The sequence below is a fragment of the Eublepharis macularius genome, chromosome 2, assembly GCF_028583425.1.
Source record: "Eublepharis macularius isolate TG4126 chromosome 2, MPM_Emac_v1.0, whole genome shotgun sequence".
Lineage (NCBI taxonomy): Eukaryota > Metazoa > Chordata > Lepidosauria > Squamata > Eublepharidae > Eublepharis > Eublepharis macularius.
In genome coordinates this window covers 147856008-147985415 of record NC_072791.1, presented here as the reverse complement: position 1 = coordinate 147985415, position 129408 = coordinate 147856008, and the positions used below count along the sequence as shown (strand labels likewise).

The following is a 129408-nucleotide window of genomic DNA, read 5'->3' as shown; positions in this document are numbered from 1 at the left end:
ACTTTTTCCTCCCAGTGTTATCTAGAGAGGTGTTATTTCCCCCCCATGTCCTTTTGGCGACACAATCAGGCCAAGAAGACTTGATGAAAGTATAGCCAATTAAATTGCCTTTGAGATTATAGAGGGTGGGCTTTGTTCATACCCCCATATTAGGTACCAGGAATGTGTTCTCCACTCCATGATCAAATTGGCAGTGACCATGAGTTCCCTCCTCCCTATAGTATGGAGTTTGGTTTTGTTGCCTGCAGAAATTTGCTTTATAGAAGCCTTGCTGCACTTGTGTGCTATCACTGACACCCTGTGGTCTGAGTTTTATAGCATGAGCTGAGTGAGGCTTATAAATATATGCCTATGCAGCAGGAGGCTGGACCTTTGTTCTTTTTTTATTTGTCCAGTTCTATCAGTTTTGATCTGTGAATCCTGTTTATTATCATTGCAAAAGATGGACACCAAAAAGGATGCCTAAAGCTGGCGGTTTCACACATTGCCAGCAGTGAATGAGCCATCAACTGCTACTGTGAAATTAACGTCATTTGTCTTAGTTTATGAACAAGTTAACCCAAAAGACAGTTTGGGCCGACCTGGCACATATGCTGTTGCAGATGGCAAAGGCAAAGGTGATCTGTATATAAGACCAAGTATGTTAAACAACCAAGCAAGCTTTAGCTGCAACCAATGAGTATCTGCTGGCAGTGCCTACTGTTGCTGTAAAGGCTACTTTGGCTGACCTCCCAGCAGTTCCTGCCTTTGGCAAGAGCTGGTTAATGGTGTAGAGGCTGAATCCTTAACCCAACATCCCCTTGAGTCACCAAAGCCCATTATGGCCACAAGCCCCCAGAAGTTCTAGCTTTCAAACCAATCAAAGTTGTTGCATTTTCCCTATGATGATGGCCATATTTGAGCATTTTTGTAGGGTCACATTACCTTGTGATGAATCCTTTGGGAGCACTAATGGGAGTTCCAGCCAACCATCATGATATGACAGATAAAGGCCCTAATGACTAGATCTGCCTCCTTTTCAGCCATCTTGCTGACCTATAATTCAGGCATACATGTTTCTCTGTATGTTTCTGAGGTTCTTAGCATACAGACTGCCTCTGCTAGGTCAAGTCAAAGATACCCAAAGATACTTAAGCTACATATTTTAGAATCAACAGGTGCACAAAGCTCCAACAGCTGCAAAGGGGGGAGGGGGAGGAACAGCCTCAAGGCAACTTCTGTTCTCTAACAAAAGAAGTTCCCATCATGGCATTTGCTCTGTAATAGAGTAGTGTTAAATTCTGAAGTACATGAGATCTTTATGAAATCCTGTAGACATACCCACACCCCCTCCAGCTATATTCCATAGCCACACACACACACCAGAAGATTATTCAGCAGCAGCAGCAACTGAACTACCATACTTGATAGTAAAGTGGAGAGATGGAGACTGGCATCTTGTTGTCTAGCTAATTAAGAGAGAGAGAGAGAGAGGTTCCTAGAAGAAGCAGGATATTGCCCTGAGAATACCAATCTGTAGACAAGGAAATGACACTCAATAGAAAGAGAGATGCTGACTTCATGTTCCTATGTGACTAGCCCTTGCTGCCCCCTGTAAGGTCATCTTCTCTTTCTCTTTGTACACCATACATTGCTTCTTCCACCAGGAGCTGTACAACTTGGCATCCCTACACACCTTACAACCCTGCAGGTGTCATGATGATAGCACTCTTGATTGCTCAGGTAATCAAGATAATATTGCCATAGCAAAAGATAAACTTGCCTAAATAGATTAATTTGCTTAAAGACAAAATGGGAGATGATAACTCAAGGGATGTTGGCTATTGTTGAAAAGACTTGAGAATGGCAATGCTGCTTGGCTGGCATTAGGAAAATTAGTCTCGTGCAGTAGACTGTCAGTGCAATCCTAAGAACACTTTTCTGGGAGTAAACCCCATTGGATAGGCTTGAGTAAGATTCTGAGTAAACTTGCTTAGGATTATTCTGTATGCATGGGCTTAGAGCCAAACTAGATCTTACAATGGTCATGATGGGTCAACCTGTGGCCACTGTAACATCTAGTTTGGCCCTCACTGGCATTTAGAGGCACAGTCAAGCACTGCAAATAAAAATTGTAAAACAAGTTTATTTTTAAGAAAAGAAACCTGATTATTTTCTAGTATTAATGTAATATCTGTCATACAATTAACATTTATGTAATATCTGTTACACAATTAACATAAAATATGCTGCTGTTGCATGTTATATTTTTATGAGCCTGATGGGTGAGACATGAACAAAAAAGCCTAGGCATCTGTAACAATGGAACCCTGATTTATTAACCTGCTGACCTGCGGACAAGCCTAAATTCACTTATTTCTAGTCATACCTGGTGTTCTGAAGCAGGAGCTTAGTTCTAAATAGCATTTGTAAAGTTGTGTGTAACATTTGATTTATATAATAACATTCAATTTATATACCACCCTTCAGGTCAACTTAACACTCACTCAGAGTGGTTTAGAAACTGTTATTATTATCCCCACAACAAGCACCCTGTGAGGTGGGTGGGGCTGAGAGAGCTCTGAGAGAGCTGTGACTGACCCAAGATCACCCAGTTGGCTTCAAGTGGAGGAGTGGGTAATCAAACCTGGTTCTCCAGATTAGAGTCCCACCTCTCTTAACCACTGCACCAAACTGGCTCAGATGAACCTGAAAACTTATTCAGATATGCAAAGGAAACTGGGAGGAAAGTGACTATTTCCAACACTGTCAGCTATTTCATGCATCTTGCCTAAATAAATATTTGTTAAGACATTAATTGCCACAAGACAAACTGGGTTTATTTCCAGCTAGACTGAAGTAAACCCAGGAGAAGAAAAAAGGCAAGTGTGGGGATTTTCAAGGGACAATCAACAGGATTATCTCCTCCCACATACTGACTCTCTCCTAGAAATGCTCCCACATTCATGTCTCCTCAGCAAAAGCAAATAGACAGCAAAACATAGATAGGAAACAAAAATTAGAGGGTTTTTTTCATAGCATTGTAATGCTCTTACTGTCCCTAACTATTCAGCAACTGCTGATACTAAATGATAGGATTTGAAAATCAAGACTGAAGCTTTCCATTATCATTTGTCTGTTGCTATCTCATGTCCTTTCCTTTGAAAAGTTTGTTTTGTAATTAGAGGGGGGGGGGAAAGAACTTTGAGAGAGGGGTGTACATTTGTGAGTCTGAGCCATGACATTTTCAGCAGAAGCCCTTTTGGACAAACAGCTGGGGACATATGGCACAACAGAGAGACAAGGAATAAAACCAGCAAGGAATAAAACTTAGCTTTGGATGTGCATTCCAGGTGTGGCTTGGAGATCTCCCAAAATCGCAACTGATCTCCAGACCACAGAAATCAGTTCCCCTGGAGGCTGTTGTGTTGTGGACCTATGGCACTATATCCTGCCGAGGTCCCTCCTCTCCCCAAACCACACCATCCCAAGGCGCCACACCTAAATATTCAAGAGTTTCCCAACCTACAGTTGGCACCCTAGTGTTCACTAGTTACATTTGTATCTTGCCCTTCCTCAGAGCTGACCTTACATGGGGCAGTTTTGCCAACAAGCCTGGAGAATGATGGCTTAATGTGTAGAAATGGGCAACTGAAGCTTTTAATGGCATGGAGGTAAATAACAATACATACAACCTCTGTTAAAGGGACAGATTTTTTTTTCTCCAGGCAGTTTATTTATTTATTTATTTGTCTGGCAACCCTGCCTTCCTCCACCACCACTGGCCCCGTCCAAATTGCCCCAGCTGTCTTTTACCATTTTTATTTATTTTTATATAACAAAATTTATATCCTGCCTTTCTGCCCTCACAAGGGCTACCAAGGCAACTAACAAATTGAAACATACATAATAAAAACACATTTTAAAACAGTTAAAGCAGCAGCAGCAGCGAAGCATCATTAAAACTATTAAAACCAGAACTAAAATACAAAGACATTAAAAACAGCAATTAAACATCAGACAGGATGATGGAATCACTATAGGAATTCCAAATGAAACAAAAAAAGTCTTCACCCACTGGTAGAAGATGGTGCCAGGATTGAAAAATCTCCCTGGGAGAGAGTTCCAGAGATTTGGTGCCACAACTGAGAAGGCCCTCTTTTGTGTTGCCATCCATCTGATGTCATAAATTGGGGGCACCTGATGCAGGGCCTCCAAAGATGACTGCAGTGGTCACGGAGGTTCATAAGATAGTAGGTGGTCTTTCAGGTATGTTGATCCCAAACCCTATATGGCTTGAAAGGTCAACACAAGTATCTTGAATGGTGCCTAGAAACAAACTGGGAACCACTGTAAATGGGCCAAGCCTGGAGTGATATGCTCCCTACAATTCAGTCAATACCCTGGTTGCAGCATTCTGGACCAATGGAAGTTTCTGAATACTTCTCAAGGACAACCCCACATATAGCCCACTGCATCAATCTAATCTAGAGGTAATCAGGGCATGTACTACAGTGGCTAGATCTTTTCTGTCCAGTGAAGGCCACAGCTGGCTAAGCAGACAAAGCTGGTAAAAGGCACTACTGGCCACAGCTGCCACATGCTTACCCAGCCACAGGACTGGGTCCAAGAGCACCCCCAAACTACAGCCCTCTTCCTTCAAGGGGAATGGCAATGGGTGCCCTCTTAAATTCTAGGTCAGGCCTTCCACTCACTGGTAGCTCTTCCATCTTGTTGGAATTAAAGTTCAGCTTATTCACCTTTATCCACTCCAAACTACCTTCAAGCACCAGTTTAGGGTTTCTACAGCCTCCTTGGGATCAGCTAGAAATCTCTGGATGACCTCACCCAGCTGTTTTATGTAGATACTAAAAAGCATACAGGGTAAGCTAGAACCTTGCAAGACCCCACAGGTAAAAGGCCAAGGTGCCAATGTTGCCAGGCCCCCCTACTCCTGTTATGGGGCCAGCCATGGACTGTGTTAGTTTCCTGTATTGCTGTTTTAAGGATCCATCAAAGACTCTGTTTTGGGGCAGCATTGCCCATGCCTGTATCCTGTTCTTACTGCTGCAATGGACTGTGCCATTTATGTCTGTCTCCTGCCTCCTTGGGCACCTATCTCACCTGGGCCCAGAGCCATGCTGCCAGTAGCACAGTGCCATCCGGACAGAATCTCCATGAGCCTGGCTAGGCACCCCCTGGTCAGTCCCCGCGGAGAGCCCCTTGCAGGACGGTCACTGAATCTGCCCTCACTGGGCAGCCTGCTAGCAAGCCCAAGCCATGCCAAGGAAGAAGCCATGTTCCCATGCAGTAAAAGAGCCAGCCTGGACAGTTTACCTCAAGGCTGCCATTTCGTGAAAGCAAGCCGGTCACGTCCGCAGCGGCCAGCCTCACCCTGCTATGCATATCTTGGAAGCTGTCCCGGAATGGAAGCTACGTGCCAACTGTCCAGAACTTCTAATGGACGTATCTCAATACCACCGCCGCATTCCAGAGCTGATGCCATCAAGACAATGCCAGCTTCCTGGCAGATCCAATCAACCTTCCCGGCACTCCCCTCCCCTCCTTTGTCCCCTCTTCCCGACGTGTCACAATCATACAATCAGATACTAAAGTGGCCCATCAAGGATAGTTGTAGAGCCATCAAGCCTTTGTTCCCCTTTTGAGAACCACATGGAAGGCACTCGCCCCAGGGTACATTTTGGGGTACTTAAGCAGGCTTCCCCTGCCATGAGGTGCACGTGCCATTCCTCTCCAGACCCCTGTCCATCACCCTGCACGTGCCATTCCTCTCCAGACCCCCTTCCATCACCCTGTGCATGCCATTCCTATCCTGACCCTCTGCCGTCTCTCTGCGTGTCTAGTGCAGGCATTAGATACCGCCATGCTTCGCTGCTACATCTTTCTTCCACGCCGTGACCAGGTGAGTATAACTAGTTCTGCCGATCTCAAGTGGGTCCTCCTGCTAATGCAAACGGCTCTATTTTTCCTACTCTTTATTTCCTAGTATCTTGTATGTACCTTGTTTGTGTGTGTTATTATAGGCATACGCAACACCATTAGTAAAACACATTTTATCTTTATTAGTCTCGCCTCTTTATTGCAAAAGTAAGCTGGAAGAGGGACTCTGGTATAGCTGGTCAAGATCCGCAATAATCAAACCCAGACTGCACGCTAATTTCCCCATAAATAGCAATTCTGGTAACAATAAGCAGCAGTCTCCCAGCACCACCTTCTGAAAACTACCCTCCAAGTAGGACCAGAAGCACCACAGGCTTCCCAATCCCTGGCTTGAATGGCAGTCCAGAAGGATATCATGAACTTTTTGGTGGGGGAAGTCTTTACAGGTTCATTTCCCAATTTGGTTTCATTGTTCCAGAAGCCACTTTAACAAGCCAAACCAGTAATTTCCAGGTATATTTTTGGCTCATCTGTTCCATTTTGCACACCCCTAGAATTGATATTGTTTCATAAATTTATTTTGGGAAAAGTTTTTGGTTTTGGAAATGTCAAATTCTGCTCCATTATTTTCTCTGGGGGAATAAATTCGACTTTCTTGAGCAGATTTTTTTTTACCAGGTAGCACCATATTTTCAGAGAACCTAGTCCTTCCACTCTACTGAAGACATACACACCCCTGCCGCTAAAAGTTTCAAGAGAATTGGACAAAGAGGCCCAATTGTATGGATTCCTGAAGAAAATGCCAGCTATCCGTTGTTTTCCATGAGGAAAATACCATGTAGAGAACCAGCATAGTGCAGTGGTTAGTGTGTCATACTACAATCTGGGGGAGAGGGGGCTGGTTCGAATCCCCACTGTGCCATGGAAGCTCACTGGGAGAGCTTGGGCCAGTCACACCCTCTGAGCCTAACCTCCTGCATAGAGCTGTTGTGAGGATAAAATGAAAAAATAGGAGAACAATGTGAGCCACTTTGGAATGGATCCCATGGGGACAAAAGTAGGTATAAAGAAACAATGAAAGAATATGTTTCCTTTTTGATTGCCTCAGTCAAACCCTTTACCCCAATGTGCTCAAAATAGGCAGAAATATATTCTCCCTCTCAGCTAAAGACATTGCCCCAAGATTTCCTAATTTTTTTGACAAAGTGTTCCTCCCTAAGGACCCCTCAGTAGGGTGCTTCAGGTATCTTTCTCTCCACTGACCTATGGCCAGACCAGAACTGCTGCAGCTAGTGCTAAGTTGCCAGGCCAGTCAGAAAGATAAACACAGCAACTTCCAGAAGTTTCAGTCACCATATTTGTCCAAAGCAAAATCATCAAACAAAATTATACAAAATAGTGCAGTTTTCAAATTCTCTAGAACTTTTCATTGGGCTGGAAGTTTGTTATTATCCACTCCAGAAGGGAGGAGGAAAAGATGTTTCAGGCCACGTAAGAGAAGCTTTCAAGATGATGGCCAGAAAAACATCTGTTTTGGTTTGATAGTGTTCTTGACAAGCACTTATCTGGGGAGGCACTCTTTCCCCTCACTCCTATCTATTGCTGCTTAAAATAAATTGAAGCTTGAAGACACCAAGGAGAAATGGAAACTGAAATCCAAAAACAGTCATAGACATTGTGTTGCCCCAGAAAAATGGCCCAAACTGGCCTGTAAGTAAGAAGACATTTCAATTGAAATAATTACTCGTCTAAGGTTGGTATGTTTGGCTTGGATTTTGATTCGTGGCAGCACTAATACATGGCTCCATTTTTTCTTAATTTTTCATAAAACAAAACTGACTTGCTCTCTGGTATTTCTCGGAAATCAGGTGGCTATACAAAACCCACATGATTGGCTGCACACTTGCAACAGGGAGGGAAATAGTCCAGTAACAGTACTCTCTAGACAGTTCTTTACTGTTCTTGTATGCCAAAGGTAGCATCTTTATCTCTACCACCTGCTTTACCTCTGTCACTTGCTAGAACCAGAAGTGCCTGCTATGGAGACTGGCCAGTCCTTTTGGGCAACCAAGGTAAGAAAGCCAGGGTTTCTCAGGGCACGTCTACAATTGCTGTGTGTACAGTGGTGCTATACTCATGTTTCCCTCAGCAGAAGTTAAGTGTGAACAACATTCCCTCCTCCTTAGATACTTATTTTAGGAGGCTTGGCTGGGTCTGGGATGCCAGATGTGTACATACAGGTGTTTAAAGATGAAGCTACTTTGTCCCCATGTACATGTTTGCTGCATGAAACACCAAAGTTCAGAGAACAATACATGAAATGTGGAGATGCTCTCAGAAGGAACAGCGTCCTGTGTTAATTTCTATTGTAATGAAATAAGTGGGAACTTACGGAGCAGCAGAGACAGGAGGAAAGTCATTTTCCAAGATCTAAAAATGGTCCATTCTTTACTTCATGAACTTTTGGACATCAAAAAGTTGTTTGATCTAGTACCCATAGATCAGGAAGAAAATAATGTAATACATTTCCAAGATAGGGTTACCAGGTCCCCTGGGGCTCAAACTGGGGAATGGGGGGCAGGTTGCAATGGGGGAGCACTCACTTTGTGCGAATGTCCTCTGGAATGTTTCCATGTCGCTCTGGGAATGACATAATTCCTGAAGCGATGCAGAAGCATGCTCCAGGGGTTCTTCTCCCATTCCTGTGCCTTTCCCCCCTGCTGGCCAGGTGATTGGTGGCGGGACGTGGAGGCTGGGAGCAGGGGAATCCCATGCTCACAGCGGGGGAATGTGAACTCTATTCCCAGAACATGTTTATTTCTGCCTAGATGTAATAACAAATGGAAACAATTGGAAATAACAACAATAATAAAGTTTCCAGTGGTGTGCTTAGAAGGAATCAATTCTTAAACTTGATTGGCATTGTTCTTAGTTGGTTTTTCTTTGTTAGAAGAACCTTAAATTTTCTTACAGGGTAGCTACCATGTCAGAGACTGCTTGAAAAACTTCTAGATGAATTTATTTTCTATTTCTGTTTGCTGAGCTACAGCTCCTACCCTCCCTTTAAGAGCAAGTGCTTGGGAATTTATTTATTTATTTAATTAGATTTCTATTCCGCCCTCCCCGCAACAGCAGGCTCAGGGCGGATTACATACAGTATAATACATTAATATTACATTATAATACATTATATAATATACATTAATACATTAATATAATACATTAAAAATACAGATGAAAACCACATGAATATTAAAACAGTATAGCAGCACTTCTTAAGAAAAAATCCATATGGAACAATCCCATATGGAACAAGAGGCCATATGGGAATGGTAGAGTACATGCTGAAATTCCCAGGTGCCTTGCCTGGCATCTCTGTTTAGAGGCAGTTTTAGTAACAGCACTGAGAAAGACTTTCCGTCCAAGATTTTGGAGAAGTCAGAGTAGATAGAGCTGGACTAGGTGGATCAACAGTCTGCCTTTGAACAAGGCACTTCTTACATTTTTGCACACTGTCTGCCAGAAGTTGGGATTGCCACCCCTATGTTACCAGAACTGCTCTTTTGAATGGGGAAATTAGCTCAGCAGTCTGGAACTAAAATTAGCGCGGATCTAACCAACGTTTACAGAGGTCCCGATTCCAGACACTCTAGTGACAAAGAGGCAGATTACAAATAGATTCAATAAACACGTGTATTTACTAATAGTGTGGCGTAAGCCTGAACTTGCACATACATACAAGAAAGCATACAAGAACTAGGAAATGCAGAGTAAGAAATACAGAGACGGTCGCATGAGCAGGTACCCACAATGAGAAGGGCGATACTTACAATCCTGAAGCGGAGCAGAGACACAACAGCGAGGTGGTCCAATGCCAGCACTGGATCCACAGACAGACAGCAAGGGGTCTGGACAGGGAAGGCGTATGCACCATGTGGTCTGAGGGACCAGCCTAAATACCCCAAAACGTACCCTGGGGCTGGTGCCGTACTTGGTGGTTCTCACGGATTAAAACAAAAGCTTTAATGGGTTACTGAATGTCTTAGATGGGCCACTTTAGGAATCTGATTGTGTTATAGTGACACCTCAGGAAGAGAGGACAAAGGAGGGAGGGGGAGATCCGAGCGTGCTGAATGGATGTTCCAGCGGACAGGGCTTGTCCTGATGTCATCAGCTCTGGAATGTGGAGGTTTCTTTGAGATGCATTCTCTAAGTGCTTGGGATGGTCGGCACTTAGCTTCTTCTCTGGGGCGGCTAAGATATGCAGAGCAGGGCGAGGTTCTCTCGCTGCGGACGTGGTGTGTCCGCTTCTCTGAAATGGCTTCCCAAAGCAGGCTTCTTCTTTTTTTTTTTTTGAAAATTTTTTTATTGGGTTAGAATCCGTTATTTTTAACATTACATTCAATTTTCCCCAAATTTTTCACTTCTAACCCCCTCCCTTCCCCCCCCTTTTGTTGACTTCCAACAGCTTTCCCACCCTTTGTCCCTTTTCCCTTACTTCTTAAATTCCTCTATCTAAAACAAATATACATTCTCCATTATACTAAGCAGTACATCCTTAACTACTTTTCTTGTTATATACCCAAACTGTAAGTCTTTGTTTCCATCTTGGATAAACAATTTATCCCATTTCCAGTTTTAAATATTTCTATATATCATAAACCTATATATCATAAACCATAAAAATCTTACATTTAAATCAAACAATTTGACTTATTCTCTATATATTACTCATTGTATCTTTTTATGGTAATTCTATATAACTCATCACATAGTCAATCAATTTGACTCTTCTGTACATTCAGTTTGGTGCATTATACAAATCTTATCAAAGAAAGAAAATATTGTTAGTTACTCAATACTTATATTTAAACCTTATCGTTAATTATTTTCTATCAATATTCTATCTATTAACCTATATATATCTATATATATATCAATCTGTTAATCTAACTGCTTATAAATTCACATTTATCTCTTTCCCCCCCCCCCCGGTAAAGTCACCCCCCTCTACATTTTATTATACTTCAGTAGTTCTCAAACTGCCACAGTTTTCCTCCCACCTCCCATTTCTTCTCCAGATATTGTTTCAGCTTCTCCCAATCTGTGTTAAACTGCCCTGAGTCCAGATTTCTCAGTTTTCTTGTCATCTTGTCCATTTCTGCCATGTACAGCAATTTGTAAATCCAATCTTCAATAGTTGGCACTTCTTGTACTTTCCATTTTTGCGCATACAAAAGTCTAGCTGCTGCTGTCATATAAAATATCAATGTCCTATGATGGGCTGGAATTCCCTCCATTCCCAAGTTTAGTAGCAGGAGTTCTGGGTTCTTATTTATTTGAAATTGTAAAATTTCACTCATTTCTCTTATTATTTCCCCCCAGTACTGCCTGGCTACATCACACGACCACCACATGTGATAGAGGGAGCCCTCATGCTTCCTACATTTCCAGCATTTATTAGAAGTGTTCAAGTTCCCTAGCGCAATCTTCTTTGGTGTCATGTACCAACGATAGATCATTTTGTAAATATTCTCTTTAATATTTGTACATGTCGTTGTCTTCATTGTAGTCTTCCACAAGTATTCCCATGCCTCCATTGTTATCTCTTTATTAAAATTTATAGCCCATTTCACCATTTGTGTTTTAACTGTCTCATCCTCAGTATACCATTTCAACAGTACTTGGTATACCTTGGATATTCTTTTCTTGTCCTCTTTAAAAAGGGTCTGCTCTAGTTCCGAATTCTCTATTCGTATACCTCCCTTTACAGAGTCCGAATTATACAAATCTCTGATCTGTCTATACTGGAACCAATCGTAGTTCGGTGATAGTTCCTCTTGCGTCTTTATTCTAAGTTTAGATGCTTCTATTTTAGTTATTTCTTTGTATGTCAAACATTGTCGTTCGTTGTCAACAGCTCTCGGGTCTATCACCTCATATGGAACCACCCACCAAGGAGTTCCTTCTTGTAGGTAAATTCTGTACTTCTTCCAGGTTGTATATAGACTTCTCCGTACAAAATGGTGCAGGAACATAGAGTTGACCTTTACTTTGTCATGCCATAGGTATGCATGCCATCCAAATATTTTTTTATATCCCTCTAGGGCTAATAGTTTCTTGTTCTTTAATGTCATCCACTCTTTCAGCCAAACTAGGCAGATTGCATCGTGATAAAGTCTCAGATTGGGCAGTTGCATTCCGCCTCTTTCTTTTGCATCTTGTAAAACTTTCATTTTCACTCGAGGCTTCTTGCCTGCCCATACAAAATCTGATATTTTCCTCTGCCATTTTTCAAATTGTTTAGAGTCTCTGATGATTGGTATTGTCTGTAGCAAAAACATCACTCTTGGTAACACATTCATCTTAACCGCTGCAATCCTACCCAACCATGACAGGTTGAGCCTATTCCATTTAATCAAGTCTCTCTCAATCTGAATCCACAATTTTTCATAATTATTCTTGAACAAATCTATATTCTTTGCAGTCAGTTCAATTCCCAAATATTTCACCTTACTTGTTACTTCACAATCCGTTGTTTCCGTTAACAATTGTTGTTTCTGCTTAGTCATGTTTTTGCATAGTATCTTTGACTTCTTTTTGTTAATGAAGAAACCTGCCAAATCTCCAAACTCCTTGATCTTATCTATCACTTTTGGCATGTTCTCCAGTGGGTCCTCTACAATTAACATTATGTCATCCGCAAATGCTCTGACCTTGTATGAATAGTCCTTTATTTTTATTCCTCGAATTTCCTCGTCTTGTCGTATTTGTATCATCAGAATCTCCAATACTAAAATGAACAACAGTGGAGACAACGGGCAACCTTGTCTTGTTCCTTTGCTTATAGTCAATTTCTTGGTCAATTCATCATTTACCACAATTGCTGCAGTCTGGTCTCTATAAATTTCCTTAATTGCTCTGATGAATCTTTCTCCTAATTGTAGCTTTTCCATAGTGGCAAACATAAAGTCCCAGTTTAAGTTGTCAAATGCCTTTTCAGCGTCAACAAAGAAGAAACCAACCTCTTTATCACAACGCTTATCATAATATTCAATAGCATCAATCACTGTCCTTAAATTGTCTCTTATTTGTCTGTCTGGCAGAAAGCCTGCTTGCTCCTCCTCTATAACTTCCGAAAGCCACCCCTTCAGTCTCTCCGCCAGTATCTTCGCAAAGATTTTATAGTCATTGTTGAGTAACGATATAGGTCTGTAATTTTTCACACTAGTCAAGTCTTGGCCCTCTTTTGGGATCAATGATATGTTCGCTTCAGACCAAGTGTCTGGAATCCTTTGATCCCTTAAAACTCCATTGATCACCTCCTTTAGGAATGGTGCCAGCTCATTGGCCATAGTCTTATAAAATTTAGCTGTAAGTCCGTCTGGCCCTGGCGCCTTTCCTAGATTTGCAGATTGTATTGCCTTACTTATTTCCTCATCCGTTACTTCACTGTTCAGTTTATTTCTCCAAGCGTCCGAGATTTCTGGAAGTGTCATTTTCTCCAAATATGACGCTATTGAGTCTTTATTTACTTCTTTCTTATTATACAGTTTAGCGTAGAATTTATAAAAGGCTCTACTAATGGTATTCTGTTCCAAATACGTTTTGTCATCTTCACAAATTTTATTTATTGTTTTCTTTTCCCTTCTTTTCTTCAGTTGCCATGCCAGGTACTTCCCAGGTTTATTTGCACCCTCAAACACTTTCTGATTCAGCCTTTTAAGATTCCACTCCAATTCTTTATTACTCATTGCTGTTAGCTGTTCTTGCAATATTTTAATTTCCTGGTATAATTTCTTTTTCCCTGGTCTCTTTTTTAACTGTATTTCCTTAGTTTTTATTTTCTCCTCAATCTCTTGTCTCTTCTCCTCTTTCTTCTTTCTCGCTCTACCATTTAAGTCCATTAGTATGCCCCTTATAACCGCCTTATAAGCATCCCAAACTTTATCAGTTGGTACTTCTTTATTCACGTTGTATTGAATGAAAAACTTTGTCTCTCTTCTCAATATTTCCATATTCTCTTTTTCCTGTAACAAATCCTCATTTATTCTCCATGCTTTCCTTTTCCTCCTTTTCCCCAGCTTCCACATAATTGGGTTGTGATCTGAGCCTACCATCGGCATTATTTCTACATCTTTAGTCCATAACGCCAAATCTTTTGAGGCCCAGATCATGTCAATTCTTGATAACGTGGAATGCCTTGCAGAATAAAAAGTAAACTGCCTACTTTTAGGATATTCTCTCCTCCATACATCTTCGAGAGTCTCTTGTTGAATCAACTCAAAAAAGAGCTTTGGTAATAGTCCTCTTTTCTTTTGTGTCATTGTAGTCTTTTTATCCAGTTCCAAGTCTGTCACTCCATTGAAGTCTCCAGCAAGAATTATTTGGTCATATGAAAGATCATCTAAATGCTTCCTCAAATCCTCAAAGAAGCTCTCTTTTGCACCGTTGGGTGCATAGATTCCGACTACCAACACTCTCTTTAAATTCCAAGTACATTCCACTGCTACAAATCTGGCTTCCACATCTTTCATTATAAATTTTGGTTGTAGCTCCTCTTTTACATACAACACCACTCCTCTTTTTTTTTTACTTGAGGCCGCTACAAAGTCTTTGCCCAATTTTCCCAGTTTTAGATATTTTACATCCTGTTTTCGAATATGAGTCTCTTGCAAACAAACAATATCACATTTTTGTTTTAATAGCCAGTGAAAAATATTTTTTCTCTTATTCGGTGAATTTAGTCCATTTACATTCCAAGATAATACTTTACACTCCATATTCATAATCTTGTTGGTAAGTCTTTTTCATTGTCCCTTATAAATCGCTCCATCTCCCGCTCAGATCTGATACGCTTTTTAGCGCCTCCAAATTCGAAGGACAAACCCTCTGGGAGCTCCCATCTGTACCTGATTTTCATGTCCTTCAGCATCTGGATTAGCCCTTTATATTTTTTCCGATCTAGTAACACTGATCTGGGTAGTTCCTTCATTATGATAATTGTCTTGCCATCGATCTCCAATGGATCTTGAAACTGTTTAGTCACAATCTTCTCTTTCATGTTTCTTGTTGTAAATTGTACAATCACGTCTCTTGGTAGTTTCCTCTGGGTTGCAATTCTCGAATTCACACGATATGCCACATCTAGGATAGCCACAACATCCTCCTCCTCCTTCCCCAGGTATTCAGCTAACACCTCCGTCATCTGTTCTTGCACTGTCTTTCCTTCCACTTCCGGCAGGCCGCGAAATCTGAGCTGCTTCTCCATATGTCTGCTTTCCGCAACCGCCATCCTTCCCCTCATCAGCCTCATCTCTGTTTGTTGCGTATCTGCTAGGTTCTCCATCGCTCCTTCTACTGTTTTAACTCTCTGCTGCGTCCCTTGTAATTCACTTTGTATTGTTTCCATACCTTTCTTCACTTCTGACAGCTCCGATTTTACTTCTGACAGCTCCGATTTTACTGTCTGTTTAACCTCTTTAATCAGCTCCAATTTCATGTCTTTAAATTCTTTAATCACCTCCAAAAGTTTTTTATCCAGGTTTTCTATTGCCGATTGCCACTCTTTCTTCGACATCGTGGGGCTTGCTTTAGCTCGCTCCCACGAGTCCGCTCTCTTCCTTAACTCCGTGGCGTTAAATTTAGTACCTTTTTTATTTCAAATGTCCCGGTCTTCTTGCATAAATTAATTTTAAAGGGTCCAAAATGTCGGGCGTCTTTTCTCTATGGTCTCTCTATGATTTTATAATCCAATATGGCCTACTTCCTTTTCCGCTGAGGCCGCGGCCCTTCCCCTCTCAAAGATGGCGATTCCCTTCTTCCTGCCCTCCAGCCAGGGCCGCTTCTCTCCAGCCGCTCTATTGTTGTTACGCACTTCCTGTCTCCCATCTTCCCACAGCAGATCTCGCGATGGTGTCTTTTTCTCACAGCTCCAAAGCCACAGGTATTCAAAACAATAGTCCGATTTCTTTAATAACTTCTTTAAACTTAGTCTCTTTTCTAATACAACTCCTGCCGAAGCTTCCCCTCCTTTTCACTAGTCTGTTGCAGTTTAAAAGTCTACTTTTTTTCCTCTCTGTTTTTATCAATCTGTCCCGTATCGGAAGATAGTGATCTTTACCTTCCCTTCACTTTTCTCGGGTTGTAATCGCTGTTTCGATTTCAGATTCTCCTTTCCACTTCTTCCCCCAATCGAAGCTTGGGTATGTAGGTCTTATGCCAGCCGAGTTGGCCCCAAAACTGCCGCAGAGATTGTAGCCGACCCGTCTCAGGGTGGGACCTCAAGGATCGGGAGGGGACCCGTTGTGTAGAGCCCCCCCTCGTCCGAGATCAACGCGCCCTAGGGTCTCGAGCGTTCTTTGCCTGCTCTCCGCCTGAGAGCAGTCGGCCGCGGGCTATTTTCACCCCGCCGGCCGCTTAAAACGGCAGTCCGGTCAGCTCCGCAAATGGAGCTGCGTTAGACCTCCATAAATCCCAAACCGGAAGTCCCCAAAGCAGGCTTCTTCTCTTTGGTCTTCTGGCTGCCTAAGAACGTGGTCGCCGGCTGGGTATGGCGGGGGCTGGTTAGCAGGTTGCCCGTTAGCGAGGGTAAGCTCGGGGACCGGCACGCAGGAGGCTCCAAGTGGGAACTGACCAGGGAGCGCCTGGCCAGGCTCGCTGGAGGCTTCCCCGGCAGGCGCCCGGCTGCTAACAGCGGCTTGAGCCCAGATGAGGCAGGCTTCCATGGAGGCAGGGAAACAGCGCGTAAAACACAGTCCATAGCAGGGAACAGGCGTGGTCCATGGCAGATGGCAATGCAGGCATGGGGCACATGTGTAATAAAGTCCAAACACACACTGCGAGGTCCAGATACAGGTCGGGGCAGGGCTGCCCAGGAAGAGAGTCCTTTGTGGAGTCATCCAGACATGAAGTCAGGAAACTAGCACAGTCTATTGTAGCAGCAAGGTAATTAACAAGCAGGCAGAAAACTGACACGTGTATTAGAGCACACACGTGCAGGCCAATTTTGGTGTAGCAGTAAAACAGCAGTGTAGGAAACTCTGGCACAGTCCATGGCAGGCCTTAAAGCAGGAGAGGGGGCCTACTAGGCAACACCTAGGTTGAGAAGTTCCTAGAGACCTGAGGATGGAGCCTGAGAAAGGGGAGATTTGGGGGACAGGAGGCGACTTCAGCAGGTTATGTTGCTATAGAGTCCACCATCAAAAAGCAGCCATGTACTCCAAGGAAAATGGTCTCTGTTGTATGGAGATCAGTTGTAATTCTGGGAGACTGCCAGGCCCCTGTTGGCAACCCTAATTATAACATTATATCAATGTTTTCTGATCCTCAGCTTTCATTTTCTTGCCTCTTTTTTTGTGGAGATATGCATCTCCACAATGAAATGCGCTAGAGATCTTTTTTAAATGAAAGATGGGAATTCAGAGAGCTGTAACACTATAAGGAACTTGTGATAAGAAATCTCAAGAGAAACAAAGGGGGGATTTGTGGGATTAGCAAATTTTAGTAGAGACCTTGGATCAATCATGTAATCATGAATTTACACTAGTAAGAGACATAAAATGTATTCTCTATGTACGTCTTAAATAACTAGTCCCCGCAGGGCCTCTCTGCCTACATACCAAAGAAGAGGGGAGAAGGTTAGTCTTCAGGAGATAGATAACTGGACATTCCTGAAATGCAGAGGCAGAGGCAGAGACAAAAGAATAATTATGAGTCCCCCCCCCCTTTGGAGAAGAGTGTGTGTGTGCAAAAAGTAACGAGTTATAGAATAGAGAGAGATGCTAACATGAAGACAAGGAGGGTAATAAAGATGTCGCGAGACTGAGAAATGGAGAATGGCCAATCTAAAGGTATAAAAGTGATCAGGTGCCTTATTTTGAATGTGACTTTCGTTTCTCCAAAATGATGTCATAAGCCCTTAAAAATAGCATGTGCTCCTTTGTTCTCTGGTACACTCTGAGCTCACCTTGTAGCCTGTACCCTATTGGCAAATATACGTTGTTCTTTACATCAACCCTTGTCTGTCTCATCTCTTTTGCTTGGCGAATTGGAAGGAGTAAGGGGGAAGGCACTTTTGTGCAACAAGGATGTGTCAATACAGATTTTTAAAAAGAAAGAAAACGTTCCTCCACCTAGTAAGGGGAAATGGCTGCACAGAAGACCTGCCATGTGGAAGCCTCACTGCCATTGTGCTGTATTAACACCCATGACTCCACCTCTATGCATCAGGGATGTGGATAGACAAAAATCTTAAAAGCAACTCCTTGCTTTTGGGGAAAGAGGGAAAACATTTTCATGGAGTAAAAGCACTTTTTAACCCTTGGAGGGGAGAGGAAAAACGATCATGCAGGAGGGTAAATGGTAAAGGAAAAGAAGGTTGCATTTTTTAAAAAATCTATGCTTCAAAGGAAAAACTAGCTGCTGCCAAATAGGAACTTTGGAGTATGCTGGGAAATATTGTACTGCAGGCTCATATGCACAAGTGCTAAGTAAACACTTGTTGGGGGGAGACTGTTGTCAGAATTTGTTGGTGGGTCGGAACCAGGCCTTTTCTGGCTCATGTTAGAAATAGGGAGCCAGCTACAGTTTGAAAGAAAAAAAAAAAGGGAAGAAAGAAAGAAATCTTCCGAAGACTCTCCCTCCCTCACTGCAGAATTAAGTCGCAGTTCCTGGGAAGGTCTCACCCCTGCACAGGAAACAGATAAGACCATAAAAGTTAATTGTTTGAGACCTCTTCTAGGGTCCTCTGGCCTTCTACATATAAATCACCAAAAGGGTAAACAACAAACAGCTTATCTTTAGGAAAACAAGGTGTCTAAAATCCTCAGCCAGTGAAGTGTGAACATTCATGTGTAATTTACAATGTAGTCAAATACATATCAAAGATGCAGTCTATCACAGAGGTAAAGGATGTGTAGACTTGTGTTTACATGAAGGACTTTCGACGGAACTGTCTTTCAAGAACAAAGACAATGCGATTGATTAAGATATTAATGAAGCAAGTCTTTGATATTTCCCTATAAAAGAGGGATGGAACAAGAACTCGGCACCCCTCACTTGCCAACACGCAAAGGCCAGATTGAGCTTGTGGTTGTGCAACGGAGTGGTCCCAGAGCTCTGGAATGGGAGGGGGAGGGAAGGTTGTTTTTCTGTAGTCATCTTGTAATATTATTGTATCTTGCATGCTAACGTATTCTGTATCTATCTCTATAGTGCTCTCGCGGCCAGTGAGCTGGGCCCATATCTGGTGCCTTGCTCAACTGTTTTCTTGTTTGTTTTACCTTTATAAATAAAAACTTCCAGCTTTGCTTAAAGATCTTCTTGCTGCTGGCACGTTATTCTTAGCAGAGACATCAGTTTAGTACTAGGGAAAGATCAAGGGAGGTTGCACTCTTTACATGCCTGTGGTAAGAGGCAAAACCCAAGCAGCAAACCGACAGCAACTAATGGACTAGTCCCTGGTTGCAGAGAGACCATTTCCACAACAGAGACCTCCCCAAAACCCTTCATGAATTTATTGAAATGTTTTATTTTATGTATGAAAACTAGAAAGTTTTAGCACTTAGTCAAACAAGGAATCTAGAGCGATACTTCTGATACCATTTCTAGCAACTGAATAGTAGCAAGTTTCCAGGCTAAAAATCCAGCACAGATACCTAGAATCTCTGTGTTCAGAATGCTGCTTGTTTATACTCTATCACTGCTTCTATTTGACTCCAGCAATCTCACAAGATCATAGAGACAGGGAAATAAGTCTGTTTATGTTCTACTATTTAGTTTTAATTTCCCCCTCATGTTTTACACCAGCCAGGTATAGGAATCCTGGGTCCCCTGGTGGAGGCAGGAGATCCCTGCTCCTTATCGTCCACCCTCTGCCACTACTCACCTAGCTGGCAGGGGGAAAGACTTGGGAACGGGCCTCCTGGGCACGCTTCTGGGGCAGCAAGATGACATCACTTCTTGGAAGTGCTCAAGCAGCCTACTGATAAGGACTTCTGGGACTGGGAGGAAGAAGAAGGGGTGTGGTGGTTTATATTATGTTCAAGCTGGAGGGTGGAATTAGGTAAAAAGTTCAAGCTCCGTCATGGAGGACGAGGCCAAAGGAGAGAGTGGCAGGCAGGCAGGAAGCTTAGGTGAATGGTCATACCATTGCTATTTAGGTTAGGTGGTGAAATAGAGAGATGGAATGAGGAAATAAAGAGATAGAATGAGGTGGTGAGTTGGTTCTGGGGATTCATTGTATATACATAATCTGCATAAAATTAGAAATGAGGATATAATTTATGAGGTTGCAATTTCATCCAATAAAATTTTTTAAAACTTCTTTAAAAAAAACTGAGTCAAAGATTTTTTTTCTGCGTGGTCAAAATACCTTGATGTAGTGTTCAAACTGCTTCATATTCTTTAACGAGTTTTGCACAGGAAAAGGCTGCATATCCTGCAGAACTCATCTTTCCCCAGCTTTTCTGTGGTTATACCACCACCACCCCCTTTTACAGTGATGTTAAGGTGGCTTTTCAGAAGTGCAGAATTGTTGTAACGACACGAGACAGGATCTGGATGCAAAGTCTGTCCCTCCAAAGATGGAGGCGAGAGTTTTATTAGCTTGTATTCAGGAAGTCCCGGATGCCCAAATATGGTTATAGCAACAGTTACAAGTTACACATTCCATTCTCAGCCAACTAAGCAAAATAGGCTGTGTTCAGACTTCTGTCTTATCTAGGAAGTATAACAGAAAGAAAGGTACATCATGAGCCTCTGAGCATAGGAGAATGTTACTTAGAGTGTATGGGAATGTTGTGCTCTGTGAATGGTGAGAGACTTATTGTTACACATTTAAACTACTCCCTGAGTCTTCCCGTGTGGCATGCCAACTGACCAGGAGATCAGGAATGTAGAAATGTAAAGAGCAATTAATGGAGGCTGTGTGGCATACCTACTCCAGCCTACACAGAATGTTTATGTCACTTCAGCCATGTGGTGATACAACGGTCTGCCTTGCAGTGGCTTGTCTCTTTTCTCCACTGTTAGGGACAGAAGGTGGTACAAGGGGAAAAGTTGTCATCACGCCACCCACTGGTATGCTGCGTCCCACAGGGAGCAATACTTTCCCCCATGTTATTCGACATTTACATGCGTCTCCTTGCCCAGTTGGTACAAAGTTTCGGACTGGGATGCCATCAGTATGCTGATATCATCCCGTTGTATATGCTGATGGACAGCCGACTTGACTCTGCCCCAGATACCTTGGCTGGAGCATTAGAGGCCATGACTGGACGGTTGAAACAGAGTCAACTGAAATTTAATTCCAAGAAGACGGAGGTCCTGTACTTGGGTTGTGGGCTGTCGGGTTCAGGAATCTGGCTCCCAGCCCATGATGGGGCGCTGCTTGCGTCTGTTCTGATGGTCTGGAGTCTGGGGGCGATTCTGGATGCCTCCTTATCAATGGAAGCCCAGATCACTGCGGTTGCCAGATCTGCTTTTTTCCATCTGCAACAGGTCAGGCAGCTTGCCCTTTACCTTTCAACCCATGACCTAATGACAGTGATCCAAGCAATGGTCACCTCCAGATTAGATTACTATAATTTGCTCTATGAAGGGCTTCCCTTGGGTCTGATCTGGAAATTGCAACAGGTCCAGAATGCAGCTACACATGTCCTTATGAGAGTGCCATATAGGACACATATAACACCTATTCTGCATCAGCTGCACTGGCTGCCAGTAGAGTTCCAGATTAGGTTCAGTGTGTTGGTTTTGACCTATACAGCCCTTAGAGGACTGGGACCAGCATATCTATGGAACGGCCTCTCACCATATGTTCCCCAGTGGGTACTTAGGTCAGCTGATAAACAACTGTTGGTGGACCCTGGCCCCAAGCATGTTCACCTGGTCTCAACCAAGGACAGGGCCTTTTCAGTCCTGATGCCTACCTAGTGGAACTCTGTGGCCATTTCCACACACGTTGAATAATGCACTTTCAATGCACTTTCGCAATCCTTTAGAAGTGGATTTTTTGTTCCACACATGGAAAATCAGTTTCAAATGTTCACTAAAGAGTATTGAAAGTGGATTATCCAACGTGTGTGGAAGCAGCCTCTGTCTGCAGAAACTAGGGCGCAGCAGGATCTACTATCTTTCCACCAGACCTGTAGGACAGAAATGTTCCGCCAGGCATATGGCTGAGGCTAGGGTGATGGGCAAGCTCCTATGCTGGTCTCCCATTGAGTGGGAAATGTGACCCCTCCCCCTGATGGTCTGCCGACTCTCTTAATTGTTGCCAAGTAGGCCCCCTCTCCTGCTTTAAGGCCTGCCATGAACTGTGTTAAAGTTTCCTGCATTACTGTTTCACTGCTGCTACACAAAGACTGCTTTGCACGTGTGTGTTCTGATACACGTGTCAGTTTCCTGCCTGCTGTTTAATTACCTTGCTGCTGCAATAGACTGTGTAGTTCACTGACTCCATGTTTGGTTAACTGCACAAAGGACTCTTTTTCTGGGCAGCCCTGCCCTGACCTGTATCTGGACTTCCCAGTGTGTGTTTGGACTCTGTTACAAATGTGCCCCATGCCTGCATTGCCATCTGCCACGGACCGTGCCTGTTCCCTGCTTTGGACCGTGTTTTGTGTGCTGTTCCCCCTGTCTCCATGGAAGCCTGCCTCATATGGGCCCAAGCCGCTGCTAGCAGCCAGGCGCCTGCCGGGGAAACCTCCAGCGAGCCTGGCTAGGCGCTCCCTGGTCAGTTCCCGCCTGGAGCCTCCCGCGAGCCGGTCGCCGAGCTTGCCCTCGCTACCGGGCAGCCTGCTATCCAGCCCCAGCTATGCCCAGCCGGCATCCATGTTCTCAGGCAGACAGAAGACCCAGGGAAGAAGACTGCTTTGGGAAGCCATTTTGGCGAAGCGGGCACACCACGTCCGCAGCGAGAGTACCTCGCCCCGCTCTGCATATCTTAGGAGCCGCCCCGGAGAAGGAACTAAGTGCCGACCATCCCAAGCACTTAGAGAATGCATCTCAAAGAAACCTCCGCATTCCAGAACTGATGACATCAGGACAAGCCCTGTCCGCTGGAACATCCTTTCAGCCCACTTGGATTTCCCCCTCCCTCTTTTGTCCCCTCTTCCTGAGGTGTCACTTATCACAATCTGATTACCAAAGTGGCCCATCCAAGCCATTCAGTGACCCATTAGACCCTTTGTTTTAATCTGTGAGAACCACCAAGTACAGCACCTGCCCCAGGGTACGTTTTGGGGTATTTAAACTGGTCTCCCAGACCACTCGGTGCTTAGGCCATTCCTATCCAGACCCCCCCCTTGCTGTCCGTGGCTTAGGCCATTCCCATCCAGAACCCCTCGCTGTCCGTCTGTGGTCCCAGTGCTGGCATTGGGCCACCCTTGCTGTCGTGTCTCTGCTTCGCTCCAGGATAAGTGAGTATTCCCCCTATCATCGTTGGGAACCAGCTAATGCGAACGTCTCTGTATTTCATACTCTGTATTTCCTAGATCTTGTGTGTTTCTTGTATGCTTGTGCAAGTTTAGGCTTACGCCACACTAAATACACGTGTTTGGAACCTATTTGTAGTCTGCCTCTTTTTCACTTGAGTGTCTGGAATCGGGACCTCCGTAGACATAGGTTAAGATCCGTGCTAATTTTAAGTTACAGACTGCTAAAGCTAATTTCCCCTTATAATAAAGAGCAGTTCTGGTAACATAATGTGTATATCATCTCCCACCCCATGGGATGTATTGGGTTGGGTTTGATATATGGGCCACTATGTAACTGCTTTCTTCCACATAAGAATGTTTTATGCTTTGGTATGTTTTTAATATGTTTTATGTGATTTTTATTACTTGTTGTTACCCACTCTGAGCCCTCTTGCGGGGAAAGCGGGCTATAAGTCTACTGAAATAAAATAATAAAAATAAATAGATGTGCCCTATCCCCCGCATCGCTCTCGACTAGAGATGGGCATGAACCAGGAAACCATGAACCATGAACATTCACGAACTTGCCCCAAGTACATGAATCGATTTGTTTGGTTTGTGAAAATGTCACTTCTGGGTCAGCAGAAAGTCCCCAGAGAGCTCATCCCCACCCCTTGCCTAGGAAACTGATTGAGCGGCTCCAGGCTGTCTGCAGTGGCAAACTGAAATATGAACCAAGTGAACCAAGCTAAAATTTGTCAAGCTTCGTGAGAAAAGAGTTCTCACGAACCACCAGTTCACGAACTATGAACCAGCCTGGTTTGTGATGAACTTCAGTTCACATTTCATTTCATGCCCACCTCTACTCTTGACCCATTTCAGTAGTTGCTGTTACATACACTAATTGTTCTCCTTGACCTTGGCAGTATGCATGAAATTTTGTCTCAGGCAACCGAAGTGTCATTTTTCACTGTGCTTCTCCAAGAGCCTTTCCTGTATTGTTTACTTCACCATTCCCCCACCCCTTTTAATTTAAAAAAAAATATTGCAAAGTTGCAACATTGGAATACAACAAGGTTGCAACGTGTGAAAAACAAGAATTGTCTGGTCTCATAACCACATTTAATTTTAAAAAGATTTCCTAACTTCTCTGATTTTTGTGCATTTTTTTCCTTTTGGAATGAAAGAAAAGGTTGCTAATAGTTGGACTGTGTCCCTGGATATGAAGCGCAAGACATTGTCTTCTCCCTTGACCCCCTTCTCCTTTTTATCCTTACATTTTTCAACCTCGTCCCCCCCCTTTGTGTTTGATGGCAGTACTTTCAGTGAAAGTTTTGAAGGTGCAACCCACCCGACCTTCTGTTTGTGAATGCAGGGAAACAGTCCCCCCACCCCACCTAGGGTTGCCAGCTTCAAGTTGGGAAATCCCTGGAGATTTGGTGGGTGAAGCCTGGAGAAGGAGGGGTTTGGCGAGGGAAAGGACTTCAGCATGGTATAATTCCTGAGTCCATCCTCCAAAGCACCCATTTTCTCCAGGTGAACTGATCTCTGTGGCCTGGAGATCAGTTTTAATTCTGGGAGATCTCCAGCCACCACCTGGACATTGGCAACCCTAACACCACTCCATGGAATCCAACTCTAACTGCAGTTAGAGTTGGCAGCAGTTTAAACAGGGAACATCTACACCCTCAGCCAAACCGTTAAAACAAGGTCTGAACTGTAAGTGAACTTTGGTGTTGAGAAGGTTTTCTTCATAAAGGTTTTCTTCATGCCTGGCTTTGAGGGGCAAGCTGTCGTCTTCTGATGACAACCCTCAGCATTAATCTTTACAATACTATGTACTGAACCCATCCACCTCCCTTCGTAAATTTAAATGCAGCACAAGGACATCTATATTTGTGTACAGTTCTGCAAAGACCCTGGTTTGTGAAGTGGTCTGCTTTTGTCCTGAGTTAAGTGGAATTCATAACATCAAAATGCTTTTAAAAGTGCCTCCATATCCTGTTAATTTCTGCTGTAGCCATTTTTAATAGCTAGTTGGGTGAGATTCATTTCCACGCCCCTCCCCCCACGCAAGAATAGCTTTTGCTGTTTTGTCTTACAGCTATCATAAATTAGAGCATTTCATCTAGTCCCTGAACACGGATCACATGTATTTTGTATATCTTCGATGCCTGCAAACTATTCACCCCACAGTGTTTTAGGAGCTCTGGTACAAAAATGAAAGGATTTCACTCACCATTTCAGTGCTGCTGCTATGGGCCAGGGGGCAAGGAGCTGTCTGTATAAATAAAATAATGAAAATAAGAATTGTGCCCTGCACCCTCAGGATGAATGGAGTTCATGCGCCCAAAGGTCAGTAGGCATAACAAAGCATATGTGGATCTCTAGATAATTCGAGATGGTTAGACCTGCATTCATTTAGATGCATTTTCTTCTCTATTCAGTCAGTAACAATGTTTTCTTTGATCATCCCAAAACAAAAAAATGCAGTTCAATCCTATGGATGTTTATTTATTAGATTCTTATACCACCTCTCCCTCAAACGAAGTCCAAAGCAGTTTACAACAATTAAAACAATTAAACAATTTAAAACAACTAAAAACAATAAAAATATTAAATCTCATTTCTAAGTAAATGTCACTCCTAAGTGTGATAATAAGAGAGTCAGTGTTGTGTAGTGGTTAGAGTGCTAGATTAGGATCTGGGAGACCCAGGTTCAAATCCCCACTTCCATGGAACCTGGTAGATGATCTTGGCCAGTCACATGCTCAGCCTAACCTACCTTACAGGATTGTTGGGGGGATAAAATAGAGGAGAGAATGATGCAAGATGCATTGGGTCCCCGTTGGAAAGATTTGGGGGAGGTATAAATGAAGCAAATAAATATTCACTTTCTTGTGTTTTTGCAGACTTGATCAATACAATATGATTCCACCAGGGACTTCCCCAGCCAACGTGATTGTGGGCCATGAAAACAATGAATTTCCCAGACAAAAGACATACCCAAAAGAAAATGAAGCACGAGGGGTAAAATTGCCAAAGCCTGTTTGTTAGCTTCATGTGGGCTTGGGGCTAGTAAAAGGGGCGTGGTGTAGGAATGTACTTCATAGTAGCAAAATATCACCTCAAACTCTATTCCCTTGGGCAAATTTAAAATCTGTGCTGTAAAAAATCCACCTTAGACATGTCTACTCTACAATTGTAAAACAAGTTCATCCTGTTTAACAGCTGTGGCTCTCCACCAAGGAACTGTTAGTTCTGCCAGGTGGTGGTGGGTTCTCATTACGCAATGATGGTTCCTCAGACTGGGGAAAAGGGCAAGCACCAGCATACAGCGAGGTGGGGCAGCTACCAGGCCCATTCTTGAGCAAGATGATTGAATGAGTGGTGGCTAGGCATCTTCAGCCAGTTTGGTGTAGTGGTTAAGAGCGCAGGACTCTAATCAGGAGAAACGGGTTTGATTCCCCACTCCTCCACATGAAGCCAGCTGGGTGACCTTGGGTCACTCACAGCTTCTAGGTGCTCTTTCAGCCCCACCCACCTCACAGGGTGTTTTGTTGTGGGGATAATAATAACATACTTTGTAAGTATGTTATTATCACACCCACTCTGAGTGGGTGTTAAGTTGTCCTGAAGGGCGGTATATAAATCGAATGTTGTTATTATTATTCCGGGATGAAGAAGATTGGTTCCATTCCAGTCTGGTTTCAAGCCTGGTAACCAAGCTGAAATGCCTTGGTTGCCCTAGTGGATGGTCTATGCCAGGAGATGGACAGGGGGAGTGCAACCCTGTTAATTCTCCTGGACCTCTCAGTAACTTTTGATACCATCAGTATCCTTCTGGACTGCCTTTTGGGGTTGGGAACGGGAAGTATTGTTTTGCATTGTTTCGGGTGGGTAGCCATGTTAGTCTGCCGTTAAAAAGCAAGATCTGGTTCCAATATCATACCCTGGAAAATAGATTTCCAAGGTATGAGCTTTTGAGACACAAAGCTGCCTTCATCAGATAGGGACAACGCTGCAGTTTTTTTTAACTCCAGCCTAAAAGAGTGTGGCACTGGGGTACTGCTGCTTGGCCCCTTTGCCTCTGGCCAACAGGGTTCTGCAAGATTCTATTTTGTCTCCCATGTTTTCCAACATCTACTTAAACCTGCTGGGAGAAGTCATTGCAAGATTTGAACTATGTTGCTACTAGGGTTGCCAGGCCCCCTTACACTCCCTGAGGGGAGGGGACAACTTGGGAAAGTGATGTCATCACACAAGATGGGGGAGGGCGTGCATGCTTCACAGCAGGCAGCTGTGAAATTGTCAAAGTCACTGTGATGGTCAAGAGGGGTCATGTCACATGACATTCAGCTCTATATTATGCTTCCAACAGATTCCAGGGAGGTTTTGAAAACCGTGAAGAAGGGCCTGGAGAAAATTTTGGAATGGATGAGGGCTAGAGGCGGACACAAACCGAAATACGAACCGAAGTTTGTCATGAATCGGGCCGGTTCATGATTCTTGAACCAGCAGTTCATGGGAGCTCATTTCTCATGAACCATGACAAATTTTAGCCCGGTTCGTTTGGTTTGTATTTCAGTTCATCACTGCAGATAGCCTGGTGCTAATCAATCAGTTTCCTAGGCAATTGAGCGGATGGGCTCTCTGCAGACCTTCTGCTGATTCGAAAATGACGTTTTCACAAACCGGTTTGCAAACCGGGGCAAGTTCATGAAAGTTCGTGGTTTGTGAAATGCAACAAACCATGAACCACACAGTTCAGAATTTTTCCAGTGCGTGCCCATCTCTAATGAGGGCTAACAAGCTGAACCTTAATCCAGACAAAACAGAGATGGTTCTGGTGACAGGGAAGCTTGACTCAGGAATTGAGATATCTTCTGTTCTGGATAGGGATACACTCACCCTAAAGGAGCAGGTTCATAGCTTGGGGATCCTGCTGAAGCTGAGTCTCCAGTTGAATAAACAGGTAGCAGCAATTGTCAAGGGTGCCTTCTATCAACTATGGCTGGTGAGTTAGCTGTGACCATTTCTGGGCAGGAAAGATGTGGTGCATGCCTTGGTAACATCTAGATTAGATTTCTGCAATGTGCTCTACAGGGGGCTGCCCTTGAAGACTGTCCAGAAACTACAGAATGCTGTGGCCAGAATGTTGATTGGAGTAGGTCATGGAGACCATAACACTCTAGTTTTGTTTCATTTGCACTGGCACCCAATTTGCTTCTGGACCCAATTCAAGGTGTTGGTATTGCCCTTTAAAGCCTTTTATGGCTTGGAGCCAGCATACCTTAAGGACTGCCTTCTCCCATGTGAACTTAACCCATCCACTCCAGTCATCTTTGGAGGCCTTGCTTCAGGTGCCCCTGCCATCTGAGTCTATATTGGTGGCAGCTTCAGGAAGGGCCTTCTTAGTCATGGTGCTGAAACTTTGGAATTCCCTCCCCAGGGAGATTTGTCCGTCTTCTGACATTGGCTGTCGTCACACGGGCTTTTATTTAGCGCTAAAATGGCACTATTTCCTGGCAAACACCCACCTTATTCCAACACTGTAGCGATTTTCTCTCTTCTGCTTTGTGCTTGATAGTCGCGCTATTTTGTGCCTCAGTGTGAATGCCTCACATCAATGTATTTCGCCTCGCAACGTCCTATGCCCTCCCTTCAATCCCAGAATCCATTTCTTCCTGCGACTCCCCTTTTTTTAATTTTATTATGTCCTTATAACGCCATAACGACATAACACAATGCAAACTTTCTGCTGAAGTAAAAATGACTCAATCGCCATGGCAGAGTCTTCAGTGATGGGGATCACGTCAGACAGGGAGTTTTCTGCGGGCAAAGGGCTATTTATATAATTTCAAAGTTGGAAAAACAAAAGGGTCGTAATGTTTTGCTCTAACGGAATGTTTATATGCTGTTATTCCGTTATAGCGGAATTAAATGCCAGAATAATTTTAAAAAAGGGGGGGAGAAGCTGCTTCTGCGCTGTTAGAGAGAACAGAACAGAGTGCTTCGGTGTGGACAGCTGGTGGCGCGAAGAGCTGTTAGGTGACCCAAAGAAACGTTACGGTGCCGATAACAGGTAGGACACTATATGCTGTAAATTTAACGGAAGAGATGCCCATGTGACGACGGCCATTGTCTCCTGAAGCAGGCGAAGACTTTTTGTTTCATTTGGTGTACCCCCAGAAAACTCTTACTGGCCCTCCTCCCTGATTGTGTTATATGTCAATATGTTTTGTGTTGCTAAATATTTTACATATACGTTTTAAATGTTTTAATATTTTACATGTTTTAATGTTTTGATGTTTGCCAACTTGGATACCTTGTTTAGGTGGAAATGCAGCAGATAAATGTTTTAAATGAATAAAATAAATAAATACCTAGTGAGTTGTTGCTGTCTTTTCCATGATTAGGTCTGAACTTTACATAGGGAACTGCAGTCCATAGTTCCCACCTTTTGCCTGTTTTAGGTTTGTGTTTTGTTGAGTCAGGTGGACAACTCATCTTCCATATGCAGTAACTACAAACATATAAAAACCCAATGGTTTTGATGGAGAGGTGGGGCGCTTTCATCAGCATAGCTGAAAAGTGCCTTCCCCTTTTTAATTTTTTTTTAAATTTACACATATGCTATTGCATTCAGTCACAGATACAAGCAGGTTTCTGTGACTGAACATAAATTTTAAAAAGAAGAGGCAACAGCTATGGGGAAGAACTGGGTGGAGATTCAGAGAGGAGTGGGGGTTTTCTTCTGAAACACTTCAACATTTTCTAATGTCTAAAAATTATTTTTAAAGCACCAGGAACCGATAACAACAGAGCAAGTGAGATCCTGGTAAATCCACAGAAAACCCGATAAAAATCCACAATGCACACAGCTGGCAAACGATATAATGAACAGTTCAGTTAATCTATGCACATGAAGAACTTGAAGGCTGAATGCATTTACTAGGGAGCAAGTCTAATTGAGCTCAGTGGGACTTACTTCTGAGTAGACATGATTAGGATTGCACTGTTAGTCAGTTTACTGTTTGTTAAGCAATTTCTTTTTACTGATTTCCATTTTTTTGGTCTTCCTACAGGCTGTACAAATTGTCATTGCTATGATACATGTTGCTCTTGGATGCATTCTGCTGTTTGCTCCAAAAGAATTTTCTTCACTGATGATGTCTGTTTGGTATCCCTTCTGGGGAGCAGGGCTTGTAAGTAGAAGCAGTGGAATTGCTGTTGACTTGTATTGAGAACCAACTCTTTAAAGTAGATGAAGCATAATAAGATTCAATCAGCTGCACATTCAGCCTTATACAAGCCCCTCTCTCTCAGCCTTGCTCCCCCATCTGAAGTAGGGAGAAAATAATACTGGCCAACTTTACAGGATTGCTGTAAGGATTATGATGATGTATGAGAAGTGCATTAAAAATTGAAAGCATTATGAAAATGCTATGTTAATTTTCATAACACTTTCATCTAGAATAAAACACTTGTTCTTTTCAGGCATGTTAGGTAAACATATTGGAGACCTGGGCCGATTCCAGACGGCGCCCTGCCTCGCGAAACGTCGCGCGTCGTTGCGCAGAAAACGCGAAATATCGCGTTTTCTCACGCGAGTTTTGCGCGACGTCGCGCAAAACTCGCGCGAGAAAACGCGATATTTCGCGTTTTGTGCGCGACGACGCGCGACGTTTCGCGAAGCAGGGCGCCGTCTGGAATCGGCCCTGGTTAAGAATATGACATTAAAAAATATATATATTTTATTAATGCAAAAACATTTTTAAAAATACAAAAACACACAGGAGAGACAAAAAGAAAACAGTGCTGGCTACAAAAACACTATTGGCAAATCTATACATATCTATCTATAAAAGATTTCTAAATATCTAAAAATAAGTCCATGCACAATTGCCTTCTATATGTGATACGTTCAAATGTTTTTTTAATTTTTTAAAAATGTTATTAATAGAATTAAAAGCCCAATAGAAAGGGCAAAGAAATAAAGGAAAGAAATAGTGAAAGAAGCATGCAAAAAAAGGGGGGGGGGACACAGAAATTAGAAATAAAAGAAAACAATAATACGTGTTTCATTTTCCATTTTTTCTCTATAACACTTACCTTATCTTAGCAAACATCATACTTTAAATTTTAATCTCTCCAAAATTTCCTTTTCCACTACTGCCCCTTTATTTTTTCTATTTATTTTTTCCCAGATCTATCTTCTTAAAAATCAAAATCACAAATCATTTTTCCTCATTTCACGCAGAACGATACATTCAAATGTTGATAAGTTTATAAAGTCTTCAATCCAGTGATTTACAGGAAGTGGGTGTTTGTGTTTCCAGTGTTGAAATATAAGTCTTTAGCAAATGTAAGGGCATGAAAAGACCATTTCTGTTGACTATTGGTTAGATTCCAAGAGACAGACAAGTAGTTTAACAGTACATTAACATCCTCAAAAATAAATGAGTTTTCTAACACAAAATTAGTATGACTTCCTCCCCAAAGGCCGAATGATTAAACATGTCAAAAGCATATGCTTAAGAGATGCATTTTGTGAATTACACCACCAACAGTTAGACACTGTGCTTAAATCTTTAGTAAAAAGACACTGTGAAGTCCAATATACTCTAAGCATAATTTTTTTTTGCTGAATATGGTGCAACTTAAGATCCATAGTAGCAACAGATATATGGCTTAAGGCCTTATCCAACTGGTTTAGTAAGACTGGACACTCCAGATCATTATTCCATTAATCTTTAAGGCTCTGTGTATCATATTTATTAACTGACCTCAAATATTTATATATAAATAGTGTAGATTTTGCTTTCTATATTGATTCAATAAGAATCTCCAAAAGTGGGGAAGATTCTGAATCACTCTAAACTGCCAGACCATATTTGGACACCAACAAATGTTGTAAATTGTAAATATTGCCATTTAGCAGAATTTGGCAAGTCATATTTTGACCTTAGTTGGAAAAATGACAAGAATTCATCATCGTTACCTATCAATTGATCTAAAGTAAAAATTCTGTTATCTATCCAAGCCTTCGTAAGAAAGATTTCTTCCCAATGTTTAAATCTGGATTTGACCATAATGTTAGTTTAGCATGTGAGAAAGGGTCAGATTGATTGTTGTGATATTATGTACCATACTTCTCCAGCTGCAGAAACTGTTGGAGGGACAAAATCCATTTTAACATAAGTAGACCTAATGCAAGCCACTTAAAAAGTGGATCCAAAAAAAGAGGCCTTTAAAAGTGCCAAGAAGGATACTCCAGTTGAGGGGAGGGATCCCAGTAATTTGTACATGCTAACAAATATGTCTAACAGTAAGCACTAAGGTTTGGAAGACCAAATCCTTTTTCATTAATTGAAAGTTGCATCCTCTTTAATGAAATCTTGGGTGGTGCTGAACCACTCATAAATTTCCAAATTTCCGTGTGTGTGTGTAAAAAGATTGCACTTATAAGTAATAAGGTATAATATTCATTTTGAGTGTATTTTACCCCACACTGACAGATTTATGGTTGCCCATCTATCCAAACCCAAGGATATATCTAAGATCAGCAAAGATCAACAGCAATATATCCAAGATCAGCAAAGATCAACAAAATCATGCCCTTAATATTCCTTGGGATCAGTATTTCAAGATAATTATGAAAAAGTCCATCAGTAGTTACACTCTGTGATGTATTGTCTCCCAATGGCATCAATTCTGATTTTGTCCAATTAATTGAATAACCAGACAGATCACCAAAATTATTAATCAAATGCATTAATTCAGGAATGGAGGACTGAGGCTCTGAAGTTAATAATATAATATTATCTGAATATCAAATAATTTTAGATTCTAAAGAGTTATGTATAAAGCCATGTAGATTATTATGTTGTCTAATGGCACAAGTCAGAGGTTCTAAATATAAATCAAAAATGAGAGGAGAAAGAGGACAACTTTGCCTAGTACCTCCTTCAGGAGGAAATTATTCAAAAAAAAATTCACTGGTCTCTACTCTAGATCTCTAGATCAGTGTTGATCTATAGAAAAATGCCAAAAACAGCTGTAGTGTAATCCCATTTATTAGAACCAACCAAAATATCACAAAAACAGTGAGCACAAGCTTTCATGTTCCCAGGACTCTTCATTGGGCTGACTTTTATATTCCCATTAGGAGAGCGGCTAGTTTATTGCTTCTCTACCCCAGTCGCCTTTGGTGCATCTTGTTTTGTATCCAGTGCCATCTCTTTTTTCTGTTTTAAGACCCTATAAATTGCATCATGCCCTTAAGCACCCCCTCGCCCCTTTTTGGTACAATGAAGGAGGAATTGTGAGGTTTTAGTTGGCCCTATTACAATGTTCTTGTTGTGCATGAATGAAACTTTCGGGATTGTTATGGAAACAGTTTACTTTCCATAATAATTTATCTACTTTAAACATTCAAATTTTAAGTAAATCATCACAATAATGCTTTTCAAATACAAATGTACTCTTGTGTAATTTCTGTGATTTAATGATGATTTTTAATGCAGTCTTTTGATTGTTAACTGCCTTGTGGACTAAAATTAGGTGCCAAGGTGGGGTACAAATGTACCAAATTAACAAGTCCAGTAGTTTAGATGACTCATTTCTTAGCTATCTTTCCCTTTCTCTTTGTATATATAGTTCTTCATTTCTGGATACCTTGCATCTAAAGCTGCAAAAAACACCGTTGATGGTCTGGTAAGTTATGGTTTATTAAATAAGGTGTTGTTTGTGAAGGTATTCAGATTGTTAGGAGTTACCTTATCCTTGTGTCTTATAAAGCCTGTATGGTAAAACAACCCTCAGGCTTAGGGAGACCTCCTGATCTCCTTTTTATTGCCAGGCAGGTGGGAGAAAATGTTCTTTTAAACAGCATGCCAATGGTGTGACATCATTTCCAGCAAATACCCACAAGTGACATTATGTAATAGGCATGATGTAAAGGTGATGCTCTATGATTTGGGCAAAACTCCATGGTGTTAGTTTTGCCCAAATCCTAGAATGTTGTCTCAGTGTCATGCAGGTGATATGATGTCACTTCCTATATTTGGTGGAAGTGATATGCTGCTGGCATGGCATCATTCCTATTAAAATACATATAAACAGATTGAGCACTGCACAAACTAGCAGCAGAACAGCATCATTGCATGGAAGAACATGATGGGTGTTGGAGCTTCCTGGCTGGTGTGTGTGTGAGAGAGAAAATAACAAACTTACACTTATCTTCGGTACAGAAAAAAATGAGAGTTCTTTATTATAGGAACGCCATACTCTGACAGGAAAGAGGAGAGATCTAGTCTATCTAGTCTAAGGATGGGAATGGATTGCAGGACAAGTTCTGTGTCGATGGTACAAGATGAAGAAGAGAGATAGTTGGGTGACAAAGAGAGGAAGAAAAGGATGTCAGAGGAGGAAGTCCTGAAATTAGCAATCTACACATCAAAGGATAGTTTAGGGCAGTAAAGAGTAAAGAGTAAACAAATGTCCTGACTTCTCTGTCTTTCTAATGTTCTGGTTTGTCCCCCTCTGAAACCTGAGGAAAAGGACAGTGTTGACCTTCCTCTTCTAAAAATCCCCTCCTCAATTCATGCCCCTTGCCAGCCATTGGCTGTTATTTTTACTATGGAGAAAGAGGGATTTATTCAGCTGGCTCTGGTCTTAAGTAGCTAGACCAGGGCTCCCCAATTGTGTGCACATGGGCACTATGGCACCTGTCAATACTTATCCTGATGCCCACCAAGTGTTTTTAGAAAGTGTTTTGGTTAGTAGGGCTTTTGCCCAGCAGGGTGTCTGTTGGTCATTGGAGATTTGATTGGCCGAGCAGTTTTTTAAAAATTGCTTTGGCAACAACAGCCACCACAGCACACAGAGCTTCACTTCATGACTGAAGGTGTCAGCTGTGTGTATGCAAGAAAATACTTTTAAACAATACATTCCTTTTAAAAGGCATTCCATTAAGCAGATCTTCTGTCTGATATGTTGAAATGTTACTATTAGCATTATACATAACCTCACTTCCTGACATTTTGAGGTTGGCTTCCCATCCTGTGGCAGCAATTCAGTGTTTGACATTGCCTTCTGCTGCAGCCATTTTTTTTTTGCTGTGTCCACCACCCTCTTGCAAAGGTGTCCACAGTCTGCAAAAGGTTGGAGGCCCCTGAGCTAGACAGTAATGAGGAGATGTCTCCCATCTTTTATCCCATGCATTCCCCCATAAGGTTACTCCCTGCTGCTACCCTATGGCCTTTTAGATGGCCTCCACATGTTACTTCTTTTACGAGTTCTGCATGGAGCTAACCCGTGCTCTGCACAGACACACATCGCCTCAAGGATTGGCTTGCCTTTCTCCCAAGCTTTTTTCCCTGTGCAGAAACAATGTGGGGAAGGAAAGTTTTCTTCTTTCTGCTGCTGCACATGCACACAATACTTCCATGTGGAGCAGCAGAAATGTTTCCAGAGGGGTTTAAAATAGCAAGTATAAAGCTCTCAGGCAGACTTCAGGTCTCAGCACCTCTTTTCCCACACTAAGTGCATCTTTCTCTCTTTTCCAGGCAGCAGCTAGCCACATGTTCAACGTCTTCAGTGGTCTTGGTGCATTAGTTGGAATAGGTTTTATAATATTTGATTTGGTAGAATGTTCAAAGTTTATTTCCTATATTTGAGACTTAGTGGCCTTTCACCCAAATATATTGTTTCTTTACCCTGTAACGGAATCATCCCTGCTACAGACTATTGCAGATCCATTAAGGCATTTGAAATTGTAAATTCCTGGATTCTCTCTCTCTCTCTCTCTTATATGGATTCATCCAGATTATTTTCTTTGATGTAGAAAACCTGCAGGATGATTCATGGGGTGCCCAGTGTTTGAGTTTGGTATGGAGAATGATCCAAGCCAATTGAGATCTCCTTGACCTTAGTGTGACTCTACCAATATGGTATAAAACCCATATCAGCTTTGCTTAAGCCTACAAACAACACAAGACCTTTCAATGGCAGCCAGGTTTGTTGTTCCCATGCCTGTTCACATACAGAGTGAGTAGGCAAAGTAACATTTCCATGAAAAGGTATGTGTGGACCTCATGAACTGACCCACATACACACATTTTCTAACTTGCTTATGCACCCTCAGTGAGTGGTTTTTCCAAGTCCAGTTCACTTAATGATATTGAAAGAGAACCACAGCTCTCGAAGGCGTGTGCTGCAGTGGAATTGGTTGGTCTTGGAGGTGCTGCTGGACTCTTTTTGATTTTGCTACTACAGACTAACATGGCTAACCCCTCTGAACCTTTACAGAAGCAAACTGATCTCCATATCAGAAGGAGCTGTTTGCATCTGCATATCAGATGGAGATGTTTGCATCTACCCCGCCCTCCCCTCTCTTCTATATCTGACCAGTTTCTTTTGGCCCTCCATGCATCTGACAAGGAGAACTGTGATTCTCGAAAGCTTATGCTACAATAAAATTAGTTAGTCTTAAAGGTGCTACTGGACTCTTTTTGAATTTCGTCATTGTCAGCTTTAAAACTGTGTAATTCTTCAGTAGTCATTACTTTGGTCTTCTTGATGTTCAGCCGCAATCCTGCTTTGGCACTTTCTTCTTTAACCTTCATCAGATTAGTAGTCATTTCAAGTTTCACTGTTTTCTGCCAGTAACATGGAGTCATTTGCATATTTCAAACTGTTAATGTTCCTTCCACCAATTTTCATTCCACCTTCTTATATGCCTAATCCAGCTTTCCTTATGATATGCTCTGTATGGAGGTTGAACAGATAGAGAGATAATATGCATCCTTGTCTGACACATTTACCAATTGGAAACCATTCTGTTTCCCCATATTCTGTCCTAACAGTAGCCTCATATCCAGAGTACAGGCTGAGCATCAAAATAATCAGACGTTGTGGCACACCCATTTCTTTTAACACCATCCATATCTTTCCATGATCCACACAGTCAAAAACTTTGCTGTAACCTATAAACATTTGATTTATATACTGCCCTTCAGGACAACTTAACGCCCACTCAGAGTGGTTTACAAAGTATGTTATTATCCCCACAACAATCACCCTGTGAGGTGAGTGGAGCTGAGAGAACATAGGCTGATTTTCTTCTGAAATTCCCTGGTATGCTCTATTTGCCATTGTAAATTTGCAGTGTGATTTCTAGTGCCTCTTCCTTTCCTGAATCCAGTTTGCTTATCTGACGTTTCTCATTCCATGTATGGTAAGAATCTTTGCTGTAGTGGGAAATAAATGCAATGGTCCAATAGTTGCTGCACTCTTTGGCATCCCCTTTTTTCGGAATTGGAATGTAGACTGAGCTTTTCCAGTCTGTGGGGCATTGTTGTGTTTCCCATAATTTACCAATTTCTTTATTTAGAATCATGTGAATGTATAACTAATTTCATTGCTAAGGTTCTATGCTTAAGGATAGGCATACCCTGCTGCTTGTAAGCCTTTGAAGGTGGCTGAACTCCTACTTTCCCATTTTGTGCTCTCTTGCACAAGCCTCTTTTCCACCCCTTCTACTCTAAATAGTCAGAAAACAACTCTTTTTTAAAAATTAAAATTATGAATATCTTTTTGAGTTACAGGGCATTTTATGCATGATGCTGATCTTCTCTTCCCTCCAGTGTGGAACTGCTTTTGAAACTCTTGCCTCAGTAAGGATCCAGAAGCTCATGACAGAAGTAAAAACATAACCAAACAGATAATGTTGGCGGGTGCTGTTTTATCTTACATTTGTTGTGCACTGGTCATATGCTAAGCAGTTTACAGAACATAAAAGGTATATAGGATATATGCAGAAAATATTCAAGGCCCCCAATATACATGTATTATATTTATATCACAACTTTTCTATATCATGGAACTCAAGGCACCATGCATAGAGTTCCCATGGTGGGGGGGATGTCTCTCATATGCAGGGCATGGACCAGATGCAGATCTGTTTAGCCTCAGTAAGGTTGTTGGATCATATTTGCTCCAACCTTGTCTGTGGGACCATCAGGCTTGTTCCCACATTGCCATTTCCTCCTCGATATCTGCAATATCGCATGACTGCGTACATGTAACGAGCCTTTATTTGCTCCATTAGGGAGACTTAGGACAGTATACATGCTTTCTTCTTTTCCTGTTGTATTCTGACAAGAAGCCTGCAAGGCAGGCCAATGTAAGAGTGAGTGAATAGCCCAAAGTCATGCAGTGAGAGTCATAAGCTGAACAGGGAATTGAATTTGGGTCATCCAAGGCCAAGTCTGACATATTAAGTGTAACCACTACACCACACTGAAGGCTAGATATTTAACCCTGCTGCCCATGTGATTTCCCTGATCCACAGCCATCTCCCCCAATACTACTATTAGCTCTGCCAGGGAGAAAGCAGGCAGGCAGACATGTTGGACTAAAATTTCTGTTAAAACCTAATTGTTATTAATGCAGAAGTTAGGACGAGGCATTTGTAATACAAATGAGGATTCGGGCTGTGAACCAATTTTATATTTGCAATATAAGGCTGATGTGAAAGCCTGTGAAAATACTTTTTAATATGATGGGAGGAAAATGGACTTACAGAGGTGCCCTAAATGAACTGAAATGGGAGATGTGGCAAGAGTGGAGGTCCAGGAGGGAAATGGGAGGGGGTTGGTAGCTGCAGGAAAGGCAGGCTTGCCCTGGGGTATGTCTGCATGCAGCCTTTGGTTGGGCACATACTGGGCTTATAAATGACCATTCAGGCACTCAGAGAAGAAACAGGATAGAAGAGTTTGAGAAGTTTGTTGTTTTCTTTCAGAAAAAAGAACAAATCAGAGACAGACAACACAGAACAAAACCTTGTATTGCTGACACAACTACAGTCTGGAAATGGATCTAGCAATCCACCACCACCGTATTTCATCAGAGGAACAAAAAAGTAAGAATTTATAAGAACTTGACTCAGTCCAGCCCTGGCTTCCTTTCCCACGCAAGTGATCACTGGGACTTTAGCTTTCGGAAAAGGCCTCCTGCTCACAACCCTGGCTGCAGGCTCACATAGCATCACATGGCTTACATGGTTCCCCATCCAAGGCTAGATCAGGGCAGCTCTTCTGTGAGTGGCTGCCTCTCTCTTTTTCACATGCAGGAACGGAGAAAACGTCACCTTAATTTCTGTGCACCAGCCTACTGCGAAGGACTGAAGAGCACGGCCAGCTAACAAAACTAGCAACCTTATTAATCAAGCCTGAGTTACATGACATTTGAACTTCTTTTCTGGAGACAGTCAGAATCTCCTGAAACTACTCTCTGAACTGCGCTGAGGCACCAGTAAGTATACTGTGTAAGGGTGATGGAAACAAAATCCAATCACAATTAAGAATGAGCACAGTAGTCTGTAACTCTCTACATATATTGTTACGCGTGCTTCACTTCCCTGTGCAGTCGGAAGTTCAAAGGATAGGTACGAAAGAGCCTAGTTGCATTTGGATGCACACTGGACAGCCTGCATCCAGTACCAACATAACAGTTGTATCTCTGTCCTTTAAAACTACACCAATTTGGGACATAAGACCAGCTAAAAATACACAACTCAGGTGTTATTTGCCTATTTTGAAACTGTAAAATGGGCTCCAAGTTCTCTCTCTGCTCTTTCCCAGAAGACTGTCATCGTTCCAAATTCACGTAAGAGGCGAAGATTGCAAAGTAGTGTATCATCCATAACAGCTAAATTTTGGGGATTGGAACTGGAGTTAAAAATGCATTGAGTTGTGGTGGGATGCTGGGCTGGACAGCAGACGTGGGGATGTATATACAGAGGAATGAAAAACATGAATATGACCAAAATTGTGTCATGAGCCATGTTGACTCACAAGTAAGCCCCACTGAACTTAGTGTGAAGCATACAGGAACAGGCTGGCAGCAACCCCAAACTACTAACAATCAGACCCAGTTTTCAAGTGCATTGTATTTTTGTACCAATATAGTATCGTAACACACTCAGTTCTATTAACTAGGCTAATTTCCTTTGTGCCAGGTTTTGATATGCAATACATAATTTACAAATGTCATCCATCAGTCGTCTACCCCAAAATCTAGAAATAGTTACCTGAACTACAAATAGATGTTGCTATTGCACGTAGGATGCAAACGTTACGATTTGCAATGACTCCCTACCACCACCCAGTAAAACAAAATTATCTTGTTATGCTGCCACTCCTGGCCTTTTGTTGGATTCCAAGTAGCATCCCAGGCTTTTCTTGATATAAGAAGCTGTCAAGGGGTGCAAGTTTCTTTTTAATTTTTTGTAAAGCACCTGATTATATTAAACAAATAATAATCCAAAGCTCTGCAACAGATTGACTGCTGTCCTTTTCCCGTAGCCTGTCTGTGCTCCTCAAAAAGCTGTGGATTTGTGCAGTAACACTTAATTCCATGAGCTTACATGGGCCACAGACTCCAGCCATTATATACTAACCACCATGCTGCTCACTGAACAGACCACTGAAGCCCTACTCTGGTCTTGTCAGTGATGTTTCAGTAGAGGCAGGAGCACTGCAGGCTGGGCATGGATTTTTTCATTATGCAGCAATCTTCTTTGATTCTCCTTTTTGAAAACTAGATCTCATTCCTTTTTATTTTCCTTGGCAACTGACAATTGTTTCTGTTATTGCTGGAACATGACAGGATTCTTGTATTTGCCCTCTGCCATCCACGTCTGCTTAGAGATGGGGACAGTGTAAACCAGGGTGAAGTGTGAACTTTGTAGTCTGTTAGGTGGGGTATACAGCTCACAGTAGCTAACAGATTGCTTTGCCACTGAGAAAAGTACATCCTTTCTGAATGAAGAGCATGCTGTGCACAGGCTACTGCTAATGGGGTCAGATCCATAACTCTGCTGCCTGCAGACCAAACAATGATTTTGTTTAGAGCACAACTGTTGGCTCTAGGCTCTGCAGTATATCCGAGTGCCTCAACCTCACTGAGTTTCATACAGCAAGATCACAGAAACTATCAAAGTGCGCTGTAACATTAATGAGCATTTTAGATACTTTTATAGAGGTGTTCATCATGATCTGGAATGAAAAATCCAAGATGGAGGGTGGCCATGTTATTTTCAAGTATAAGGCTCTCTCTTCTTATCTTGCTACCTTATTTTTCTGTAGACAGAACTCTGTTATATTTTGTAATGAATACAAAGTTTATGAATAAAAAACAAAATATTACTTCAGTAGTGGCTTGTAGCAAAACACATGGGCTGTGAATACACAACTGGATTCAACACCAAGGGCCACTTTCAAAGTGGCAGATGTGAAGAACTTGTATAACACCATGCAAGTCACTTTGACATTGTAGAACAGTGGCTCTTAAACCAGTCTATAGTACAATTATAGACACAGCACCGACATTGTTGTTAACTTTAGTTGTATCACTGCAACCATGAAAACAGGGTGTGTGGTGTGCATACACGCTTTTTTGCTGCTGCATGTTTGTACCCCTTCTGTTTGTTTGTTTTTTTAAAAAATCATTTTTAGGTTCGATTTCTGAAACTTGGGCTAACAGGGATCACTTACCCAGTTCACTGGATTCAAAGACCACCACTAGGTTTCTAGAAATAAGTAACTAGATTGTGTTTCTCATTCTTCCTTACCCCTCTGCTATGTTCTTTGCCTCTGCTTCCCAAGTCAATTTACCTCCCTCTTGTCTGGCTCTGCCTGCTACTACCGCTTTCCTCAGCCTTCCTTGGGCCCAGAACTACTTTTCCCTGCACATTGCTGCTTCACCCAGCCTGCACCATACTTCTCCTATATCTGCTGCTGCTTTCCCCTCTGGCTGGGATGCCAGATGTCATCACCACCTCCCAGACCAACACCATCCAACCTCAGCCAGGTTTGAGCCAAGCCCTGGAGGTACTGGCATTGCTGCTCCCAGACAGTAGTGGGGAGGGTGCAGCTGATAGGGGGGCAGCAAAATACCTTGACCCAGCACCTCCTGACTAATTCCAGTCTATGCTCCTTTCTGCAGCTTGGAGACCATCTAGAGGATCCCTGTCAAACCCACTGCTAAGAAGTGCAGCTTTATACCTTTTATAGAAATGTGCAGCCAATGTTAGCATCTACAATGGGTTCTAGAATGAGAAGACTCATCCACTTCTTAACTGGTGCTCTGAGACACATATATTCACTACTTAAAACCATTTCATTTCCCCCACCCACCCAGGTTTTATAATACATTTGAAGATAATGTAAAATCCTTGCAAATCCTTCAAAAGAGGATTCTACTCCCCAACCTCTCAGCAGTTTTGACCGAATTAAATAAATATTAAGCCCTCTGCTGAGTTTCTTCCATGTCCAAAGAGAGTAGAGATTCCTCCTTGGTCCTGAATAACCTGTGCTCTCACATCAGACACAATATATGCATAGGAGGGTGGTATCATGCAGACATCCAAAGACCGGGGTGGGGCACAGGCAGGACTTGGCTGAGGATTGGACCACGGGTTGGAGGCCAGAGAAGGGACAAACCCCCTGCAGGTTGTGTTTCAATAACCACCCACCCCTGCTTAAACCACAGACAGAAATAGGAAGACCTGGAAGACAGGGGGGTAGGGGCAGGACACGCTACTGCCTCACCTAGCATCAGATTGGGAGATTGAAATATACACACACCCCAGCCCTTAAAAACCAGAAAAGGGGAGACTGCAAACAGTCAATTCACAATCAAAGTAACACAGTTTAAGTCAGGGTCTCCTGAAGTGATTGAGGGATGTTGGCTGAGCTGTGGGTCAAAGGGGACCACAAACAGAACAGCAGGAAGTTGGACTTATGACAAAAGGAACCTCTAGGGTTATGTAGAAGTTTCTCCAAGTCCAAATGGCACTGTTTGCCAACTTGCAGCCTCTGCTAGGCAGAGGGGTTTCTTTCATCCTCTTTCTCTGTGTCTGGTGTTCCTGGTTCCTTCCTTTCACAGACCCAGTCCTGGCACCAGCTGCTGTAACTGAGACAATGCAGGGCCTTTCCCCACAGAGGCTTACTCCTCACTATCCAGCTTGAGGCTGACACTGCGGGTCTTGTTTCGGGGCTGAGCATTCCCTGAGCCCTCTGCCTGGCTCTGCCCTCGTGAGCGCAACAGTTGGCTCTGCTTGCGCAGGAAGTCGACAGGAGCAGGACATCCATAACTGCCTTTGCCCAATGTGGGTCTTGTTGTTCCCTTGGGCGAGTGAGCGAGAGATGCCGCTTCCAGCTGAGCAAGGTGTGCAACGTAGCCATCTGATAGGAACTGCCACAAGAGAGATGAGAGAGCTGCTGAATTTTGCTGTGACCTTTAAGCTTGCTCTAATTCACCCCCCTGATGAGCCACAATTTGGTCAACACCGTAGCCAACCTCTCAGCCCACAAGACACAACTGAACCTGAGCGGTGTGCCCCAGTATAGAAGATTCTGTACCTGGCACTGGCTTTGCAGTTTTTTCACAGCCCTGCCCACAATGTAAATTTGAGCTGGAGGGAGTCCTAAGGAGTTGTAGACAGAGATATCCTTGGTGGATCCATAACCAGCCATGATGTTAACCTCTGCCTGTGATAAAAGGATGAAAATACCTGTGATGTCTTCTCTCCCACTTACCACTTCCCTACACTGCTATTTTAGTTTCTTCCATATGCGCCACTCCCAACTGTGCTAGAATATTTCCCAAACAAACCATGCGCATGGCCGCAGGAGAATCCTCACATACCTCCTGCTGCAGGCCTTGTAGAAAAACAGCTTTCTGGCGCAGAGGGTCATGGGTGAGGCCATCACAGAAAGAGACAATGCCATGAGGGAAGTTATGCTGCGTAAGCCATGCCACCACACGATGCTTCTGCATGTCTGGGCGTCCAGTTACATAGATGATCATGTAACCAGAGTCCTGCCAGTGCCTAAAAGAGGAAAGAAGAGATAATTTAGAGATCTGGGTCTGCTGATTCATGGGAACATGACTGCAGCTAGACCATTGGGCTGGGAAAGATGTTGACAAAGTGAGATAATCCAGAACATTCATGGATATTGCTTTTTCGTTCATGTTAAAATAAAATTAAAAGTATTTTTAAAATTAAAATATTTTAAATAAATAAATAGTAAGAACCACCCTTGCAGGATCGGGCCATGTTGTCCAACATTCTATGCCCAACCATGGGTGCATATGTGCCCTTGGGATGCTAGCAATGCCATTACTTGCCTCACAACGTCAACAGCACCAGCGCGCACCTTAGGATCACTGCCCATAATGGAGACACTAGCTGTGAAGGAGCCATCAATACTGAAGACTACACAAGGAGTGGATTTGGCTACCACAGTCAGAAAGCATTCAGCATAGGTGTGATCACCCCTGGGGAAAGAAGTAAAATGGAACTGCCCATCACAACATCTGTCCATACCAGCCCACCATCAGGTCTCCCCACCTTCTCTGAATCAGCAGCATGCAGCAAGAGCATCCCCTAAGCAGCTTAAGAAAACCAATGAAAGGAGTACGCCACTCAATTCAGTTCTTCCTTATTAGCACAAAACATACTACAAAGGCTATCCCTGAAGATGGTATACAAGAATACAAGAATTGCATTTGAACTATGTTTCTGGTCAACAAACACTAACTGAACTGGCTGGCAATAGAAATGTCCACTCACAACAGGGGTCTCACAGTCTCTAGATCAATAAGATATGATGTATGAATGCAGCAGAATGAGAATTCTGAGGAGGAAGAATGGGTTGCACCACATTATACTCATTGTGAATGTGAGGGAGTGGGGGAATGTTGTTATTCCATATAATAACTCAATTATTCCATATAATAACTCAGAGGGAGAAAGGTAGCTCACTCGGCCTTTTACATGCTGTACTGGTTTTGCACTTAGAGGGAATTAATGTATGAGAACTCAGAAAAATGTAATTCTACACCCTCACTCAAAAATGGTACTGTCCATTCCACCCCCTTAACATTTCGCTGCTTCATTTCCAACTTCATTCTGTTGCACAGGTAAACCAGAAAAGAGCATGCCATGCCCAGAGGAGGCTGCTGAAACAGCAGCTGCAGGAGAGGGTTCACATGCTCACCTGACTACCATACGGACAGGGTACATGCCAATGCCCAGCATCTTTTCCTCAGGAAGGGTATAAGAGAGTCTCCCACTGCCACTTGTCACCTCCGTGCCATAGTGCATCCATTTTCCCGAGAGTGGCTGTGCCATGATGTAAATATCCACCTGTGACAAGAGATCAAAGTCAGAACTGTTACACTGTTGCATGTGCCTCTCACTGAGATAAAGGGTATTACAGTCTGTGGTATAGTGGCCAGAGTGATAGATTAGAATCTGGGAGACCCAGGTTCAATTCCTTGGTCTGCCATGGAAGCTTGCTGGATTACCTTGGGCCAGTCACACAATTTCAGTCTACCCTATTCTCACAGAGCTGTTGTTGGGGGGGAAATGAAGAGCGATGTCAACTACTTTGGGTCCCCATTGGAGAGAAAAGTGGAGTATAAATGAAGTAAAATAAAATGTTTAATGCCTTGTCCCTGAGCAAAACTGCTTAGAGTCCCAATGTGGTGTTACAACTACAGAGGAAAAGGTGTGTTTTTCCCCTTAATTCTGAACCTGGTTAAAGTCCTGTTCATAACTGTCTTCCTCTATACCCCCTTCTCAACATTTCTTAGTCTATTGTGAAAATGCATACTCTTTGTCCTCCTCTTTTTTATCCTTCCTAAACCCCCAACTTATATTCCTGGTCTCCTCCATTTGTGATGCCTCCTGCCATCTATGTCTGCTCCATTTTCACTGTGAACTTGTAGCTCATTTGTCCCCCCGCCCCCCGGACCTATTTCTATTCTTCTCCCCAATTCTCATTTCCAAGGATACTCTAGTTTTTGCCTCTGATCTGTTCTGCTGTCCTGCTGGAGATCCTCAGCACAGTTCTGAAATACCGAAGGAAGTGGGAAGCTGGCAGGTGGAGAAGCTCTGGGGAGTGAGAGAAGTTCTACAAGAGGCCCTCTTAACACTGAGTCTTGGCTAACTGTTTTGGCCCCCCAGATAAAAGAACAAAGCACAGACTGAATATATTTTGCCTGAAGAAGGGAAGACTAATGGGAGACATGTTCATGCTCTTCAAAATCAGTCTTCAAGTACCTGGAGGACTATCACGTGGAAGAGGGGCAAAGACTTGTTCTCTAGTGCTCCAGAGGGCAAGGCTAACTCTAATGGACTTAAGGTATGGAAGGAGAGATTTCAGTTGAATGTTACAAGAAAATTCCTTTGTAAGAGCAGCTTAACAATGGAAATGATCAGCTATGCAAAGGCCTCTCCCTCACTGGACCCCTCAAGCAGAGGTTGGACAGCCATCAGTTGGGAATACTCTAGCTCTGAATTTCCTGTATTGACCACAGAGCTGGACTAGATGGCTTCTATGGTTACTTTCCAACTCTATTACTTTGACTCACAACTAACTCAAAATCAGTTCTGATGCCAGTCGCTTCATCAGCTCGCTGCTCCCCTTGATAGCACTTCATCTCCTGTTCAGCCTGTTCATTCCTATCCTTCTCTTTAGCCCCACAAAGCCCCTTCTTTTCTGGCCCTGACAGTAACTCTTCTATGCAGCAGAAAGTTCACTTAAGGAGCCCTGCAGTCATATTGCCTGGCTTCATTCTTTGTGCAATTGCTATTTTCAGAAGGGACTTGTGTGCAGAGTTTAGATATCTACCTGGAATGAGAAGAGTTCATGGCAAACAGTGCTGCTTGCTCAGATCCACACCAGCCCCATTTTCCACCACCCCACCATGATTACCTTCTCCCCAGTTAAAGTCACCACATCCAGTGGCCCATACATGAAGCGTCCACTGAGGACCTGGGGATGTCCCTCACACACCATGACATCACTGGCCCGGTGGTTCGCTGTGACATTCTGGAAAGCAAGAGGTCAGCAGCATTTATTATCCTTGCTTTATAAGAGGGAAAAGTAAAACATAGGAACTGGATCTGGTCACAGAACTACAGCAACAGAGCCAGCTAGAGAATGTAACTATTCCAACTCCTATTTGGGGTGGGGAAACTCTCAGAGTTTACATGCTTGGTGGGGGAGGGGTTGTACAGAGAACTCACCAAACAGTGAGGATCACTGTAACCAGTCTGTGCCTATCTGTTCACAGAAAAACATGCCAACGTGGTATATCAGAAATACAGCAGCAGAACTTTTTTCCCCCATTAGAGACTAACAATACCTTACCTCATAGTTGTTTCTATATTTGGCTACATAGGGGTGTTTTTGTAGAATCAGCAACCATAGAAAAATTACACAGATGCCTTACCTCATGTTAAGATTTCTGTGTCAAAATCACTGTTGTTTTTTTTTTAAAAAAAACACCCCTTGCTTTATTCTACAGGAGAAAGTAGCAATCATCTCCCTGAAAGAGGACAAGAGCCCCAAAGTCTTGACACTGCATCAGACGTCCTTGTTCTCTGAGCCAAATGTCATACCTTCAACATTACTGTAACCACAAGAAAACTGGGGGAAGTTTAATTCAAGAAGTCCTGACATTTTGAAAGTGCCTCTCAAAGAGCCAGTTTGGTGTAGTGGTTAAGAGCATCAGGACTCTAATCTGGAGAACTGGGTATGATTCCTCACTCCTCCTCTTGAAGCCAGCTGGCTGACCTTGGGTTAATCATAGCTCTCAGCCGCACCCTCCTCACAGGGTGATTATCTTCACAGGTTGTGAGGATAATAATAATACACTTTGTAAACTGCTCTGAGTGTGGCATTAAGTAGTCCTGAAGAGCGGTATATAAATCAAATGTTATCATAATGTTATTCTAAACAGCCATTAAAACCCTCAATTGAGCGCTATGACAATGCAGTCTTGAGAAAGTGCCATGCCCTTTTTGTAACAAGTCCCCTTTAGGATACCCACAGCCATCTAGTTCTATCCCATCAGAAAGGCAACTGCTGCAACTTAATTCCCTAGAACCCAAAGATGGTGCCCTTAAATGTGCACACTAGTGTAGAGAAGGAAATCATCTATCAGCAGGACAAATCAGGCATGCACTCATGCAAGCATGAGCTAATGAAGTAATCCCCCCATAATAAATTCTCCACCAAGAAAGCATAAACCTTTTTCTCCAAACACAATTTGCAAACAACATGGTTATGTTCAGTGTGGTTAATGAATTAAAATGGCAACAGTTACATCTGACAGAAATCAGAGTTGTGAATCCCACTGGAAATTACTGCTGACAGAAGGATTTCTGTCAGTGAAGTGTGATAGCTCCCACCCTAAGTTCCTTAAAATGCTGCTCCTGGGGGACAGGGAATTCCTCCCCCCTGCAGGATAGAACGATGTGATAAACAGAAATCTGCCATGGGAGATGGGAAACTGGCAAACATACACACACGCACACCCTTCCATCAATGGAAATGTTCTGCTAGATCCAATCCAGAATATTTGAGCATGCACAGAAAGGATAGCACAGAAAGGATAAAGAATTAGCAAAAGTAGACATGATGAGAACATAGTATCTGTGAGTCTGCCCTTAAGTTATTTTTTGGAAAGGACTAGGATCAGCCCAGGCCCGCTGCCCTAAGTCTTAGTTCCTAGGTCCAAGTAAGAGTCCATATTCCACATATAAGATACAAAGAAGCCACTATGGTGACAGAGCTGCTTACCCGGATTTTTACTTGTGTGCGCTTGCGCTGCCATTTTTCACGAGGAAATGCTGGGCTGTAAATGGAACTCTCCTCATTCTCTGTCACTTGGGGCTGCTCTGTCTCAATAACCTGCAGCAGAAACATCTCAGTGCCAGGCACATTTGCAGGCAACGTTCCACATTTTCAACTACATCCATTTATGCACCCAATAGATTAAAGGGAGAAATTCCCCAACTCCTTCCATCCTGCTTATATCTCCCTCAGAACTGCACAAGGCAATTCCCCTAGCTAGGCCTTTTGATTGCTGTTATTTTTATGAATCAGAAGTCTATGTCCCTAGTACACAGAATTACACTCTCTTTTGTATTCTATCAAAAAACAAATGACTGCTCAGTGCTGTTAGGAGCCCCTGACAGACTCAGGATTGCTCTCCAGCTGAGCAAAAAGGAAATCAAACTCCTCAAAATCCAAGTCTCCCTCCAAATTTCTCACGCGCTTACATTCACCTACTGCCAATGCTGTCTGTTCAAAACTCATCCTCCACAGCTTTTCTTGCATTCACCTGCCTGAGCTAGGGCCGCCTCCCAAAACTTCTTGTTCATCTGCCAGCTCCCTGTCTACACGCAACCATTCCTGGGATAGAGGCACTTCTCTCCTACATCTCACAGGTAGCGGCTCTCGTACCTGGCGCAGGATGAAGGCAGCTACATCAGCACTTTCCCAGTAGCTGGCATGGAAGAGGTGAGGTAGGGTAATGGTGGGAAAGGCTGTCAGTGCCTCTGGGCAATAGAGGGAGTAGTCAATGCGTTTAGCACCCCACCAACGCTCCAGAACTAGAGAGGAAGGGAAGAGCAATTTATTACATGTGCCTATGATGCCCATGCCTTCTTTTCCTCCCCTTGCAGCTGTGACAAACTATTCAATTACATGAATCCTATTGCATTAACTCTATTTTTTCTAACTAGTAAACAATTCCCACATTCTCCTGGTTTTCAGACACATCATGCAAAATAATGCAAGCATTAACAGGGAATCAGCAACATATGCAACTAATCATTTATAGTTTAGAGAAAAAGTACGTAACAGCTTAATTAACAGGCAGTAAATTTAATCTACAAAAAGGAATTCCCGGATGAGATCCAGGATAATAAAGAGAAATTAAAAATGCAGCAAAAAGAAATCAGGGTCCCATACCGCCACTAATGGCACAACCATGATACTGAAACTAATTACGATATGATGGTTCCTTCCATTTAGACCCCAGAGCCAAGGAAAGAATTACGATTGGGGGAAACAACATACTGTGTATTTGCACTTCCCCTTTTCTAGAAACAACTGTGCAGAGCAATACCTGTTCGAATAGAACTGTGACTAGCACATGTAACTACAGTACTACACAAAAAAATATCCCATTTCATTCCACAGCACTTGACCCTGCCCACCTTCTCAACAAAGGCATAATTGCACACATAGCCCCCAAAGGGGACAAGCAACCAATGACAACAGTTCTTGGTTCTCAGTCCCTAAAACCTTTTAATCCTTTTGTGCCCACCCATGCTTCCCTGCAAACCATACAAGGCAACCTAAACAGACTGCTTAACTATCCAGTTTTTGGCTACTGTCGAGCACACCATTAGGCTCCTTTCATTTCATTTACTTCAATGAGACTGAAGCATGAGGTTTCTTGCTACTGTATGGCAGCTGGGATAATTAGTATGGCTCACACTAAATGGGCACACTGTGCTCCTTTTTGTCACTTTCAGAATGTGTTCTGGATTGGAGGGCTTCCCCACAGCCAATAGACTGGGAAAGCCCTCCAATCCAGAACAATTTCTGAAAGCAACAAAAAGGAGCACAATGTGCCCAAGCTATGGAATTGGGCCTTGCAAGTCAAAGAGCACACATTTTCTTGGCAGTATAAAAAGCATTCAACCCTGACAAAATGAACTCCTTTGACTTCACAAACAGGAGCATCATTGTTTGGATTTCTGTCTAAACTGGCCATTGATGTACACAAGAAGGACTGCTGAATACTTCTTGCACTGCTGACAGCAGAGACCCAGCTTTAAATGCCAATGTTTAAGATACAAGGGAGACAGGAAAGAAGCCTCCTCAGATTATTTGTAACCTTCTGAGCAACAGATTTACTAGTACTTCAACACATGAACACATAAAACACACATGCTGTACTCTACTGCTGTGATTAATAACTAATGTTCATTTTAAATGAAAGCATTGATTTAAAAACCATTAAGAGAAAACTTCTGACCTCAACATCCTGCCCAAGCTGGGTAAGACAGCATAAATGGTCTCATATGACAGCATATCCTATCACCCACAGATAGTACGGGATGAACAGCAGATACAGGGGGGCAGACCTGAAATGTGGCAGTATGGAAGAGGGCAAAGGAAAGAAACAGGAAATGGGGTACTCACTTTTGACAACTTCACTGGTGCTAGCTACAGGGACTTCGCTGGAAGATGGTTCATTCCCTTTCCAGAAGCCACCAAAAGCACCGGTTGGGGTAGGCGGTGTCACAAGCTCCAGATCATCCAAGAAGAGGGCAGAGTGAGCTTGTACAGACTCAGCTAAGCCAAGGAGACAGGTAAGCAGAGATATTACTCAACATCCACTAATCATCCCAAGTCCGCTAAATATCCACTGTCTACGGACTCTGCATTCTCCAAACCTAGCTGAGGCATTCTTCACACCTACCAGGGTTGAAGCCTCTTCGAATGTGCTGAGGAGCACAGGAAAGGAACCTGTGTGAATTAATGTGATTGTGCAAGCAGTGCCAATTACCTGGGTCTTTCCCACATACATAGCCATCCTCCTTCCAGGTAACAATTTCATGGGAAAGATCCACATAATCAGCCTCATCCACATAGCAACAATATACACACACATGACCTTGCAGTATGGGATCACATCAACCTGCAACACCTCACAAGCTGCTGGCTACATACATCATATTCAGTATAAAATAGAGCACAGAGTAATCACAAAAGGGAAGAAATTGTTTTTATTTATACTTCATAATGGTCATCCCAAAGACTTTTGCAAGAACATTTAATACATAAAAACATATATGCCTGTATTATAAATAATTAAAAATGGCTAACAAAAATATTTTTAAAATATTAAAAAGGAGGGGCGGGGGAGGAACATAATTCAACAAACACTATAAATTAATTGATGTTGTACCTCCTCCCTTCAAAGGAAGAGAGATGAGCTTTCTAACTGGGGCTGACAGTAGCTGAATTCACTGGAGGAAGTCCCTCCTTTACATCAACCTTTACATTAACTATTTCCTCCTTCAGTCTGGCCAAGCCTTCCAGAAACTGGCTGGGCTAGGACTAATCGCCACTACTGGGAGAGGATAACAAAAACCTCTGCTCATATAGGAATGTGTAAGGAGTCCTTTGGCAGGTGCATGTTTTCCTACCACTGCAGCACAATGACAGGCACAGCTGTTGTGGAAAACAGTGCTTTTTCTTCAAAAGAGATACCAATATTCATGATGTTCTCCACCTTGAGGGCGCAAGCCCACTGGGCAAAATAAGTGGTAGTACTGCAGAAAGAGGTGCCAGTACTGTGTACTGGTACATTATCACCAGAAATAAAGCCCTGGTAAAAGACCAGCTTCCTGTTGAAACTCAGAAAGACCAGGCATGGTTTATGACCTTTGCTGGCTTATAGCTGAAGCAAGAATTACAGCCCTGAGAATTCTTCTCTGTCTCAGATTGTACTCCAGGCTGGAGAAGAACTCCTTCCTGCTTGACCCTTTCATTCAACCTGGCTGTGGTGGAAGCAGAAGTCACACGGCAGTCATTCTGGAGACACCCTGGAGCCTTGGCTGCTGCTACAGCAACATCTCAGGTGTCAAGCCCTGAAATATCTCGATTCCAAGACAATTAGACATTCTTACTAATGGCCAAGGCATCCTGGGAAAATGTTTCTGAGTGCTCCTGGGGCTTGAGATGCTTTCATAACAACAGCACTCCAGGTGCCGGGGTGGGAGGACTTGCAAGGAGGTCTCCAAGGAGATCTCCCTAATGCTTTCAGTACCAGGTAAATAGGAAGAGAACAGGGGTAGCAACACAGGGTGGCTGGGGGCAGAGATTCAGACCTCCCTACCACCCAAGTGAAGAGACTGAATTTCAGAACTGCTTTTTTTAAAAAAAAAATCAAGCTGCTTTCTCATTTTCTTTTTAAACTAGCTGTTTGTCAAGCCACTTCTGAGCTGGAGAAGATCACCTCTCACTACTTAACAACTGAGGTCCTACAGCAGATATTGCTCCTATTCACAGTTGTGCCCCGGTTTTTTAAAAGCAGCTCTAATCCATCTGTTAAAAAACAGGCTATTGTTTTACAACATTGGAATAATAAAGAACCATTCAATATCACATCTCAATGCTCCCTACATCTGATACACGTTCTGTCCTCCTCTTTACTTCACTGCTATTACAGCAAATTACTCTACATCCGTATCCTCCAACGAAACAGTATCTAAGGAAGTAAAATTTCCCCAGCACTCCCAAGGCTGACCCTTCATGGTTCTTCTTACCCAATGAAGTGGATGAGCCATCTCCCAACGGGTATTTCTGATAGCGGGGAATGGCAAAGGGCGGCATAGCATGAAACTGTTGGGCCAGGAGAGGTTCCAGACGGGAGGCACAGGGATCAGCTGCATGAAACAAGTTGTAGACCTGTTCACAGGCTGGATGCATCTGGGCCACTGTGAAGACGAGAGAAGTCATGTGAAATCCTGCATTAACTAGAAGGGAAAGCAAGAAGATGGGGAAAACATGGAAGGAGTAAAAAGGTCCTTACCATCCATGGCTGGCATCACTGTCTTACGCAGTGCAAGCACAAGTCCCAAGGGTGAGCCAAACAAGAAGAAACCAGACACCTTGAATTCCAGTTTTCCAACTGTGTTTGTCCCCTCAAAAGTCTCTGTCATTGAGGACGAGGAATTACTGCTACGCCGAGGGTCTCCTTCTGCCTCTGAAGCAGGCATGCTAGCCTGCAGGCTGGGAACAGAAGACTTGGGTCACTGCTAGGAAACAGACCACAAGTTTCTTCCACTGGTACCACTTTCTCAGTTAAGGGCATATTTAGGATCTCCCTAGAGCAGGGTTTTTAATTTGGTTGGGGAGAGGTTTGCTGTTGTGATCTGTCCATGTTTTATCCCATTTCTTCTGCATGAAACACAGTTCACAAGAGAAGCACAACTTGGACATGATTTCCTCAGACAGAAATTCTGGGCTACCTCCCTCTCCCCAGGCATTTCCACCTACTCACATGATCAGGGTTACATTTTTTTAAAAAAAAATTGTGCAGTTCTACAGTCTTCAATCTCAAGTAATCTAGGTCAAAGTTTCTGCTCCCCCCTCCATTTCTGACACACTGCACCTAACTTATTGGGGTACATGGATGTGCCTGGATGCAATCAGTACTATGGGGAGGGGGAGAGAAATATCAATCAATGTTCAAAGAGGAGAACTGTGGGGAGGCAATAGTGCACATGAACAGTACACACAAAGATGAGCACAATAAAGACAGCATGGAATGCTGGAGAAATGAAATTTCTCCCTATGGCTGAGGGGCAAACTACACCTTCATATTGCAGCTGCAAAATGCCCTTCAGAGAGGAGATAATTTGCTCTGGAGGAGGAAATTTTTAACCCTTCTCCTGCCAAATGTTTCCCTTCACAATCTGTCCACCCTCCCTTTGCCTCACAAGCATGGGTCCACAACTTCAGGGTAACAAAAGCTGGAAGAGGTGTACTGGGAGGAAAAGCAGCTGGCAAGGGAAGAGATAGGTACTCTCTTCCTTTCCATTCTTCCTCCACTTCATTTTACCCAGCTGCAGTGGAAGTTGCCTCTACAGCTGCTGAATTTCACATAAAGGAATACTTTAGGAAGCTAAATCAACCTGTTCTGTGGAATCTCTTTAGAGACTAATTATGTGGCCCTTTTAAATCAAGTGTTTGATATGTTAGGCTAGCACACACTTCACAACACTTCTATCCCTGACCAATCCAACTTTCAGCTCTGTCAGAGGCCCCACTTCTCATACCCACTCACCTGGACAAGAACTGATGCTGCTGTTGCAGAGAATCCACCTCCGGTGCCATGTTGTTGTCATTGCATTTCTGGGTAGAAAGGAGCCCAGATGGCTCAGGGCTGGCACGGCCCCACAACACTTCTGCCTTCTCAAGCAATGGATCTCGCACCACAGAAACCTCAGGAGAAAGCAGGTCAGCATTCTGGAGAAAAATGGCAAAGCAATACACACACACTGAGGAAATATGAAAGCCTTTTATATCATGAAGTAATGAGAATCCAAGACACCTCAAATCAGATGGAAACTGTGTGGGCTTGACAGTTGTACACCAGTCTAGGAAACCTCAGGTAAACAATATCTGGATTGCTCAGCACTACAATTGACCAACAAGAAATCCTGTCGTCGTCCCCACACCTCCTTTGTTCCATTCTTTGCCTTATAAGCATATTTCCTTAGAGAAAAGGGTAGGAAGCTGCCCTCATTACTTATTGCATGATATACTCATAGGCCCAGGGACTGACCATGCTGCCGCGGCGGCTGCTCCCACGGCTCCCTGCCCCTCCAGCTCTACTGTGGCACAGTGCATCAAAGGCCAGGATTCCCCCAACACAATCACCAATCAGCAGCACCTATAAAAGAAAACACACACACACACAGGCTTAAGAAGCTGTCTCAGTAGTCAATGCATAAACACAACATCAGCAGCCTCGTAAGTGACACCAGAGAATTAGAAAAATATTCTCAGTTGCTTCCTCGCAAGACCCTCCACTAAGAACTACTTGCCTGACAGAGCTGAGAGATTTTTCAAGATGCCAAGCTACTTGTCTGGCTCTCTGCTGAAACTGACAATCAGGGATACACTCATATTGCAGAGGCTTCTGCTTGTAAGAGATTGATACCAGTGGTCTGGGCACCTACAACTTTGTAATTGACAAAAGACCATGGGATAAAGCTTTCAAAGTAGTCCACTTAATACCTGCTGAGGAACCCTGAAAATCTGAGCTCTCTTTTTGCAAACAAGCTTAAGTTTCTAAAACTTAAGATGGTAAGAAAAAACCCTGAAATTACACATATATCAAGAGATGCCAGCAGGAATCCTGGGAACTGCAGTTTCATTAAAAGGATAGGGCTGTGTAATACAGAAGGTTGAGCAACTTTCCAAAGACACTGGTTTAAATATACAATATATTCACTCAGAAATTAGGAAATTGAGAAACTTCAATTGATCCATGGCACTCAACAGGTCCCTGTACCTCTGCTTCTAAACACCTATTGTCCCAATATTGGCTGATTCTGCACACATTGGATAATGCACTTCCAATCCTCTTTATAGATCATTTGGAGCGGATTTTTTCATGTGCGGAACAAAAAATCCACCTCAAACGATTGATAAAGTGCATTGAAAGTGCATTATCCAACGTGTGCGGAATCAGCCACTATCTAATATCCCTGCCCCCAAACAAGAGCTTCTATTTCTATTTAAAAATAAAATAAAACTTGACACCACCACAGATTAAATAAAGGTTTTTGTATCATTTTCCCAATTGGAGTATTTGGGTCTTAGAACTTTAGTTCTCTATTATAGTATTCCAGATTACCTCATTTCACTGTCTACACCAAGAATACCCAACCCTCTCACCTGGCCACAGAAGCCAGTGCCATCAGGAGAGTGGATGAAGTTAGCATAGGCCTGGTTGGTACGGGAAATAACTGTTGCGACAGCATTCTGGTAGCTGCCTGAAGAGGTGGCCAGGAGTGGCAAAGCAGCCAGCGGTATATGATCCTGGCTGCTGGATAGACTGTCGCCATCGTGACTGTAAGGGCTGAGTCTGAGAAGAACGAGATGTGAGAATTGATCGGGACACAATTCAGACTGAAGATCTAATAACCCAAGTCTTGGCACAGAGCTCAGAAGGGGCCTCTTTGCCATGATTAGCCAATCACCTTCTAGAAAAACAGGGGTACAGCCTATCACATCAATGGCCAATCAGAAAGGGGGGCACTCTAAAGAGAAAGGCTTGTGCCACCAGTCCTGATTCCCTGAAAGGTAGCTGAAGCAAACTTCCACCCCAGAATCAGATGTTCCAAAGTAGCTGGAGGAAGACAGCCAATGAACTCCTGCTATTCCTGTCAAAGTCTCCAGCCTTCCCCCAAAAGCACAGCTCCCCTTCACTTACTCTCAGTTGCACATCTCTAAACATACTCCACCATAAACATCCTTGCCATCAAGCATCCCCATTTTAAAGAGCTATCATTGCTGTGATGGATCCCCATGTCCCTTGCAACCCTCCACACACAGCTCCAGGGAGCTTTCAGCTCTGCCCCATGAGGTGTTCAGGAGCCTAACAGACATGCTTCCTACTTGGAGACAAGGGCATAGGCAGCAGCACAGATAGGTGGACAGGGCACCAGGCGTAGTGCAATGTGCCCTAATGCCTCAGGGAAATGCAGGCGGGTGACTGAGTCCAAGGTGGCGGTGAGCGTCTGCACGTCAGCCTGCTTAGAGCCTGGTTCTCCCACACCTTGATCTAGGATGTTGCCACTGTGCAGGATCAGGAAGAGTGCATGGATACGGCATGCCCTAGAGAGATCTTCTGGACCAGCCTAAGGAAAAAGAAATAGGGATGAATCAGGGACGTAACTGCAATAGAAGTGAGAATGGAACTGCTATCACTTCAGCCACCATCATGTGTTCTATGCAATGTGTTCTGTGCAATGACTGTATGAGCTTTCTTAGCCTCATCTTGGGCTTTCTCAATTTCTGTCCCAGAGGAACAGAAAGGCATCATCTTTATTAACCTTCAGGAACTAAAGCAGAATACTCTTGGATTTGTTTTAATTTGCTGATTAAGGGGTTTGTGTGTTGGTGTTCTGAACTGTTCTGTAGAAGAGCAAGATTTGAGTCCAGTAGCCCCTTAAAGATCAATAAGATTTTCAGGGTATACATTTTTGCAGACTGAGATGATACTTAGCAATACTGAGTACTGCTGGGGGAGGGGGGCTCTCCCAAGTACTGACGGAGAAATTGCTGGAAATCAGTGCAACTTTGTAAGTACTGACACCCCCATTTTTTATATAAGAAAAGCACTGAGATTTTGAGACTCAAAGCTCCCTTTGTTGAATTGTATCTTCAACTTGAATCTTGCTGTTCTACTGCAGACCAACACAACTACCCACCTGAACTGTTCTGTGTTACTGGTATTTTGACTGGTAGCAAATACGTCTATAATGACGATGATAAAGCTGTTTTTATAGTCTGTATGGTTCTTAATTACTGTATGCCTTGTAGGCATTTTAGTAAGCCACCTCGAACTGTTTTTTCTGGGAACTGTGGAGTATAAAGTAATTCAAATAAATAAAGAAACGGAAGAATACAGCTGAGTCCCATGCAGACCAGCCTGGGCACTTGGTAGAGAGTGGTGCTGTGCATCGCCAAGCTGCCACCTGTAGTTCTGCATTGTGATTCTGAAAGCATCAAAGCAGGAAGACAGCATGGTGGATAAACTCACCTCTGGTTGGCCTGGCATAGTGATTTCATCACTATCTGGCTTGGCTGCACCAGTGGCATCAGCTGCAAAGACACAAACCATGAGTTGCTTTCATTCTTAAACAATGCAGGCTCTAAATGACACGGAGGATGGCAATCACCAAGTAAAGAAGAATGGGCCCCCATGAGAAAGCGTTCTGTTGCCAGAAACCCATATTCTGGCAATGATGAGTAGAGCGTCTGTGAAGCCAAATGGCTGGTATTTTGCTGCAAAGGGAGGATATAGCATGCAATATAAAATCCAACAGCGCATGCAGAATCCTGAGTATTTCAGTATTTGGGTTTCTTTGTTCAAAGCAACTTCCTAGCCCACATGGTACCAGAGAAAGCCTCAAAATACACCGGCAGTTTTTGCAAACGGCACAAAAAACAACACATTCTGGAGGAGGGCTCCAGTGGCCAGAAGAAAGGAAGTAGGGAGAGGCAAAAGACTAAGGAATTTGCAGTCCTCTTCAATTCATAGAAAAGTGTGGTGGGAGAAGAGCACCAAATACTTTAAAAGGAATCTATCACTAATATAACTCTTGCACAATAAAATTATGTCAAGCATGAAAAACTCTCTATATACATTTGATCTATTTTTAGAATGTATGTTATTTACAGAATCTGTGGTACCTGAACAGGCAATCTCGAATCTATAAGCACAGATTTCCAGAAGCCCAAATGGTAACAGCTGGATACACCTACAGATGATACTCTAGCATGGAACATATAAGCTGCTCTCTTACCAAGAACATCATGCTCACTGGGCCGTTCTAGAGTATCGAGAAAATCATTGGAGTTCCACTTAGTAATTTCTTTTGCAAAAACATCGTCACTGTCAGAGAGATCCTCTAAGGAAAGAAAAGTCAGTGAGAGGTATACATGGCAGAGGCACTGTGAATCTCTCTCACACATACACAGAGTGCCTACATCCACAGACTTTCTAGATATGAAGAGTTGCCTTATGATGTGGACCACTGATCAATCTAGCCCAATACCATACTATTTACTCTGACAGATAACATATCTTGAAGGTCATAGGCAGAAGTCTTCCCCAGTCTTGCTATCTGCAATTTTCCAGTAGAAATTGGACTGGGGGGGGCAGTTATACATGCAAAGCAATAGGCTAAAGCCTATATTTACATATATGTGCACAGACACATCTATACAAAGAACAGAGATTAGAGATTTTGATATTTCCTTATGCATATATACCTACACTTATTCCTCTGCTAAGTCTAAAGGAATATATGGGAGATAAATCCAAACACATTGCTACACATAAAACATACTAGAAGACCAATTCACATATATCCTTGTGACCACAAGTAGAGAAGACACTTGAAGAAGCCTACAGGTGCATGTAATAACCCCTCAACTACAGACACCCACAGATGGCCCTCTTCCAACTCCAAGCCCTCTCAGGGCCAAGCTACAAGTGATGAATGACACTTGAACGGCAAGTGGATTGAGTGGAGAGCAAGTGGAGGGCAAGTGAACAGGGAGAAATACACTTGCCGTTCAAGTGTCATTTGTCACTTGTAGTTTGGCCCTCAGAAGCAAACATGCTCACAAAACATCTCTTATCCAAAAACACATACCATGAGCATCAAAAAATTCCTCCTCAGAGCTGTTCTCAGAGTCCCGTGCAATATTTTGCATTCGCCACTCCGATAAGCTGTGGGGAGACACTCCAGCTGTAAAGAGATCATAGTTGAAGAGACCTATAGCACTCATTCTGTGAAAGACCAGCAATAACCAGATAATCTCCTCAGATTTAAAAGAAACCTATATTATTCCATCCCAGCACAACCTTTTACAAATAACCCAAAACTTCCATGCAAATAGTCAGCTTCCTATCATAAGCTGTGTACAGGCGATTAGTTTTATGCAGCAACATGAGCTGGCTCTCCCTTGCTGCATCTGGCATTCTGTATTGTCTACAAATATGACAGGCGAGGGAAGACAGCTCCCCGAGTTTTCCAGAATTTTAAATGCAGCAGGTTCACTTCATTCCATACAACCAAATGAAATGGTCAAATTGACTAAACCAGCAAATGAGGCTGATCTAGTCAATGTCACCTGGAAGTTTGGCATGTTTTTCACTCCTCTTTTTTAAGTCTGTCATTCCAATGTACTAAAAGAAAAATTAAAAACACTCTCCAAAGTGTTCCAGGCACAGTGAAGCTGGAAGAGAGAAACCATGCTACTATCATGGATACTACCTAATAGGGGCCCATATTACATACTGAAATGTATACAACATATACTGCTGCAGTGCTGATCTTGTTTGTGGCAGGCTTATATTCATTTTTCCTGGTCACTTGCATTACAGAAACCTGCAAAGGCAGCTTGACCAGAGACTATGGAAGACACACACACAAAAAATGTCTCATAGGTAACAACAGCTCTACTTTACCTGCTCTGATTCTCTGAACATCTATTATCTACACATAGCCACAGAACACTAGGACTGCAATCTAACAGAAGGTCATATTGCTCAGTTCCTCCCTGCCATATATACACGTTAAATTAATCCACATAATCTAAATTATAGATCGGAAGCATGAAAATGTTGCTCAACATGAAGCTGGTGCCTGTACAGTTCAAAAATTAGTTTAACAAAAGTATTCTGGCTGCATTAAAAAACAAGTGACACAAGCTGCATATTGCAAACAAAGACAGGCAAGCAAGTGCCACTACTCAATCCAATCACAGGGAAAAAATCCATCACAATCCCCACGCAGCCATCAGAGAGTTCCCAGGTGTCAGGCTAAGCCTAAGACAAGATAAAAATCTTGGCCCTGTAACACAAAATCCAGTGAACCCAACAGCCTGACTCCAGCTGCAGAGAGCTCTGATGCCTTGAAACAGGAAAAGACACCCCCCAAAACACACACACACACACACACACACACACACACACACACACACACACACACACACACACACACACACACACACACACACACACACACACACAGAGTTCTCTGAGCTTCTCTTTGCTTATGCCTGCAATTCTTATTCACCTGCATGCTGAGAAGAGTAGGAAGAGCGAGAAGTTGCTGACCACTGCTTGGCAAATGCTTCATCTCGTGACATCTCAGGAGTTCTCAGGCTTGTTGTGCTCTCCTGCTTCTCTTGGTCGCCCGGCTCAGCCTGGCCCTCGGGGCTGGGGGAGGCCGTGTCCGTGGCAGGCTCCATGCACTTGGCCATCTTCTGGGCCAACATGAGTGCTGTCTCTTCCTCCAGCCTCCGGATATCATCCATAGTGAGGTCTATCCATTCATCCTGCCAACACCAGGCCTGCCGGTGTGCTCGCAGCATCACCTTCCGCAGACCTGCAGGGGATGTCAGGAGTTGCCACTGCCCAGCTCATCCCACCAACCCCATACAAATCACAGCTCATCCCTCCAACTGGTTTTATTTATGATTTGGCCTTGCTCCATCCCCAGTGTATTGAGAGACTACTCTGACTTCTTTCCCTCCATAAATTTTTCCTCAGCTATAAAAAACATTAAAATCCAGGTCACATTTACAATGAAATCCAGCTTTAGAGAACAAGGAGCAGGGCATGGGACCATATGCACCCCTCCAATCAGTGCCCTTGTGTGGATACCCTCCCATTCCCCACTTGGTTTTGGAATTATATTTAACTATGCTCTTAAACTCACTTTGGGAGGCTATTTTTAATCAGGGGATTTCAACAGCATGACTAGATTCTTATCAACCCAGCCTGGTAATAGCTGACCATAACACTGAAGACAAGCAGTGAGGGGTAGAAGGACTTATGCATGAGAAGGGAGAGGCTGGGCACCTGTGGCCTCCAAAATCTGATCTTGTTGGGTCCATTATAAGCATGAACTGGACCCAAGACGAAATGCAATTGCCACACAGACTTTGTAGAAAATACCCCATAGCAAAGGCAAGCAGGAATCTGATCCACTGACAGACTGAAATTACCCCTCACAGAATAGAATGCTGTCATTTTAATCATCCCATCCATCATTTCACCATCAAAAACAGTAAATAAACCAAGTCCACTGTTTCTGGCAAGATACTCCCCTCCCAGTTTCATTCCAAATTTTAACTCCTACCACATGAAAGGTTAACTGCAAATAATGACATTTCCGGCAAGTCCGCTTTTATTTTAGATTCCACAAATTCTCAGTTATTGAATCTAACTGGAAGTTTGTTTTAGAAATCTGAGTCCTGTGCGCAAATCCAAGTGGAGAAAAAGGCATACACAGTTCGTAAGGGATCTGGCATTTGTTATAATCCTCAGCACTAGGAACTCAAGCAAGGGCATGCAGGGACACAGGCTAAGTGACGGGGCAGGGAAGCTTTGCTCTACTTCTTGGCTGGGAATTACTGGGGCAGGATTAGACACTAATTCAATACACATGAGGAACCACTGCCCACATGCATGGTTCAATTCTACTTCCACTTCATTTACTATTTACAACTCCACTATTGTAGAGCTGAGGCCTATAAGAGAGTGGAGCTTTTAACTTCTGCAGGTTTCATTTTGCTTGATTGTATAAAAAAATATGATAGCTGATCTTAGTAGCTACCCATTATTTTGATTGTTACTGCTCTGTCATCTTCCGTCAGAGCTTTTTAGCCTGAGCACCATTTTCATGGTGTTATCAGCAGCAGCCCATCTTTATTCCCCAAATGGGCTCCATGCTCTGTTTGCCTCTCTCACTCTATACCTCTGCCTCTCAGCTTCCCTTCATCTGGTTGCCAGCACTAACATTTATGGGCCGCAGACAACAGTAGTGCCAGGAAATGCAGACCACATGCCAAGCAGCCATCTACTCAGAACCTGCCTTATTCTACCCCTGCTATCAGACATAGAGAGCTGCTGCACAAGTTGAGCAAGCAGAGCTAGATCGGAGTGGTGTTTGTACCTAGCAGGAAGGGAAAGTGCTTCCTCCATCTGGCTGGTTCCAGAGGAGTCTGGAATTAAATTTATGGCTGCCACTAGCCACTTGGCAAATAAGTTCATGGGCATCAGCCCTTAAATAACACTTCAGCATTTCAGGGGCATCACTTGTGATGAATACAAGAGTATGGAAGATGCTGCATTTCAAAAGGATACGCTACTTAATTATTTCTTTTTCAGAAATCATAAAACAGCTCACATTAAAGGAACAATGTAGACTCCTCAAAGGAGGCTGGGAATTGCTGCTAGATCTCTGAGCAATTAATTAAAACTGATTTCACACTGAAATAGCCCTGATGATGTGTAAAATAGGCTAGTATGAATATTGCCACAGTAAGAAAATAGGTACTGTGCCTCCATCAGTATGAATGGAGATATGCTGCATAATTCCATTGCCTGCAACTATGGTAACTTGAATTAACCAGTCTCCCAAGCCTAAACCACTTGCACTGTGGAGAAGGACAGATGGAAATGTGAACAGCCCTGCATGCTCACCTACATCATGGATAAACTGTTCAATCTTGGACTGCATGCCCCAGTAGCGGAACTCCACCTTACAAAGCTTGTAAGCACACATGAGAGGCCCATCAGATATGTTCTCTAACCAGTCATCTCCCAGAGGCCCACGTCCTGTCTTGGCCGAGCGATAAAGCCGTGGGTCCTCTTCCACCTTGTATTCACTGGGTGAGATGGGGTCCCGCACAATGTCAATGGTATCTGTAGGATTTGAGGGAAGGATGAATGGGAAGCAAGTATCTTACCACCATCAGAACCTGAGAGAATCACTCTTTCTCTCAGATGGTTGCTGTTCCCCGCCCCGCCCCCTTCCGCCATGCCACAGAGTCTATTCAAAACCTCAAAGACATTCCTTTGTTCTTTCATAGCCCTGTCATCTCTTTGGGCAGGAGCTGAGCTAAAGCTTTCTTCCTCCATTCCCAAATTGTGAAGCAAGGAAGGCATAACAGATGACATGAATCAACAGAGACCACAGATTTTCAACCAAGTCATCTTACCTCAGAATCCCAAAACAATATCCAATATCCACATTAGGTTATTCTATATTGCAATGCTTAACAGACCAGCACGGCAACTATAATACATTCTACAATGTACTATAGAGTGCAAAGAATAGATGATGATCAATCTCTGAACACTCACCCAGAATCCTTTGCCTGCGCTCTACAGCACTAAGATTGAAGACATTGTTCTGTTTCCCAACATCTGGTCGGTAATAGGTCTCAATCTCAATAGAAAATTTCTCCACAAAAGGGCAGGTGTATCTGTAGGGTGAAAGGAGAGACACTGACAATCTTGCCCCACCCAGTTTACAACCCTAAACCCCACCCCTTCATCAGGGCTGCCCTCAGCTCCCCCACCCCTAAGGTTTTCTCCTGTTTCCCATCCCGCGCTGCTAATACCTGGTGCGTGTGTAAGGATAGGCATTCCAGGATTCTTCCTCTACCTGCAGAGCTGCTTTGGGCAGGAGGGCACGGAACCAGCTAGGGATGTGAGAGCCCACATGGTAGATCTTATGTGTGTATTGACCACTGCCTCCAGGGCCATCACTGTAGGGCCGGTTGGCCAGGATCTCAACTCCACTGCCCTCTCCGCTTGATTCTTCTCGGCTCTTTTTCTGAAGAACAGGATAGCCCGTAACGCTGAGCAGATGCCCCACAACATATCTCAGCCTTTGACCCTGCTCATTTTCTCAGTCTGTGACCCACCACACTTAAGACTCCAGGACCCCCATCTCATCGCAACCACATCTGCCACAGATACCCATCATGCTAAAGTTGTTCTCTCACATTCAAGGCTGTTATTACCTGGATCATGTAGAGTTGGGCCACCTGGTACTCTGCCAGGCTCATGGGCAGCAGAATGTGATATTCCTTGATCAGCATTTTGACAATCAGGCCCTAGGAGTTGAGAGAGAGTAGGGCGTAAGTGGATGCAGTCAAGCCAGGAGCAAAGTCTATGGGAGAGGCAGATGTCTACTCAGGGCTATATGGAGACGATATAGTTCAGCAGGGAAGTGGCAGTTAACCTACCCAAAGACAGCTGCTATTTGGACCATAATGCTCACAGTATCACCCACCGCAGGGATTTCCACTGGATGGGGAATTCTGAGCCATAGACTATAAAAATCTCCCTGCCAACGGAACATAACACTTGGTGCATCTGATGCCGCAGACTCACGAAAGCCTATGCCACAGTTCTTTAAGGTACCACTAAAATATTTTGACTGCAGAAGACTAACACACCAATCTCTCTTCGATTAATTTTTTTAAAAAATGGGTTTTCACCTGCCTGGTTGATTTCTTGGGTCAGAGAAAGATGCTCTGTTCTGTTTCTTTTTTCAAGCCGGCCTCGGAAAATGGCTGTGTTTAAATTAACGACTACATGCTTATCTGATTTCGGTTCTCTAGCAAAAGACGGTATTTCTTACTGTGTGTTCACTTCCTCTCAAAAGAGGAGAAGCTTGAAAGAAATCCCCACTTGACCTTATTTCAAAATACAACCCACTGGGTAAGTTTCCATAGCAACTGTAGGCTAATGTGTGGCTGGGGAGTTTCAACATATTGGAAGGAAATGGGTTGGGGAACATGAGAGAACAAACACTATTTTGACACTCTTAGGTATTGTACTCCTTGCAGGATTCTTGATGCTCTCACCTACTTCCTACCAGAAGGGACAGGTTCATTTGCCTCCATTTTGTCTTTGTGTTTACATCTATTACCAAGCTGGAGGAGCAAAATTCAACTAGCTACTGCCCAGGGCCTGCTTGTCTCCAATCATACCAAGTGGTGACTGCTACCTTCCCCTACAGCAGTGAATCTCGTCCATTTTGGTATGGTGTAACCCACAAAGCTAAATTTACTTGGAATGGCGTCCCACTTTAAAAACAGAGCATGCATAAATCAAGAAAACTGCAAAAGACTGGGACTCACTTTCATAGGCTTTGTGACCCAGTTTTGGGTCTGGACCCACGCTATCATTGATTCAAATCATTAGTGTATCTTGCAAATGAAACCCACCACACCATCACTAGTGCCTTTAGCAATACTATACCTTACACTTGCCTATAGCACACAGCTTTCTGAGGCTGCTTTCTTTCTCATTCTCTGCCATTAGCAGCTGTATGACAGGCAGTAATTCAAAAGATGCAGCTTTTCCTAGCATAGAACTGCAGCAGTGAGCTCTGCTAGGCACAGAAGCTCTGCCAGTGAAAAAAGCTAGCAACTCTAACAGTGAATTATAATCATAACTCCTACCTTCATTGTAAATTGATCTTTATACATTCATTTTGCTTTGCCAGCTGGACCTTACACTTTGAACCAACCCTCAGCTTTATTAAATGAGCAAAATAGTAATAATTCCAGAAGTATAGCCATATTTGTTGCAGAAAAAAACAAGCAAGAACTGTGTGTCATTTAAAAACTAACAAGTTTTTATTCTAGCATAAGCTTTTGTAAACCAGAGCTCATATATCTAAGATAAAGAGTACAAAAGTTGTAAACAGCAAGGTCAAAGGGCAACAAAATGCAGGAAGTAAAGAGTAAAATGGAATTATGTAAATTCAAGTGTAATCAAGAAAAGTACAGCAAGCATTTACAGTAGCAATAGTCGGTGATAACAGTTTTCCTAGTTTTGTAAGCATTATCTAGCACAGCAAAACTGGAGAGATTGAGTTTATCACCAATCATAGCTCTTATGAATGGTCTCTGTAGTTTTCTTGATTACTCTTGAATTTTATGTAATTCCACCTCGTCCTGCATTTCATGACTCTTTGACCAAGCTGTTTACAACACCTGTTCTTTATAATTTCATTCATACATGTTATTTATAGTCTGCCTTTCTCATTGAGACACAAGGCACATTACACAGCAAAATTCCATGTGATCAACAGCTGGGACATTCAATAAACAATACAATAGGGGATGCTTGGCAGAAATTTGAAAAGAAGCATACAACCCAAATACAGGGATACAGCATTGAAATACTGCTGAAATTAAATGTAAGTAATTGGATATGACCTATTAAATGACATGGGAACTACTTAGTAGGATCATATCTGCATCCACAGACAGTACCCAGTAGTATCATCCACAGACCCTGTCCCTACCATGGTGGAACACAGAGGCGGCAGCTGTCCTGCAGATAAAAGGGACTATGAAGGCTTTCTATGTGATAGCCAAAATCTTGAGCTGAACCCAGTAACTGATAGGTAGCCAATAAAATTCTGCCAAATGGGAATCCACTATATACCTCTGATAAATTAAGCTCAGAGCTACGAAAGCTTATGGAAAAATAAAACTTTGTCTTTAAGATGCCAGAATACTTCTATTTATAATTATTATTATTAATAAGTTCACATCTGAGGTGCTGAAAACAATTAAATCATTTTAATAATCCATACAACAAACCCCATAGAACAGGCAAATATTATCCTCCTTTTTCAGGCATAGAGCCAGTATGATGCAGAGCTAAGAATATTGGATTCAGGTTCGTATCCCCACTCTGCCATAAAGTTCAATTGAGTGACCTTCGGCCTGCTTCTCTCTCTCTCAGCCTAAACTCCTTCACAGGAATTCTGCAAGGGCAAAATTTAGGCAGGGAGAAATATGTATGAGATTGCCACCCTGAGCTCTTTGGCAGAAGGGTGGGATAAAAATGAGGGGTAAGGGTGAGATGAATATAGGGCTCAGGCAATAAGAACAGAATTTTGCCTAAGGCCACCCAATGAATTAATGGCTGAGGTGGGACTTCAACCAAGAGCTTCCTGCCTCTCAGCTCTCATACACTATACTGCATGTCACCAGTTCTTATGAACAATTTTTCTCCATATCACCTATAGCACCTCCAAAACCAGTGATAGAAGAGTCCTTGTCAGAACAAAACAATTTTATAACCCACACTCTTTATGTATTAGCTCCCAACACCCAGATAATGTAGCTGTCCGCAAGAAATAGGACAGGTATAAACCAACACAGCCAGATAAACTCAAGCAATCAAGTTGGGCTACTCACTACATGGGGAGGTGACACTCCAGCCATGCTGCCTCTGAGGTCACAACCAATCATATCTGTGAGGAAGCTTCTTCCAAAGCTCGGATATGTCAGTCATTTTAGATTGTGAACTCAAAAACACCACCCTTCCACTGAGCCATACAAGAAAAGACAGTTTTATGCTCACTTATTTATTTACTTTGGATTTCTATTCTGCCATCCCCATGAAGGGCTGGATGAATTCCTCCCCACAAAGTTGGATGAATTCTCATCCAGGTGTAGCACAAATAAAAAGAAATGAAAAAAGCCCCCTTTCCTGACTATATAATCCATCTGGATTCACAATATATATTTTTCATATATCATTCCATGTTTAAACTGAATTAGGTTCAATTGCTCCCATGAATGTACTGAGGAGGCTATTACAGACTAGGCTATTGCAGACTTTCACTCCCTTATAAAGCCATGTCCAGCAGCAATAATGTCATGCCCAAACATTCCCACGTCTCACTCAGCTGTGCATTGTATAACCCCATCATGCCACTCTACCAAACCATCTTCCTCCAGTCTTAGCTATTCAAATTCCTACAAACACATACACATACTCTTGTAGGGAAAATGCTCTCACTCATCCACAATAATTGTCAGCTCTAAGAGGGCGGCAGCAAAAGGATGGTAGAGAACTTCATGGAATATATTTAAGGCTTCAATCCTACACTCATTTATTTGAATCATCCCCAAAGATACAGCTATACTGATTTTCAGGTAAACATGCATTGGATTAGGTTGCACAAATAAAAAATTAAGCACTAGAAGGAAAGTGAGTGAGATGTACTGATAAGTAAGCTTATGCATCATGTCTTAGTAGCATTCAGAGCTTTGGGTGAAATGAAGCATTTTGTTTACACTTTAGTGTCCCCCCATCCCATATTTTATTTTATAAAGGATAAATACACCAAGGTAACATTCTGCAAAGCACAAGGCAAAACCTCAAGTGATAAACTAAATTTACACCCATCTAACATATACAGCCAGCCCAGCTCAGCCTCAATAAAGTTGCCCTGACTGAAAGCATTGCTACCTTTTTTGCAAACAGAGTTCCTGCACCTTAAGCCATAGGCCAGATAAGTTTAGCAAAATGGTTTCTCTTATCATCACTTTTCCTTGTTTATAAAAGCTTTATTTATTGAATTTACAACTGCTGAGCAGCCGTTAAAGGCACAGGAGCCTTGCCAGGAAAAAAATGGTAGCACGTTAGGCTGAAACACATCTCTACAACTACAGTTCAAGTAAGTCCAGCTTCATGTCCAATGAACTCCAATAATCTCCTGAACAGTCAACAGACCTTATTAACCAAGCCCCACAAACTATGATGGGGACAGAACAGCAATGGCTAGTGTGAGGAGACAGAAGCAGTCTATGTATCACTGGAGCTGTCATCTCCTCATGCCTTCACCCAAAGAATAGACCCTCCCAGATACTGCCACCCTCGCTGCAGGAACACGTGGTAACAGAATCCCAAGGCACAAAGGGATACAGCCGCAGAATCCCATTCCTCGCCAGCCCAAGCTTTAGAAAAGGGGGTCGAGGGGCATACGGCCAAAGAACTGTCATAAGCAGGGGGGAGGGGAGACCTGCCGGGCCACCTGGTTCCAGAAGCCTCTGAGGCGACCAACCCAACCCTCCTGGCCGTGCCCGCCACTCCTTCTGCACACCTCGCACCCCCCACCCCCGCTGCGCCCCTGAAGTCCTCCCATTGCCACCTATTTTGCATCCCAGGCTCACACGCCCCTCCCCGACCCTGCTTCCACTCCTTCTCCTGCTGATTTGCAACGCCTCGCCCCCACTCCGTCCCTGCGGTGCATGCCTGCCCCAATTCCCCCAACCCCGTTGCTCTGCGTGCACACCATCGCCCCCGCCCCCCTTCCCACCGGGCCCAGACCTGTGGCTCGTTGTGGGGATGCCAGTGATGCAAGCAGTGGTATGCTCCGATGGGGAGCACCGGGCTAAGGAGCGGGGACCGCCGGCCTCGCTAAGTCCTCCCCGTTCCCGCCCTCTGGCTGTCCCGGGCTGCCAGGGCTATGCCAGGGCTCGACTCCCGCGGCGGGAACATGGTCTGGGTGGTGATGTGGGCTGGGTCGGGGGCTTCTTCGGACAGGGATAGACAGCGCCGAACCCTTGCCTCCCGCGTCACCGCGGCAGAGAAGCCAGCTCAGCCGCAGTCTCGGCGTCCTTGCACGGGCGGGGGGGAGGAGAGAGCGTGACTGGGAGGGGATCGGGCAAGAAAAGGAAACGCGGTTTGTGTGAAGGAGCGCAGAGGTAGGGGCGCAGAGGAAGGGGAGGGAGGGACGGGAGAGGGTGTTTCTTGCAGGCTCACTGAAGTCCCTCGCAGCTTGCCTGAGGCGGGAGGGGGGGGGGCTTTCAGCGAGGCTGCCCTGCTCTTTGGCGATGAGCAGCGCGTCAGGACGGGGGTGAAGTTTATTATTTTTAACAGAGGCTGCAGGCGCTCCCGTCCGAAAAGTAGGCAGGCAGGGGCAGCAATCCAAGGCGCTGCTGGGCGCCGCAAACCAGCATCGTGCGACGGGAAGAAGGGTGCGCTCAGCAGGATCCTGCACCCCTGGGGTTTCCCTTCGGCTTCGATTCGGAAACGAAGGCCTCCTCCGGCCAGGCTGTTTTAGCACGCGCGTGGGTTCCCATAGAAACTGCGCCCAAGAGCTTGCAAAGCCGCAACGCCTCTGCGCGTTGTCTCCCGCGTCCGTCTGTGACATCACAGTCCGTTCCCCGGGCAACGCCAGTTATGTCAGATACCAGTGACGTCAGTAACTGACGCGAAATGAAGACCAGCTGCGAGGGCGTCGAGGACCCCTCGAGAACAAATTTATGTGCAAGTAGTTTGGAGATTAGACTGAAAGAAAAGAGAAGGGAAGTAAGTCAGAAGTCGGGTGTACATTCGCAGTATAGCACACTTGAGTAGCTTAAATGGAAATGATCGCCAACTGACTCGTTTTGCCACATGCAAATAAATACTTCATAACACTGATTACACCAAAGAGTCCGCATTAAAATGAAATGTTTTAGAAAAGAAAAAATATTTAAATATTGACACGTGCAATAGATTCTTTTAACAACACCAATTGTATTATGTTTCAATGTAAAATATTGGCAAAACAAGTTGCACAAAGCATGCCACAGTATGCAGAAGAAAGTACCTTCTGGCATCTTTGCAAAAAATAACATTCATCCACCATTAAGACCATCAGTTCACATCTAACGTTCATCACTGGTCTACAAGCAGAACATGAAACAACCTGTTTCTGCCTAAGGGCATGCCCTTTTTGTTCACCTGAAAAGCTTTTTGTGTTCATCACTACCAAATACCTAGCAGCTTCTGTGCCTATGTTGCACAGGTTGCTGCTCTCCTTGCAGCAACTTAATTCTCAGAACAAAATTAAAGGACAAGAGCCCACTTACATATAACCCTGGGCAAGTCAAGTGCCCAGTCAATGTGATCAGATTTGAAATGTGCCGTTTCCAATGGGACTCATGTTCTGCCATACAGGCCTCACTGTTACTTCTATTCTCATAGCATGCTTGTTCAAATTAGTGCTGCCTGCAAAATTTATTGTAAATCTCAGTTGTGCATCTGTTGTAGACAACAGCAACAATCATGTCAGGAATAACTGGGAAAGTAGCTAGGAAATAAAAACCTAATTATACTCCCCTTCTTGGAAACTATCACATTACATTTACTATAGTACAATTTTGGATTTTTTTTGTGCCTATCGTGCTTCTCCATGTACATTAGTTTTGCAATTAACAGTATGAAGACAGGGTCTGGCAGGTCACTTGGCTCTGTACCAAGGTCTCGTGAATCAGTTTGTTACTACTTTTGGCTTAATATTTCCATGTATTTGTTTAGTTGTGATTTAACACAGGACAATTTTTGTGATTCACAACTTGTTCCTTTGAATAAGAAGTATACACACAGTATACACAAAATCACACTTGCTGAAAGTGTTTTGACATCACAGTAATCAAAGTGGCACACAGCTTGATCCCTGCCTGATCCTAGTGCAGTGGGGCTTCATCTCAAGTCAAGTGTGCAAATACCTACATATAAATACATGAAAATGCAAAACTCTTACTTATATTTCACTTCCTTTACTTTCAGATCTCTAGGACAGTAAGGAATAGAGCCAAGTAACCCATTTTTTTCCACATCCTCATCTCTATTCTTCCCTGACCAAGCACAATGAATACAATTAAATTGCTGTTACACAGTAGTTTTTCAACTATTATTTTATTTCACTACCAAAAACAAAGTTAAAATTCAAAAAATAAAATCTTGCACACGTAGTATTTCAAACTCAGGAACATTCAGAGTACATTTTGAAGCAGATGAAATGTGATAATTTCTCCCACCAAACAGTTCATTCCTGGTGTGGAATCTATGTGCAATGTAGCTATGGGAGTGTTACATGCATTATTTATTTGTTTGATAATTACCAACAACAGACATATCTCTAGCCTAAATATTTTCGCTATTTTGTGAACTTCGCCAGTTGGAGGCTCTATCACTTCCCTTTCACATTCACAAGTATTTGTTGGATGGACATTTAATAGAGGCCTTGTGCTGGAGGCGCAAGCCTCTTAGCACGAGCTGAAGGTTGGTCTCGCAGACCTGCGTATACATCTCCTGTACTAGGTGGCAGACACTAGAGCAGAGGAAAAGCATTATGTTTCTGGTTTCCAGGAGCAGTTGGAATGGAAGCATCACTTGTCAGACAATGTTTACCTAACTACATCATGACTGTAGCCCTGGATTGTTTGAATTCTCTGTAGCTTGTGCTGTTCTGTTGGCTTGGGTTGTTTTAGAACATTATAATTTTAAATCAACAGTTTTGCTCCTTAAATTTTAAAAGGCTAATACTAGTAGTATGCTTGGATGGTATAGATTGTTGCTTTGCAGTTTCTAAAAATTGCTTTTGTTTTTTGTTTTGATTTTATGATGTTGTGTTTGGAGGGGGTGGGGGTAGAGTTGTGGAGGTTTTGGGATTTTCCTGTTGTTTTGAGCTTTCTTTTCCTAGTGCCGGATGTATGGTAGAGGTACTATTCCAGTGCAAATGGGAGCTGGGAGATATGTGATTGGAATTTATCAAACGTGGCCAGTGTCGGGCAAAGATGCTTTCTGCTTATCTAACCTCTCCAACATCTGAACAGTCTACAATGCAAGGTACACTACCTCCCCCACTGCTACATCAATATTGTGCAATGCCAGATCTATGAGCAGCAAAGCTGCATGCCTTACTGAGATATTACAGGAATAGGAAATAGATGTGGCCTGCATAACAGAGACTTAGTTGGAGGGAAATGACATTGTGTGGCTGTCCCAAGTAACTCTGCCTGGCTATGTGGTTCTATACCAACCTTGTAATGGCTGAGGAGGAAAGGTTGCTATTGTCCATCATAAATCATTCTACTTCCGCAGACTTCCAGTACAAACAATAGTTGTCATTGACTATAAGCTTCTTTCATTGGGAAGTAAAGATAGTCTGGGTATTTTGCTTGTTAACCGACCACCCAGCACCCCAGTAAACACCCTTCTGAGTTGGCAGATGTAATGTTGGAGACACCTAGAGTAATTGTTCTGGGCAACTTCAACGTTCATGCTGAATGTTCTGTATCAGGGCCAGCCCAGAAGTTATAGCTTCTTTGGCAGACCTGAGCTTCTCTCAAGTAATGACAGGCCCCACACATAAAAGAGGCCACACCTTAGATAGATTTTGCACTGAGCCTTGGAAGGAAGGTCTTGTTTCATCTGTAGACAAGAATGGTGTGGCCAATAATTGCCCAGTCTCCAATCTGCCCTTTCTGGGCAAAGCAACTGAGAGCACAGTAGCTGACCAACGCCTGGTCTTCTTGGATAACTCTGCTGCTTTTGACCCTTTTCAGCCTGGATTCAGGCCAGGCTATAGGACAGACTACTGCTTTGGTGGCATTGATATTAGCCTGATTGCAGACAAAGGTCATGCTTCTCCTCTATCTTTGTGGAGCCACAAAAATGGAATTGTAACTGTCTTGCTTCCATTTTGGAAATGCTATCAGAAATCGCATGAAAGGAGCTGCCAGCATTCCATGAATGGGGTGCTATTTTTAAGATTTGGGGAAATGGCCCTGGTTTCATTTAAAAGAAAAAAAAGTAGACCTTATCAAATTTAGATGTTGCTAAATTATTTTGCCCAAACATCCAGTGTAGTGGTTAAGAGTGTTGCATTAGGATGTGGGAAACTCAGTTTGAATCCCTGCTTTGCTGCAGAAGCTGATAGGTGACCCAGTCACTTTCTCAAGCTAACCTAACTCACAGGGTTGTTGTGAGAATTGGGGAGAAAGAAAAGGTATAAATAAAGTAAGGACATAAACATCCAACCCTCTCTCCTTTCCCAATGCCTAAAACACTAGTGTCAGCTAAGTTCCTAATGGAGGCCAAGGATTTGGCAGCTCTTAGCTCTCACTGGCTTTTAACTTGTTCATAGATAACATCTGGAGAACTTTTACCATAAGGCCACTGATTAGTATATCACCAAGTGCATCATAGGGAGACCTAGGAACCATGGGTCTAGATCCGACTTATCACTTAACTTCCCTCCCTTACTACAGACCTTGTCATGCTTGCCTTTTGTCCATGCAGGTCCCATGATAAAAGAGAATCCCTTTCTCCCATTTTCACCAAGAGAAAAGCTGGCTGGATCCACACTTAATCTCTTCTAAAATGCTGGGGCTGGCTCATCTCTAGCAAACACAAAAAGAAACGTTTTCAGGACAGATGGCTTGGAAGCATCTTCCCCACTTTAAGGATGGAGAAAACATCAGGTGTTCTTAAGGAACATAGGGTGTTTTCATCTCACTTGAGCTAGTGTGAATGGTCATCAGTTTGCAGCCTTAAGGGTTGAAATATATATTACACCTGCAATCCTCCAATGTTAGCACAGGAACAAGACCTATATAGGGCAAAATATGCACACACTCAGTTCCTGCAATCTGCTTTCTCCAGAGGGTTTTCACTCTCATCTGCTAGGTTTATTAAGAGTCTCAGAACTGTCTGAGCAACACACACACACACAAGAAGATTAGGGAAGGGGTTACAGAGCAAGTTGTCAAGTGTGGGGAGGAGGTTTAAGCACCCCCTCTCACTCTGTTGACTATTTAATCCACCTTGAGTCTCTGTGAGAAAGGCAAACCATAAGTAACATAAACAAGTAAAATAAACATGGGCTTCTTTTAACTAAGTACCATATACCCTGTCTCTGTAACAGCTCCTAGGCAGAAAATAGTAACCCATGTAGGCAGGAAATTAACAAAAAGGCAAATCTGAACCAATATACTAATGAGAGTTTCATTTTTGTTCCTGAGATCTCCTCTTCGGACATTAAAGGTACTGAGTTTCAAACTCTTACACAGCAGCCTCTATGAAATTTCAAAATAATTTTGCTTAGCAATCCATGTCAAAATGTCCTAAAAACCCATCTCAGTAAGAAAAAGTGCTTGGAGTAACCATCCAACCTCTTTTTGAAGATCAACATTAGGAAGTAATCTTTAACAATAGGATGTTATTTCTTCACAGCAATAACATTTCAGGCATCACACAGAGGAGTAGAAATATTTTATTACAAGTTTTCCAATACTGGCTCAATGACTGCTGGCTGAGGCTTCCACTGCAAGTGGTGGTGAGGGCCTCATGCTGCTTTTCTATGGAAGCACATCTTGCAATACAGACCATCAATGTCTTAGTTTTCATTACATGGGACTTTAAACACACACACAGGAAGAAGGAAGAGACTCAATTTCAAAGCTTTTCTTTTATTTAGAAACCCCACCCACGGAATTTATAAAGACACAAACTTGCTACCAGCCATTATTCTCATTGGTTGATCAGGTGTGTGCAAAAAAATGTTTCTACATCAATTCCCAGAATGCCAATTGATGAAAAGTATTGTGATGCAGCAGTAGCTTGAGATTCTTGAGTGTCAATTGGTATAAAGGTCTTTGAAGGCAATGGTAGTTCCAGTATGTACAACACTGATGGAAAAGGCAGGGGGGTTAATCTCCAGACTTCAAAGTAGTGATGATTGGCCAGAAAGTCCACAGGGCGGTGCCAGGAGGAAGCAACTGTTACGTACGGGCATTGCGTTCTGTTTCTGCCAGACACTCTCTTACTAGGGCCCTGGCATGAATAATCCCTGTGAAAGAAGTGCACAAAACTAAGAAATACTGGACAGTTTCATAGAACCAATCAAGTGAGTATTCATTTGTCAAAATTTACAGTTGTAATCTGTCACCCATGCTGAAAGACACTGGTGACCAACCATCATATGCTTTTCCTACAGAGTAGTACAAGAAATATATTGTTCAAATGACTTTTAATGGGGCAAGATGGAGATGCAAGCAGTAAATTAGGAACTGTAGGTAGAAAAGAACTGCTTGCTGGAAGCAAATAGGAAGAATAAAAATTATGAAAAACAGTCAGCCAACCAGAAGTAGGTCAAAGCAATCAAGAGTAATGCCCTTGGGGTATACCAATTCTAACTCAGCAGGTTCTCCTGGTTTCATCTGTGCTGCAACTAGTTCCAGTAAAATCTGCAACACTGGCCAGTTGTCATGGGAGTTGTAGGGGGGCACTTCTCTCTACTGCACACCGGCCAACAATATAAGTTAATTTAAATTTTATCAGGGACAGAAGATGTCAAAGAAAGAAATGGACGAGAAGAGTTAACAGGATGGTATGCTAAGCCAAATCTGTAAATAAATAGTTAGCTATGAATTGCAACACTAACAAACTTCACAACTTATTAATATTCTACCAAAGATTTAAATATGCTACTGTCATCTGTAATGCCTTTGGGGACCCTAAAGACAGCAGTAAGTTATACTTGCTGGAAATTATATCTGGGACTTCAAGTAAGTCACTTAGCCCCCTTGTCAGGACCAAAATCCCTTATAAGGCAAACTGGCTTACTATATGTGCCTATTCTCCATGATCAGAAACTTCCTACCTCGCTTCAGCCGCTCCATGGCACTCTTGCTGCCTGCATAAGTAGGTCGGATCTCCTTGCCCATCTCTTCAATGACAGAAAGCAAGTCTGTGTATGTGCTCTGGGAACCCTGGGCACCTGGTGGCTTCATAGCCTGTAAAATCAAGATCACAGCAAAAGTCAAGGACCATTTTTTTCTGTTATTATTCTCAATAGCTGCCGGAAAGACTCCTTTTCAATACCAAAGCAGGAACTCACCTGCACGTAGCCCATTGATGGGGGCCCAAAATCGTTGAAGAGTGGTCGAAAGGGGGCAGAAGCTCCAGGAACAGATCCAGATGGAGATGGGACACTCGTGGCTGCAAGTAACAGAAGAAACAGGATTTTAGCCACAAGAGAAGGAAGGGTTCTCTAACACACTGGAATCTCAGTGCTCATAAGGCTCTTCTAAGCAGCAGTACTATGTACCTTTCCCTTACTTATGTGATCAAGGCCACTGCCAATGAGATAGGGAACTGCAAGAAAGTAAACTTTAAGAAATACTTGATGTATTAAAACTCTGAACACCTCCAAACTCTCCTTGGCAAACATTTGCCACTTCTGCCTGTGAAATGATTATCCTTGGTTTCTCCCTGAGCACTTATGCAATATGGTTGGCATAAACCACACAGGTGAAAGGTAAAGAGGTCCACCCTCCACTCTCTGCTGCTTGAAATTTTTGTGCTAAGTCTACAATAGGGGAAAGGAGACAGGGTGTGGTATATCAGTTGCGCTTGTCACAGAACATTAATTCATAAAGTAGGTGTTGGTTTTTCATGTTTATTCATTATTTAATTAGACCTTTATTCCCCATTCTCTCAGAAACACATGGTGATATACTTTTGGGGGGACTGTTGCAAGCTTGGTCTAGAATGACCAAACAGCAGAAATGTTACATTTACATGGGAATGCTGAACAACTGCCAGGTCGATGCATCATACAAAGGAGACCAAGATTTCAACATATAGAACTAAGCAAAATCTAGTTTATTGAATGCTACTGCTACTATTGATCAAACAGTGTTGCCTATCCATGATTTTAATGACAGATATTTATGTTAAACCTTTATACCTGATAGTTCATTAGTATAGCTGAAGAAATAGTAGATTTATTGCTCTCTTAGTTACAAACAAGAGCAAGTTTAGTATTGTAACTTTGCTTTGAAAAATAAATGAGGATTATCAAGATACATCCCAAGTATACCTGTTGCTTATCTTTAAAATCAATTTCAGGAAACTCATTTTATTTAGAGAACAATGTGTTAAAGTTTTAATTCTGCTTCTGTCAGCATTTCTATAAAAAGTGTAACTTAAAGGGCTAATCAGGCTTCAGCTGGTGACTTTCAGTTGGAGAAGATTTTTATTGCTCTCTCTCTCTGGGAGGGGCTTCAAATTTTTACATAGCATTCTCCCAGTCAGAGAAAACCTAATGTGCCTTAAAATTCATGTATTTAGCAAAATCTGAAAAATTTAGGAGACCTCACTTAGGAGATATTCACTTTTATTGCATGCATTTTTCTGTGATAACAGGATCTGTTCATACTTCTCAAGTTCTTGACTAATACAAAGTTATGTCTTATATAAAATAAAGTCATTAACTCAAAGATGTTCTCTGCTTGTTCTAATAAACTATGACTGCAGAAGCTTTCTTAATTGCATATGAAGTAAAATCCTAGAATATTTTCTTAAGAACAGGTGAAAATATGTTAAAGTTCAGGCTCTTACATGAATCAAGCTATTTTTAATTTTTAGGATGGGAAAGTTTCCTTCCAAACACATCAGGGATAACTAGTACCAATGAGAAGGAAATGCCTGCATTGAAAGATACAGTTTTCAAAATAGGGTTTTTTGGGGTAAAGATGTAGCCTTTGTTAAACCTGAAGACTATTCATTGTCACATTAGCAATCCAACCTCTCCCTTTCATTTTAGACTATTGTATTATATCCCTTGAGTGAGATCTTGCTTTAGCTAAATTCCCCTTGAGAAGGTCTTTGAAAAGGCTTGTTGACAAAGAACAGAATGAACAATGAAAATTTATTCTTCATATAGGTATACATCACTTCCCCAAGCTCTTTCAGCCTTGACCACAGATGCTTGTGGTTTTGCCTTAACTTCCTGTTAACACAACGTATAAGACCTCTTGGAAGAAGGATGGGGGAGGGAGGCAAAATGAGAAGCCTACCTCCAAACACTAGTAAGAACCCACTGCTGTTTTTTTTCATTTAATTAATATCAACATTAGCCCTGTTACTTTCATCTTGTGCCACTTATCCTATCCACTCAAGCCGCAGCCTACAGCAGCAGGCCAGCATACTAACATTTATTAATAGTGGGCGAATATTCATGTGGATGCTATTGAAATCAGGTTAAAGACTACTGGTGTAATTCAACTGTTGGCAAGTTTCTAAAGATAGAAATCTTGAAGACAACAAGTTCTTAATTGAGAAAATTCCCCTTATTATGCAAGTAATAACAGTAAGTGTATAGTTTTTGAAGCATCTGGAACTAACTCCCAGGGGAAAGTGAAAACAAGTCCTTGATTTGATAGGTCCAGAAAGAGAGGACCAGCAGTTAATTTGTTAAAGAGGATTATTTCATTGAACCAGAGATTGGGCCATTTAAAGATTACTGATTAAACCCTATTTAGTGGAGCCCAACCCAGTTTCATCTCAATTTGGTTGCTCATTTTTGTTTGTGTAACATTTGTAATTACAACTGTCAAAGTAAAGCAGCCATACATAAAACTGCTAAAGTTACCTTAGTATAAGGTCACAAGAAAATGCTCTCATAGCCTTCCAAAGCTATTTTGCAAGTAATGTCCACTGTTTTAATTTAATGATACGCATAAACTGCTGACTGGTCTGCAGTTGAGTCTGACTATGTACAGGAGAGAATTGTTAACCATCAGCAACTAATGGATTCACCCCAAGGAATTAGACTTTTTCCCACTTTGAGAGGCAATGAAAAAAACTATCTTAGGACTGCAAACACTCATGCCCCTGTGGCAAATACGAATCCCCCCTATGTGACTAGGAACAAGCTTTCATACTGAAAGAAAATCAAACTTTTAAAAGTTCAGGCTGTCAGTACAGTACAAATAACTGGTGAGTGTGCATGGGTATATAGGCTAGTAACATTTTGTAAGAGATAGCACATATGAACACATGAAGCTGTCTTGAATTGAGTTAGACCACTGATCCACATAGTCCAGTACTATTAAATAGGAAAAGGCAGAAAATTAACTGAGGACTGAGCCCTGGCCCTCTTGCTTTCCAGCTGCTTGGATAAGCCCCTAGCTATACAAACCCTCTCATGTTTCCTTATTAGCAAAGGTGTTAAATAGCTAAAAAAACCAAAAGGAAGCCTAGAATCTCACACTATGTAATCCGCCTTGAGTCTAAGTGAGAAAGGCAGACTATAAATGACATACATACATAAATAAATTGAGCAACCTGCCATCAGGCACAGTTACCCAAGCCAACAACATACTGCCCATTTTTGGCAAAGAAAGTGCCAAAAAAGGTAAGGAGCACCATAGCAAGATTCCTGCAGAGCAAAGCTCTAGGCATCTGAAGTAAGATGCATACTTAAAAGGAAATGTGTAAAACACAGAGTTAAACACAAAACAGTGAAGGGGGGGGGGGTCCCTCCTTTTCCCAATTTGTTCAAGCTCTGAAAAAACAACAACAAAGGTCTTCCAGAACAACCAGTGATTCTGACATAGGTTCCAATATTCAGATTCAGCTTCTTCAGGTATATACAACTGGCTGTTCATATCAATGAGAGCTTTTTGTGGAGTATTTATCTTTTGTGACTTGTCCTATAGGATACTACACTTAAGGGAGGAAAAGGAAGACCTTACATGCCTAAGCAGAGTTGTCAGTCTAGTTGAACTCAGTGAAATTTACTTCTGAGTTGACAAGCTTAGGACTGTACTATTACTGTGCTGCCTTACCCTTTTAAAGCAAAGCTTTTGAAGTTTCTCATTTATTTGGTATCAAGACAAAAATCGTATGCATATGTCCTCATACTCTTTTTGTAGGCTTTTGCCTAACAAGAGCCCACAACACATCTGAATATACTACAATAAACTCTCGTTAGTCTTTAAGTGAACAGAGGACTCTTGTTTAGGTTTATTTTCTGTAAAAATGGCCTATAAATTTACACCCTACCCCTTCCTACTCTGTAAGTCTACCCTCGCTGTTCAACTTTCATTTGTCTAGCAGGGCTCCGGCGACTTTTCACAGCTGCAGAAAAAAACACCAGCGCAAGCTACAATTGCAAAATCTGCACTCCTCAGCACACCGTCGGTTTGCAACAATTATGTATCAATCAGTTGATGAGGTCAGAATGCTTCCCTTTCTAGCTCTACTGTGTGCCCGGTGGCTATCCTCCCCCCCCCCCCTTCTGCGACGGGTGCGCCTGCCTCTTCTGAGCTTCTGCATTGTCAAGCAACTGTGAAAGGCCCAAGAGCCCCGCGAGGAAAAGAAAATGGGGCAACCCTCAAGCTCCGGCCTTGGCCCGCCGCCCCGCCTCTCTGGCGCTGCCCCCGGCCGGAGAAGCAGGGCGGCCAGCAGAGGCTCTTACCGACCGGCGGGGCTCCGGGGGCGGGGCTGGCGCTGCTGCTGCTGGTGCCGGCGGCTCCGGAGCTGGCGGGGGCAGGCGCGATAGGCTTGTAGGACATCCCCGACTCCGCGCTCTCTGCTGCTGGCTAGCCCGCGATTGGCGCGCCGCTCCGGCTTCGGCCACCGCTGCCGCTCCTCCGATTGGCGGGGAGGCTCGCCCAAGCTCTCCCGGGGTTGGCAGCTTCCTTTCCTGAGCTTGTCCCGATTGGCGGGAGACCCCTCAGTCCCACCTCCCAATTGGCTGCGCCCCTCTCTCCCCGCTCCTCCTCGGTCCCGGCAAGTGAAGACCCGTCCTCGCGCCCGAGTGAAGCGCGCGCTTGGCCGCTCAGTCCTCCCTCGAGCGTGTGTCCACCCTACTCCTCCTCGCGCCTTCTGTTCCAGCGGACTGACCCGAGGAGGGCGCGGGCACGCGCACCGCCTACCCCTTTTCTTCTGCTCCTCGCGCTCGCTCAGAGCAAAGCCCCGCGAGCGGCTGAGGCCGATGACGCTTACATCCCGCGCCTACGCGTCCCGCTCCCTCCCCCTGTGACCTCACTGCGTAGCAGAACTCCTTTTCCTCTGTGACCATAGCTACGGCGGGCCTGCCGCGGCCTACTCGTAGTTCGTGCTTCTCGGGAAATCGCGTCTAACTGTTACGAAAGGCGTTTGGCGCAGCTTGCTGGGAAACTAGCCTAAAGAAGCCGGTGTATCCTGTTCGAGGGGAGGGCGCATTGCCAGGCTTTCACAAGTAACGCAAAATTTGGGTTCTGCCTTTTGCATTAATGTAATTTGGATGGAAATTTATTCGAAATTGGGTAAAATAAAAATGAGCTTTCTCTGGTTTTACCTCATGAGCAGCGTTCGTAAGGGGCACCTTCCCAACGAACAAGCATTTTCCCCAAGAGTTGTGAAAATACCTGTGTTTGGCAGCCATCACTGCTCTCCTGTCCCGGTGCTGTTAAGTTAGGCGTATTTATGTAAAAACTAAGTCAGGTTTTCCACTAATGAAAAGGGAGGAGGGAGTTCCTCCTTATCAAATAAGGTTATGGTGGGAATCATGGGACGTGCATGGGCAAAAGTTATGTAAACTGAGCGTAGTAAGAATTGTGTGTGATTAAGCAAAAAAGTTTGTGGTATGCAGACCCAATTTTTTTTAAAAAAAATAGCAGTAACTCACCCAGACAAACCCTGGAACTGTGGACTCCATAGTTCCAGACTTTTTTGCACTCCAGCTATGCCTCATGATCCATAATTTTCTTGTAAGACCTGTTGTCTGTCCCCCTGCCTGTAGATGTATGGTGGGTGGACACTAGAAACAGGACATTTTCAGAGGTAGCACTTTGCCTTTGAAATGCCCTCCCCCTTGAGGTTTGCCTGTAGGGTTGCCAATCTCCAGGTAGGACCGACTCCCAGAATTAGAACTGTCCAGACTATGGAGATCATTTCCCCTGGAGGAAATGGCATCCTTGTTAGTGGTCAGCCTTGACCCTGAAACTAATAGGAAAGCTTATGAATATGGCTATATCATAAGCCCCTCTCATGTGTTTTAAGAACACAGAAATGCTGCCTGGCAAGACAGGAGTGGGAGTTGGAAAATTACTGGCATGTGAGGCACAGGCAAGACGGGCTATCAGCCCCACATCTCTGGAGATGTGCAAAAGATCTTAAGACAATAGGTTCTTCCAGTAGTTCCTGAATTAATTACTGCCACACCTTGCCAATCTTCCCTTATCTGCTCTTCCATTCTGGGCTATTCAGGGATCTGATAAAATCCAACTGTCCCTGGAACTGCTCTCCCATTTCCTTTCTAATTTCTTTGTTAGCTCTGTATGTATATCCTATGTGATTACCTGTTGAGTACAGGGTCCAGTTCAAGGCTCTGGTGTTGACCTACAAAGCCCTGTGCGGACTGGGCCCAGCATACCTTCGGGACCACCTCTCCCCATAAGTTCTCCAGAGGTCACTTTGATCAGCTAATAAGCAGTTGCTGATGGTCCCTGGCCCCAGGGAGGTCCGTCTGGCCTCTACCAGAGCCAGGGCCTTTTCGGTTCTGGCTCCGACCTAGTGGAACTCTCTGACTGAGGAAACTAGGGCCTGGCAGGATTTGTTATCTTTCCGCCAGGCCTGCAAGATGGAGATGTTCTGCCAGGCATTTGGTGGGGGCTAGGCTGTCCTCTCGCCAGCCATACCACTGAAGACCATCCACCACCCATGCAGGAGCTCATAAGTGTAGCGCAGGGCATGATGTAAGAGATGAGCCCTGTGCCTAAAATTCTGTATTTTAATATTTATTCCGCCAATCGAGAAATTTTATTGTATGTGGAATAGTGTTTTAATGTTTGTTTATAATATTTTTATTGTTTTTAAGCTGTATGTTATAAATTGTATGTTGTTACACCGCCCTGAGCCCGTCTGATGGGGAGGGCAGTCTAGAAATGCAATAAATAAATAAAATTTCCTGCGTATTTGTTTTGCTACCCTTTTAATAAAAACCATTTTTTTAACATCGACTTGTTTTTATTAAGAGTTCTCTAGAAAAATGATCCCATATATGAAAGTTGAGAATCTTGCTCATTACCCCCTCTGCTTGCATGCTAATTCCCCCAACTTGCAAGGAGACTCTTCCTAGTTAATGTTTCTCGCCATTCATCATGATCCTGTTGTATAGGAAGACCACATGAATATTGGCCGGGATGAAGAAACATTGAAACGAGCAGATTTATTAGCTGACAGGCTCGTTGCCAGCTGACTGGAGTCTTCTGGCTCCCTGGAGCCTCAGCCGACACTTGCATCTTCAGCCTTTCAGAGCTTCTATAGAGGATGCCTGCTGTCCTCTAAGATAGTCCACCTGACATTTCTATCTATAATACCAGAGGTCTAACTATTGTGAACTTTGTTGGACGTTCCTACTGATTAGATATTGATTTGACTGATTTATGTATTGTCAAAGGCTTTCACGGCCGGAGAACTATGCTTGTTGTGGGTTTTCCGGGCTGTATTGCCGTGGTCTTGGCATTGTAGTTCCTGATGTTTCGCCAGCAGCTGTGGCTGGCATCTTCAGAGGTGTAGCACCAAAAGACAGAGATCTCTCAGTGTCACAGTGTGGAAAAGATGTTGGCAGGTCATTTCTATCTACTCAGGAGGGGTGGGGTTGAGCTGAGTCATCCTGTAAGAGTTTCCCAGGGTGTGAAATGCTAATGGCGGGAGGCTTCACTGTATCCTGAGGAGGTTCTTTTGCATATGGATTGGTACTTGATGTGCTAATCTTCTCTGCAGGGCTATTGTCGGGTATAGAGTGTTTTGTTAGCCTGGTGTTTTTCAGAACTGGAAACCATGCTCTGTTCATTCTTAAGGCTTCTTCTTTCCTGTTGAAGTTTTGCTTATGCTTGTGAATTTCAATGGCTTCCCTGTGCAGTCTGACAAAGTAGTTGGAAGTGTTGTCCAGTATTTTGGTGTCCTGGAATAAGATACTGTGCCCTGTTTGAGTTAGGCTATGTTCAGCCACTGCTGATTTTTCAGGTTGTCCAAGTCTGCAGTGTCTTTCATGTTCTTTTATTCTTGTCTGGATGCTACGCTTTGTGGTCCCGATGTAAACTTGTCCACAGCTGCAGGGTATACGGTATACTCCTGCAGAGGTGAGGGGGTCTCTACTGTCTTTTGCTGATCGTAGCATCTGTTGTATTCCACACTGTGACACTGAGAGATCTCTGTCCGTTGGTGCTACACCTCTGAAGATGCCAGCCACAGCTGCTGGCGAAACGTCAGGAACTACAATGCCAAGACCACAGCAATACAGCAAATATACAGCAAAAATAACACAACTCACTTCACATCAGAGAATCATTCAAACACAATTGCTGTCAAAAATGGTGAAGTGAGTTGTGTTATTTTGTGTAGTAGACTGCTTTCATGCCCTGTTGTGCCCTCCTACTGTGTAACCTAAAGCAGTTAATGAAATAAAGTGTTTTTGACAGTAATTGTGTTTTGGGTGATTCTTTAAAGTGAAGTGAGTTGTGTTATTTTTGTGTAGGGGAATGCTGGAATGCCCTTTGGTGTGCCCCCCTGCTGTGTAACCTACAGCTGTTAAAGAAATAAAGTGTTTTTGACAGGAATTGTGTTCTTGTGATTCTCTGATGTTAAGTGAGTTGTGTTATTTTTCTGTGTGGGGGACTGCTGATGTAATGTGTCACAATGGTTTGCCTATTTGTACTTTGAAAGTGAGAAAATATTTTTTAAAAAACTTTATTCAGTATGTGTTTGTGTTTTATTCTTTGTTGTGCAGTTGGTTCCCATCATAGGGAACAATGGGGCCGGCCGGCCAGCCATCTCTGTAGGTGGTGGGAGAATTGTGGGGGAGGGTGTCTGTGGTTCAGGTGCTCTTTCACAGGGACAAGCTCGCACTCAGGAGTGTGCCCACCATTGTGGCACCCCTGGGCTGTGCATAATTGCCCTGGGAAAGAGAGTTTAAAAATTCCCATCACAGGGAACAATGGGGGATGGCTGGCCAGCCTGCTCCTGGGGTAGTGGCCAGTGTGGTAATGTTGGGGAGGGTGTCTTTGGGTCAGTGTGGGGCTGTGTGGGGGTGGATTTAAAAGGGGGACTGTGCCTGCCCTGTGGCCATAGATGCCACATTCCATGTGTTCCTGCTGTGGGAGATTTTCCCATAACAGGAATCAATAGAAAGTGGCTGGCCACAGGACAGGGGAGGTTAGGTTTTGGGGAGGGTGTGTGTGGTATTTGGCAGTATGGGTGCAGGTGGGCTGTGGCTGTGGCCATTGGCAGCCCTAATCCCATGTGTTTCTGTGGTGTGGAAGTCTTCCCCACAGTAGAAAGACAAAGTGGTGTGGCAGGAGAACCACCTTTGGGGGGCATAAAATGGCCCCCCAAAGTGGGATCAGCTTGGGCCTTGGTGGAGGGTGGGAGGACAGGTAGGAGATGGGCCCCTGAAGTTTTGGGGCATTTTGCATACAAAATGCCAGCCCTAGCCAGACAAGCCTCTCTTATTTCCCCCATAGGAAATAATGGAGAAAGGGGAGGCCATAAAATGGCCCCCCAAAGTGGAATCTGCCTGAAACTTGGTGGAGGGTGGGAGGACAGGTGGGAGCAGGTCCCCTGAAAGTTGGGTGCATTTTGCTTGCAAAATGCCACCCCACGTCACCTAGAAAGATGACTTGTTTTTCCCCATAGAGAACCATGGAGAGTGTAGGAGGATGGGGGCACCTTGTTTGGGGGGGCATAACATGCCCCCCAAAGTCCAATCTTTCTGAAACTTGGGGGGTAGTTCAAGGAGAGTTAGGAGAAGGTCTGCACGAAGTTTGGTGTGATTCGGACAGAAAATTCCCCCCCCCCCAGACTCCCGGAAAGCCGGGAGAAGGTTTTCTCATTGAAAACAATGGCCGAATCAAGCCAAAACGCGAATACCGAAACAGCTTGCCGATTCGGTATTCCCTGAATACTGAAATGGTTTCCTGATTCAGTTAAAACTGAATCAGGTTTACCGAAACAGGCAGGCCTTGCACACTCCTTCTGTCGAGTTGCCTCCGACCTATAGCGACCCTATGAATGAAAGACGTCGAAAATGTCCTATTATTAACAGACTTGCTTACATCTTGTAGACTGGTGAGCATGGCTTCTTTTACTGAGTCCAGCCATCTCACTTTGGGTCTTTCTCTTTTCCTTGCTTGGATGGAATTTCTTCATATACCAAAAAAAATCAAGGAATGTCACATTGGTGCCACCTGTAGGGGAAATGCAGAACTGCATATAAAATATGACCCAAATAGAAGCAAAACATTTTCTCAATTACTTTGAGGTGGTGATAGATCCAGAGGAGTTAGCCGTGTTAGTCTGTAGTAGCAAAATCAAAAAGAGTCCAGTAGCACCTTTAAGACTAACCAATTTTATTTTATTGTAGCATAAGCTTTCGAGAATCAAGTTCTCTTCATCAGATGCCTGATCCGAACAGATCGGATCAGGCATCTGATGAAGAGAACTTGATTCTCGAAAGCTTATGCTACAATAAAATAAAATTGGTTAGTCTTAAAGGTGCTACTGGACTCTTTTTGATTTTGAGGTGGTGGTGAAGCATAGTTAAAGAACCTGCAGTATACAACCTATTCATATTCAGGTGGTTTACTTGTGTCTACCCATAATACTGTTGATCAATTTTACATTGTAAGCCTGTGGAACTTACTGTGCATAGTCTAGTAACGTTAGGAACTTAAAGTTACAAAAGCTTTTATTGCATGTAGCCAAAGGCCATTACAACCACACACACAAAACATAAGATGTGAATGATATAACTCAAATAACCAAATCTAAAAATACTCATCAAGTTAAAACCTTTCACCCTTCCAATACAGCTTTTGCTTGTATTTTCTTAGCTGCTAGAGCAAACAGTAACACTCTATATGAAACAAGTTGGTCAGCATCTGAAAGAAGAAAGATCAGTTTCTCTGTTTCCGAGGAGAAATGCTGTGAGAAATATGATTCAAGGTTCTGTGTAGAGAACAGGACAGAATATAATGGGATAAATCCTCCAGAACTGGAGCACGGCATATACTGAAGTGTGAAGCAAATGGTATTTGGGAATAGCAACTATCAAGGAAAGCTGTTAGCATGATCTACAAACAAATAGATGTAAAGGCTTTTCTGAAGTTACAGAGTGTGTCACTGGACAGAAAGGGGCCTTTGATGTGGTCCCTTTTGAACTGTTAAACCAGAATGAGAATTTGGAGCTAGAAATTGATTATCTGTGGCAGCATCACACTTGAACGCCCAGTCATGAATCTTGTTGCCTGCTACAGTAATTCCCTGAATATCACCTGAGATAAGAATAGTGATATAAAATATTATTGTAACAAGCTACTCAGGCAGCATCTTTCTGCATCAGTGTAATGTTTCACATGAACATAATTTTATGTGTTTTATTTCTGTGGTTTAATATAAGGTTTTTAATATTTGTTCTTGTGCGTTTAAATGCAGGCCTCTGAGATGAGAAGGAGGGTAGCTGGGTGAATGGAGTGTGCTGTGATTGAATGGTAGTTGTTCCATAGGTTGTGGGGAGAACTGCAGTTTTTAGTCAGTGTGTCATTCTGGCTAAGTCAGGCAAACTGTGTGTGGGCCTGAAACAGTCTGTATGTACCTCACAGAGAAGTTATTTTGTCTAGGTCAAGCAAGCTGTATGGAAAAGCCTGAGTGAGTCTATGTCTGTGTGGATGAGAGAAGCTTTATTCTGCTAGTGAAGATCTGTGTGAGAAAATTAGTCTTTTTGACTAGGTTTGTGAATATAACTATTTTTGGAACCACCAAGCGTATAAACTTGTTTCAAAACCAATACACTTATTAATTCTCTGAACGAAATTGAAGTTGGTTCCCAGTTCTCAGTTTCTTATTCACAGTTCCTAGTTCCTTATTTGCAGAGCAAAACACAAATATTGGGGGAAATTGAAAAGCTCTGCAGCCCAAAATAAAGATTGGAGGAGCACATATCCTACACCTCCTTATTCAGCGGACTCTGCCCTCTAAGGGGACCTATGCCGAGTCCTGCTACAAAGCCTAGTTCTTGAGTTAGCAACTTCAAAGTAGGGTGCCCCCAGAACAAATCAATAAGCAGAAAGGGGGGCAGCTGCACCTGAAAAAAAATCTTTGGATCATCCCTAATCACACAGCCCAGCAGTCCAAAGACTGCCCCCTCAAGAGGACATGTGCTAGTGCCAATCCAAATGCTGGTTGTGGAGTTAATACCTCTTATTTGAGCTGCCTCCCAGAAGCTTGTATTGGGAATTGCTGTGAATAAGGAATTGGGAAAGATACAAGCTCTCTGTATCCCAAAACAATCTTTGGATCACCCCAAATCCCACAGCCTAGCAGTCCGGAGAATGTTCCCTACAAGAGGACGTCTGCTGGTGCTGATCCAAACACAGGTTCTGGAGCTAACAACTCCTAGTTCAGCTGCCTCCCAGAAGCACTTTTATAAGGGAACCTTTTTCTGTTTGCATTGTTGCTTAATTCCTGTAATGCTAGTCCCATTGCATTGTTACAGGATGTCATATGATACTTTCTATGTTACTTTCTTGCAGAATCCTGTATCAGTTTGGAAAAAAAATCCCAAAGTTCTAGGAAATATATTCTCTGCAAGCCAGCAACATTAACTTCTCAAGAGAGGATAAGAAACCATTAATTAAGGCAATTGATTGAATTTTCTATATTCTGTAATTTTATTTGAGTGTCAGTGAGAAGGGCGGACTACAAATTCAGTAAAGAAAACATTTACCAAATGATGTTATTTACTTTTAATGCCCTAAATAGCTTCCTCTGCCCATTTCCTCACATCCCCATTTGTAGGAATACCTGCAGGTGCTTGGACATGATTTGACTTATTGTCTGAATAAACCCTGAATAATCTGGGAATCACAGCCTCACGTTGCAATTCTCAAATCTGTCCAAATCATGTGGGCATACACATAATTATTAAAAAGCTACAGAAAACTGAATTGTGCAATGGTCAAACTGAAGGTTGGAGTTGCCAGTGCAGAGTTTGAATCTTTACCAACTCCCACTTAGACAGCTGATCTCTGCTGCAAGAACATTCCTCAATGAGAAGAGGGGTGCACAGCTCTTAAGTACATGGACAAATAGCCTAACATTTGGCCTCCTCCCCACTGTTTTTCCAGAGGTTTTGGAGAAGAGAAGGCAGACTTTGTCAACTTTTAAAGGAGCATGGCAATCAGTTGCTGAAAACTAAAGCCCTGACTAAGTCTCCCCCGGTTCAGATTAAGAAAATATATAATTGCAATTGTTTTTCCGTTTTTAACATGCTGAACTACATATATATATGCATGCAACAAAGTTACGCAGTTTTATAAAAGTGCAGTGTTGAATTGATTCAAGTTCATAAGGAAACTTCACTATGATACAATTATTCTTGTGTTCTCAGCTTCTAGTTAGTTCGAATTAAGCCTTTCAGCAAATGCCTGCTGGCTTTCACATTCCCCCCCTCCCCCACCCCACTTTTTAAACATAATGGAGAAGAAATGCGGTGATTAAATAAGGATGTTATACTGGGCAGTTGTGATGCAATGAAAACAAAAGGCCAATATTCCATGTTTTTGATCTGTATTTAGAAAGGATTAGAAGGATGTATGTGTGTTCTGCAGTGATAATGAAAACTATTTGTCCCAGCAAAGGTTAAGCAGCATCTACTAAACCCACTCCTTTTTAAATCTGTGGGCTTGATAGCATGTACTGAGGCAGGATTTTGTTTTTTAAAGAAATAACTATCTGCTCAGTCAACAAGGGATGTTGATTTTGAGCCAACTGAGGAAATACTTACTGGAGGATTGAATATGGGACTGTTTTAAACACAGACAGTTGTGACTCGCTGGATGTTTTTTCCTGAAGGTCGTTTGAGTGTATGTGTATTATTTCTCAAGATGGCAATGTAGGTCCAAAACACTGATATTTAAAACATTTTGTTGATTCATCAAATTCCCTGTGAACCTTTTACAGTCAGGATGTTAAAAGGCCAAACAAAACATCCTTCCTTCTATGAGATGATAAGATTTACATCAAGTCAGAAGAAAACCATGGCAAGAATAAGAGGGAATGCATTTTCAATTAGAATAAACATAATGCTTTTAGGAGATATTAGAGTTCTTCAAACAAGCTTATAATTTTTGATTTAGTTCCATTTTTAAAAAAAGAGTAACACAAAATCAATTAAGCATATTCAGTTACATAGATTAAGCCCTGACTCTGGAGAGTACAAATAGCTGATATCCAAGGTTTAATCAGAGGCTTTACATACCAGGACTCATGTCTCAAACATTAAAGAATACCTCTGAGTGCATGCAGTGTGCATTTCCATTGCCATTGAGTAACCACGACGATTCATCCCCATACACCTGGGATCTGATTACAGATCTTCCAGATCAAAGGATTAGATTATCAAGCAGATTTGAGTTCATATACAGGTTTTGAAAATTAATTGGGGGAGGAATATTTGTGTAGTTGATGGGAATAATTTAAAACCTATTAAAAAGAAGTCCACAATTAATTGGGACACAGAATTTTAAAAAAAATATTCTTTAATATAAGTAGTTATAAAAACTGCAAATGGCAGACACTATCTGAGAAGAAAAATCAAATCGTCAGAAGAGAACTTGATTCTCGAAAGCTTATGCTACAATAAAATTGGTTAGTCTTAAAGGTGCTACTGGACTCTTTTTGATTTTGCTACTACAGACTAACACGGCTAACTCCTCTGGATATTTGAGAAGAGATACTCGTATTCTTTCTCACAGAGGAAGGACTGCCTCTCCCAACATAGTAAATGCTGCATTGTGTATATAATGTTTTAAAAATGTCCTTTTTCCCTTCTAAATTATATTCATATGCAAATGTATGCAGATTTAATTGATCAATTAGCTAAAATGCATGTGATTTATTAAATTTCTTTAATTGGATTATAGCCCGAATATATATATAGCAAGAGGTATCTCTCTAAGAGATTCACAAGCAACTTATCCCGACAAGGGCCGTTTTCACACTGCTTACTGGCCATGGAACATTGTGTCGAGCTCCCGGAATAGCAGCGTCTCCCTCGTGCGATTTCACGCGAGAACAGTAGTTCTCGTACAAAATTGTGCCAGGCAGACGCTGCCATTCCGGGAGCTCGACACGATGTTCCGTGGCCGGTAAGCAGTGTGAAAATCTGTTTATCAGTGACCTAAAGAAAAATATAAAATCTTTGATGGTAGAGTTGAAAGATAACATAAGAATAGGTTGAAAGGTATATAATATTATGTATGAACCAGATACATGGTGAATTTACAGAGCTTGTGTAGTACAGCTTGTTTGGGCATGTATTTTTATATCTGGTATTACATCTATGAAAAAATGGTGGTCACATGCACACATCTAAAGAAGCTGTATGGCATTTCTTAATGCCACTGTCTTTCCTGAATAGCATTTTCCTGTTCAAATGGATCAGGAGCTAGAGTTGAGAAAACCAGAAATCACCATATAGTCTCCCATGGGAAAGTGAGGACAAGTTCCAAACAATGGGGCAATGGTATAAGGTATATATTTTCAAACTCTTTGGCTTCAGGAAACACTTAATGCACTGAGTTGTCTGCTAAGGAACCCATGTATGGCTGCCATTGAATTGCTGTGTGCTGCAGAGAATGTTGGAAAGTTTTCTGAGGAATCTGAGGTACATCTTAATTTCATGTAGAATGCTGGCCATTCCTGTTGGGCCTCATTATCACTCTGTTAGACCTGCCAGGGGCATGCTAATGGCAGGCAATCTCCTGGCAATTCATGCCTCTGCCCTCCAATCACCAGATGATCAGTGGGAGGAGGCACACCAGCAGAAATGAACACATGAACATCTGTGGCACCCTGCAATGAAGTCACATTTTTGCTGTGTTTTGGCCCAGTTCTTAGAAAATCACCCTCAATGCAATGCAGTCATTTCTGGGTTGTACCAGAAGTGATGTCATGCTCAAGGGCTAGGGCGCCCGTCCCGGATTGGGTGACTGGGAAGCAAGGTAGCTCACTAGCTGGTCGGCAATTCAAGCGTAAGTCCAACATAAGTCAAGCATAAGTCAAACAGTCCAGGTCAGGTTACAGGCAAGGCAGTCAAAAGCAAGGCAGGCAAGTGCAAGTCCAGGAGTCGAGCCAAGTTCATTAGCCAAAAGTTTCATCAGTGGGAAGCAGGATGCAAGGGAGAGTCAAGAACTTCCAGGCGTGGGAGTGCAGGTTGCAGGGAGTGCTATGCTAGGTTGCTTCCACGCCAAGCCTTGGTCAGCGTGCTCCTTTTATCCCCTTGATCAGTTAACCAGCCAGCTTGCTGGTGTTGCTTCTTCGTCTGATTCCAGCTCCTCAGCCTCGGTGTCCGGTACTGCCGGCATTGTGCACGGAGGCAGGTGCTCTATCAATGCTCCCAGACTGCTGCCCACTTCCAGTGCCGCCTCCTTGCGGTTGGCTCAGGTCTTTCCAGTTTCTCCCTCGCTGTGCACGAACCCTCACTCCCAGTGGCCTCCCCTGAGGTCCCGGGCTGCGTTTCTTATCTCTCCGTTGAGGGCTCTTCTTGTGCCATGGCTGGTTCCATTGCAGGCTCCTCTGACATAGAGGCTGGCTCTGCCAGCTCCTCCAGTTCCTTGTCCTCCGAGGACATGACAGCGAGTGGCAAGGTGACGGGCCGAGCCTGGCCATGACAAGTGATGTCATTGTGGGGTGCCACAGAGTGCAACCTCCCCATTTCCCAAAGGCCTCCTTCAGCTGATCAGCTGGTGTTCAGTGGGCATAGGCAGAGATTGCCAGATTGTCCAACATCGGCAGGCACCTAGCATCCCTTCCACCACCACCCACCTCCCACCTGTTACTGGGGGAGGGAGCTGGCAACTCTACTCTGTGTGAACTGAAGTCTAAATGAAATGACATGTTGGAAAGCCATGAGTGCATCTCTGCCTGAATATTAGAGTTACCAGATTAGGTTTGGAATAATACCAGACTAGGGGGAGGGGCAAACCACCTATCCCTAAATTTTACATTATAAGGAAAGATACCAGCTTCTTTTTCATTCTTCGGCCTCTGGGAACAATTTTTTTTCTACAGTAATCTCTTAAGGCCCCTGCATGGGTGTCAATCCTCATTTTTCTGTGGCTGGATTTTTAAAATTTACCTCACAGGTCAGATTTCTCTGATGGTGCATTTGACTTAAAAAGGTTGATTAATCAAAGATGCTCCTTGCTTATCAAAATAACTGAAGACCCCAAAGTTTCTGTATATGTTTCTATATAAAGCAACATGACCTATGTATAGATCAGTAAAGCAGAAGCCCAAGGGAGATAATGCACACACAGAAGAGGATGACCAATGAGGGAAAGGAAGGATAAAACATAGAAAGAAGAGAAAGAGGGAAAGGGGTACTCTGCTGCTTCCTACACCCACTGCTTCACCGCTGATCTGTGGGTGTTGCTTAACACAGATCCTGAGTCCTTCTGCACTGAGCAGCAGACATTCTCTTTAATTGTATGAAGGCAGCCAGTCACTGGTTTTGCCATCGCTACTTGCCTGAAACACGTGCTGGGTACCCAGGGAAGTTCCTGTGGGTACCATGGAAGAACTCTGTGTTTGGTTCTCAGATATCTGAAGAACCACCTTGTCCTATACTAACCAGCCTGCCAGTTGAGCCCTGCTCTGTGTACCGCTGCCCACAGGATTGTAGGAGGTAAAAATGGAGCCATGGCTTTTTCAATGGTAGCCCCTGAAATGCATAAGGGGTCCTTTAGGCCCACCAAGTGCCAACCTTGTTGTTATTTAGGCACCAGGTCAAAACAGTTATATTTACACAGGCTTTTGATGGGCCTGTATGCTGTGTTGCACCAGAGTGTTGTTTTATGACTATTGTTTATGCCGAAATGGTTTTACTGCTGTTTTTATGCTGTGTTTTGCTATTTTTAATGCACTTTATGCTGTCTTTATGCCCCTAGTGGGCTTATTGGTAGTTAGTGGATTTATGTTTCATATTGTTTTTATCTGCTTAACTTCCTGAAGTAGGTCTCTGGAGTGGCAGTCTATACATTTTCTGAATAAATATTAAGTAGCAGAAGGACATGCTATAAAGCAACATGACCTATATATAGCCCCATAAAGCAGAAATACAGGGCAAAGAGGCAACACATAGCCTTCAAGATTCCCAGCTATACAATTGCAGGAACACTTCTATATCACAGCTGCTATCTGGTACTCCTGATAAATATTCACAAAAAACATAGGATCCCACTTGATCACTATGGTCAGCTTAACAGCAGCATCAGCTAAAAATAATGTTTTCTCCTTTGAATTACTAGCTCACTGCCACTACTGGGCATTGCTTTTTCTCCTCTTCCTCAGCAAGTGGGAAGAACAGCAAATTAAGATATCATTTACAATGACATTCCAGAGATGGGAAGCAGTATTCAGGCCTCCGTGGGGAACAAATTACATTTTCTTAGACACAAACATCATTTAGAGCAGGAACAGAAGGACAAGAGACATTTGGAAAGTTTCACACAACTGCAGGTGCTTAATAAAGCAAAACCATGCACAAAACAATTCATGAGATTTGTTCTCCCTCATTAAGTTCTGGTTGGAGTGAAGGGTCTGTATTACAGCAAACAAGGCATGATCTGATGACAGCCAGAGTCACAGAAATCTTGGGATAGATGTTCCTGGGAGATCAGGTAACAACCTGGGATCTGGTCCAGGACATCACTGATGGTTATGAAGCTGGTTTTGGTCCTTTGATTCAGGAGCGGCTGTTTGTACAGGCTGTATGGGAAGTGCTTGCATGCTGCCCTTGGTCCTAGTTGTGAGATCCATTGAAGTGGCAGCATGTGACAGCTTGAAGTCCCTCCTCTCCATAAGGCACTTCTGTCCTGGACTGCTACTAGGTACTCTCAACGAGACATCATCCGTACAAATTCTACAAGGAGATATGAAATGAAGACCATATGCCATCAGCTACTACTCAAACTCTAGGAGGCATACTCTCCATTGCCTCATTTTATAGACAAACCCTAAAACACATACAGAGACTGCTTAAGGGACTGGGGCTTGTCTGCCTGTTTAAGCCAGTCTCCAATAACTTTCCATCACACTATAGCATGAAAAAGCCAAAATGTTATAGATGGATACACTATTAAGACAGAAGCAAAATCTGCCCCTGCTTCAAGGGGGTGTGATGGTTCACAGTAATATATGGGCATACCAATAGGTATTTTGCTAGTTTGAAATAAAATTGGAATCCTGGATGTCATGCATCACTTTCATAATCTGATTCCCCACCATATTCTCAAAAGTTGAAATAAAAGTGATATCCCTGGGTCACAGGGCCAAGCCACATGTGAGCTTGGAATTCCACATCCAAAGCTCCTAGCACTTTTAAAACTACAACTTATAGGGTATGGGGGCCTAATTCAGCTTCAGATTGTTGTATGGGAGGGTGGGTATTTGCCATGTTCAGGGCAAACTTTCTTTCCCAGATCCATCTATGCTCCATTCCTTTCCAAAAGACAAAAGCAGATCCCAAGTATTTTCCCAGCTTCAGGCCTCGCATCCCAATCTAGAGGTGAAAGCAACTGAGCACGAAGGAAGGGCATAAGTCTTGGCTCTTACCTTCAAAATCCACAAGACCATCTCCATTCAGATCAACATCCTTGAGGATCTCATCTACCTCACGGTAATTTAGTTGCTGCCCCAAGAGTTTCCGCATGGCTTCTCGCAGCTCAGCTACACTGATCTGTCCATCACCATTTGTGTCGAACTAGAAGGAAATAAAAAACTCATTTGTGCTCATGTTGAGCCTTCAGCCACATCCTCCAGTCTCCTGTCTTGCTTCACTGTCCTGAGCCTGATGGACAGCATCATTATCCACTATTCCTAAAGGAATTCCCACAGGGGATGTCGCATCACGACATTTTCATGGCAGACTTTTTATAGGGTGATTTGCCATTGCCTTCCCCAGTCATCTACACTTTACCCCCAGGAAACTGGATACTCATTTTACCAACCTTGGAAGGATGGAAGGCTGAGTCAACCTTGAGCCGGCTACTTGAACCCATGTGCAATAGGAAGGGCAATACTGTGTGGTAACCAGAATACACACAAAAAAGGAACCAACCCACAGTAATAAGGTCTACAGACCCATACAATCATTATACAGTCACATAAATGTAACAAAATAAGCCAAACACTTTATATATATATCTCCAAGTTCAGGCTGCTGTTCACAGCTATTAAGTAAGCACTATAAAGAATGCACAAACCAAAAGTCCTCCCCTTACAGGGTGTAACGTCCCAACTTTCAAATGTTGTAGAAAGTATTCCTTTTTTCTTGTCTGCAGTGGTCTATGATGAAAATGTTCCTGAGACCAATTCCCCACCGGGAGAAACCGCAGCTGAGATGTCCAACCCTCAGGGAAGATAACAGACCACCATGCGCTCAACAGGGCGCAAGCTGAACTCCTGTTTTGTAATCTCTTTTTCAAGAGCACAGTGCAATTGGTGGTTGTGCAGTTCTGCAAAGTTACATTCTCTTTTCCAATTCCATATGGATCCCAGATATCAGGACTATATGGGCTAACACTAGCTGAGGAAAGGGGTTGCTTTAAAGGTCACCATACTCCCTCCAGCTAGTGAGGGAGAAGACACTCCCCCATCTGGATGTTGATTCATGCTGCTCTGTGATTAGACTTGGATTCAGCTTCTCAGGTATCCTAGCCAACCTCACCATCATTTCCTTTGTCACCTTCCTCTAGTCTCCAGTAAAAATGACAAAGTCAGAGGGAAAGCTTGTCAGTTTCACTACAAGTCAGTTTTACTGAAATAATCCAAATACACCAGTCTGATGTGCACACAAACCTTTTTTAAAAATTCCCCAAATCCCTTTCTCAAATCAGCTGCAGTGATAGTAACAAGGAAGAGTGGACAGGTCAAATGTTCCCATCACTGGTGCAACTGACAAGGATTTCCCCCTTCCTTGTCAAATTCATGGGAGAGCATAGAAGTGGGAGGAAGTGGCTGAAGGAAATAGTATAAAGTATGTTAAAGGAATGTCTATGGAATCACCAAAGAAGGGAAGAAAATATGCATTGATGAAACTGAAAAGCTTTCCAACACACGTATAAGGGGGAGTGGTTAAAATATGAAAAAAAATTCTCAAACATATACAAAGGAAAAATGATTAGTGACAGACCAAAAATGTGCATTTGTGTTTCCTTAGACTGATCACAAAATGCAAGAAGGTTGAAATGTGATTATAAATCTCTCTTCCTCACTGGACATCAATCAATTTTCTTAAAAACTAATGCAAGTGCATTTAAAATTACATTGCTGACTTGCACACATGCATACCAATGGTGGGAGAGCAGCTCAAAAATTCTTTGGGTGACAAGTGCAGTCTTTTGATATATGGTAGAGAATGATTTATGCTGTCTGGGAATATTATTGTAGGGCCCTTCAGGAGAGTGAAAAATTAGTTATGTTAGAAAATCCTCCAGTACCCCCATACACACACTTGTACACTATGATGCTATCTGCCCTTGCCCCCAGAGCTAGCTCTCACCTCCCGGAAGGCATCCCGCAGTTCTTTTACCCCAATCATGTCTGCAGTTTCTGCCAGCATCTTGGGGCCCATCAGGTCTACAAAGTCTTCAAAATCCACCTTTCCTCCAGCTGTAGATAAAGAAAGACCATTTCAAAACTGGTCAACACCAGCTTATTATACAAAGGGTTGATTTAGAGTCACAAACAGGGCTTTTTTCAACCTATGCTGCCACTTCCTTAATTTCCAAACCACCCCCTCTTTCAGACATTAAAGCATTTACATGAATGCAAATCACCAGTGGGTACATTCTAAGCAGGCTACGTATGGATGATTTGGTAGCAGTCAAAAAGTTGATAATTTCTATAGATTTAAGTATTAATATGACCAAATATTTTTGTTGAATGACCTTTTCAATATTAAGAAATAATTTCAAGATATTATTGATATTAATATCAAGAAAAGTTATTTCTAAATATTGGAAGAAGGACGTAGCTCCTGGTATAAAAGAGTGGATTGATAACGCAACCTTTATGATGATTAACTTTTCTACAAAGAGGAAAGGACACAATTTGAAGTAAATTGGATCTCTTGGAATGAACTGACTGTATTAACTCTGTAAATTTTGTTAGTCTGTTAACTTAAAGTTTGTTGAAAATTTTGTTATTTGTTTGCTAATTAAAAAGGGAAAAACATGCTCATAAAAAGTGAGAAAAAAGTCTAGCATTTCTCAGCTGTCATGCTGCCCTCCCTCCTTGAGGCTCACTTGGTGCCTACTTTTTAGCCACCAGGCTAAAAGACATCTTTTAGCATGATGTAGTGGTCAGAGTACTGGACTAGAATCTGGGATGCTCAGCTTCAAATTCCCACTCTGCCACGGGAGCTTGTTGGATGACTTTGGACCAGTCACACACTTTCAGCCTATCCTTCCTCACGAAGTTGCTGTTGTAAGGATAATTATGTGAGCCACTTTGGGTCCCTGCTGAGAAGAAAGGAGAGGTATAAGTAAATTAAATAAATAAATGGCCCAGGTTTTTAATTAGGTATTTTATCCTACTAGCTTTTAAAATGGTCTGCTTCTGTTTTATTGATAGTTTTTGTGTTGTTCATGTTCAATGGCTTGTTTTTAATGGCTTAATTTTATATTGTTGTGTTGTTTTAAGTATAAGCCTCCTTGAGGAGGACTCTACTATGCTCTGGGTGGGTGGATGGATGGATGCTATATAACCCCACCAAAGCAAAACCCTTCTTGACCCTAATTCTGCAAAACTTGTAACAAATCACCTTCTGAGCAGACAGAAATGCTTTTGACCCTATTCATCTGTTGGGTTCTAGTAAACAACCTTCTCCAGAACACATTTATAGACTATAATTGTTACTTGGTATTGTTTCGCCCAGATTAGGTCTACTAAGAAATGCTTTTTATCATTTTGCTTGAATGTCCAACAAGCAGAGCATCAATAAAAATCTACTTCCTCCTTCTGGAGCATATCCACTGTCTGCTAAGACTAAAGGTCTCCTTCCCCCCATAGATTTGTAAGTTCTGATAAAGCTAAGGACCTGATGCCTATATCTCATGGCATGTTTAGGGCATGTTTAGTCAATGAACAGACTTTCTGTTTTACTGTGCATATGCATGAGTGTAAACTGGTAGTGCTATTATGCTACTTGGCTATATTCTATGTGAAGATCAAGGGTTCTGGGAGGTCCCAATGCCCATGGAGTTAGGGAAACCCAGAGCCAAGCTTATACTTTGGAAAACTTGTTGGGCTTGAAGGTGCTACTGGACTTGAATCTTCTCTTCAGGGCCAAATTATATATGATGCTTGATTTTCATGATTAAATATTCTGTGTGCGCGAGGGGGGCTTATGGTTGTAGCACTGGGGAACAGGGAGGCTTAATCCCCCCTCCCATGCCATCACGTCAATCAAAAATGCTTTCCAGGCTAGTTTTAACTCTTATGGGGGAAAATTAGACACATATGCTTTGTTTCCAATTGGATTTAATGGGAGGGGGATTTTCTATCAGAGAAACAGTATGTACATGTAGGAGGGGGGATTAATATTCCTTCCTGCAGTGCTCTAGCCCAGGTTCATATCTGGTTGTGTTTACCACTCAAGGGCAAGCTAAAGGATTGTTGGCTTTGGTGTACTCATGCTTACAAGAAAATAACCAAATACAGTAGGATTATAAAAAGAGATGGAAAATAGATTTAGGGGTGTTGGTTCCATTAGAAAATTGGGGGGAAACTTTTAAGGATATTATAAAGATCTCTCTAAGTACAGGAATTAGGTAAAACTATTTAAACGTGTTTTTATAGATAGCATCTGACCCCAGTCAGGTTAGCTAAGATTTCAGGACCATTAGAATTATTTTGGAATGCAATAAAAACATTTTTCACCTATGGTGAACTTGTGCATTAGTACAAAAATTCTGGAATTTAATACACAAAGAACAGCCACCCAGGAGACTCACCCTTCTCCTGCAGTTGCCCAGGCAGTGCAACCTCAGACAGGTCCACTGGAGATTGCCAGCAGCATGAACTGGGCAGGCACAGCCCCAAGCTGCCAAAGGAGCTACTGGAGAGACCCCAGAAGCAGCCAGGGCGAGCCAGGAAGAGAACAGAACTAATGCCCCACCCTGGGCTGGGATGGAGTGGGTGGGACCAAGAGACTGCAGAGTCTACCCAGCCTTCCTATATGATAGGTTGGGAGAAGGGCCGTTCAGGAAGGCTGGGTGAGGATTGGGAGAAGATCCAGGGAGGTGGGGCAAGGGGGATCCTTTAAAGTCAGATTCCTGTGAAAGGTGGGGAGGAATTGCCAGGAGATGCTGTAAAAGATGCTGTAGGAATTGCCAGGAGATGCTGTAGGAGGAGTTCTCCAGGGCAGGAGAAGGAACAAGGTGCAACCCCCTTCCTTGCCCATCTGAGGCCAGAGGACACCTGCCTAGGGAGCTGGCAGGATGGCAGACAGATGGGGTCACTGATAAGAGAGGAGCATCACAGTTATCACACTACTAGCCAGATGAACATGTCGTTGGAGCCACAAAGGAGGGGTAGGAATAGGATAAAGTAAGACCTTACCAGAAGGTAGAAGTCATATGGCTCTTCTTTCATGATCCTACCTCTCTTATATTTTTAGATTATTCCATAGGGATGGAATGGAGATACCAAAAAACAGCAACCACACTCCTCCCTATGAAATAAGAATCTGGTCTCTAAGAGAAAGGAGGCAGTTCCTGATAACTGCTACATGGGAGTCAAAGCAATATTGGGGTTTTCCTTCCATTTTGGTTTGTCATTGTCTTTCCATCCCTACACATATGAGCTAGAGACTATTATTTGTGATAAGGTCCAGGAATGTCAGAAAATATAACTGAGGAAAGTAGATAAATGTGAGATGTACATAAGAAACGACATGGACAATTTCCTTTACTGCACAAGTGCAGGGTTGGAAGAGGTCAAAATGTTTCATTTGTTACAAGACCAAGGGAAGTTGGGCAGCCAAAGTTAATTCTTGATATCATACAGTGGCAGCAATGGAAGGTATGGGACCAGGAGTACCGACTAAATTGAATGCAACTGGAAACCTAGTAAGCTGGCACAGCCCCCTGTTCTGCAAGGTTTGTTTGGAACATCAGTAGATTTACTAGTGGTAGGCACTTACTAATCTGTTGAGACAGTTCAATGAGTTCCATCTCGGTGGGCATGTAGCCCATTGTTCGCATGCATTCTCCCAGGTCCTTGTAGCTGATGTAGCCATCATGGTCTTTGTCAAACTCCCGGAAAGCTTCCCTTAGCTCTGGAAGAAAACAAACTGACAGTAAGACTCTTATTCACTATCCTTCCAAGTCTGTTGATTACCCTTGCAAATCAGGAACTTCAGCTATACCTTGTAGGCAGCACATAAATAAAAGGGGGAAACTGGGCAGTAGATTAAAGTATGTGCTATGTAGGCAAGGGAGGTACTGTGTTTCAACAATACTCATTTCTTTTTGGAGCTGGATCTGAGCTCTTCTGCAGAGCTATGGATGTGTCTAGAAGAGTACAGGAACAGGATTCTTTGTGTTAGCTCTAATTAAACTTTCATGCATAATGTGACTGAGTAAGCAAAATCAGGTATCTGGTAGCTTCTCTCCAGATCGGGTGATGGGCCAAGAACTGGCAAGGGAGAAAAGTGGTGCATGATATCCCAGAGGTCCCAGAGGCAAGGGACAGCATTAAAATGGAGGCAAGTAAGCAGATTGACACACAGCCACTTGGTTGATCAGAGCCCCTCCTCAAAGGGATGACCTAGGAAGTTACTGGTTCAGGACCTGATACTTTAGTGTAAACCCAGATGTTCACAAAGCCACATCTACGGAAAGAGGACATTGTGTAGGATGTGCTTGGTATGTTTCCCTCATAGGGACTGAGCCATGAGCAGGATCCTGAGGTTCTTCAAGTCTGTGTAGACTTCTAATGGGACAGTTTGGGTGGTATGCAGCTTGCAAGGATGTACCAACTCAGTACATCACCACATTGAAGGAAGGAGTTCCTGGGTTGTCTTGTTTTTAAATCTCCTGGGCTAGTATTGCACCAAGCCATGCTGAAAGAGGGGTTGGAATGGTCCCTTTAGGAACAATGGTTCAAGGGGTGGCAGCAGACAAGAGCCCTGGCCTTCCAAGGAGAAAAATATGGTGATGGTATTGCTCATATTACCTTCAATCTCTTCTGGTCGCAGATCTCTATCCTGGGAAAATAAAGAAAGTAGAGGCTGATTAAAAGAATGATGGCTACTCTGTCTAGCCTCACCCATTCTGATGCCTAATACTTTCAGCTACTGATTTCTGTATCCCAAAAATAAGCCTCAAGAAAATCTCTCACACAGCCTATTCTTTCTAATAATTCTGTTCCCTTGTGCAGCCTGATCCTATGCATATTTACTTGCAAATAGACTTCATTGTGTTCAGTGGGATTTATTCCTAAATCAACTGGCCTAGGATTTCAGTTTAATGCTGCACCACCACTGGGTTCCATGCAAGTATCCTTTCAGGTTATGATGATGATAGATGAAGGGAAGTCCCTCCTCTTCTCTACACACACACATTTGGAGCGAAAACTGTCCTTCTAGTCACAGATCCTAGATGCAGAGCTAATGGATATGTGAGTCCTGTGGTTAAAAGCTGGTATAGCAGAGTAATTTAGTTTGAGCCACCAATCAGGAAGCCCTCTGGCCTCTCTCATGATCCCATTCACTCCCAGCATCAGCATTTCCACCCCTCATCTGCAATATGAGGATAATACTATTTATGTATTAGATTTTTACCCTTGCCCTTCTTCCAGGGTGTCAAACATGGTTGGGAGGAAAACAACTTTATCCTTACAACATCCCTGTCAGGTAGGATAAGATTAGAAATAACTGTCCCAAAGTCACCCATAAGCTTCATTGCTGAGTAGAGATATAACTTAGCTTTCCCCAGCTCTAGGTCAACACGCCGAGCACTACATTGTTAAGCCCTCACACTCAATCATCTTAAAAGGCTGTTGTAAAGATTACAGCAAGATAATGTATATGAAGCACTCTGGATTTTCTTGAACACTATATTACTACTAAGTATTATTAACTGACATCATCATCAAAACAGACCACTTACTGTCTGGCTCTTATCCTGTGGGAAATGGATTCAATGAAGCAACCTCTCCACTAGCCAGTCTCCATGTAAGAAAAGATTTATATGCTGTAATACATGAGTTGTGGCATTAATATTTTTTCCACAAATACATGGATTGAACAGCCACTGCACTTGTCAGCTGCCCACTGCATACTTATGGCACTCATGTTGTACTTTATATGCTACAATAGACATACTTATTCCTATGTGGAGATTAAATTCCATGGAGGAAACAGGGATGCATGAAGAAACCTGAACTACACTTTGGTGTAGAATTCTTTGCTGAGCGGTGGGATGGGGTGGCATTCAAACTATGAAGTGGTGGAGGCCATGCTGTGATGTGCCATATAAGTAATGGGATGGTGGAAGCACAATACGTACGATCTGTGTGATGGCGATGCTTTGACGCAAGAAGATGCAGGCTGGCCCCACCAAGCCGTGCAGCACTGAGTAACTCTGCAATGGTGGATACTGTGTGCCATCAACCATATCGTCCAGGTCGCTGGTGGAAGCTGGAGAGCCTGGAGCTTCTGAGGGCTGCTTATTCTCCTGTAGTATAGCTTGCAATTAGCTACATCTGGTTAGAGAACTTAATCCCCTCTTTCCCGCAAGGCCTGGATGCTTAGGCCCATGTCCCCCCACCCATGAAAATCTAAGGAAGTAAAGAATCTGCTACTAAAGACAAAAGAGAACTGGCGGTGCACTGAAGACAGACAAATAAGTGCCTGAGGAACCTTCACATTTCTCTCTCATAAACGTTTTTCACTGACTCAACACCACAACCCACTAGGTAAATACTATAGTTAGATTTGCACACAGTTTCCAACCCTATCATGAGTCACTGATGTCTAATCATAAGCAGCAACTACAACACTTTCATGCCTTGATCCATGTTGGAGTGCAGGTATGCACCTACACTAAGATCATAGCCATGTCACTCCCTTACATTCATGGCATCCACAAAAATGCACCAGTGAGCTGTACCAATGACAAGCAATGTACACTACAAATGGTATATACAGAAATATGCCAAAGCAGACCTATACTAACACTTCTTATCAATTTCTGTCTGTCAGTGCAGATCTGTATTCTTGATTCAAATTAATCAAATAGTCATCACCTCTCCATGGAGAACTGTACAGATATTTAACAGAGAATTCTCAGCATATCGCCAAACTATGATTGTTGGAAGGAAGTTTTGACCATGAAATTAGTATAAAACTGCTCTACGTATTTAGGGTATATACACCCCTTATTCTTTCTGAATAAAAATCCCAGTAACTCTCTACCAAGTGCTAACTTATCCTGGAGGATGTGCAGCCATGTGGGGAGCTATTGATTAGGATCATTGGCCCACATGATAAAAAGATTTCACTGTTAGTTTCTGAATTATTTGCATTTCAAATAATTGCAAGATGTGTAACAAAATTCTCCTTAACGTACAACTGAATGATACAGATATGGTTACTAATTTAGCTGAACTGCCACCATGATAAGTTATACATTAGTAAATGACCATCTGAATTCTTCCTCTGTGCCTCACACTTCCCCCAGATTCCTTTGAGAAATATTCACATGCTGCTACACAAATAGCACCCTGACACATACAAAAGCTTTGGCAAAATATTTCCTAGAACTGGCACAAGCATGCACATATTGCTTAATATTTTCTTTCTTGCCCAGCCTTGCCTGTTTCGCCAATATGCCATGGAAGTGATTTAGATAGAGCCTTGATAACGACACAAACATGCTTACTGAGAGAAGGTTATACCATTGTTAACCTACTCAGCCCTCAGCCCTATTCCAATGATTCAGTATACAAAACTTAAATGTCTCTTTCTCTGTAGCCCTACTTGCCTCAGAAAAATGACCCTGAAACAGCTAGAGGAACACTAGCCAAAGCTCCCACTCCCACTCCCTCCCATCCCCAGGAAAGACATAGATTCAAGTATGTCCTAAAAGTCACAATTAATGCATGTATCATATCTTCTTGCTCCTGGGCAATGACCCTCGAGAAAAAAATGTATAATGGTCTGAAAAGTCACAATAGTGATTGTTCTGCAGGCTAGAACCTGTCTTTCTATTAATCTGAACAGCCTTCTCTAAGATTGCCATTGGGTTCAAGGATGTAAATCACTGATTGGCTGACTAGATCTAGACCTTGGCCCTCCATTTGCCCACCACTGTTCTAGAGTGACCAGTGGTTCTAGCATAACATCAACATTTTCCAGGGCATACTTATTCCTAAGTGAGCATACACAGTGCATATCAACTGTTTCCTTCCCTTGATCAACTGATAATATTATTTCCCTCATATCTTGTCATCAAAATGCTACTGCTTCAGATTATGTCTACCCATATGATGGTCCTAAGACTTACATATGTGTACAAACAGGCACTGATACACTAATGCATGCCCCTGCTCAGTTCATACTTTGGTACTGCTATAGAAAGAGGTACCTATATACCATACAGAGAGTTCCTCTCAGCTTCAGATGCTGAGAATTTGACTTTTGAGAACATATAGGAATGGCAGCTGCCATTAATAGCCATAATTAGTTCCCACAATGTCTATATTCTCTTGAACATGGAAATATAAGTCTTCTTGTACCTCAATTTATCTAAACCCAACTTAGGTCTTGAAGAACATATTCAAAGAATGATGAGGGGAGGGAGAGACAGGCAATGAGCGATAGTCTTGCTTGGATAAATCAGAACCTAGATACCGATTTCCTGGCTAGCCCAATAGAGCCTGATCTTGTCAGATCTTAGAAGCTAAGCGGGGTTGGCCTTGGTTAGTAATTGGATGGGAGACTTTCAAGGAAGACCAGGGCTGCAGAGCCAGGCAATGGCAAACTGCCACTGTTAGTCTCTTGCCATGAAAATCTCACCAGGGGTCATCATAAGTCAATTATGACTTAATGTCAGGATTTCATTTCAGATACTGATCTAAGGAGGAATAATTGTAGGTGAGGGATCGAGAGAAGGGACCTTTTGAGCCCACTGCACCCAAGTAAATACCTGGCCTCATTCTATTAATCTGGTTCCTAAGGGAGAGAACCTGAGGGTGACAGAATCGGCCCAGCACCACATGAACCTGAGGTTGGGTAGTCGCAGGCACAGTATTACAGAGGTCTAGCCACCAAGTATCACATTCTTGCTGCGTCTTCTCAGGTACATGAGAACAAGCCCAGGATGTTGGCCACTAACAGAGCTCAACATAGAGTCCGAAAAATGAAGGAAGTACAGACAGACACATGAAAAAACAGCCACAGACAGGAATACAGCAGGGCTCAACACAAAAATGAATTGGGCTACCCTCCCACCAGCCTCTCCCCCTACCTTGGAGAACCGCCTGCCTGGGGTTTTGGTGCAGTTGCCCATGGCTGCTAAAGCCCCCCCATCCTGCAGAGCATAGTATGGGGCTGGAGGCAGATGATGCTGATGGCAGGGTGTGTGTTTTTTTAATAGTAACAAGTGATTCTCTTCCTGGGAGGTTTAGACGCTTTGGGGATTTTCAGGGTTTTTATTGTTGAATATCTCCAGAATATTAAGGGAAAGTGAACAGAGCGAGAGAGGGGGAGGGCGTGGGCTGGAGCCATAATCCTTAGGATTATATGCAACTCAATCAGAGATGGTGCTAAAGCAGAAAATGGGGGACAGGCAGCTCTTCTTTAAAACAGTTCAGGCCTGTGGCACTCCAGCAAGCATAGTCCCACCCTTGCTTTGCTCTTCTTGCCTCCATCCAAAAATTCCTCTCAGGTACAGATGTGCGAGCCGTCAAAGGGGCTGAGGTCCACCAACACCTCCCCTCTCTAAGAGCAGGAAGGCCATAATCTCCTGTGACAATCAAAGAGATTTTTCCAATCTTTGCTCCAGGGAGTGGCTGCTTTTGCTGAGCTCTGACAACACTGCTGGGCAGGGAAGGGGGATGGGAAAGGAAATGAGGTGAGGGGCCTGCATTCCCCAGACTGTCAGTCAGACTTAGCGGTAGCCTACAAGATGTGAACCAGCTAGAGGAATCCACTGTATTTATAGACTCCCAGGGTATTATCGTCAGTGACATTAAGAATAACTTCTAATCTCTAATGCCTCACTTGTAAATGTTGTTACCAGATAGAAACTGGAAAAGAGCCATCTGAAATTCAAATATAACCTCCTATCTTAATTACTCTTTTAATATAGTCAGATCTGGGAAATTTAAATAGAATCCTTTCCATCATTTATGAAAATGGCTATGGGTTCTGCAGGTTCATTGTAAAAATCACCATTAAGATCTGGTTGTCTTTCTTAGCACATTTGCCTGTCTCACTTTCCTTGAAAATCTCCAAAAATATAAGGTCCACTCCACAATTTCCTTCAACAAGAGAACAGCAGATTCTTCTGAAGCACTTGGAACCCTATTAACATTTATTTCGAATGGATTTCCCCCCTTATAATTGGTGTGTTAAAGCCTTATTCCTCAAGGCATAAAAGGTCTTTTTTTTTTCTCTATCCCACCTCTTCAAACAGGGTTTGCAGTTATCTATAGTAGGGTTGCCAACTCAGGGTTGGGAAATTCCTAGAGATTTAGGAGTGGAGCCGCCTGGGGCATGTAGAGTTTGCGGGAGGTGAGACCAAAGCAGTGATGTGATATCACTCTGGGACTTCCATTTATCTTGGATTCTATGGTATACCATACAGTTCACCCTCCAAAGGTACATTTCCTCCAGGAGAACTAATCTCTGTAGTATGGAGATTAATTGTAATTCTGGGAGGCCTCCAGGCCCCACTTGGAGCTGGGCAACTTTATAGTGAGCAGAGATGTCAGCATATATTACCTTCAACTTTCTTTTTTAAAAAAAACCCACCTGAAGCACATAAAAGCCAAGAAATAATCTTTTTACAAATAGACAATCACAAAAGATGCCAGATTTTTCAATATTTTACAGGTATTTTTAGTTGCTTCTGCCAAAAATGCTCACAGCAAATGCTGCAGAATGTTACCAACAATTCCTTCTTTGCATTCTTTCGATGAATATTTGACATCAGAATAAGTTGTGGATGGCAAAACAATTTCAGCTTTAGAAAATGTGCCTTATGACCAACAAGCTGAGTGTTCCCATGATTGGCTCTAGGCTTAGAAATTCTAAAATTGGAGGGAAAAATAAAGCCACAGTGGCTATGCTTGTCAGATGAGGCCCAGCACAGGGAATTTTTCATTCTACTAGGACCCTCCCACAAGCTTACTTTCTAAAAAGAAAGGGGTGAGAAAGCTCACAATAGCACTTTGATACTTGCAGTTTCCCATCTTGACCTGGATAGCCCAGGCTAGCCTGATCTTTAGCAAGATCAGCCCTGGTTAGTACTTGGATGGGAGACCACCAAGGAAGTTCAGGGACGCTACTCAGAGGCAGGCAATGGCAAAACATCTCTATCTCTTGCCTTGAAAAACTCATGGGGTCACCATAAGTTGGCAGCAACAGGGGCGTATTCCGTACGGCACACATTAAGCCCACAATACTGTGTATTCATGCCAATCATAACTGAATCAGCTTGGGCTCCTAGCATTTTGCACTGCACAACTTCAAGGTGATTTGGTGTCTGCTTTCTTATTCCAGACAAAAGTGTCTGTTTTAAGCTGCTTTTTGTGGGGGCTGAAGCTGGCAGCAGCTTTAAAAATAAATCATGGAATGGGGGGGGGGGGAAAGCAGGGAAAAGATGGACAAATGTATAAGCACCCCATGACTCCCTTGCACATGTAGAACTCTGGAGAACATTGGATGCAAAATGGGATATGAAATGCTGTAAAATGACCGTGCAGAAAGGGCCTTTATGGCAACAACAAAAAAATACCCCTCCTGGTTTCATGATGTTACAGACCCTTCAGTATATGCTAGGGTTACCAGCTCCAAGTTGGGAACTTCCTAGAGATTTGGAGGGTGAAGCCTGGAGAAAGCAGGGTTTTGAGGAGGGAAAGGATCTCAGCATGATGTAATGCCATAGAATCCACCCTCCAAAGCAACTGATCTCTATGGCCTGGAGATGTAATTCTAGGAGATACCCAGCCACCACCTGGAGGCTGGCAACTCTAGTACATGCAGTTTCATGTGCATTTGCACTTTGGCAAGAACTTGAAAAAAAACAACTGAACTAAATTTGTGAAGCAGCCTACACAGTGCCTAAATGGAAGAATTAACATGTTCTTCAACTTAGATAGAAGCTATCTGATGGACTTAAAGTAACCAGAAGTACTTTGTTGATCAAGCTTCAGAACTCTGCCTCTGAGGCTTATACCATCTGTGGACAGGGCCCAAACATATTTACAAGCCCAGTACAAATGTATATAATGCACTCCACACAGTCACCACACCACAGTCCTTTATCACATACATACAATCTCATGAACCATGAAAAAAGTTTGTTTTAGTTATGAAATTACTGTTAACATATTTTACACTTCTGAAAAATGCCCTCTTTTGCTACTTTTGTTTAATAATAAAACCCATCCTGAAAGTTCTACAAGTCTGATAACTTTTTAGTCACTAAAAATTTATCTTGTCAATTCTAGTGTGCCAATGTGGCTCAAATATTAGGCCAATTAATGTTGAAGCTTTATTTTTCCAGCCTTTTTCATTGCAAAATCATAAATTAGCCCCCCAAAGTCAATTTGTCTTGCAAATTCATACTCAATAGACAAGATGGCTAGGTGGCTTAATGGTTCTTGCCCCATTGTAGAACACCTGAAGTTTTTGATGAGTGCTAGTTTGCTGAAACTTCTTTCACCTTCTTCCACAGTCACTGGTAGTGTGCAAAGAATCTGTAGGGCAATGCCCACTTCACTGAAAATGTGTAGTCACAGACTCAGTTGCTATATTGAAACCATTTTTATCTTGATTTTGTTCATTTGTTTCCCTATTACTGTATTGTTGCCTAATTATAGAAAGGTTTTGTCTGACCTGAAAAACTGGAATGTATATTGGTTCCGTTTAGCTTTTTTTTGCTCTTTTTCTGTTACTTTTATTTTATTTGTTATAGTCCTCCTTTTTTCACTGAGACTCAACATGGATTACACAATACAAGTAAAAACAATCAACAGCTAGGACATTCAATAAATAACACAACAGGGTTATGGATGGCAGAAATATAGAAGCAAACATAAATCCAAAAACAGAACTGAAACAAAACATAAGTGATTTCAAACATAAATCTAAATACAGAGTTGAAAATGTCAAAACAAATACATTTGACGTGACATGTAAAAGATGTGGAAATTACCCAGTGGGAGCATACAGCAAAATACAGTCCACAGTTGTATAGTATACAGTTCCTGTCCCTTTACCAAAGCATCTCTCTGAGCCGTTCCTTACAGCACAGCCATATTACTAGGCTTGCCAGTCTAAGAACTGGTAACCTAGATCCTTAGCCGTGGACATTAGAGGCATGAGAAGGCCTGTGTGTACAATGGCTGTCCTGAGGGAGGTGCTGCTGTATAGTAATTAGTGGCTGTATGCTTGCTGAGTGCTGGATGAGCTTGCCTCACCTCCAACACCACCTCTCAATGCTCTTTGGTTAATAAGTGGGGCTCCTTCCCCCTTGATTGCTGCTCAGTATCATTCAACCAAGGTCAACCATAGAGATGAACTAGACAATCACCCAGGCAATCACCAAGGGTGCCAGATTAGATGGAAGGGAATTTCGTTTCTCCGTTTGACATATTAGCTTATTTTTTCTATATTGAATGGGTGGGTGGGGGGAGAGCCAAAGTAACAGTTTGCCAAATGTGTCAAAATCCCTTTGGGCCAGTCCTACAACCAACTACTATTTCCAGCCTCCCCTCACCACGACATCTGTGAATGTTAAGGTAAAAAATTGACCATTGTACTGTGTTGTTAAATAGTATGGCTTGGTCCAGCTCCTGAGGCCTCATTAGAGCAGCGGGCTGGCATGATGTAGGTTTCTGCATGCTTGCCTTTGCAAATGATTTCCTCGGGGATTATTTATTCACATATTATTTCAGTCATCTTTATAGTAACCATGTTTTAAAACCACAATCAACAGTCCCAGATTAAGTGCTCGCTCTCAAGGCTTCCTCAGAGATTGTGGTGATAGCAAGGATCTTTAACTGATGCTAGCCTTCTAGGTTGCCAGCTCCTGGTTCTGAAATTCATAGAGAATTGGGAGTGATACCAGGGGGTGGAGTTTGGAGATGGGAAGGACCTCCGTCACTGCAATGCCATAGAGTCCACCCTCCAAAGCTGACATTTTCTCCCAAGAAGATCAGTTGTAATTCCAGGAGGTCTCCAAGCCCCACCTGTAGGTTGGCAACTATATAGCCTTCAACACAGATCCTGGGCTTAGGAGGCTTCTTCATTGGCCTTCCCTGGATTTAGGAAGATGGATAGGCCTATGTTATAAGTAAGGGCCCCTTTTCAAGACTCATTCTTCTATATCACTAGGCTTGTTCCTGTGTTTTGGGCATCAATATTATGTTCTGCCGTGGAAAACTTGGTCTTTAGTCATATGTTGGAGGGCAAGAAGCTAAATTTTCTGCAGGAACTGGCTGGAATTCTCCAGGGCTACTACAAAATCTCCTTGCCCAAAGGGGAATATCCCCTATTTCAGAACATCCCACTTCCACCGAATCCTCACCTTTTAACCATTACCTCATTTTCAATCTTCTCTGTTACCTTATTATGTGTTCTCTGCCCCTTTCCCATTACCTGCCCAAAGACAGCGGTGATGACAGGTTTCATATTCCAGAAGTTTGGGCAGTCTTCTTCTGTGTGAACTGAATTCACTCTTCCTCCTGCCCCTTGTAACAGCTCGTCACTGGGACTGGCTCCAGGTCTCTTTTCCTCTAATTCATGGTGGGCGCTGGACAGGGTTGCCAAAGGAGCTGTTGTTGCTGCCTCTGAAGTGCTCTTGGACCTGGGTTGCTCCATGGGCTGCTTGTCTTCTTCTTGGGATTGTCTACCTGTCCTGCGGGAATGCCAATTCTTGAAACGCTGGTGCAAGCCATTTCGAGAAAGGGCTTGGGATGGGTGCAACTCTGGTGACTCATTGCTCATGCGTTGGGTCTCCCGGAGAAAAAAGAACATGTTGAGAACAGCCACTTTTCTCCCTTGGAGCGTTTAGTATCCCTCTCTTCCTTCTTTTGGTAAGACTTAATTCCCTCTCAGACTGCGTCTTTCCTTTTCTGCTGGTACCATTTCTATGTCTCCCTCATAGACAGCATTCCTGGCTTTCTATAGCTTTCTCTTGATGCTGTACTTCCATAGTGTTCCCTGTGGCTCACCTTTCTGCCCTGTTCCCCTCCTGGTAGTCACACTGCGCTGAGCTGCCACAAATATTCTTGTACTTTTCTCATACACACACACACACTGTCTCATTTGCATTCTCTCCCTCTCAAACACATACTCCCCTCCACCCCCAGCTGATTGCCATGCTTCTAGTTTCCTGATTCTAAGGTACCACGAACACCCTTCTATATCCCTCCTTCTTTCACTCCCTGCCTTATTCCTTCCTACATTCCTTCTCAGGCTGCTTTTCCAATTTGTCCTTCAACTTCTCTCTTGTGCTCTTGCTTGCTTGCTTCACTCCTGTAGGCACCTTTTCTCTTTGCTCTCAGCAAATCTGCTTAATGGATCAACCCCTGTGCTCCCCAGGTCCCTGGACTGGCATGGGATGGGGCATCTGCTTCTCCAACAGCTCTTCCCCAGCCCACCATGCAAACCTAATCAAGTCATCTTATTGCATAGAGTGAGATAGAAGGAGGAGGATGGCGAGGGAATCTGAGCTTATCAGGTCAGACACACGACCCAGCTTGGATCTGCTTTTCACTAATGATACAAACGAGGTAAAACAACCCCCTGCAGCCAGAAACCCAAGAGGCTGAGACACACAGATGGAGCAGCGGTAGGGTTCCCTGTCAGAAGGAAGGTAGGAAGCAAATAAGGCAGCAAAGATACCTTTAGGATTAATTGAACGGGTCTCATGCCTCTCTTCTTTCTCCCATCAGCTTACAAACACCCCATCTCTATTAAGTTGATTTTCCTTCCTCGCTGCCCCCTCTAGCGTCTCCATAGCTACATTTCTTAAGTGCTTTCCTTCCTTCCTACTCCCTTGATATTGATTCCCAGGACTTTTTGTATCACTCCTTTTATGGTCTGTCTCTAACATATCCCTCAATAGGACCCTGAGAAGCTCAATAAGTTGGGCCTCACCTGTGGTACCTGCTGCTTCCCAGGCCCTGTGGACAGCAAAGATGAAGATTCCTGGCAATGCTGCCCTCAGTGCTGTTGTGCAGACCTCTCATGGTTTATTCAAAACAAAATTGGCCCAGTTCCAGCAACAGTGGTAACTAGACCCCACCAATCATAGACAATGCCCAAATGAACAGGTTTGGTCTCAACACTCTTGAAGCAAGCAGAAAGAATTCTCTGGGGAACAAGCTGTCTTCTATCTCACAAGGGGATGGAAAACATCTTCCTTTCCTGAAGTAGATTAGATAACACATTTTCCTATAGAGAATATCAATTTCTCCTTGGTTTATTACTGGATAGCAGCGGGTAATGTGTCTCCTGTTCCTTTAAGAGCTGCAGAGTAAGCAGGAAGATCAAGAGCTTTCCCATCACAATTTTCATGCTGGGAAAGTGTCAACTACTGGATTTACACCTAACAGGTATTCTTCCCCCCCCCCCCGCCGCCCCCATCACTATAATGTTGCCAAAGGTGTCATTAGGAGACATTCTTCCACATGCTAGGGTACTGGTAATGAAGAATATGTTCAGTCAATCAGAAAATGCATGTGCCATCTGTTACACATCATCAAGGAACCAGGAAGGGGGGTCAAAAGAAAAACATACTTGTAGGGGGCAAGAGTCCTTGCTGCCTGGGGTAACGAGCTGCCATCTATTCCTTCTAACTAACCCTAAGCTTAGAGATGGAGGAAACAAAGTCTCCAGCCCTTCTGGGTGTTAATCAAGAAGCCAGCCTTGCAAGGTGGGGTATCTGCAGACTGAGTTCCACGAAAACATTTATTTGGTAGGTAAGACCAATTAGGCCAAGGTACTGGAATCAGACTGAAGCCTCCAAGCCTAACTAATAAAGGTTATTAAGAATTGTGAGAAAGATTGCAAATATAGAAACTGTGCAAGATAGGAAAGAAAATTATAAAATCTAAATAGCTAACCCATAATACTTTAACAGGCTTTGGTTCCTTAACTTGGATGTTCCCTTGTCAGGTCAAACCACAAAATTCTAAACAGAACTCCCAAGTCTGAATCCTTGTAACTGAAGGTCTAAATGATCCAGGGACAAGATGGCTTAGAGCTGACTCCTGAACCTGGTTGACAGTAGGATTGCCAGATGAGGTCCAGAACAATACCAGACCCCAGGGAGAGAGGGTAGCACCCAGCTTTCATGTTAAAACTACACGCAGCCAGTGTCATGATGTCACTACAAGAAGTGACATCACTGTGACAACCCGCTTTCAGGCACCACAGTGGCTGGGCAGTCCCAAGCAGCACCGCACAGCCACAGGAGGCAGGCTGGGCACTTGGGTTGGGCAATGGAGCTGTCAGGGGGGAGGGGCCAGGTGTCTGATATTTGGGGAACACTTCCCCTAGACAGTCTCCCAAAATACCAGTCTGTCGAGGTGAATACTGGACATCTGGCAACCCTGGTTGCCAGTTAGGGTTGCCAGGTCCATCCACAGTCCAGGCGGGAGGGGGGACACCTGACATTCACCTTTTCTTCTTGTCCACATATGCACAAATTGCTCCTGGAGCTGCATGATGATATCACTTCCGGGATGTGATATCATCGCGCAAGTTCAATCACAGGCATGTGCAGTTAAAAGGATCAGATAGGAAGTGACATGGTAGACCTCTGCCTGAGATTATGGAAAACCACTGCCAGTCAGAGCCAAAAGTAGTCATGATGGCTTTTTAAATGAGTTGAGTTGAAGTTCTGCTGACCCTACTCTCATTTCTCTAAGTCAGATGGCAGCTGCTGGGAATTAATTTCCCAACCATCACAAGATCAGGACTGTGTCAAAGGGGAGAGAAGGGGCTTTAGACTTCCCCCCTTGCCATTTTGCTAGTCCAAAACAGCTTCTGGGGGCACTATTTACCCTGCTGGGGGGAATTAGGGCTGCCAGGTCCTCTGGTGGAAGCAAGGGAACCTCTGTCCCCAGTCTCTGTCCCCCGCTGTGACTCACATGACCAGTGGGGGAGGGGAGTTCCGAGAAATGGGCCAGGGAGGCAAAAAGTCTCATAGGCCAGCGCACAGCTGGTGTGTTCCCACCAGGCAAGCTCTTGTGCTCTACAGGGGCCCAAATTGTACAGCAACTGGTATACTGCTAGATGCTGCAGCCCCAAACCAGCCAGTTAGTTGCATTAAGTATCACTCAAATCAACAAGGGTTAATACTGACTAACTTGTCATACAGGAATCACATGTGGGCAAGTCCAACTGAACTGGGACCTGGATTGTGTATGAATTCAACTAATTGCAGAAAAAAATTGCAACATATAACTTGGAAATCAAAACTGTGTGCACTTGTTGGTAAAATGTCACACACAAAAATATCAGGATTTTAAAAGGGCATAAAAGAATCAATCCATTGTTAACTATTTGTCAAGGAATGTCCTAGCCAGATATTTTTCCTGCTCTGATGAGCAATCTATCTGAAATTCCTGATTTAAACATCTAGATTCTAAGGAAATGTTGTTTGTCAACCTCCTTTGTTGTCAGCCAAATGGAAAACAGTTCATTATTAATCGTCCTACTTTTCCCCAATGGAGACACCATCTGCAAAGCAAGGGGGATGATGAGCTTGGGGAAACAGTGACAAATTAGGCAGATGGGAAAGGCAGTAACAATGCCCGAGAGAGAGATGGAAGCTTGCAAGAGTTCATGAATAAGTTACCTCTCACAAGGAGCATTGTGCCTCCATGGTCTTGGCTGAGGCTGCACTGTATTCCTGAGTACAGCAGTGGTTGGTCACCTCTTCACTTACTGTTGCTGCAGTTACTGCTAATAACAATGCTTTTTGGCAGTAGTGATGTACTGGAACTTCACAGAAGGGAGCCACCCAGGTTTGCATTCCAGAATGGAGTGGGGAAGACAAAGGCTTAATAAGAGGTGACGAGATTAAGGGTGGCTAGTAGAAAACGATTAACTAGTAATAGCAAAAGCAGAATTGTGCTCCTGTAGTGATTCAGGGAAGGCTTTGCAGAAGTGGACTTTAAGGAGTGTTCCCAGTGGAGAAGCAGGCAAGGTAGCTGCAGACACAAACAAATAGTATGGCAGAGGATGCAATGGTGGGAGTAGGATCTGATAAGCTTGCATGGTCTGGAGAAAATGTGAAAGGGAATATCAGAGGGATCTTCATGTTGATCTAGTCATGCCTATAGATGGGGAAAGCATATAACATTCTGCATGGTAAGAAATGGGTACTCTCATCTCCTTAATCCACTGTGGTCAATAAATGCATGACCCCTCAGTGATGTCTACTATTCAACTGTGGCATCCAGGAACTACAGCATTAACTACTCACATATACCAGTGCTGGTGATGAGAAAGAGAACGTCAACAGAAACATTCATGCCATCATGGCACATCCCACATCCATCCATGAAGTACCAGGTACACAATCCTCCACCACCTCTGTGGACACAAATTCATAGTTCAATGTGCTGCCCATTTGATTACAGGCACAATTCAAAATGGTGATTCTTATCCTTTAGTACTACATAGTCTGGCCTAAATGTGTTTTAATTGAGTTGTCCTTTTTCTGAGTTAAACTATTTAATATGTTTATATTTTATATTCTTATTGTTTTATATTTGTATGTTTTATTTTTGCTGTACACCGCCCTGAGTCCTTCAGGAGATGGGTGGTATAAAAATTCAATTAAAGTTAAAGTCTGGGACCAGATTATTTGAAAGAACACCTATTCCCACCTAAACCTGCCCATCAACTGAAATCTTTTGCAGATGCTGTCCTTGGTATGACCTATTACCAGAGGTGGGAGGGGGCAACTAGAGAGAGAAACAGCAGCAATGGAGTGTCCACATGCAATGATTCTCCAGTTTTCCCACCCTACTCCCTCATACCCATCTCTCCCACAATGATGCTATAGCAATATGCCTACTAGTGATTTCGTTTTTAAAAAGTTTGCTGATAGTGGGACAGGAGGGGTAAGGGAGGGAAAACCTTGCTGGATGTGAACAGGGAGGTCTGGAAATCTGTACCTTCCCATTAGGGTTGCCAACTCCAGCTTGGGAAATTTATGGAGATTTTGGGGCAGTGTCTAGGGAGAATAGAGTTTGGGGAGAAGAGGGAGGTCAGCGTGAAAGTGATTCCAAAGTTGCCCTTTCTGCAAGGGAATTGATCTCTATCATCTGGAGATCAACTGTAATTCCAGAACTCCAGGCCCCACTTGGAGGTTGGTAATCCTACTTCTCACACCGTGGGAAAGCTCACTTTGACTTTTCCAGAAATATTGGAGCAAATCAGGTTCTGGGAACATCAGAGCAAACCACAGAAACTAGTTAGCTCCTTGTGCACTTTTGCTGTTCTCCCCAGGAATGCACTGTAAAGAGCCAAACTATGTCAAAAGAGCAAGGGACCATAGACTTCACCATTATGTTGCCTTACATATTATCTGTTGCTTTAAATAAGTACTCCTATGTACTACCTGTGCTTTAAATTGTCTAATGTCAATCCTAGAAGCAATTATGTTCTGTTTCAGTATTTTCTTCTACTTTGTATTGGATTCTTGCTAACACTATGTCTTTTTAAACTTGTATCTATTTACCCTATGGCATTGTTTATGGAAATGTCCTTGATACTGTATGGAAATGTACTTGATACGGATTGTACTAATCTCATACTGTGTAATCCTCCTTGAGTCTCAGTTAGAAATAAATAAATAAATAAATAAATAAATAAATTTTTAAAAAGGCAAGCCTATTTGCATAGTTGAAACTGTAACTTCTCTCACCATTTATTATTGACCATGGTGTGGTCTAATCCAGTTCCCTACAGAGGGATTCACACCTGAATGACACCTCCCCTTTATCCTGTGAATTTATTTTATTATTTAAAACATTTCTGTACTGCCTTTCCACCAAACAGGTCTCCAAGGTGTTGAACATCAAAAACGTGAAAACATTTGAATATTAAAACATTAATATATAAAACAATACAATAAAAACGTATAAACACACAAATTTAGTTATAAATACCCAAGTAATATTTTATTTCTTATGTATTTGAAGTGGTGCGGTCTGGAATAAACTTGGTTAATCTTAAACATACTTGATCCCTGTACTACTATATAGCTTAACATTACTGATAAATGGCATGCTGATTAATAACCCATAAAGTTTCGTAAACACTGGTTGTTGCTAGTTCGTTAGAAAACGGCACAAAACAGCTCTCACAATAACTTTTAAATATACACTCCCTGTGTGATTGTTTTACTGCATTGGCATAAATCTGAGCATGGTTCACACTTGGATTCACTTCTATCGTTTCCCTTACTGAAGAGCATCTCTAAGAAAGCCTGTAGTCGGGACAGGGTAAAAGCGGGGAACGAGACGGAACAGCCCGGAACGGGCACTAAAGAGATGCCAGTGCCACAAAAAAGAGGGGGATGTGTTAGAGACCCTCCAGAACAATATTTTAGAAATGAAAACTCTGGACTGGCACCCTTTAATTAACCCATTCCATGCCAAAAAGCTCCAGGAACAGCACAAAACAGCCCGGAACGGGCACTAAAGAAATGCCAGTGCCACAAAAAACAGTGAGATGTGTTAGACACACTCCAGAACAATATTTTAGAAATGAAAACTCTGGACTGGCACCCTTCAATTAACCCGTTCCATGCCAAAAAGCTCCCAGAACAGCACAAAACAGCCCGGAACGGGCACTAAAGAAAGTCCAGTGCTACAAAAAGCAGTGGGATGTGTTAGAGACACTCCAGAACAATATTTGAGAAATGAAAACTCTGGACTGCCCCGCTTTTATTAACCCGTTCCATGCCAAAAAGCTCCAGGAACAGCACAAAACAGCCCGGAACGGGCACTAAAGAAATGCCAGTACCACAAAAAACAGTGAGATGTGTTAGACACACTCCAGAACAATATTTTAGAAATGAAAACTCTGGACTGGCACCCTTCAATTAACCCGTTCCATGCCAAAAAGCTCCCGGAACAGCACAAAACAGCCCAGAACGGGCACTAAAGAAATGCCAGTGCCACAAAAAACAGTGGGATGTGTTAGAGACACTCCAGAACAATATTTTAGAAATGAAAACTCTGGACTGGCACCCTTCAATTAACCCGTTCCATGCCAAAAAGCTCCCGGAACAACACAAAACAGCCCGGAACGGGCACTAAAGAAAGGCCAGTGCCACAAAAAACAGTGGGATGTGTTAGAGACACTCCAGAACAATATTTGAGAAATGAAAACTCTGGACTGCCCCGCTTTTATTAACCCGTTCCATGCCAAAAAGCTCCCAGAACAGCACAAAACAGCCCGGAACGGGCACTAAAGGAATGCCAATGCCACAAAAAGCAGTGGGATGTGTTAGAGACACTCCAGAACAATATTTTAGAAATGAAAACTCTGGACTGCCCCGCTTTTATTAACCCATTCCATGCCAAAAAGCTCCCGGAACAGCACAAAACAGCCCGGAACGGGCACTAAAGAAACGCCAGTGCCACAAAAAACAGTGGGATGTGTTAGAGACCCTCCAGAACAATATTTTAGAAATGAAAACTCTGGACTGCCCCGCTTTTATTAACCCGTTCCATGCCAAAAAGCTCCCGGAACAGCACAAAACAGCCCGGAACGGGCACTAAAGAAATGCCAATGCCACAAAAAACAGTGGGATGTGTTAGAGACACTCCAGAACAATATTTTAGAAATGATAACTCTGGACTGCCCCGCTTTTATTAACCCGTTCCATGCCAAAAAGCTCCCGGAACAGCACAAAACAGCCCGGAACGGGCACTAAAGAAACGCTAGTGCCACAAAAAACAGTGGGATGTGTTAGAGACCCTCCAGAACAATATTTTAGAAATGAAAACTCTGGACTGCCCCGCTTTTATTAACCCGTTCCATGCCAAAAAGCTCCCGGAACAGCAGAAAACAGCACGGAACGGGCGCTAAAGAAACACCAATGCCACAAAAAACAGTGGAATGTGTTAGAGACCCTCCAGAACAATATTTTAGAAATGAAAACTCTGGACTGCCCCGCTTTTATTAACCCGTTCCATGCCAAAAAGCTCCCGGAACAGCACAAAACAGCCCGGAACGGGCACTAAAGAAACGCCAGTGTCACAAAAAACAGTGGGATGTGTTAGAGACACTCCAGAACAATATTTGAGAAATGAAAACTCTGGACTGCCCCGCTTTTATTAACCCGTTCCATGCCAAAAAGCTCCCGGAACAGCACAAAACAGCCCGGAACGGGCACTAAAGAAAGGCCAGTGCCACAAAATGTGTGGGATGTGTTAGAGACCCTCCAGAACAATATTTTAGAAATGAAAACTCTGGACTGGCACCCTTCAATTAACCCTTTCTATGCCAATATGCTCACGGAACAGCACAAAACAGACTGCAGTTTTCTGCAGACTCGGGACTGAAAGCACACCCAGACCATGTTTTTCGCTTCCCTCCACCCCAACAATTATCTGTTGGTAGCCTGGGACTTAGCCTCAGGCGAAGAGGAGTTACCTGGCTGGATGGTCCAAGTAACAATAAAAAAATATGTCCTATTTTTTCAGTTATTTATTTGTTTATTTATTTGAAAAAAAATTTAAGAGATATCCGATAAATATATGTAATAAACCAAAAAAAGGAATCCACTTTAAGGATTGCTTCCCATAGACCAATTCAGTTAGAGGGTCAAAATGAAGGTGAGTGCAAAAATGATGTGAAGGGTGTGTGTGTTTGTACAGTGAACAGTGGATTAATGTGAACAAAATCAGTGATGCAAAAATTCGTGACAGCTTGGTTGGAAAGCTGCATGAAGTATTGGTATCTGAAGAGGGTTTTGACTAAAGTGTCAGCAGGTGCTTGGAGAGACGGTTCAAGCGTACAGGAGGGAACAGCAGAGCTGATTTGAAGAGAAGGAGACTGAGTAAGGTTGCAACCTCCAGATAGAGCCTGGAGTTCTCCTGGAATTACAGCTGATCTCCAGATAGGAGAGATCAACTCCCCTGGAATAGCTGCTTTGGAGGGAGGACTCTATGACATTATATGCCACCGAGGTTCCTTTCCTTCCTAAACCACACCATCCTCTGATATTACTCCTAAATCTGCTGGCACAAGCAGGAGTCAGCAACTGTAAGACTGGGGAGGCTGAGGATGGTGAAGCAGCAAATATCATACTCTAGAATGTAACAGATAAAGGGCTTCTAAGCAAGATCAGGTTTGCCATTATGGCCTCTAGGAGAAAATTTCCTATGGGTTGGTGGTCTGGGGTACCATTTGTCTGCACACAACACACACAAACGTCAGTGCCCAGGCAGCCAGGAGGGCCAATAAGGCTGGCTAGGGGCGGGGGGCCCCGGAGGCGGGGCGGGGGGCGTCGGGGGGAGCGGCGCAGCCGCGACCCCCGGGGGCCCCCGGCCCGCCGGAGGCGGGGCGGGGGGCGTCGGGGGGAGCGGCGCAGCCGCGACCCCCGGGGGCCCCCGGCCCGCCGGAGGCGGGGCGGGGGGCGTCGGGGGGAGCGGCGCAGCCGCGACCCCCGGGGGCCCCCGGCCCGCCGGAGGCGGGGCGGGGGGCGTCGGGGGGAGCGGCGCAGCCGCGACCCCCGGGGGCCCGGCTGTCCTTGTCCTTGTCCTTGTCCTTGTCCTTGTCCTTGTCCTCGTCCTCGTCCTCGTCCTCGTCCTCGTCCTCGTCCTCGTCCTCGTCCTCGTCCTCGTCTTCGTCTTCGTCTTCGTCTTCGTCCTCGTCTTCGTCTTCGATGGGGGGATGGGGGGATGGGGAACTTTATTTTTGGCAAACTCTTCTACATGCAAAACGTTTGTGGTACAAAGTTGTAATGTTATAAAATGGTAAAAATTTCATAAAATTGTAATTTTACTAACAATCCAACTCAAATAAGTTTATAGATAATTCAAACAGTATTGCTTTTATAATCATATTAGGCATAAATATTAAACATAACTTTTAAACATTAAGTAAAAAGTATTAAACACTCGGTAGAGATGGGTTGAAGGTTTTATCTTAAATCCTGAGCAGCTTGAAACATTCAAGTGAGAACTGAAAACATGTTTCTCTGTTTTAGAGAAACTGTTTTTCAGTACAAAATAAACAGGATGTATGTTTTTGTTGCACTCTCCCAACCAGGAGACAGACTCCTCCTAAGAGTTTAATGGCTTCTTTCATTAACAATCGCTAGTCGTTTTCATTACGTGAGGTATCAAAATATAAATGCTTATTTAAATAAAACATAGAAAAATAGAACAGATGAACGCAACAAGAATTAAGTTTCCTAACATTTCTTAATGAAATCTAACTCAGTCAGATTAACGATGAAATGCATTCAAGTTCCCGTAGCACATATTACAAGGGTAGGTTTCCTGCCTAGATCTTCATGAGATTTCTTTTGGCCAGAACCCTGATCTGCTATTTGGATTACCATTTTTATATATTATCTTACGCAGAAATCTAAGATCTTTTCATATGATAACAAAGATAAATATCAAACCAATCATAATTTAATTCTTTTTTACTATTTCCAATCATGTGACATTCTACCTAGCCAAAAGTACCACTATGCCCAGCTGTAAGATAAGAGATATGGATAGTAAAAGTGACAAGAAAAGTTACATGACCAGATCATCCTTGGTCTCTGCTAACAATTACAGAGCATGTATCTGATACTGTTCACTATTTTTAATTGGCTGTCAAAGATAAAGCACCAGTTATACACCATACTAGAAAAAGAACTACAGTGATGTTCATACAGTGTTATTTAGAATGCATATGTTTCACTAAGTATGTGTTCTAAACCATAATCAGCAGTCTACTGGTTTGAATCCCACTACTGACATGAGTTCAGTAGGTGGCCTTGGGTCAGCCACTCCTCTCAGCCCCAGCTCCATTGTGGGGATAAGAATAACACTAACTTGTTCACTGCTCTGTGTGAGGCACTAATATGTGTAGAAGAGCGGTATATAAGCACGGTTATTATTATTATTTATATTTCCATGACACCATCCCTTGACCTGTGAAATTCAGTATTTTGATAAATATGAAAGTGATACCAAATATAAATGCATTTGCATAATGTGTGAGTGTACATATACAAACTTTAAAAATTGTATTGGATAATACCGCAAAGCATGATTACTGAGAAAGCTGCTTTCACTGCTTTCAGTGTGGAGAGCTGCTTGTAGATCAAAACAACCTGACGAGCTGTCTTCATGCAGAGTACGCTTGATTCTCTTGGCTTTCAATTCTGCTTTCGTTCAGCATGGGTAAATCGATGTGTCAGCAGTAAACATTTGTATCACTCCTCTCTGAATGACCTTTTAAATTTTACTGCCTATCGTGTCAAAGCAATTAAAATTAACAATACCGTTACTAAGCTGCTAAGATCAATTAATGGCTCTTAGGTTTTATCTATTGATCTAGTGACATCTTCAAAACCCACTGGTAACAGACTATACATACTTCTCTTCTATCCACAATATATACACAAGGATTAATTACATATTCTTATCTTCTAAATTACATATTTAAATGACATATTCTTATCTCCTAAATTAATTAGTCAAACTCTTACATCAAGGATTGGTGACAAGTTGTGGACAGACTACGCTTGGACAGAATGTACACTGAGAATAAATGACATCAAACAAATTGGAAACTAAATAAATCACTTTTATTTAACAAATAAATTTCTTCTGAAGTCTCTTTAGAAATTAAACAATAGAAACAAACTATGTGGCATTCCTCAAATCCACGTGTAGGATGCTATGGAAGTGGTACTTAGAGGGAAATTAATCTTCGTTGCCTCCTGTCATGAAGAGCAAAAAGAAAACATTAGAAATGAAATGATATCTAGAATAAGAAAACTAGAAGATAAACACAAAAAGGCCACCCAATCTATAAACTTGCTTGCATGAAAATTAGAGGAAAAAACCTCCTCACATTCTATACAAGCTATTAAAGGCACCCAGGAAAAACTCAAACTAATTCTGTAAAATTAGCTGTATTTGCTGAATACTACCAAACCATTTGTACATCAGACAATCCTGACACTAATCATATTTTAAATTATTTATCATCACAGGAAATTTGGAAAAAAACCTCACAAGAACATAAACAATATCTGGACCAACCAGTCACAACAGAAGATGTTACAGTCGCTATCAAATCCTTGAAAAAAATAACAAAGCTTCATATAGCAAGGGGAACTAGACAAGGCTGTCCCCTTTCCCCATTTCTGTTTGCCATAACTATAGACAGGGCCGGTGCTACCATTAGACCAACTAGGCAGCCGCCTTGGGCACAGACCTCAAGAGGGGCATAGTTTTATACAGATTACTTTCTTGAAAAAAATGCAACTGAGAAAACCTATTGAGCACCCCCTAAATGGTCCTGTCCACAGACATCAAGCAGCTCAAAAGCTCACCTAACGTTTTTATTTATTTATTTATTTGATGTATACCCTGCCCTCCCCACAGATGGGCTAAGGGTGGCTAACAACATTAAAAAATACATTAAAATCACAGAAACATAAAATCAATATTTATTTAAAAATGATTAAAATAGTCCAGGAGCAGGCTATTTAAACAAATATTGGGAGTCCGTATACAGGCATGGCAGATGGCTGAGGGCAGCTCCAGAAGAAATGGTGGTCTTAGATGGAAGAAGAAGGACACTCGCTGGCACTCAGCCAAAGGCCCAGCAGTACATCTCCGTTTTACAAGCCCTGCAAAACTGTAACAGGTCCCACAGGGCCCAGATCTCCAGCGGGAGAGCATTCCACCAGGCCAGGGCCAGGGCAGAAAAAGCCCTCGCCCTGGTTGAGGCCAGATGGATGTCCTTTGGGCCAGGGACCACCAGGAGTTGCTTGTCTGCAGAGCGCAACACCCTGCAGGGGACGTAATGGAAGAGGCGGTCCCGCAGGTATGGAGGTCCCAGTCCATGAAGGGCTTTAAATACCAAGGTTAACACCTTGAACCAGATCTGGAACTCCACTGGAAGCCAGTGCAGCTGGTACAGCACATGATGAATGTGCGCTTGGATGGGCGTTCCGGTAAGGAAGCGTGCCGCTGCATTCTGGATCAGCTGTAACTTCCGGGTCAGACCCAAGGACAGTCCAGGATACAGTGAGTTGCAATAGTCTAGCCTGGAGGTGACCGTTGCATGGATTACTGTAGCCAGGTCCTGTGGTGAAAGATAGGGTGCCAGTTGCCTGCCCTGTCGAAGATGAAAAAAGGCAGACCTGGCAACAGTCATGACCTGGGCCTCCATTGAAAGTGTAGCATCCAAGGTCACACCCAGACTCCTCACCATCAGGGAAGGTTTCAATTGTACCCCATCGACAGCTGGGAGCCGGTTCCCAGCTCGATTGCCCCATGATCCAGACACAGAACCTCTGTCTTCAGGGGATTCAATTTCAGGTGACTCTGATGTAACCATACCATCACAGCCTCAAGACCCTTGACCAAAGAATCCAAAGCAAGATCAGACTGGCCATCTGTAATCATTCCAAGTAAATGTGTGCACGTATCTTTAAATGCTTGATGAGATAGGTGAAGAGTGGGGGGTGAAGGAGATGGATGAGTGAGTGATATGTGTCAGGCTATGGCATTCCATACTCGATAGTCTGTTTCACTCCCTTCTGCAAGAAGACGAGGTCTTTTGATTTCAAAAGGTTTATTGTGAAAGACAGCATTCAAGCCCAGACGTGCATATTCCAGGATTAGAGATCCTGGCTGAGCAAATCGTTGCTAGGAATGAATCATAGAGCAAAGGTTGTTACATTTCACACTCCCGGAGCCCAGCCTCCCCCCTGAGTTCATACAGCAAAACTTCTCAGAGGTGCGCTGAGCTGGCCAAGGTCGAAACAGCAGATAAGACAGGATCCTTTCCCATGGAATCGGCTCCTTGCAGGTATTGCCTGGAGGGAAAGAAGTCTAAACACTACACGATTAAATATGGCGTTACTTAGGTTAAAACAGTTTCTGACAATATGATTGGTTGAGGACTGAGAGGGTGGGTGGAGTGAATGCAGTTTGAGACGGAGAGTAGAGAGAAAATTTTTAGTCAGAAGAAACCAGGCTAGCTGTGTGCTGCCCGAATATGTTGAAGTGTTTATGAGAGAAATATAACCTGTGTGGAACCTGAACTGAGCATGTTTGTGAAAGGACGCTCAGTCAGGGAAAGAGAGGCCAGCTGTGTGAATGAGAGTAAATGAAGTAACTTTAAGAACCGAGAACTACGTTTATGAAACCGATACGCTTCTCGACTAAATAAAAGTTTATTTTTGTTTTGCTATATCCCAGTACAGCTGTCATTGCTATATCCCATTCTTATCTTCAGGGCCACATAGAACCACGAAGGAGCCTGACGCTTAGGAACGTTACCAAAGGGAAAATTTAAATAAAATATCTTGGAATAAAATATTCCGGGTGGCAGCAGACTACCCAGAGGGTTAAGGGATAGATTAAAAGAAAAATATACCCTAAAGAAAGTAAAGGTCATAACACCATCCATCAGCAGATAGAGCTGAGTGTCATCCACATACCAGTGACAACCTAGCCCAAAGCTGCAGGCTAACAGGGCAAGGGGGCACATATAGATGTTAAATAGCATCGGGGAAAGAATCGCCCCCTGAGGGATGCCACATACCAAAGAATGGTAAGCAGACATCTGTTCCCTGAGTGCCACTCTCTGTCCTAGATTGTGAAGGAAGGAGTTCAGCCACTGCAGGGCTGTTCCACGAATCCCCACATTGGCAAGGGAATGGGTCAGAAGATTATGATTGACCATGTCAAATGCTGCTGTAAGATCTAAAAGTATCAGCAGTGCCGACCCACTCCGGTCCAGGTGTCGCCGCAGATCATCTGTGAGGGCAACCAGAGCCGTCTCTGTACCATGGCCAGGCCTGAAGCTGGACTGGAATGGATCCAGGATAGAGGCATCACCCAGGCATACCTGCAGCTGTTCCGCTACCGCCCTCTCAATTACCTTACCCAGGAACAGAATATTCGAAACTGGGCGATAATTGGCTGGATCAGCAGGATCCAGTGATGGTTTCTTTAAGAAGGACTGCACCACTGCCTCTTTCAGTGAGTCTGTAAAAAACCCAGAACTCAGAAAAAGATTAATGATGTCAGCTAACGGTGCCCAAATCCCATCACCACCACTTTTCACCAGCCATGATGGGCATAGGTCCAGTGAGCTCGTGGTAGGTTTCACAGCATGAAGGACCCTGCCCACCTCCTCCTGGGAGAGTGGCCTGAATTG

At 43.1% G+C, this 129408-nt stretch overlaps 4 protein-coding genes across 15 annotated transcripts; 1 reads left to right on the top strand and 3 right to left on the bottom strand.

The window, feature by feature from the left end:
* Window positions 1-7847: 7847 nt before the first annotated feature.
* Window positions 7848-39807, top strand: LOC129323815 (B-lymphocyte antigen CD20-like). 10 transcript variants are annotated; one of them, XR_008596490.1, is made up of 7 exons: window positions 7848-7952; window positions 26213-26330; window positions 30389-30508; window positions 33963-34019; window positions 36151-36321; window positions 37952-38106; window positions 39109-39807. XR_008596490.1 is itself a non-coding variant. In XM_054970546.1 (7 exons), the coding sequence occupies exons 2-6, from the start codon at window positions 26229-26231 to the stop codon at window positions 39187-39189; spliced, it is 456 nt and encodes a 151-aa protein (XP_054826521.1). In that variant the 5' UTR covers window positions 7848-7952; window positions 26213-26228; the 3' UTR covers window positions 39190-39228; window positions 39439-39807. The 10 variants fall into 10 exon arrangements, 6 of the variants coding, with proteins under 6 accessions (XP_054826521.1, XP_054826523.1, XP_054826522.1 ...); XR_008596488.1 differs by having other exon boundaries at window positions 37913-38008; XR_008596489.1 differs by having other exon boundaries at window positions 37913-38106.
* Window positions 39808-40600: 793 nt separating this feature from the next.
* PITPNM1 (phosphatidylinositol transfer protein membrane associated 1) lies at window positions 40601-70691 on the bottom strand. The gene is made up of 24 exons (XM_054970552.1): window positions 70446-70691; window positions 65321-65413; window positions 64916-65130; window positions 64656-64777; window positions 63993-64214; window positions 61579-61890; window positions 60151-60246; window positions 59296-59400; window positions 58530-58591; window positions 57383-57624; window positions 56660-56849; window positions 55542-55649; window positions 55041-55222; window positions 53784-53983; window positions 53518-53688; window positions 51386-51538; window positions 49634-49782; window positions 48968-49078; window positions 47096-47212; window positions 45374-45522; window positions 44502-44651; window positions 44019-44202; window positions 43733-43861; window positions 40601-43565 (listed from the first exon to the last, which is right to left on the bottom strand). The coding sequence occupies exons 2-24, from the start codon at window positions 65396-65398 to the stop codon at window positions 43317-43319; spliced, it is 3696 nt and encodes a 1231-aa protein (XP_054826527.1). The 5' UTR covers window positions 65399-65413; window positions 70446-70691; the 3' UTR covers window positions 40601-43316.
* A 5455-nt stretch (window positions 70692-76146) lies between these two features.
* Window positions 76147-83110, bottom strand: CDK2AP2 (cyclin dependent kinase 2 associated protein 2). 3 transcript variants are annotated; one of them, XM_054972497.1, is made up of 4 exons: window positions 83093-83110; window positions 77791-77891; window positions 77554-77686; window positions 76147-76740 (listed from the first exon to the last, which is right to left on the bottom strand). In XM_054972497.1, the coding sequence occupies exons 2-4, from the start codon at window positions 77803-77805 to the stop codon at window positions 76673-76675; spliced, it is 216 nt and encodes a 71-aa protein (XP_054828472.1). In that variant the 5' UTR covers window positions 77806-77891; window positions 83093-83110; the 3' UTR covers window positions 76147-76672. The 3 variants fall into 3 exon arrangements, with proteins under 3 accessions (XP_054828472.1, XP_054828473.1, XP_054828471.1); XM_054972498.1 differs by lacking the exon at window positions 83093-83110 and adding an exon at window positions 82163-82673; XM_054972496.1 differs by lacking the exon at window positions 83093-83110 and adding an exon at window positions 82159-82339.
* Window positions 83111-96622: 13512 nt separating this feature from the next.
* On the bottom strand, window positions 96623-108304 carry CABP2 (calcium binding protein 2). The gene is made up of 7 exons (XM_054972283.1): window positions 108263-108304; window positions 105302-105469; window positions 103968-103998; window positions 102934-103068; window positions 99289-99398; window positions 97341-97488; window positions 96623-96648 (listed from the first exon to the last, which is right to left on the bottom strand). The coding sequence occupies exons 1-7, from the start codon at window positions 108302-108304 to the stop codon at window positions 96623-96625; spliced, it is 660 nt and encodes a 219-aa protein (XP_054828258.1).
* Between the last annotated feature and the right edge of the window lie 21104 nt (window positions 108305-129408).

Excerpts from the sequence above, each read along its gene's own strand:
- LOC129323815 (XM_054970546.1), top strand. The coding sequence starts at position 26,229 with ATGATTCCACCAGGGACTTCCCCAGCCAACGTGATTGTGGGCCATGAA. Across the intron at positions 34,020-37,912 it reads AAAACACCGTTGATGGTCTG|GGCATTTTATGCATGATGCT; the intron begins GTAAGTTATGGT and ends TTTGAGTTACAG. Across the intron at positions 38,009-39,108 it reads TCCAGAAGCTCATGACAGAA|AAAAAAGAACAAATCAGAGA; the intron begins GTAAAAACATAA and ends GTTTTCTTTCAG.
- PITPNM1 (XM_054970552.1), bottom strand. The coding sequence starts at position 65,398 with ATGCTGATCAAGGAATATCACATTCTGCTGCCCATGAGCCTGGCAGAG. Across the intron at positions 49,079-49,633 it reads CTGCCTTCATCCTGCGCCAG|GTTATTGAGACAGAGCAGCC; the intron begins GTACGAGAGCCG and ends TTTCTGCTGCAG. Across the intron at positions 43,566-43,732 it reads AACTGCAAAGCCAGTGCCAG|TTCCTATCAGATGGCTACGT; the intron begins GTACAGAATCTT and ends CTCTTGTGGCAG.
- CDK2AP2 (XM_054972496.1), bottom strand. The coding sequence starts at position 82,255 with ATGTCCTACAAGCCTATCGCGCCTGCCCCCGCCAGCTCCGGAGCCGCC. Across the intron at positions 77,892-82,158 it reads CCCCGGAGCCCCGCCGGTCG|CCACGAGTGTCCCATCTCCA; the intron begins GTAAGAGCCTCT and ends TGTTACTTGCAG. Across the intron at positions 77,687-77,790 it reads CATCAATGGGCTACGTGCAG|GCTATGAAGCCACCAGGTGC; the intron begins GTGAGTTCCTGC and ends TTGATTTTACAG.
- CABP2 (XM_054972283.1), bottom strand. The coding sequence starts at position 108,304 with ATGGGCAACTGCACCAAAACCCCAGGCAGGCGGTTCTCCAAG. Across the intron at positions 99,399-102,933 it reads TGAACTGTCTCAACAGATTA|CTGGAGGAAAGGTGGATTTT; the intron begins GTAAGTGCCTAC and ends CTTTATCTACAG. Across the intron at positions 97,489-99,288 it reads TGCGGGATGCCTTCCGGGAG|TTCGACACAAATGGTGATGG; the intron begins GTGAGAGCTAGC and ends ATTTCCTTCTAG.